Source organism: Melopsittacus undulatus, chromosome 9, assembly GCF_012275295.1.
Source record: "Melopsittacus undulatus isolate bMelUnd1 chromosome 9, bMelUnd1.mat.Z, whole genome shotgun sequence".
In the NCBI taxonomy this organism is placed as follows: Eukaryota; Metazoa; Chordata; class Aves; order Psittaciformes; family Psittaculidae; genus Melopsittacus; species Melopsittacus undulatus.
In genome coordinates, this window is record NC_047535.1 from 25,468,237 (window position 1) to 25,606,615 (window position 138,379).

Sequence of the window (138,379 nt, forward strand, 5' to 3'; positions counted from 1 at the left end):
TACATATACAAGCCCAGCAGAACCAGAATAGAGGAACATGCACTGCATTTAGGCAGAAGCCTGGCACAGTCAGGACACATCAGCCTTGCTCACACATTGGACAACAAAGGTAGGATCCTGCCTGCTTCGGCAATCCCAGTGTTATACCATAGACTTTGCAAGGGGCCCTAAGATTATGCCTATTTCTACCCCAACACATTATGAAGATCTTTACTAGAACTCTGCTGCACAGGCTCTTGGATCAGAGAGCTGATGATCCGGGCCCTAGTCCCATCACTCCTGCTCACCTGCTGTGTGTACAGCTGTGTGAATAGTAGCTTGCATCTCATTCTTCCTTGAGAAAATGAAAACATCCTTCTCTCATGCCAAGCTTTCCTTCTCACACTTCCTTAGGTCACATGCTCTTGTAGTTTATCTCTAAAGACTTCTGTGTGTCAGATTGTTTGAGATTAAGTACTCCAGGCAAGGTAGGGACTGTATCCAGACTACTGGAATAGCTTTTGGAAAAGAACTCTTCTATGGTCTGTACTTGGATCTGCTTTTGAATGGCAGCACCAAATTCATAACATATGGAATGCCAGGAGGAAACTAGCAAGCATTTAACACTGGCAATCAGATCTAGGGACAAGGGGTTGCCCTTATTCTTGAAGCTCAGCTCAGAGTGGTAATTTGTCTTAGGTAAAGAAGGAAGATTAGAAGGAAAGATTTCCTTCTGGATCCTTTTCTAGTGGCAAAATGTACCAGCAATGACTAGTTAGCTTTATAGTACAGAAGCTGTAGTTGCACTGAACTCTCAGAGTCAATACACAGGCTAAGTTCTTGTTTCTCTCCCTTTTTGTAATTATTCCCAATTCATGCTGGAAAAGGCTAATGATGAGAGAAAACTGTTAACCTTTTCATTTCATAATTAATGCTCTCTATCCTCATCAGTAGGTGTCTACTGTTTCCTATACTTTGCATTGCACTGAAGAGAAAGATACTAAATTGGATAAATGTCTGTTCTCCTCCAGTATGGATAACCCTATAGTGATGCAGATGTGTGAAGTTTGTGTGAATGCACAACCAGTAGCTGAATGACATCAGAAATTTGCAATACATTTTGAATGACCATCTGTGCAGAAGGTATTACTGTAAAGGGTACAGGGTAGTCTTTGGAGCAAGGCAGGTGCACAGAGAGCCAGGTCCAGTGATCCCTTTAATATGGGGGAGCCCAGGATTTGCTTTGGAGTTAGCAACCTAGATCATAGAATCACAGAATGGTTTGGGTTGGAAAGGACCTTAAGGTCATCCAGTTGCAACCCCCTGCAATTGGCAGGGATGTCTTGCACACTAGACTTGTCCGGTCTCTGTTTTTATAAAAAAACAATGTTCTTGTTAGGCTGGTGTCACTGGTGATGTCTTGCACACATTTTCTGTCTCTTTCTAAAACATGACTCGTTTTTGCTGTCAAATGGACAAGCACCAGCATTACCAAAATGAGAACAGAAGTGTACCATCATCTTACTTTAGAGCTGACAGACACAGGAGTAGGAAAGGGACATTCAAACAAGAGTTTAATTCAAATTTGAACTGTGTTTTACATCAACTTTAGACATTCCTCTCCTTTTATAATTTCCTCATGTGTGAGCTTTGACTTACTTGGTTGTCTAAATTTGCTTTGTGCGTGTGATTTAAACTGACTCTGAGACTATAAATCCAGCAAACAAACTAAGGCCTCAGTCAGACCCTGCCCAAGGATCCTGCTATGGAAAAAAACAGTATTTGACAAGGCAAACCCACTCTCGCATTTCAGTACTAGATAGGACTGCATTAATGACAACGGAATCTGAAAAAGTGTAAAACAATTTGAACCACACCAGACCATTTGTTGCCCAGTCCACATTTGCATGTATCAGAACTAGATATGGTAAGAAGCTTCCACCCCTAAAATTATTTATTTATGTAAAGAATAAGAAGGGAAGTTTATTCAGTGGAACAAAGATCCTCATTCTCCTACTAACACTACTGTGTGGAATGAAAGTGGGGGTAAATGAACATCAAAAGACCTGTTTCAGAGATGATAGCAATTCTAGGGATGCGATTTCCAAAGAGTTCATTTCAGGGTTGGCTTTTTTGCTGCCACAAAAGGATTCAAGAGTTTTCTCTTGACTAGAAGTTTTTAATACCTTTCCTCTATATCCATTCCTTATGTCAAAACATTCAGTACAGCTTTTAACTTTGTGAGGAAATAGATTACATTCTCTAAAAATAGCATCTTTGATAGGTGTCATGGGTTCAGCCGTGGCAGTCATGTTTCTCCTTCTTGTAGGTGGTGCAGTGCTGTGTTTTGACTTCTGGGCTGGGAGTGGTTGCTTGGTGGTGGGCATGTTTTGGGGGTGTTTTTGTTCAGGGCCTTTTCTGAGCATGTGCTGCAGCCAGGTGGAAGAGGGGAGGCCGGGAGGAAGGAGAGACAGGACACCTGACCCAGGCTAGCCAATGAGGTATTCCATACCATAGCACGTGATGCCCAGGATGCATACTGGGAAAGAAAGGGCTGGAGGGGTGGAGCTCTAGAGGAAAATGGAGGAGGGAGCACGCGGTGCTCGGCCGGGCAGGGTGGAGTGAGTTATGGGTCGGTGGCTGATGGGGTGTTGTATTCTTTTCTCTTGTTATTGGCTGTATCATTATTATTGTGTTATGCCTTAGCTATCAAACCGTTCTTGTCTCAATCTGTGAGGCTTACATTCTTTGGATTTTCCTTCCTAACTCTCAGGGAGTTGGGGGGCTTGGTTTAAACCACGACAATAGGCTGGCTCTTCTCTCCTTGGCTACTTATTTTCAGGAACCTGATAAGCATGTAACATCTTAAGCCCTTTTTTCCTGTGTTGTATCTCTGTGAACTTTACCAAGTACAAATGTTTCTGAGGGCATGATGAGAAAATGAGTATCAAAACCTTATAAGATGCCTTTCCTTAGGAACCCAAGATGAAGATAAATAAGTTCTGAAACATTTTTTAGGTAAACCCCTGATTGGAGAACTCAGGAGGATACAACTTTGCAGGCTTGCTTCTGGGCTCAGCAGGGAGCAGTTGATGCAGAGTTTCTCAGGCTCTTTCTCCTCTTCCCACATCTCATTGTTTCCATGCCAAAATAAAAGAACCACAAATCTATTTTTATAGTAGGTCGTTCTAGCTAAATGCATCCATCATCTTCTGGAGATATTATATGTGAGTTAACATTCTCTTTTCATTCTAAACCAGGCTATATTTTGCAAATATAATTTGCAGTTCAGGCACAGACCAGCAAACCTTCTTGGAAGACTCTGCATGATAGATATGTCCAAGTTATTTCTGTTGAAAGCACCTATAAATAGCTCATATAATGCCTCAAGTGTGTTATGGAATTATTGTGAGTTTTGCCTGATTAGAAGAAATAAGAAGTAAAAGCTCTGAGAAGGGAGCTCAGGACTTTACATAGTAATAAAGAACAGTAATCAAAGGGCTGTGGGTCTATTCATGTGCATAAGCTGAAGCACATAGTCAAGTATTTTGCTCAGCTGGAGGTATTTTGCCTGTAAAATAACTGTTCTTTGTTTTCCCAATACAATAACAACCACAAAAGGTTTCCTCTCAAACAATGTGTGTTTGATCAGAACTTTGTTACTATTAATTCATGTATTCACCAGTGTTCTCATACAAGTCTTATTTATTCAGTATGGGTTCCCTCTTTTTCCTTTGCATACCCAAGATCTGGAAGCAATTTCTCAAATAGAGATGTCTAGAGAAAAAAGAAAAGGGAATTGTGTGCTAGAAAATAGACTACAGCATCCTTGGAGCAAATGGTAGCTTACAGATTGCATATGTTTCCGTACCTAATTGAATGTGTATACCAGGTTTTTGAGGAGCACTGCAAGGACAGCTCCTCTTGTTAGCTATTAAACAAAAAATGCAGCTAAACACCAGTCAGTACAGGGTTTTGAAGGGCAAGGAGACAACAATAGGGAGTCTCACTCTTGTTATGGGTAAACATGATCTTTAGTAATTAATGCAAGTCAGAATGAATGACAGCTTTATCGGAAATTGTTTTCATGTTCACATCGTGAACTAGGGAATGCTCCGTGTTTTTTCTGGAGCATGGAAATGGAGCAGCCATCTTGCTCAAGTTAGCAATGTCCACCCTTCACAATGCTTTCTTGTGGATTCATTTTAAAAACCCACTGTTTTCCCATCTCTTCACCCAGGTAGCTAACAGCATGCTCTCTTTGGAGCAGCTTGATTGCATCCTTGCCTGACTGCAGCCAAAAGACAATACTCCTTTACACTGATTCCAATGGAATTTACATTAGGCCTAAAGAATCACAGAGCATTCACCTGTGGAATTTACTGGTGAGGTAAGAAGGATATGTTCATAGCATCTTATGCATACCTTATTCCTAAATGTGGATCCATTTACTACAGTAGTAGATAGATTAGCTCTTCTGCTAGTCTACCATGTCAAAGCTGTTTCTCTCACTTACATGACAAACTTGATGAGATGCTGGATGAAGTGTTTCACTAAACTGTCTCTAGGAATAGCTGTCTCTACACCACAAAGAGTATGTGTACTGTTCCATGTACATGGTATTTATAATGAGCATCTGTTTTCAAGGGATTTGCAATAGGACAGCAGATCTCAAAGCTCAGTGCTGGTTTTCTTCCAGAGCTGTAGGTGGCTGATTGTTCATTTGGTGGACATATGCTTAGGGGTGGACTCATTGCATGTCTTTGAAAATCTTAGACGTTTTTTACACAGCACAGAGTTAAAGCTTCTTTTATTCCTCCTTTTCAGCTGTGTCTGATTTACTCATCTGAGTGGTGTTGCAGGATGAAATTTTAATCTGAGATAAAAGGATTAGATGAATCTTGCTTCTGTTTGGTTTGGTTGGTTTTTTTTTTTCCACAAAACCCCACAGTGTTTAATTCTCTTCTGCTGCAAAGTCACTGCAACAGAAGCAGCTTTTATCACCATGGGTAGCAAGCTGCTGTTCTACTTGGGATCTAAATTATACTGGGTTAAGATGGCTACCTGCTGGGATAGCTTCAGAGGTTACAGTTTTGCATTCATATACCACAAACCCAACAAGTTCTCAGTGAAGTTTTCTGCTGAATCCCATAGATTTTCATTACCTATATAATTGGGACTCTCAGGAAGAGCTAACCTAATGCCCCCTAATATCACTGAATGATACCTATGGCCTTCAATGGATTTGAAGCCATTCAGTGAATTTGACAAGCAATTGCAGAGGTGCCCCACAAAGATGGAGAGATGCCAGCTCAATCACACTGACGAAGGAAACTCTTATCATATGCTATGGATGAAGGCATGAGAAATGAGAATTTTTTCATATGGCCAAAGATATTACAATTGATAGTTAATCCAAGCTAATCAAGAGCATCAAGCATCAATGACATCCAAAGAATACAACTTCTAGATGTATCCATCATAGGAGAGTTTTCTGAAATAACCATTGTTTATTACAGCCCAATACACATTTGTCTAAATAAATCTGAACAGCATTAACTACCCATCAACATGGCAACTAAGAGCTCTCATGCATTGCAGGAGTGAAGGCCAGAGCTCAAGAGTGCTAGGAACAACGGATTCACATTCCCAGCCTTCAGAAGTGTAGCACTGACAGCTCTGCCTACGGGGAGCAGAATGCGCAAGCACCAACCTCCTCTGCAGAAGAGCTGCGTCTCTCCCATGGAAGTAAACATCATGTTTTCCTGGTGCAGTTGTTTAGTTTCAACAAACTATGCACTATATGCAATAACTTAAACACACTGATGTCTGTATATATATAAAACCTTTCATTTTCAGAGCAGCAGGCTTTGGCTTTCCTCGCTATGAAAGCCTTGCAAAAGGCTGTCCAAGGACACCATACACAGTCAGCAGTTTCCTTCAGCCAGACAATGAAGCTGCTTCCAGTCACTAAAGAGCTGAACATCTGTTACTTGGCAACTGGGGAGGCAATTTGGGAGTATATACCACCCTTGCCACACTCTTCTTGCAAACCTGTCACAGCCCCAGCTACTTCGCACAAGTAATCCTTTCCATAAATATGGAAGGCTAATGTAACAAGATTACACATTCCCAGGAAGAAATACTTTAGTTCAACACTTCTCTAAACTATAGCTAAGGAATCTTTAGTACATCATTCACTACACCACCACTGGATAGTTAATGCAACAACTGATCAGCCAAAAACTTCCTAGGTAAGAGACACAGCTTGGGTAAAACATTTTAGTACACATGCATTCAGTAACATTGCTCAACAATAAGCTGCTTGCTTTTACAGTTCACATAGACCACATACCTGCATGAGGTTTTTGCTCAGTTTGAGAAACTGCCAATAACCTCAAAAGCCTGAAGTTATTCATATACACACATTACACAGAATCTCCATGTTAAATACTGATGAATTTAAGGATTGTTTCTGCTTTACCCCTCCTAGCTACAACAGGTTGTTATGATCTTATGCTAATTTCTATATTTACTTTTGGTGCTTTGTTGTCAGTTTCCTTCATCCTTAGTCTTATGTATTTTGAATGGCACCTTTCTTAGTCTTCAGCTCATTATTTCTAGTGATTAGTTAGCATTGCAGTTGAAGACCCTACAAACAAAAATCACAACTGGTTTGGCTCTCTTCCAAAAAAAAGGCATTCCATATTTACTTTGCACTGTGCGATTCTGATGCCTTTTCTTCATGTGAAGAGGAACTGGAGATGTCATTCAGGCGGACTGGTTTTGATCATCTTAACAGCTACAACTTGGTTTATACTTTTTTATTCTAGTTTTTATGACAGTTATTGTTCTGAAAGCAAAATGTATTTTGCCAACACTTTTAGATGGCATTTTTTAAGCTTTCCTACAACTTACCCAAATAGAACATTTATACACACTGAGAAGAGGTTTAAACCCCTTGAACATGTTCCCAGATGAAGCTTTTTAAAATAGCAGCCTTTTTAAAATACATTGCTTTGTCATCAGTGTCATCAGTCAAAAACATCAACATGCTTCCTTGGAGTTCCATGATTCCTCATACTAACAGCTGCTTCCTGTGTGACTAACAGCTTAGCACGTTCCGACATTCAGATGTTGACTTGATAGGCAAAACAACTCACAACCTTTCTTTTCCAAGTAGGGCAGCTAGGTTTACATACTCTCTTCATCATCTACTTGGATAGAAAGATATTTATGTTCATTTTTTATGGAAGAAAAAAGTATAACCAAATAAACAATGACAATAAGGGGCAAGACAAAACCCAAAGTATCTGCTCAACTATGTCAGGAATTCGAACAATATATTTAACAACACATTATAACTATGTAAGGCTAACACAAGCAGACAAGTCTACTTTGAAAATACGTATGTACAGCTTTGAGATGCCAGTGCACCAAATCAGGAGGGCAGCTGTTTACAAAGAACAATTCCTGCATAGGTTATCAGCTTGGGAAGAGAAGAACCAGGAAACCTGGAGCCAACCTTAGTGACTTAGATGGTTTTATTATTCTTCTGACTTTACTGCTATGAAACTATACTGACTACAGCTTGGGTCAGACGGGTAGGCTACTAAATCTAGTGCTATTTTGGCTTAAAATTAGTAAGAATGAAAAATTATTTCCCATTCAAGTAACACATGTAACAGACCTTATTTGCCACTGGCGCCTGCAGGCTGCTGCTACACACCTTCCCTCAGTTTTCTAGCATTCATGCTCACTGTGTTTGGAATTTACGTCTGCCTTCAACTGTATTCCCCAGCTGCAACTGAGAAGTATGGTCTTAGGTTGTATTTCCTCCAAGCAGACTTTGGGCCCAGGCACTTACAGCATTTCTGAGACTCCCTGTCACAGACAAAGCAGTACATTTGCAATCCTACTTTCACATGTGAATCTGAAATTTGTGTTTAGTGTGAGGGGGGAAAAAAGAGTTGTCTGTGGTCTGCACTAAGTTGGGTTTAGAAATTCACTTGTCCATTGCAGTGCAGTGCTGGTACATTCTACCTCTGCAGTCTAGGCTCAGTTACCTAACTCTACATTCAGGATAATGATTACATCTCCTTCCAACCCTCTCCAACCAAGACTGCTGCTGTTAAGGGAGAATGGTTTACTAAACAACATTCCCTTGTTAAAAATTCATAGAATATCCAACACAACCTCCCAAATGCTCCTGTGATACAGGCAGCTCCTCTTACTGTGGGAGCTCAGGATTTATCTTGCAGGTTGCAGTGGAGATGCTCTGTAGAAAGAAGTGTAAATATCAACAGGGGCAGTAAATATTCCCTAACAAATGTTAGCTTGTTTCCTTCAGTCTTCAGAAATTAATCTCTTCCATTTTGGAAGTGGAATCTTTCTAACTAAAAAAAACAGTGGTAACAACTGTGGTAAAATGAAAGCAAATCAGGATTACAAAAGTGTTTTCCCAGTTTTTCTGCTGTCACCTTGAATCTTATTGCATAATTCCTTAAAGCCTTGTCTAGCATGCAAATGAATCTGAGGGATGATAGTTCACCATCAGTAGTGCTCTGAGTCTTCTAAACACTTTATTAACAGCTAATGATTTCTAATTATGGTTTCTGTAGCAATTAAATTATTGACTTCTTTTCAAGTATTAAATTAGGATTTTTGCTTCTGTTCTCCGTGCTGACACACATTTGGCATATTGGTAGGTAGCCTGAGTACTGTAGTGGTGGCATTTATACATACAGAGTGACTCCTGTAACCCAGCTGGGATGTACTGATGAAATGAAAGTATTAATTTCTGGAAAATGATCAGTGTTGGCTTCATGTAAGACCTGCCACAAAGCAGGTCATTTAATGGGAAGTCAATTGCAATTTAAAATCTCAATGATTTTAAAAAGAATCAATACTTGAAATAGCAAAGAAATCTTATTTGAGCACTTGGAAGAGCTATAAATGCTCCTCCCTATAATTAGGATTGTGAGATGCAGCCACAACCACATTACTTTACACTTTAAGATTATAAAAGAATAATCAGCCGTTAGAATAGCTTAGCAACACACACATTATCACTGGGGCCTTTACATCAGCCTCATCATCTTCCTGAAGCATGCACTGCAAGTTATTAGACTTATTGCAGCATTTGCTGTGTGAAATACCAACAGGAATTACAAGATGTCTGAAAGCTGATGGCACTATGGTTGATGTGCTGGACAGAGACCAAGTGAACAAAGGTTCTTGGGGTCACTAGACAAGTGAGCTGTCATTGATCAAGTACCCTTCTACCTAAGCAGAGTTTGCATCTTGCATGTCATCTTACAAAGGAGACCGGCTAACGCTCTTTTGGTATCGCTTTGTTTTCAACAGCTCAGTGTGCCAAGACATGAAGAGTTGTCTTCATGTTGAGCTTAAAGGCCTGAGTCTCAGGCAGCATGATCAGCCTACAGGAACATTGGTTAAAGTCTCCAGTTAAAGTTACAGGTTGGTATGGGCTTCAGACAGCAAGCAGAAGTAAACCAAGAATCTAAATTGTACCAGGATGCACAGTCAAATCTCTTTGGTAGGTTTCCACTAAAGAAGTTTTAGAGAAGGAGAAAAGGTTGCTACAATCTGTTCCCTTATATCAAGAGAAGCAGCTCTAGTTTGAAGTGTTACGATACAATATGCTTTACCAAAAAAAAAAACAACAATATTTGTGCTCTGGAAGAGCACAGTGTGCTATCTCTGATTGACAGCCTCTTGCTGATAAGAGCTACATGAAATGTTTACCTAAACCCACAAATAGCTAGGAACTTGTAATAAAGTAAAATAATCAGGCTAAATTCTCTCTGAGCTGGTATCTGGCATTGAAGACCTAGACTTACACAGGTTTCAGATTAGACTTCACGCTCCATAAGTTCACAGTTACTGTGCTGTTTCCCATGTATTACATCAGTGATAAAACAATTAGATATGAGAAAGCCATTTCAACCAAACAAGAAACCAGCCAAAACCTTGCAGCTATGTTTAAGCTTCTGATATTCAGAAAGATTTTAAAAGGACAGTGTATTTGTCTATAGGTGTACAAGGCAAGGACCTAGAAATAGATTATTACTGTTTCTAATGCCTAACATTTTCTGCTTTTCACTGGAAATGAGATATCTAAACAGAGCAGTGCTATCATAAGTCAGATGTTAACCAACTCAGAAGAGGTCCATTGAGTTCTTGAAGTAGTCATCACTTGTGGGCTCACTGACCCTAGGATACTCCAGAGCACAATCAGAAATCACTCTGGATACAGAGCAGATCTCACCCAAATGGGAGTGAGAAGCCATCAGTATCAAAGCCTGAGGCAGCAAATATGAAGTTGAGGTTTTTTTTTTTTTGAAGAAAAATAAAAGAGACAAAGCAAGCAGGAGTATGAGATGTTTTATCCTGACACCATTTAACAGAAACCAAGTATGGATAGGAAATTACTACCTTCCCACCCAGCACATATGCTTACACATATAGCCATGTCTTCATATGTACTCACATACCTATACCTATCCATCCACATAAATATCATGAGGTACAGTAAAAGAAAGAACCTTTTCAATGCCCGAGGGAGCTGTTTGCTGAAGTGAGGCAAGGTATGACTGAGGCAAACACTATTTAGCGAAACAAACAGGATGCCTCAGTGGTGTTAAGGCAATCAAGAGTCCACTGCAAAAAGATATGGACCATGTTACTACTGCCTCACAAAAACTTGCATTCCCACCACCAAACCCCCAGCAATAAAGTGCTTGGAAGAGAGTATCATAGAACCCTGAGCAAAGCATCACTGGTACTTGACTACTCTGAGGAGTTTGCCAGTAGCCTTGCATTCTTCCCAGGTTAAGTGGTTGCCTCTGTCCCCACCTGGGCAGGAGGTGTTACCACATCAAAGTCACGAGTCACAAAGCACATTTCTGCTCCAACTCACAGGACTGTAACATGAGGATCGTGCTCTGTTCTCAGCATCCCTTTCTTACCACATTCACTTGCAAGCCTGAATTTTAGACTGAGTCCAACACATCCAGGCCTCCTAAATGTGTGTAAGTGGTGGGGGTTTGTAGACACTACCACATCAGTCCAGTTAGCGTCTTTAAGGGGCATCTCATGCCCTTCAGCTGACAGCATCTTAGTAGTGAGAAATCATATTAAATCTCAGTGGGAATACTTTCAGAATTGGATTGCAGCCATCATGCATGCAATGGGGAGAGAAGGGGTTAGGGGATTTGCCTGAGAGACAGGTCTGTATCTTTCACCTTGTATTGATGAGGGTTTGGGAACCTGGAAATGTCTGAGTACTCCATAATTCATTTAAATGGGCAGAAAAATAAAGAGGCACATGGGGAAAATTAAGGCCCCTTCCTGACACATATTAAAAGGGCTGAGCTCTTTATGTACCATCAGGGAAACATTTATTGATTTCACAGAGATGAGCTGGGTAATAGAATTCTGAGCTTTTCAGTTGCAGCCACTAAGTCAACTGCAGGTCATTAATGTCAAAAAGAATCTTCCTGTTGCACTTGGACAGGGTATGTGAAGCTTCCTTCACTACTGCAGGTCTCATTTTGTATCACCTCTTCAAAAAGAGACCAAACTAAGATTTGTACTGGTATCACAACTCATGAGGACCCCACCTAAAGGTATACCAGGAAATAGTTTGCTACAGGCCAGAGCCATCTATAGCAGGGCTGAAGTTAAAGGAAAAAGAGTTGTGTGACTCAGCTAATGGTGTAAGTAATGTTGTACAGTGCCCTGACATCCTGTTCTGCTATAGCAAGTACATATTTTAGTGGTACTTGCTGGATTTTCTACCTATCTGTATTTGGTATTAGACATACTTTAGGAAAGATTAATAAGTCTACCTAAACTTTAAGAATTGGCTGGAGCCTCTGTCCAAGCATTTCAGGACTTGTTTTATATCAAGAGTAGAAGGACAGGGACAGGTAACTGCTTTGCCCCTACAGTGGAAGAGGTAGGAAGAATTAGTGTAATCTGACTGCAAGTGAGCATGGTCAGTGATTTATGCAGGTGAGCCAGAATGTAAAGGGTGGCAAAATCTTCAGAAGTGTGTTCAGCAGAGATCAGAATGTGTCTGTGCCTTGAGGAGGGACAGGCTGTACCTGCATCATCTAAGAAATTAGTTACCTCCCTGGCATCTTGAGAGAATGTTCATGTTCAGAGCACCTACCCTCACTTTATAGCTTCTCCTGACTTGTGACTTACTTAAGTTTTCCATGCAGCAGCTTAACCCCATTACTTTCTGTTTTGTCTTCAGATCAGTCCTTTATCTACAGAAACACTTTATGCATGAAGCTCATAATGGCAGTAATCTCTGTCCCTGAGATGAATTATCCTTTAGCAGATTACAGACCTATCATTTGTTGTCATTCTCTGTGAATGGAAAGCTGAGGAGAGGGTTAAGTTGTATTGACTTTTAAGTGGACTTGTATACACAGATTCTCCACCGGAATTCTCAAACATAAGTGGACATGGTACAAAACAAATCAGCCTTGCCATTTGCCTTGCTTCTAAGCCTGAAACAACCCATACTACGAGGTAAGGTTCTAGAGAAGAAATCCTGGAAAATTCAAGCTGATTTGATTCAGTGTTGATTTGTCATCCCTAATGGTTTATTGAACAAAAATAACCACGGCTGTCCTTTGTGCCCAATGTAACATTTGAGATGTCAATGGCTTCCTGATGGGACAGCAAATAGGGCAACTTCTTTATTATTTCACCCTCTTTTTGCAGAGGAATCCAGCTTAACAGGCTGTACACTGTTTTATAATGAACATGTAAATATTTGCACTGCCAAAGCGCTTTCAGCTTTGTTAGAGTGACATCCAGTGGCATATAAAGTGCTGTTGCTTGTTTTAGCACCCAGGTAAATCTCTATCAATGTACTACAGCTTTAGAAACATCTCTGTTCATGATCACCCAAGTAACAGGCAGCAGAAAGAAAAGCAGCAGCTGAAGTCTCCAGCCTGGGGTGCCTGCAGCAGGCTGTGTAAATGAATTTCTAACAGAACTGTATAAGTGACCTGCTGGTATTGAGAAAAACAGAACACTCCCCTTGGTTATGGAATGTGTGGATGCCCAAAACATCTGGACTTGGTTCCCACCTCTGAGAATCCCAGTGGGCTGGGTTCAAAGGCCCCTTTAAGACAGTATCCCACAAAGTTCCCAGCTGTCTGCATGTATGAAACAAGTGCTGGGAACTGCAGAGTTAACACCTGAGAAAACATTGTCTCTTCTGGCTCAGCACTTTTAATCCAGCTGCTCTGACATAAAAGACATCAGAATCTCAAAGATAGATCCCTGGACACATCTTTTCCCAAGTCCTGCCCAAAGGGACCCAACAGGGAAGGCAAAGGTAGCCTTGAAGGATGGTTCCACATCACAGGAAAACCTGATAGGGATTGCAGGCCAAGCCAGCATTTACTGTGGAAGGACAAATCCAAGGTAGGAGGCACATGTCAGAAAGGAGGCATCACACCAACATGGACATGTTTTGCCAGTCTAGCAAGAATTACAGCCTGTACCACTGCTCACTTCTGCATGCTCATGTTTAAGATTTATTCATTGCTTTGTTTAGCATATCTGAACAGACATGCCCCATCTCTGCCAATTTCAACACCTGATCATGTTCAAACATCCTCTGTACAGCAGGATGGCAGAATCGTGCTCTGTCCAGCAAATATTCCATATTTGAAACACACGCTGCATTGATATGGAGGATATACTCCCACCCAAGTCCAGACCCCTGGTGCAAACTGGTGTCCCAAAGAACAACAAAAAGAGGACAGCAAAGGAGTATCTGGCTCAGTACTTGAGACTGGCAGAGATGAGCTCATGTTCATCTATTGCCAGCTCTTCTGATCTTGGTAACTAACTTCTCCCATTGAGAAGGCATCAAATCACAGAGGAAACTGCATCCTTCCTAGGCTCAGGGGGACATTTTCCTCCTAGCTTGGTCTCCAAACACTCTGAAAGCATTTTTGCCAGGCAGCCAGAGAAACCAAGATGAGTCCTGTACCTCAGGGGCCAGGGCCAAGGTCGTGCTAGAAAATGAGATGAAACAAATCCAATTGCACCTTGGCAGCAGCTGGAGACTCAGTCTACCATAGCAGAGGGCTGATACATGGCTGAACTGTGTGGTGCTACCCAGGAGCTGATTCCTGATGTAATTAATTCTGTTGGGAGGAGAGGAGAAGTGTGCAGGAGGTGAGCCCTGGGCCAAGCGAGTGCGTGTCAGGCAGGAGGGAACTGGTGCATTTTGAGTATCAGCTTTTCCAAGAAAGAAATGTCTGGAGCAGAAATAGTTTCTGTCATAAATGGCAAGACAAAACCCTGGAAAACAATCAATTAACAGGCCAATGTATTTCTCTCCTTCCTCCTTCCCCACACTGTTATGGGCACAATGGGATCACGGGGGTGTAGGAAAGCTATAGGGGGCTGATAGAACTATCATAGAGTTATTTAGGCTGGAAAAGACCTTAAGGATCATCAAGTCCTGTCCCTTGTTATTTGGGTGCAGAGCCCAGCCCCTCCTGTCAGGCAGTTGTAGGGAGCGATCAGGTCCCCCCTGAGCCTTCTCCAGACTGAACCCCCCAGGTCCCTCAGCCGTTCCCCATCACTCTTGTGCTCCAGGCCCTGCACCAGTTCCATTGCCCTTCTCTAGCCCTGCTCCAGCACTTCAAGGTCTCTTGTAGCAAGGGGCCCAAAGCTGAACACAGGATTCGAGGTGCTTGGAAGCGTCCCAGAACCTTTGGGGTAAACCCGAGGGTCCCAGCTCAGTTTTTAATTGGGTGTTTCGAAGAGCTCATAAGTTAGTGTTGAAGGCCCTTGATAGAGCACCAGTTGCACAGCTGCTTACATGAGAAACCTCCCACAAGATTCTATGGTCTTAGCTTGAATTGGTCCTTGCTTGACTTTAAGCGATGCTCTGCCCAGCCTCAGCTGCCTTTTTGCCCCTCTCAGAGAGCTCCTTTCCAGGTCTGTTCTAAAAGAGTAGGTTACGATACCAAAGGCTTTGCTTTATATGCCTACACATGCACACACAATTAAATGCACATCTGCACCTTGCTGCCTGTCACTTATCAAGTACATCTCATCACCTCCCATCTGTACTCAAAACTGTGCTTGCAGCTACTAATTACACCTTCTTCTAATTTAATAGGAGGTTTGCTTCAATCTCCTATTCCTGGAATTCTCCAATTCCCAGGCACTCAGTGAAGCATCCAGGAATCAGCCGTGGCTGAGCATTAGCTGACAGTGGGCACATTTCAGTTGTGTAGGCTGTATGTCCTGAGATCTGAATATTTGGCAGGATTCAGACAGAGAGCAAATAATGCGAGGGCTAAAGCAGTCAAATTTGGAACGAAGCTGTTTTTTTCTGCGTGAGCTGGCTGTCGGGGCTGAGGCCAGTGTGTCGTTATTGCTTATGCCATGCAGCATTTCCCATCATTTTAAACATCTAGACCATTGAAACCTCACTGACAGCTTTAACACCACAACGGCAGCTTCAGCAGGAACCTCTGGGGATATTTCAGAACAACTCATAGCTTCTCTGTAGGGACTATAAATACATTCTTCACAGGAGAAATAGGGTCCAAGAAAACCTCTCGACTCTATGTTTCCTGGCTGAGATGCTGAGATGCTGAGGCACGGGGACAAACTGATTTTACTGGCATGTGCTGCCACCTAATGATACAGGAACCAGGTCTCTTGACAAAGAGAATCGGAACTGCACCAAAAAAGGTGCAACTGCAGAAAGGACTCACAAATCCAATCACCTCCAGAAGTGCGTGTCAAATACATGTGAAGAGCTTGGAAAAGCTGGGGAAAGACTTGGCCGCTGCTCGCCTGCTGCAGACTGCAGCTGCGCAGGGGCTTTTCTATGCAAACCCACAGGTTCACCGGTTCCTCAGCTTTAGGCCGATTCTGCCAAAAGATGTCCCCACTGCCCCACAGAAATGCCGTTAGAAGGCGTGTTCCAAGAGCACCAGCAGCCAAGGAGGATGCGGTTACCTACACAGAGGCCCACACACCCCGAGAAAGGAAACCTTCCCCAGAGAACACCTCCACACCACTGCGCAGCCCTGCAGAGCCTGCAGAGAGCACAAGCTGTTTGCTCTGATTCCAGAAAGGGAAGGTTCAGCTGGGGGAAACTCAATTTTTAAGTCAGATTTCATTATTTTATCCCTTAATTCCAGTTTAACAGGGAGAAATGGCATTTCTGTTTCAGGTAACTGCATGTCAATGAAGAAAAGCAGCTGCTGCAAGAAGTCAGCATCCCAGTGAGCAAAGAGCTCTATATTCACTGGGTTCCAGTATTCCTCAGATGCTTCCATTAGTCCATGGAGTTACCACAGTAGCTACTACTCAGTAACTCATCCAGAGATGCCGTATGAAACTTACTGCCCCTAATGCTGCCTCCTCACTCCATTCTGTGTGCCTTTTGTTTCCCAATACACAGCTAGCAGCACAGCTTCCAGCACACAACTGACTTTTACAGCATTTGATATTTTCATACAAAACCCCAAAACTCTGTAAAAATCCAGGTAAATTAAATTTCTTCATCTGAATAGATAAAGCATGCATTGCTTACAACAGGACCACAGCAGAACCCATGCCACAGTTCCCAATGAGAGTATTTTCTGAAAAAATGCTTTAATTCCAAATAATTTTAAATTATCTGACTTGAATGATCTAAAAAATGAGTATTTTTAACTAACAACAGCACCACAATGCATGGAGCAGCCTCACAACCTAAGCCGGCCATGGGTTAGCCTAAATCCTGCAACAACTCTTCCAACTGAGATCATAACACACAAAAGCCTCCAGCACACTCCAGCAATACATGAAACCCACAAATTCCAGAAGTTACAGTGCTCGAAATCTAGTTCAGACAGAACTCCATCATTCACCCCACTCTTCACAGTCCCTACCTGCTGTGTGCTCTAGGCAGGTAGCAAAGATCATTACATTCAGGAGATAACACCATGAGAAAGCTAACACCCATCCATGACAACATTCCCACAAGGCTTCCTTCCAGCTTCTTCACAAAATCAGCTTCTCCCTACCTTCCCTTGTACCATATCACAGCACAGCACTTTCCTTCCCCACCCATGGTCACCCCTGTGCTGTCCCTTACTTTTAATGAAGCCAACCAACCAATAGCCTCTATCACCAGCGTTCTCTCAGTTGGCAGAAGCAGAGCCTGGGTAGTGAATTGTGCTGAGGAGGAGGTGCAGGTGTGCAGCAGGGGAGGGAGAAGTGGTACCTACACAAGCAGTAGGCCCGAAAACTTGGGGAGAAGTCTGTGCTACAAGAACCAAACAAGATTGCTGTGAAGGATGAGCCAAAACTTGACAAACAAGCAGAGACTTTTAAACATAACCTGGGCTAGTTTTCTGGAAAGAATACCTAAAAATAATCTATGTAACTGTCACTTGCAATATATTGTGTTTTCATCCCTGCAGGCAACACAGATTAGTTGTCCTTTGCTTCCCTTAGTAGCCTGTTCTTACTTTCTGCTATGACTAGCTTCTCTGGGCACCCTGTGCCAGCACCTCAGCACCCTCACAGGGAAGAGCTTCTGCCTAAGAGCTCATCTCAATCTCTCCTCTGGCAGGTTAAAGCCATTCCCCCTTGTCCTGTCCATACCTGTTCTTGTCCAAAGCCCTTCTCCAGGTTTCCTGCAGCCCCTTTAGGCACTGAAGCTGCTCTCAGGTCTCCCCTTAAGGAACCTCCTCCTGTCCAGGCTGCCCCAGCCCAGCTCTCTCAGCCTGGCTCCAGAGCAGAGCTGCTCCAGCCCTCACAGCATCTCCATGGCCCCCTCTTTGTGACCTCATGGGCGATTCCACCTCTCACATGTTGCATGTGGGTGCTGGGGCTGCTGATCAGCACTGATCAGAGCGCAGCTGAACACAGCATTGCCTGCACCCAGCTTGGCCCTGGAGGTGTCTGCCTGAATAGCTGCAGTTTGCCCTTTTGAACATGGCATGCCTTAACTGCAGACAGTCTTTAGCCCTCTGGAAAGAGGAGAGGAATGATTCATCTGCGTATACTATGATAAATAAGCGGGTGTTTTAATTCAAGTAAAAAGAGATCAGCCAGAATTCTTGGTGTTCCTCATGAGATGTTTTACTATAACATTAAACAGAAGCTGCTCTGCCTCTTCTATAGTGCTGTAGTAAGTGCCAGGAGTGGGTAGTGGAGCTGGCTGATGGACTGTATGAACAGCAAGCTGATAGAAATAGAAAGCATACCCTGATATTTTGTCACTAGCCATTTACAGCAAGGAACTCTTGCCTATCCTTAGCTTCCCTTGTTTAACTGGGATACCTCAGTGAAGAATAAGGACTCTTGTTTTAAAAGCCATGGACCTCATCACGATAAAGACCCTCTCCATCAGCTGACAGTAGCATCTTGTGAGAAACAGGGGCCCGGTTGAAGCTTCCAGCATGTATTTAGTGGCATCAGAAACAATTGCTGGGAAGATGTTTCTCAGAGAGCAGAGATTAACAGATGAAGGAATGGATCCTTTAAAAATTAATGTAAGGAAAGGGGTCAGCACACCACAGGCAGGTGTGGGGCAGGCAGGGGAAGGAGGGGGGTGTCAGGGCTGACTCTTCCAAGCAAATGTGGATTTATATTAACTAACAGTGACATGAAATTGTGAGATCAGGAGACTTTCATTTGTTTCAGCCCCAGATTTGCTGGACAAGCTCAAAGAAGTTGACGAATCTTCTCTTGTTTCTAAGTTCCCCATTCAAAGCCACATGTCTGCCCTAACAGGGTGCTTGTGAGCATCTAATCTGTTAGATGAGGGTCATGTAAAATACATAAACTAAAATACACAGACTGGGGTTTGCCCATTTCCTTTAATCTTTTAAAATAAGTAAGTAGATGAAATCTTGTGCCCTTCAAAACAGACTCTTTCTTGATGTAAAACGTTACATGAACCTTAGTGATTGTTCATTTTTATTGTACTATTTGTGATAATACTGCAGAGGGTTCAGAAAAGGGCAATGCTGCTTCTAACTGCATAAAAAATAAAACATGATATAGTTGGGGTTTGCATTTTCCCCTTCACATTGTTCCCCCCCCAGGAGCTGCCGATGCTATCAGGAAATGTCCCCTCCACCCCTCTCCACAAAAGAAAAATAAGGTTTTGAAAATCAGTGAAATGTTAAACAAGGCAGATAGATATTAAATGGACACATTTACAAGCACAGCACATTAGTAATACTGTGTGATACTTTAGACCACGCCAAATCATATGTATGTCTATAAAGCTGCAGGTGAGATGGTTCATAGCAGCAGAAGAGGAAGCATGTTCCATACAAAGCATGTAGTTCCTGGGGAGATCCTCGGATGAGCACAGCAGTTCACAGTACACCGATAAGCTGACATGCATGAGCCCCAGAAGTGTGTGTGGACTCAAAGGGCAATGTTGACCTGTCTGGGACTTTGATTTTGTGCCTGATGAATGGCCAGGAGCAGTGTGGGTTCCACCTCCAGGCACACTGTACTGCACACAGTCGTGACATGAGTCCCGACGACTGAGGGTAACTCCATTGAGATCAAGGCTCAGTGTAACCTGACAGTACATCTACATCCACACAGCCTTCACTGGTAAGAAACATGTTGACATTTCCTCTGGGAGGGAACATAACCCATCCCATAGGTGGCTTTGGGTCCTCAGTACCGCAACACAGATGGGTGGAGACAGAGACCAGAAAGGGACATGGGGTCAGAAATGCTTACAACTTCTTAGGGCTCCCAAACCTGTTAATTTCTAGGTTTTGGAGCTGGCATTGAGTCAATGTCAACATGTAGCTTTCAGTTGCTTTGTTGTATAAACCTCAGTCTGTGGTTTCAATTCAGGGAACATTTCTCTTCCAGCAGTCCCATTTTCCAGTGGGACTGTGGTAACCTCAGTTGTGGATCCCCAGCTGAAGGCTCCCTTTGAGGGAGGCCAGCAGTCCCAGGTGACAGTTCGTTACCTTCACAAAGGCAGGCTCCTTCTAAGTGTCCTTTCCGAAACACGCAAGGATGGAGCAAGCCAAGGTGAGCAGGACTTAAAACATTTCAAGTTGAATCCTGGTAGAGAAGTTCAGTCTGAGACTTCCACCTTAGCACACAACAAATACAGAGAAGATAAAATAAAATTAGATAGATCAGTGAGTTTTAATGATGTGATTTGAGACAAAGTGATTCTATCAAAATGCTTTTTTAAAGACATAAAATCTCAGGGAAGTGCTGACCACATGTACAGTTCTGGGCAATCCAGGGGCATCCTTAGTGACTTGTAGTGAAGCAGTTTCCTCTGCCAGGGGCCAGCGGCCACTTCTCTTCCTAATAATTCCAGATGATGGTATCTGAGCTTTGCTGATTTGGAGCTGCAGAGGACAGCAGGCTGCATGTCATTTCTTCTGCATCAGGCTGTTGTGTTTCTCTCCCCAGCAGGTACTGGGCAGGGTAGTACACTGTTCCTCCACAGGTTCTCACACAACCATTAAATAAAAACCACAAGGAAAAGAGGTTGTCCAGAACAAATAATAATGTTTGGAATATAGGCAGGGAAAAATAACCAATCCAAGAGAGAGATTTTGACACTGGGACCAGCATGTGCATACCTCATGGTAACCACCATCCATCAGCTACATTCACATGCAAAATTTGTTTTAAATCAGAGGGAGCCAGTTCATACAATTGATATAATAAAAAGACCTGATACCACAGACCCAATACTGCTCCCTCTGCGAAACAGAGGTCACAACATCCCTGTCTTCATTCCTTCATCTGCACCATAGATAAATTACCCCCTGGAATCCTTGTAGAGATTAAGGACGAGATTTCAGCAGCCTTCCACCAATTAAGCTCCTATCCTGACCCAGTGCAAGCCTCAATACCATGCGGGGTAGAATAATCAGTGCCTAATCTGAGAGGATCTAGACAGTACCTTGAAGATGAGAAAAGCTGTGTAGCGCTGCACACTGCCATTACAGTACTCTTGATTTCATGTGAGGGGAATGAGCAGATGTCCAGGCAGACAGACTGGCAAACTACAGATAAAGAGACACAAAGGCTCTAAACCTGCTCTTTCTTTTCCCTCAGCACACCTACACATACACCTCCTCTTGTACAAGCATAGACAGACACATTTCACTTCAGCGGATGGGAAGTCAGCCAAAATGAAGTCCTGGTAACCAGACACAAAGGCAAATGCCGTTTCAGAGGTCTCCTGGAGCAGTACACATCACCCCAGAGACCTTACAAGAGAAGCAACATTTGTATCTCTTCAGAAATATTCTATCCAATCTCCAGAAATAACAGTGACTCGGAGGTGGGCCCAGTTCAGCACAGTTTTAGACCTGCTGAAGCACATGGAGGGCAGAGGGAAAGCAGGAAGAGCAGCTGAGGTGTTGCTTCCTGTCAGCTTCCCAACGCTCACCCTGGGAGCAGAGCTGTGGTAGTTGCAAATGTGCTTTTCCAGCCCAGGGAACAGCAGCTGAACCCACACAGCCCTGGAGAGGCTCCCTCTGACTCCCATGGGTGCAGCCCGCCTCCAGACAGCAATATCAGCACCAGATACAAGTCATTCTGCACCCCATCATGGTTCATTCCAGTATAAACCCAAGGATGTCCTGTCCACTTTATATACATACATGAACAGCTGAAATGGTCTGGAATGCTTAAAGGTTAAAATGCACAGATTTATACAATATTACACCTGCCAGAAATCAACGTAAAAAAGTTGTACAGCACATGATACAGTCCCTCTAGCTGCCAAAAAACATTAACTGCAATCACCATATTACAAGAGGTCATCACTAACATACTGAGAACTATTTCTTTTTCTTTTACATCATCATTACTTATATAGTCATTTAAAAAAATCATTTTTAAACAAGTATACAGTTTTCACTTTATAATTAACTGGTTAATAAAATTCTGTGCAAAACAAGCCAGCCTCTAGAATTAAGCAAATTTATTTATCCATTTATTTATACAAAAAAAAACCCAAACAAAACAACTCAAAAAAAGAGAGTTCTTTCAGAAATGTGTCTCCTTTTCTGTAATGGTTGAAATGGCGCCGTCTCCTTTCAGTTTGGCATCGCAGTCATTTATTGCTGCAATGTAGGCTCCTCCTCCAAGCTTCCCTCTCATTTTCAGATCTGAGCTGGGTGTAATCAGCTTCCTGAATTTCTAGAAAGTTGGAGAAGATGAGAAGCATTATTTTTGCCTTGATGGCAGACAGACATTTCTTAAACAGACTGACTATAACCCCCTTTCTCTTGTATCTCCACTTCTCATTTCCCTGTTCCAGGTACATCCAGAAAGCTGCATGCCCCCCAGTTCTTTACAGATCACACCAGACCCAATGCTAGAGAATGAAGGTGAAGACGAAGTCAAGTGAATCTTCATGCTGATTTGGAGTGACATTCCCTGCCATAAAGAAGCTCAGCTCCATGCTCTGGGTAAGGCCTGATCTGTGGGTGCATTATGTTTCTCATGGTATAGTCAAAGGATATACACTGAAAAAATAAACAAGAGACCACAGAAGTGTATGAAGCTGCAGTAAAGAGCAAAAAGATGTGTGTTCATCTGAGAACTTCTTTTCTAGCAATGCTGCTGCTCTCAGCTCAGGGAGCAGAGGTCCTGCAGGAAGTTGGCTTACTGAGAAGTTTGCAACTGTGACTAAAACCCCCTCCCATGTTCAGGTATGGAAAAGAGAACAACCTGTCTGCAGTGCTTCAGACTAAATGGACTTCAAACAAAGTCTGTTTACTTGCAGAGATAGGGAAAGGTTGATGCATTAAGGAAACCATGTTGAGATTTGTGCAAAGCTTCCTTTTTGACATGCTAGAACAATTATGTTGCAGACAATTAATTTTGTGGTTATATACCCATAGAAAAGGTTTCCTAGGTACTCTCCAGGCCTCATTTAATTGGCTTAATGGTGTCATTTCAACATGGACTGCCATGTTGGATGCCTTTTCCATTCAGGAATGCAGTACCTATTGCAACGAGAGGTACTCGAATACATTTAGATGGCATACCCTTTGGCTCTGAATGGAAGATAATCTTGAGAGTGTGGGTACACACTGAGACAGATCTTTCCAAAGTGCTAGGTAAATTAAGGAGCCCCAGGTACTCCAAACACTGAACTTCCTACAGTCTTGTTCATCCTGTTGGCATGATCCTAGAGAATATCAGAAAGACTGAGAAAGCACAAAAGGAGCTGAATAAAGGCATAATAAACACATACATGTGTTGAGATAGGAGGAGGCAATACTGGGTTACCTCCTTTTACTGACTAGCATGTAAGGGGCTCCAGATGACAGAAATAGGCTTTTCTGCAATATGAGAAATCCCAAATGGGTGAATAAGGTTTATATTCTTGTTTCTTCCATTATAGATAGTCATCTTCGCTGTCCTTCTTTGAAGAAAGTCATATATTTAACACCTCAGCCTGGACCTGAGCTAACCTCATACCAAATGTTAGTAAATAGCACTGAATATTTCTTTCTGCCTGTATTTCTCACTTAGATAACTGTAATCAGCAAAACATTACACAAGACGTATGTGAGCTTTGCAACCCAGCTCCTGGAGGAAAACCCTGCCAGCACAAACATTAGTTACCAAAGCCATGAAAGAAGACAGCTGACCAGAATGAATGGCTCGTATAACCTTCTTGAGGGATTTAGATTATGTTACAGACATTTTAACCTAAAACCTGAGCAGGAACTGAGCTCCTTAAAGCCATAGTGTTGTTTAGTTTGCCACAGACTGTACACTCAGAAGAAAACAGGGAAAATTCAAATCCCTCTTTCTACCAGTGACTGAGAGGCCTACCCCGAGTTGCCACCAGAAACCGCATGTGGCATTTCTTCTTTGATTCAACTGTGCTTAGTCTCTTGAGGTAGGGGCTCACACTCCATTCCCATTTCTTCTTTTGGTATTATCAGCCTGAAAATGTATCTTACCTCTATGAAAGTGCCTTCTGTCTTCCACAGCTTAATGCAGATCCACAGGGGGATACAGATCATGGAAGAGAGTGCCATCATCCACCCTATGCCATAACCCCAGTCAGGGTATATATAGACATTGTTGTATTTCAGAGGCTTGTATTTCACCAGAAAAAAGATGAAGATTCCCTGGAATAAGCAGAGAAATGTATTAGTGGCATTTGACAAAACACTGCCTGTGGAACAAGTAAATGATTGTGTAGGCAAGGCCGGTCTCCCTAAAGATGGAAAGAAGAGGTAAGCTTTCCAGTCAGAGAAACAAAACAACCAGCAGTGTCTGCTTTTATGTACAGGTTAAATAACTTGTCTCAGTAGCTTCCACAGAAACAAACAACCTTTAAAGTTTAAATCCTATTTACCTCTCAATGACAATAAAACCTGTGCTTTGATAGCAAACAGTACCTGGGCAGGAAAGCTTAAGTTTTGCTCCCATGAACCAGCTGTGATTAAGTAACAGAAGCTGTGTTCTCTCCAACCTGTCACTATGATAAAGGAAAGCCAACATTTGCAGAGTTGCCTTAATCCGCTGTCTGTGTTTGCAGTTCTGCAGGCGAGAATCCTCACAGAAGCTCAAATACAGCTGTCTAAATCCGGCAGGTTTCTTATCAAGCAGTTTGGACCATTTAAGTTTATGAAATACAGAAAAGCTACTGTGGACTTTCTCCAAAGTGGTGAAAAGGGTGTACAAGAGCAAGAGATACTGAGTTCATTTATGGGTTGGTGAAAATGAGTCAGAAAGGTACCCAAGTTTGTGAATGAACTGGCATAGCTCAAGGGAATCCCACAGGTGCCCCAGCATCTGTGGGTTTGCAGCCACTATCATTTATGTGTTGGACAACTGGAAGGTTTTAGCATTTAATCCTCAAGCACTTGTGGATCAAATGTATGTGCAAACTGGTCATGCTCCTTACTTTTGACCCTGTTGTGTAGCCACAGCAGGCCACCAGTTAGCACCAGCACTGCAACCTTGTGGTAAGGCAAATTCCTTCTCCTTCTTCACACGTATCAGATATGCTTTTGGCCACTACTTTTGCTAGAAGAAAGAAACTGACCTGTCTGAAAAAAGTGTCTACTTACGCAAAGAGGGAGAAGGAAGTAGGCTGGAGCAGCCAGGAAACCATCATGAGTCTGCAGGAGCTTGAGTTATATGGGGTAGACAAAAGGTGTAGTAGAGATACAGTGAAAAAAAAAGCCTCCATTGTACTGGCAAATGTTCATGTAGGGCCCTGTTTCTTCCTATTATTGTGTATATTAAGAGTTCTCACAACTCACATATTTAGCAGATCCTATGGGGTGTTTTTTAACTAGGACATAAGTTATGAATCAGGAGATGTTTTTTTCTGAACTAGCAGCAGCAGCAAAATTCTGGAAGTAAGCACAGAAAATCCTCTGTGTTTAACCAAGTTCCTTGGATGCTCTGTACTTACTGCGCAAATCCCGGGAGTTAGAACCATCCAGCACCATTTGATCAGTGACAGTGGTCTGTACCCAATCATGTCTTCAATGTTTTCATAGAAGCGATTGCTGCCTACCCCAGGAAACAAATGAAAAGCAGAGGTAGAATGGACGTGGAAGAGGCTGCATTGGTCAGTAGTCAAAACATAAAGAGAACAATGGAGTTTCTGACAGAGCAACAAGGGCTGCTCTATCTTTCCCTGAGGCTGTGTCTTTCCCTGACACATCTCTGTCATGTGTTCCATACTTGCCACAGAGATTGTTGCCCACATCTGGATCTGACCATTGTGAGCAATGAAGTGGTCAAGCTGTTAAACAGAAATGGCTTCTGGGCACTAACAGCCTGAGCAAAGGCAGTTAAAGTGTATCTATATGCTACAAGCCTGTGTGTGAATCCCTCAATAGCTGGGACTGAAGGTCACACTGATAGTCTTGTGGGTGCAAAAACTGCTGGATCACGTAACCATGAGCATCTGTGATGGTCTGCTTTTGCTTTGCTGACAGACAAGCAGCAGAGGTAAGGACACTGCTATTTCCCTCCCTGTGGTAATGAGGCAGGAACACTGGCTCCCCTGGATATACTTGTGACTGTCAGCAGTGGAAAGGAACATGCCCCGAGGAAGGAAGGTGCAGGTCAGTCCTGACAAGCATTAAGGGGAAAATAAATAAATCTATTTCACTATCTCTGTTATTTAGAGTGGGGGAAAAGGCATTACTGACTTATGGTAGGGCATGGGAATGTGAAGAGCCCCATTCCATAAGCGAGCAAGGCTCACACATTGCTTTTATGCAAATAGAAAACTTCCATAAAACCTGAAACCACAGCAGTTTTCAGCAACTCACCGTAAACCCAGCCTATGCAGACACATTCAAATATGGCAACAAAGAGAAGGCACATGCCACTAGCTGCATAAGAGTCAAATAACTGAAAGACGTACATCCCACCCTGGAAGACAAAACCAGATAAAGGAATAAAGCTATTGTGTTGGCACCAGTAGCATTATTTCATAGCAAATGTGGCTTTAATTACACAGTCCATCTGCTGGTTCCCTGTCAATCTTCCTACTTAAGGTGGTTCCTTCCTGAACAAAGTATATTAATTTCTTGCTGATTTCTTACTGTGAAAGATTTTTGCTTCCATAACACTTAAGATTATTCCCATGACTGGCAGTAGAAATTTGCTTTAAGGCAGTAAATGCTGGAATGAACATTTGACTCGATTGCAAGATGCTCTCCCACTTCCCTGCCTTTTTTCAACTTCATTTGTTAACACATCAAGCTGTACATATCTACAGGTGCTTTTGAACTCCAGATCACTGCACATGAAGAAGCAGGGTCTTGTTTTTGTGTCTGTGCTATTCATATGTAAAGGAATTAGTTAAAATATGGGGCAAGAAGGCAAAATCTGTAGCTACTAAAATCACTTTCCAGTGGCATAGGGACTGTAAAAAGAGTAAATCAACCTATGAAGTTTGGGTGTAGCTCACAGCCTTTAAGCCACATTACTGAGTCATTATTTGACACCCCCCCCCCAAAAAAAAAACAAACCTGACTCCAACAAATCTTTAAAACATGCTTTCCTAACAAGTTAGAAGTTGTTCTCCAAATGGCTTTACAATAGCAACCTCTGCACTTTGAGAAAGGAGAGCAAGCCCAAGCTTTGTCCTGCACCAGCACAACATCCCTGCAGCCTGCACACTGCGCTGTCAACGTCCTGCCATCCTCTGCAATCAGTAGTGCCACAATACCAACCAGCAGACACAGGGTAGCCCTTGGCCATTAAAGTGGCCAGGACAAATGTTCTGTTTAGGAAACTGTTTTCTCTGCCTCACCCCTGATACAGGGAGGCTCTAATGGTCCAGCGAGCAATATGGGCAGAGGGTGGGGATACTGCCCCTCTCTCTTGAGGCCTTGAGAGGAAAACTGCTGATACAAGTCATTCTGTAAAGCAAACACTAAACTCCTACCAAGTACCAAAGGGTCCCAGAGTCCTCCCCCAACCTGAGTACCACAAAGAGAAGCAGCAGAGGTTTTGTATCATGAACTGTTGGATGGGCTGACACCATCAGAATTTCTAGTTTAGAACATCTCAAAGCAAAGCCCCTGCTTTGGAAAAAAAAGATTTATTTCCTTTATTTTGTTTTCCTGTCACTCTCCCTGAAGCAGTTGCTGCTCAGAGACTGGCTGCATTGACTGACCTGGCCTCGTGACATGCAAATCAAAGATGTCTTAGTTTCCTATTTTCACTCTACTCCATCTCCTTGACTGATCTATTAATCCAAATAGCTCTGCCCATAGTAAGCAAGCAGAAACCATAGTCAATAGAGCTGGTTGGTGGCAAAGCAGGTGGAATTTCCTTGGCTGTGTAAATTGGATTAAAATATTTCCTAAGTCCAGCTGAAGAACTGTGGATGCATTCCACATTTCAGCTGTTCCACAGTAGTTGAGAGTACTTGAGAACAGTGTCTCAAGTATTTGTAGTCACATTCCTGACAGTGAAATGTATATATGGCAAACATTCCTGCATTTTACCTGTTACGATTACGAACAGAAGCCCATTTCCTTTTCTCTGCAGCAGTACAACAAAGCACATCTTACCTCAGTTAACATTATTAGGCCGATGAAGTAGGACACAATGGAAAGGCCGAGAATCAACAGTTCTCTTCGGTAGCCCCTTCGGAAGATTTTTGGGTACATATCTACAACAGCTGTCACCAGGCTTTCAACACACACAAACTACAACAAATGATAGGAAAGTACAACTGAAGTATGAGTCTCATCTGGGACTTGGATTTCCTACAAAAACACTTCAAATATCCTTCTATGTTCCTATCACAGAGACTGAATGGTCCCTGAGGATATTCTATAAGCAGAAGCTCAAACTGAGAGGAACACGATTTCAGAATTAAAAAGACCAAAGCTATAGATTTCCAGTCCACCACCACTAACATTATCCCAGAATGCATTTTCCCTGCAGCAGAGGGATTATATACATTAAATCTTTCAAATGTGTCTTGAATGGGACTTAACTACTGTACAAACCATCCACTGGATTGCAGCAGAACTGCACTCTAAGCACCCTGCACTTCTGTCACAGGAGCAAGCTGCAGTGCTGTGCACCTTCAAACAATGCTACAGGAGCTGCAGGTGTTTTAGAGAACTTCTCTCCATTTTGCACAAGACAGAAGCTCCACAAAGCTATTAAGTGCTCAAGCCAAGCACAGCGAGGGAGGGAGGGGAGGAATGTTCTTACTAACTTTGAAACTCAGCAGAAAGCAAGAGGCTTGAGTTCTGACTCAGGGCTCTGGAGAGGGTTTCTAAAATAGGCACCCAACTGAATGGCCAGAGGTAGCCAGCGTAAAGCCTGCTTCACTGCAGCAGTCATGAGCAGAATTCAGGAAATGCCCATTTTAAAAGACTTTTAAAAGAATTGTTTGATCAGGAAGAAGAGTAGCTACAAAAACATTCAGTTTAATGTCATGCAAAACAAGCAGTGAAGGGTATATACTTAAGAATATACTTATCCTACAGTATATGGTCATAAACTTTCGCCCCAAGTGATGCTGAGAGCTGAGCTGAATGCTAAAACTGCCACCTTGTACATCAAACAGCTTTCATAATTTTGATGGTCACAGAGGAACAACTTCTATGCTGTCACTTTGCTGTAGAATATGACTACACATTCCTTGCTATGGTACCCTGGAGTATAAATACACCCTAGAAACTTACACTACCACTGATACTCAGTTTCAAAATTCATTACAAAGTGCTTTAAAAAAGGGAAAAAAAGGCACACTGGTATTTACTGATCTGTGAATTTTAATCAGCCATACTTAAGTTCAAGCTGATGGCTGTGTTCATAAGGAAAGCTGATTCAGTGAAGCAGGCTGAATCAGTGTCACAGGAAATCATGAAATAATCTGCATCACGTAAGATTTGAAAGATTTAAAATAAGGAACTTGGATGGTTTTATGCACAGGATTAAGTTAGGGTTCGTTCTTTCATCAGACGAGATGCTGTTCCCATCATGGATGCTGCCATACACATGCTAGGGGATCTGACAAAATATTTAAACAGCATTTGTTTCATACCTGACTATCTAATCCAAGGAATATGAGCATCATAAAGAACAGAGCTGCCCAAAGAGGAGAAAGAGGCATCATGGTTACAGCTTTAGGGTAAGCAATGAATGCAAGTCCTGGTCCTGAAAAAGAAGAAAGGAAATAGTTTACACTAGTGTACTGGGTCTGGCTGAGACGGAGTTAACTTCCTGCACAGCAGCCTGTGGAGTGCTGTGGTGAGGATCTGTGGGTAGAACAGCACTGCCAACAGCAGCCTTAGGGCTGCCTCAGCACCCTTTATTAACCTCTCTTTATCTGGAGCCACCAGTGCTCTCACTTCTTTTCCTGTCCCCTGCCCCATCCCACTGGGGTGGGTGCATGACAACAGTGTGGACACTCAGCTACTGGCAAAGGTCAACCCACCACAACTTAACTGCTCTTTTATGGCAGATGAGAGAAGCTAAATACAATATTGAACAACTTGACAAACTCTACATCCCCAATAGTCTAAATATTTGGTGATAAGGCTAATCAGTAATGAAGACCTGCTTGGCACATCAGCTCTGCCCACATCCTGTCCAAATGTTTGAAGGTCCAGAGGAGTACCTTTGCACTCCTGCTGCAGTAACTTCAGTGAAGACCTGTCAGCACACTCCAGCTTGCATTGAACAGTATTTACAAGCTCCTATAATTTCCAGCGTTGCTGTAGTCTTTTAACCTGTCTCTACATAGTTTCTATAATAGTACAAAGTCAGTTGCCTTGAGGGCTTTAGGAAAAGAGAAATATTTTCCATGAGAGCATCAGTGAAGCTCTGCTTCACAGCGTTCCTGCTAACCTTGACTAACTTCCTGAGAGCCATTTCCCCTCTCAACAGTTCAGCATTATACTGCTTTCCTTTCTGGTGGTCCTCCTTTTTGTTCTGTTCAGTTTTAAGTGATGCTTAAAGATGTGACATCCACAAAGGTGTTAAAAAGCTATTAACTTCCATTGGATGCCTAACTCCAAGGGATGGTAATGAACATCAGTTGGTTCGTTAAAAGTCTTTGTGCCTTTCTGGACTCAAAACAAGAACTTTTGTACTTAACCAACGAGAGTGTCTCAGTGTATGTCCTTGGGAGAAAAACTTAGTGCCATTAGGAGATGGCATTAACCATCTGACTGTTAGAGATCTGTGTCTGGATAGGACACATTAAGGAGACTTTGTGGCACAGACCCAGTGTTCTGACAGCAACCTCTGGGCATTTCTTAACAACTCTGAAAACTGTTTTTGGAACTTACCTGATTCTGCAACTTCTGCAATGGGCACGCCTTGCTCGTAAGCCATAAATCCAAGAACTGAAAAGATAGCAAAACCAGCAACAAAGCTTGTGCCACTGTTCAAGCAGCAGAGCATGATGCAGTCTCTGAAAATACAAATAAGAAACATTTGTACAGTTGATCTCCAGAGCCTGGCTTGCTTCCATCTACTGAGCTGTAGGACTTAGAGCACCTCATGCTGCAGGACATTAAGTTGCTTATTAAGACTAAGCTCCCAAGTAATAGTATCAGTCAAGTATAACTATTTGCAGGAAGAAACCATCACTATACCCTTGTGTGTTTTAACTGGTTGAATTACAAAACTGTTGCTATTCACTACTGCTCTCTGACAGAAGCTTTAAAAATGTGTAAAAATACTGTAAGAATGGTATTAAAAATAATGTCTCAACAGTAGTTGCAATAATGCATTCCAGAGGATACAAGCTCATTTATAAACTCTATAAAGTTGGTATTAATTTGTTTCCTGGAAAAAAAAACCTTATAGTCAGATCTTAGCTAATTCTATTCCAGTTACAGTGTATTGGCAATATTTATTCATACAAAATACAACTCCAGTTTGGTTTACAGCCTTTTTGTAATAAGCTGTAACAAAAACCACCAAACATGGTCCGTAAAGTAAGTACATGCCTAAAAAAGTGCCTAACAAGTAGGCAAAGACAGTGCAGGGACACTGTGTATCCTACACATCAAACAACAGCAGTTACAAGGCCAAGGTGAAGAAATATTTCTTTCCCAGATTGGAAATGTCACAGTAGTAAATCACTGTGAAAAAAGGGAAAATGGTCTTGCAGCAAGGTGCAATCTTTCCCCAGAGCCCAGTGAAATATCCTTGCTCATCCTTCTTTCAGGCAGCACTTGAGGCATGACAGCAATGAGCTGGGAATGATTTATCCTGACAGTCAGCCTTTTAGGAGTGTTTGCTGTGAGAGCTGTATACTTGAGAAAGTAATAATCTAACCTACATGCCTGAAAGTACATTAGGATGCCAAACCTGAAACAACATCCAAGCTGAAACACAAGGCAAGCTTGTAGTTCTGTTGAGCCTATACTTAATCTGCTTTATTCCCATCCTAAATCTGAAGCAAACTTTTATGCAAGTTGTCTACGAGAAGAAAATACCCAGTAAAATCTACCAGCTTCTGAATCCACATCTTCAGTACCAAATCCCATCTTTGCCATAGATTGGTAGTGACAGTAAGAGGCAGTTCATATTCTGGAAGTCCTGGCACACATTCCAGCAAAACCCCTTGGCAGTGTGTGTAATTTTTAATCCTTTGAGGGAGGGTAGGGAGAGCTCCTACTTCAGAGGGATGGATCTGGCTGCTCACTGGTTGTACAATGCCTCCCATCTGGACAATGTGTTTTCTGCAGGTAAGATTTATTTTAGGTAATTCCCAGGCTTCAGATGCAGGCCAAAAAGGAAGATTTTTCTTTTTATCAGGTGAAGGTTGGGGCACTTCATATTCTTCCAAACTAATGTCTTGCCAATCACCTGAAGACATACATCCCTTATCTTGTCCCTGCCTGGCAGCCAGGATACTGCTGAAAATTTATTCTGCTTCCTAAGGATGTTCTTAGAAGAGCCCACAGATCCTTTTCATCCCTCCAGTTACTTCCTTACCCTCACAGATCCCCTCAAGACTAAATCCCATTCCTCTTCTCCTCTTGATAGAGGCCACATCTTTGTTTCTGAACAGTTTTGTCCATTTGTTGGCAGTCTGAGAAATGACTCCTTTGTCTTCTGCACCCCAGTGTCAACCTGTTGTACTTAGGCTGACATACAGGACTTGTCCCACCACAGTGCCAGACTCCAGGACACAGTAGTGCTAGAATGAGAACAACCAGTGCTTCCCCTGGGGGAGCTGTGCAGTGGATCCAGCTTTGCAGGCAGCTGGATCCACCCTGCAAAGCCAGAGCCACATGAAGCAGGAACAGGAAGATTGTCCTCTCCTATCTGCTGAGGCTATCTGACTCTACTCCACTTTAGGCAGTGGAACATTTGAAATTTGGGCTGTCAGAGCCAAGCAAAGTGCAATTTAAGTTGCTGCTAAGTTACTTTGCATGTTTACATGGCAAAGTACCTGTACCTGCCGCTGGGTAGCTTTGCAGATGTTCAGCTGGTGGATGCATTTGTGTCTCTGTGGTTTCCAGTATAACAGTTCCCTCTCTGGAGGGCCCTGCTGTTTGCTGTTTCTCTGACAGAAGAGCAAATTATTGTCAAGATACTGAAAGAAGGTGTTTCCTAAAACTGTCTCCTGAACTCTCCAAGTAAACATGTAATGTAGAAAGTACATACTTACACTGTGGGGGAGGAGGACTCTGTTTGGGGTTCTTTTGCTTTTGGATTGTAACTGTTCCTTTATGGAAAAATTAAATCTTAATTCTCTGTCTGGAGGTCAGAATGGACTCAGCATAATCACACTGTCATTTACTGCCTTCTCTTCGAAGCTGTGGAACAGTAATAAAACTGATTCCATAACTACTGGTGACAGAAGAAAAAAAGTAGTGCTCATGTTCTTGCTGAGGCTGGTGAAATTGAATGGGGATTCTGTGTGTCACCTCCTTGTGACATTGGTTCAGGAAACACTAAAATCTGTTGAAGTCATTAGCAATTTCCTTACTGATTTCTATACAGATAAGCAACTAAATGCTCTCCATTTCTTCTGTGCTCTAGTGAGGAGCCAGCCGACTGTGGTTGAAAGGGACACTCAGACCAAACTCGGGTGGCTTTTAATAACAATTTTTTGTAGGGTTTTTTTTAAAGCAGATTTTCATATACAACCAAATATTGTACATACATGCAATTATATATATATGAACTTCTGTATATTATACATGCAATTGTGTACGCCTGTGTGCATTGAGTGGCTTGTGGCTGTGGTCAGGTATGGTCAAAAGGGATGAAAACACGAGTTTTGGATGAGAGTTCCTCTGAAACAACTACATGAAACATTATAGATCTCTGTTCTACAAGAACTTGAGCATGTGCTTATCTGCAAATAGCTAAAGGAAAAGGAAAAGTACTTCTGAGTGAAGTACGTGGATGTTTCCATCACCAAAACTAAATGTAAAAGTGAAGTGTGGAAGGTATTACCTGTAGCAGTTGTTATTATAGTTGTTGTAGCTTCCCAGGGCTGTCAAGCACCCCAAGCAGATCGCATAAGAGAAAAATATCTGTGTTCCAGCATCCACCCACACCTGGAGACAGAAACAAACCAAGTGGCTAAAAAAGGTCAGGAAGGAATCACCTGTCCTGTCTGCAAACCTGCAGAGACAACTGAAGGGAAACAGTGTCTGGCAAACCTGTTATACATCACAGCCTCAAAACAAATATGCCATGGGTTACATCGCTCTCCCTTTCCCAGTGACACAAACAAGGAGTAACTCAGCTGGTCTTCACAGGTTCAACCTAACCTACGTAGAAAGAGACACAGGATTTCTGGAGAAAGAGCCTCACCCAGTGTAAGTTCTTTAATGGATTTATTAACACTACAGGGTGTCAGTAATAGCAATTGGAACACAATCTTCTGCATTTATCTCATTCTTACTTCATCATTATTTATTCAGATTTAAAAATGTAGTGTTAAAAAAACACCCTGAAGACAAAAGCTGCCATTCATAGATGATATTCAGATTAAGCTGGGGAAAGAGAAGGGACAATTTATCCAGGGAAAGGGTTTTTAGCAGTACTTAATGGCCCCAGTTAGGCACTAGGATCTGGTTGCTCTGCTCACTGTATAATTAATGAATAAAAGTTGTACAAAGCTTAACAAGTAAATGGCTTTACAATAGCATTATGGCAACACTTATATCCTGAAATGATGCAAATACTGAATTCTAAATCAGAAAAGAAAAAAAAAAAACCAGGAAGCATGAACTGACCCAGTGCGATAATCCTCCTCACAGTAAGCTCAGAACATTAATATAACATGCAATTTTGTTGACTTCATAAATACTCCAACAAACCAGTTCATTTCATTTGACAACAGGCTGGGTGTGTTATTACTGGAAGTGAATATACCCTTTTAACTCCTGATCTTGCCACGAGAGCAATGTGAAGAACCCACATCAACACAGCTGCACTATTATTTCCAATCCAATAAATTCTGACTCCTGATTTCCTGGGATAAGAACTCTGTAAGGTTGGATTTTTTAAAGCAGAGAGACCAAAGTGCTTTTCAGAGGAGTAACAAAACTCTGACTGATAACCTGGGGCAATAGCTGTGTAGCCATTAGCTACTGTAAGTTTGAGGCAGGAAAGAGGTAATGCAGGTAATGATTTCATGAATAATAGTAATCAAATACTCATAAATATATGAAGGGGATGTATTTGTTTTACATGTGATGAAGCGGGACCTTGGTCTCTGGATGTATTAAGAGTGTTTCTGTTAAGGAGTAACATTAGGATCACATTTGATTTGCATCAGTGGCTTAAATGGTTTCCTTGCTGTCATACCAAATAAGACACAGCTGGTTACATCTCAAAGTTTCACCACTTGGTAAGGAAAAAACTGCCCAGAGAAAGCCTTTTGACAGACAGGCTCTTTAACGAGAACAGAAGCTCCCAAAAAGCTGTAAGTAGCATAGGTCAACTGAGAATGCACAGTCCTCTTAAACAGAAACAAAAGCTAGGGAACTGGATCAGCATGGGGAGAATCTGCGCTTCCCTTCCATCTCAAGTTCTGCAGTAGCCATTGTGGCAGTGCATTGTCCAGCACTTAGATGAGCAAGAGCCTTTCCTGTTGGCATTTGCCAGCTCCACACAAGTCTGATTATTCCTTGGACAGCAAGTCCTGCTGGAAACGGGGGCAAAAAAAAAACTACTCTGAAGTGAGAACCTTCAGAGCTGTGTGAGAGAACAGGAACAGCAACAGCAAGCACACTCCTCTGGAGGTCCTGTGTACCTACATAGAGAATGACAGAATTCTGGCCATAAGGGATGCTATTTCTGTCAAAGTAAGAAAGTCTCTTCTGAAGACCATGACATCTGACTGTGATTCAACATAAAAAGTGGCAAATACCTTATGAGAAACATGTTCTGCAAGCAAATGTTCACATATTCTATAGAGGCTGAATGAGACTGAAAAGCCCTTTTGTCCTTGGTGCACTATATGACATCAATCTAGAAATCCCAGCAGAACTGAAGGGCCAATGTCCAAACATGAAGAAGTCATTTTGCTTACTGAATGGAATAACAGAACCAGTGTAGGTATTCTTGGGTTGCATACTCAGAGAACCAGTAATGCTGAATTTGTGATGAATGTTAATGTTCCAATTTCAGGTTTCTGAAATGGCAAAAACATCTACAGCTGATCAAGGAAATGGGAAATAGGGAAACACATTTAGAAACCACAGGTAGATTTTGGCTGGCAAAACATGAGCTGGACTAACTTGTATTTCTGTCTCAAGCCTAGACATATCAATGTTTTAAAACCATGCAGTTGATATTACAGATCAGTACTTCACCTCCTTGCCCCAACAGCTAGTGCCCATTTGATGTTCAGCATTGGACTGCAGCACCCATTTATGTCTGGAGAATTCTTTGAGATGGATGAATTGTTATTAGTCTAAGTTCATACCCAGCCTCAGTCATTCACAGACTGTACCCCAGGGGAAGTTGTTCTCATTAGAACTTCTGGTGGGTACGGATGGGCTGCTGTGGATGCCGCTCACAAATCCAGGTGTCACCATCTGGCTCCCAGCAACAAAAGCATTGTCAGTTATTTCTGAGTGCTCAATTAGCACTGCCTGGCTTATGCTGGAGGTTGAACCACTGTCCAAGTACATGGAATGAATGTAGCACAATTCTGCACAACAATGGAATTCTGAAGGACAGAAACAAAACCCTGCCAGGAAGCTGCAAACCAAGAGATCTGCAGCCAGCACTGATGAGAGCGCGGGACAAAAAGAATGTTTCTTTCTGAAATGAGATGGGGCTTGATAGGCTTCTGGCATGAGTAAATTCCAGGGGAAAGGACCTGTACCAGAGAACACCCTGTTCATGCCCTATAAACCTTTTACCTAGAAGACCCTTTGGTCAGTGGTAATTAAGGAAATTCACTAGTATGCATTCATAAATTTGGGCATTGACAACGTGTTATAGTCTTCTATTAGATTGTACTTTAAAAGATGAAGGTGTTTCTTATTACTTATTTTCATCTCATATTTAAAATGTTTCCATGCCAAAACATTACAATTACAGCAAAAATGCTCTGTTTATTATACCCTAATGTTTAAAAAATCCAAATGCCAAAGGACAGTCTCTTTATTTCTACTGTGCTTCCATGTTTTGCACCCATGGTACAGCCACTCCCCAGACGTGCTGGGCCCAGCAGTACTTTAGCAATAGCATGGGCAAAGCAGAGGAACACAAAAGCCAGCTCAGAACACAATAGCACAGCTACTGCTCTGACTCCTGCACAGAAATGATTCCTGCTGGCTGGGAAGAAGGAGCTGAGCCAATGCCATGAAGCTCTGTTCCCAAAGGGAGAAGGCAAGGTAAACAAGCCTCACCTCTGCAGCACTCCCTGCCTTCCCCAGGTAGAAATGAGGCATAACGGAGTGAGGCTGCCAGTCTCTCTGCTTCCCATTGCTCGAGTGGGAAGGGGAACAGCAAAGCTGTCTGTCTCCTGATACCCATATCTGAGCTTTCCCACACTTCACTTTGCAGCTTTCCTGATTCACACTGTTAGTCACCAGCAGCAGTCTCAGCTCTGTCCTGCTCATAACTAATGCTGGTACAAACACAACTGCACACAACAGAATAAACAAGAACATCTTTTACTACTAATGGAAAGCCCTGTTTTGTAAAGTCCAACTCCCAAAAGCCAGCAACACCCAGATATTAAGTCTGCCTGGGTAATCTTAATTTGGCCTTCTTGGGTCCAGGTCTAGGACACAGTCTTCATTTACATGGCTATTCTTTCTCTGCCCAGGGAGACGAATTGAGCTAGTCAAACAGAGGATCCTGTTGTATGGAGCACCCCTTGCCTCTTTCTTTGCCATGATTGTAGCAAATGTAATGAATGAAGGATAAAGAAGGAAGAAGGGGGATGTGCTGTAGTGAAGACAACAAAATACTGCACTAGAGAATTAGATTCTTTTCATGTCTCTGCTGTAAAGCTTCTATGTGATGTTACATCCATAAATCCCTTAAACCAGCCCTTTCTCAAAAGTTCATTAGCTGGGCAATCCTAATTTAATAGGTCTCCAAAGGGAAGTTAACAATAATAGCATGTGTCCAAAGAGAAGGACAAAATTACTGAGCATTCACTGTTGCAATTAAGATACATAAAAACCATGTTTGGAATAAGTGAAAAAACCCCAAAAGCACCAAAACCCTCCACAGTATAAAAGCACAGGTCTACAGCTTCAAACTGAAAATCCCCAGCAGACTGATGGCCTCTCATTTTAGTCTCACTATGTATCTCTCTACACAAGTAAGATGAGGTCATGCCATACACTGAAAACAGGGTAACTGATGTTTATGCAGTATATGCACAGTGCAGAAATGGCTGAGCCATTCTCTGTGATGCCCAAGGTCTGGACGATGTGCTGTATATCTACAGGGCCAAGCAATGAGGAAAAAGTATAAACCAAAATCCTGCATCCCTGTCCTGAAATGGGCTCAGCTGATGCTGTACTTGGATAAAGCAGAGACCTTGAGGAAACCTGTTATGTGTTGACATTGATTGTTTCCCTAATTCATGGAATGAAAATGAACATTGCTCACCTGAAGGGCTATTGTGAAGTTGCAGGTTTTTCTCTAATTTGTACCTTCCCTTTACTTTCCATACTCTTTGTACATCTTTTCTGTATACAGCCATTATGGAATCCTCACATGACTGCAGGAAGCATCTCCAAGGATAAACTGACTTTAACTGGGACTTCCACAGACTTTTAGAGCCATGCCAAACAGCGGAATGTAACTCAAAAAGTAGAAAATCGTTTCATGTCTGGGGAACGTGGGATAATTAAGCAGTTATTTTCAGTTTGGAAAGCTTCATTTTACACCTCATCTAGGAAGCTATGAATGAAATGTCTCATTGTGCATGTCTCTGTCTATAGGAAAGATGTGAGATGGCCAAAATGCATGTTGAGGACATTTGTGAGCAAAAGTGTGAGGGTCTGTTAAAAATGTGGTACTTGGAAATCCTCTTTGTGGCAGGTTCTACGTTCACATGCAGAGCCAGGCACCTCATGTCTCTGGGATGGACACTGGAGGCAGACAGGACCTGGCCAAGTATCCTGCTTCTGCCTCGGAACATCTTGGCTGTGGGATGGGTAGAGAAACTCTTGGGATAAACACCAGTTTGTGGCTTAATTTTTCAGCTTGTTGTTCAAATAATGCTGGAAATAGGAAAAAAAAATCATCTCAATCACTTCCTATACTTCAAATGCCTGTCTCTGCCTCAGCTGTGTGCATGCATCCCCACAAGTCCGCTGCACACAGGGACAGCAGACTTCTAACTGCTGATCCACACATCTGCTGTGGCTGGGGGTGATTTTTTAACTCTGCTCTAAGCCATCAATGAGAGTAACGACTGTGCAGCACTAGTGCTGTTGTTACAGTGGAACTAAGTAAGAAAGACCATGCACAGGCCTGAAAGACAGGATGAAATTTATACCAAGGAAGCCCAGAAAACCTCTAAAGAGCAAACAGAAGAGCAGGCAGTGTGTAGATGATCAAGTATATGCCTAATTACACACAAGGAGAAGTAGCAGGAATGAACAAAACTACTATAGAGTAAGCTCACAGCTGTATACGAAACAAGAAAACCATGTTGAGGATGTCATTACAACTGGCTCTGATCTGTGGCAGGAGAGATATCAGGATCTCCTCCCCTGGTACTGTTCTCTGAACTCCCAGAACCAACATGGATGCTGAGGTAGTAGCTGTGTGTTCTTGATACTAATCTGGACTTAAATGCAGGCTTTAGGTGGCCATGTATTACAGATTCAGGCTTTGTGAATGCAGAGAAACCCACAGGTTACCTGTTCTCTTTTTGTAATCTTCTAAATTGTATTTGCCAGATTTCTTAATGGTACCAAACCATTGGGGTGCTTTGGTTCAGATGACAGCTTTGAGTTCTCAATGTAGCTGCTGATCTTGAACATCTGCAGCATCCATATTTCTCCATCCATAACAAGAGCAACAGCTGAGCACTCTGAGGATTCTTCCATTAAGCAAAACGTGTATATTGTATATCTGTCTTTCCATGACCTTTCCTATAGTCTATAGATAACAGATCTGCTGGAAATGATAAACATGTGAGTGCTGCTGCAATTTGTACCCCACACTTAAGGTTGCTTCCTTGAGTATTTCTGTCAAAATCAGGGAATTAATTTCCCATTGGTGTCTGAGTACTGGCTAAAATATGCATCCCAGTGGGGTAGCTGCATAAATATGCACATTGATTTTCACTCTTAACAGGAAGACTGAACACCCACTTCAGCTGCAAAGCTCAAAGCACCCTTAATTAGAGTGGTTAATGACAATCATAATGAAGCACTCTGAGAACATGGGAGATCTTACAGGCCAGTTAAATGCTGCTCTCGCTCTTTAAAACATGATGTTCCAAATGTTGATAGTCATTTATTTCCTATTCTGTTATCAGAGAATAAGCAATCACTTTGGAATTTTCTTTCCATTTAAATTATTCACAACTTTTGATGAATCTCAGCAGTGTTTGTATTTGAAAAAGCAGTTTTCCCTTGGTTTCAAATAAGTATTTGAAAAATAAAGCCTTTGCTGTCAGGATTTAATAACTGAGATGTCAAGGTAAAGGCATAGAACACTTGCAGATTTTTGTGACAATGAGGATGCTTGAATAAAACAACCTGTTGCCAAATAAACTTCAATATGAGCATTACTGCAGTTTCAGTCCTACCTGTCCTAAAAGGTTTAATGTTCACATGCCAGTGTCTCTCTCAGTGTCTGTGGAGAGTGTGGAAAATGGCAAAGCTCATGTCAGTTATGGAATATCTTTACCTGTACTAGAGCACAAGGTTCAGCATTTTCAAGCTGGCTTCTAAAGCACAGGCTTGTAAATCTATAGTCACAAAGTACATTTTGCATCCAAGCCACCCAGCATGAAAAAAGAGAGAGAACACGGACAGCAAAGACTGAAAGCCAGGCACAGACTTCACCCATGGTTGCCAGGGTAAAGATCTTAGCTTCCACTTCTGTACATTCTTTCATTGTCATGTAGGTTTAGACATGACAGGACTGTAAGGAACTATGTTAGTTCTCAGTCTTGAAGTAGTACCCATACGTGAAGAGAACCCCAACAGATATGAGGGAATTAGCAACACGTTTAATTACGAGCACTAACAGAAGCTGTTGGAGAATCAAACCATTTCAGAGGAATCTGCCAGCAATCCCCCTAACCTTGGCTTCTGTCCTGCCAACTGCGTTACGTGAGAGAGTTTAAGGGACCTCTGCCAACTAGAGCTACAAGCATTGCTACAGCAGGTCAGAACTGCTCTCATAATTTGACATAAATCTGTAGGAAGACCTAAAATTTACAATGAGCAAAATATGATTAAAAAAATGCAGTCTCTAACAACTCTGGGAAATAGCCAGTCTCTATTTCACCTTGTCCTTTCATCTCAGGTAGTCTGTGTAAGTCTTTTCTATCATTTCACCATTAAGGACAGCTTTCAGTTACTAGCTAACATAATCACCTGAGTAGGAGCTGCAGTGAAAAACCAAGCTGCCCTTCCTGCTGTAACCCCACAGAAAACAATAGCCTGAAGTTTCCAAGGCAGAGAGCTTTACCAGTTTTCATTTACAAGACTCTTTTTTCCATTCTTAGATCCCAGGTCTCTTAAACAAATGACAATATTATCACCCAGATGAGCTTTTGGAGACACCAGGAAACTACTGAAGTGTGCCTACACAGTATAGGTTAATGTGCAACTGTGACAGTAATTCCCAGAATGTTTCTTACATTGCTATTACATTCCTCTGCTACAAGTTACATTTTTATGTATATATGAATGTATCTTCTAAGAAAAAACACAGAATAGGCAGTGGTGGACACTGAGCATTTTACCTTTGATCTTATTCCAATTCGAGTAATTTTTTTCTGGTTTTCTCATTATGAAAAACATTCAACTACATCTCAAACTATTACACTTGGCATGGTGTAGCATAGCTGAGAATAGCAGGAGAGAACACCAGGATAACTAGCCTGTTGTGTGATGGCTGGATATAGATACACTGGAGGGAAAGCAACAGGTATATGTGTGGCAGCTTCTTTTCTGACACTTCCTCTGTTCTTCCCTTGCTAAACAGGATGCAGAATGCTATACATTGACACAACACCCCACCTAAAAGACAGTGAAGCCATTAACTGCTGGAGCATCCACATGCTCCAGCATGCCTTAAAAGACACCTAAAAGACAGTTCCAGTTTCAATGCAGAATGCTTTATCAAATGGATGGAGAAGAGGCCAAAGCATCTTTATCAGCCCTGGAGGCCTTTGTGAGCAGGATCATGCAGTGCCTAGATCCTGGTGCAAAAAGTGCTTCATTACACTCTGGACCTGTCCTCAATTGAAATCTCTGTTCAAAGGCATGAAACCCAGAATTAAACAGATTTAATTTATTCTCTAGTCACTCTCTGGCAATCAACCGAGTTTCTTTCTTCAATAGCTGCTAACATCAATATTAGCTGAACATCCGTGCTATTCAACTGCACAAAACACAGAGTTCAGTTCAAAGTACCAGTCTATCTCAAAACCAACCCAAACACTCAAAGATGCAGACATTTGAAGTGTATAAATCCATTCCTTGCATTCATTTTGCTCTTTCTTCTGACTATACATATCTTATTCCTATGAATCCTGCAGACAAAATCATACAGGGAGGAATAGATTATTATTTTAATTTTCCCACATCATCAACACAGTTATTGTAATTGCTCAGTTTTTGTGTTTGGCTATAAAATGGTAAAAAAAAACTGATTGTGTGATCTTGGTATATGGTTAATTTATAAAAGTATCAGCACAGAGTTAATTAAAAAAAGACACATTTATTCAGAGATCAGACAAAAAGATGTTTCACAAAATTAAACTTGTTAATCCCAGGGGTCACAATGAAAAGATTTTGCTGACTAGGAAAATCTGGCTTCCCACTTGGAAGTGAAATCTTGGCACAACCAATGGGCAAAACAGACTGTCTGAATGCAATTTTAAAGCAGAGTATTACTTTAGCTAAAGACACAAGTTAAAGCTGAGAACTTATATGACAACCCTCATGATAAACCATTCTGAAGGACTCTGCCTCAACAAATATACTTTCAGTAGTAGTTCAGCATACTTTTGGTATACTTCCATTAAATATGCTCCTTTGAAAGAAGACTTCCCATGTCCAGAGTTATCCAATCTAAATTTATTGAACTTATGCTAGAAGTGTGATGTAGGAAAATCAGGATATAAATCCGACTGTCCACTGAAAATGGCCATGTACTCAGGCTACTTGAAAGTGGCAAAGGTTCAGACACTCATCAATGTAAATGAGAGCTTAGCATGATGTTTTATAAGGGACGCACAACTCCTCCAGGCTTATCCAGATGGAAAGAGTAGTGCTGCAATATCCCTCTGTTATCTCCGTGAGGCCTCAGTCAACTCCCAGGAATCATGGCTGAGGGCAAACCTGGGGTCCTTTGTTCAGGAAAGTGAAGTAAAAACCCTGCTGGATCCAAGCACGCTGGCACCAACTGTGTTACCTAAAGTAAATAAGCTCTTTATGCCCTGCCCCTGTCCCCAGATGCCTTCTTGGGAAAAAAAGAAGAAGAAAAAAAACAGAAAAAGGAGTAAGAAAGAACAGAAAATCAAATCACTGTGTTACCCGCTCAACATAATGGTAATGTCATTAAATGGAAACCAAACCAAAACAAAATATGAACTCTGTATTGTGGAGAAGCAGCAAAAAAAATGGTGAGTTGGATACAGGGCTTAGTTTGTGTCTGAAGTTTACTACGCAGGGGTTTTGAAACAACACAGCTTCTGAAAGCACAGCCTTCATTAGAGCAGGAAAACACAACTTAAACGGCCAGGCAGAAAATGGCTGAATTAAGCTTTTTCCCCCACTCTTTAATAGTAGTGATTCTCAAATGATTAAAAGTAGGTTAGGCGAATAATAAACCAGCTATGTTTCTAGTGTCTACCTGACAACAGCTTTTGTGGCAGTGAATAATTACATGAAAATCACTTCCCTTCCACCTCTCTTTGGGATCTCTGTGGGTTGCTAGGCAGTCTCTCTCCTACCTTCTGCTAATGTTACTTACAGACGGGATGAATACAGTATATTCATTATGAGAATAGTGAGCTGAGGGGGAGAAGGACCTAAATACTTGAAGGTTTGTTTATTCATTGCTGCCTTTGGAGACCAACACCATAGCTCAGTTACTTTACACATATTTAAATGCTAATTTTCCGAGGCATAATTGTTAGCCAAGTACCACCCTGCTCAAATGGAACGGGACCTTCCTCAATACAGAAGCCACACTAGTAGTATGTTTCTGTGTTGCCAGCCAATGTTGAAAGTCAGGTGCTGGAGCAAAGCATACTGAGGTTCCTTCTGGGATTTGGAGAAAGAATTCTTTCACTCGCTCTGACTGCTTTTCATGACTGAAATAATGTTTGCTAGGAGACTGGTTTACTTTCCTGACCTCCTTAACCCAAAACTTGGGAGATAGCTTGACTGCTCTGGCATGATTCCAAAACTAGTGGCCACAAAGTACTGTTGTACTTCCCTAACATTCCAACTGTGCCAAAGGAAGAATTCCATCTACAGTGGTATTCATGAGCCCAAGAACTTCTCTGAACTGCCTTTATGATAAAACTTTCAAGTCTGCATTTACAGCCAATAGTTACAACAGTTGCCTAGAACACATGTAAGGAGAGAGTTGTCTCACCACATAGAATTTTCCCTGGAAATATATACAAGTGTTCTATTACTTTAGCTCTGGAGCATAAGATAAGGAGAGGGCTGACAGGATAAGATACACAAAACATTCAAGAGATATTACTCATCTAAATATATTTATGTCCCTATTGATGAATATGATTTCGGGGGGTGGGGGATGGAGGAAAAGTCACTGAGTAGCTGGAACAGTTTTTTGGTGTATGAATGGTAAGACATGAAAATGGCCTTCACCGGTATCTTCACTGATAGCTTCAATCTGGGAATCTGGCAGGTGGGAAATCTTTTAAAAAGGTACTGATAAGAGGCAAAAATACCAAGTCCCAATATCTTGGGTGCAGCATTGACTTTTTTCACTGATGTATTCCCTGTCACTGCATACCAAGTGTACATGGAGTTTATGTCAGCAGGATGGGCTGCATCCTGCCTTTGTGACCAAGCCGGCTTGTTCTGACAGCTCTTGCTGAGTGAAAGCTGTTCAGCATCCTGGGAAGGTGAAGCCATTAACTGCTGGAGCATCCACATGCTCCAGTTGTGAGGTACAACTCTCTTACAGCATGCCTTAAAAGCATCAAGAGTTTTGCTTTCTTGTACACTCACACTACACAAAGCTTCAGGCTTTTGGAAACGTTAATTTGTTTTTTCATTTTATATGTGACAAGAAATGGACCAAAAAGTAGCCGCTGCCTTTTGTTCTTATTTCAATAGCATGTTTTCAGCCTCCTAGAGACACTAGGCTTTAACAGGTCCTTTTGGGGGCTGCTTGGGAGTTGGGGCATGCTTAGTGTAATTTCTATGAATAATAGAGAGATGCAAATGGAGGAAGTGCAGGTCACTAGTTCTAAACTGAGGGTATTGATTAGTGCCCCTCTTTACTAAGACACCATGACCAAATGCTCTCAGAATGAGATATTTGGCTGCTCCCACATACACTATATGGACAGCCAGAGGAGTTTCCAAGTGTTTACACTGCCTTGCATAGAGGAATAGATGAGAGAGGGCACCCTGACTGATTTCCAGAGTATTCTGAATCCAAACCAACATGTTTTTAAGGTCTTTTTTTTTCTTCAAATATTCTGTTTACACTAAATTTAAAAAAAAAAAGTAGAAAACAGGGCTCTGGGGTTGGTTTGGGAATTAGGTTTTCAGGGGGAGGGAGAGGCAAGAGTTTAAGCAAGTGTGGTAGGACCCCGTATCTTCTCATTTTGAGAACACCTAATTGCTATTACAGAGCTGCTCAACTGCAGTATCAGTGATCAAAGAAATCTTTCTCTGACAGCTTTTCTGTTGACTGCTGTTACTTCTTTAAGATTCTCATTCAGCATCCTTAAACCCTGAGGAACAATGCAGGTGTTAACAGTACTATGCAACCCTGATTGCATATATTTAAAAAAGGGTAAAAGTTTTTGTCCTGAATTATTATCCAAAGAATAGACTTCATTTAGAAATAAACTGTATTTATGGTAAATAACATGAGGTTAAATGCTATTTAATCTAACGTCATTAAAATTAGTAATTCTCAAGAATTATTTTTGAGCAATCTTCTTAGGAATACTTATCTTTGAAACAGAAGAGAATACATTTACCGAAGGATGACGATTATTTGAGCTTGAATTCTTCCTTTTACTGAAAACAGCTTAACCCTGACAGTAAAGGGGATCTCATTCATTTCTGCAACTTAGACACTGTCCGAGTGCCCAGTGATGAATGCTAAAATGATACGTAAGCCCGAACTGAAGCAAAGTTTGACTGAGAAGGAGGATACTGTGTGCTGTATATGTGACATTACTTAAAGAGCTGTTACTATAAAATGCTGATCCAAAGGTTTTGGATGTATTGAAGTAACTTAGTGCCATATATTATTCATAAGTAGCAATAACTAGAACACACATTAAAAATAGGTAAAAATAACTGACATAGTCATATTGAACTGCATATGAACCACTCTTAAAATAGAGGCTAGATTTCTTGAAAGAAGCATTTCCTCATTCTTGAATACTCTACTAACCAACAGTTAGTATAGTAACCTGTGTGTATGTAAACCTGTAACTCAGAGGCAGGCAGACTGTAAAATCAGGCAGAAGTGGACCTCCCGAGGTACTTGAGACCATGGCAGTAGCGTACTTGTAGCAACCTCTTTTTCAGTGGCTACAGTCAGCAGGTGATTGTGCTGAAAATGATGTGTCTCTATTGACTCTTCATGGAAAGCAGAGTAGCAGTCATAAAAGCACAGCTTCCTAACCCCCAGCACTGCCGTTCTCCAGCCACTGCCAGAAACATAAAAGCCCAAAGACAAATGAGGCAGAAGTCTGCCGTGTTGACTTGCCAGAGGTGAAGAATATATTTCCCCTTCTCAACTACTTTGGCGCAGAGCTGCAGGTGGGCACCTCAACATTGGATTCTGGCCCAGCTGCTGGAATTGTGCCACTGGCAGCTGCACTTACAAAATTAAGAAACCAATCAATTTTCTGTAGCATTACCAGCACAGAATTCATCTCTGCTTCCAGAGCCTGTTCCCTCTGCCACTTCTGTTCTTTCTACTCTTGGCATTCAAAACATTAAAGAAGCTGCTGGTGAAGCTTAGAAACTGCAGAATCAACTTCAATCAAGAGGTTATTGCTCTTTGTCATGGTTTATCCCCAGCCCAACTAAGTTGCAGGCAGCCTCTAGCTCACTCCCTTCACTGCCCCGGTGGGGTGGGAGAACTGAGGAAAAAAAGGTAAAATCCCATGGGCTAAGATAAGAACAACTTAATAATTGAAATAAAGAAAAATATAATAACAACAAAACCAATACTAATAAAAGAAATTAAGAGAGAGAGGAACAAGCCCCAAGACAGGCAAGTGATCTCCCACAACCGCTGACCAATGCTCAGGCCATCCCCGAGCAGTGACTGCTACCCCCTGCCATCCCACAGTATCTATACTGAGTGTGCGGTCTGGAATATCCCTCTGGCCAGTTCATATATATGTGTCTATACTGTCATCCCCCATTGTCTATACTGAGCCTGAGACACTTGGTTAGGTCAGCTCTGCTGAGCTACAACTCAAACATCAGTGTTTTATCAATTCTATTATCAGACTAAATCTAAGCCATAGCACTGTTCCAGCTAATAGGAAGAAAATTTACTCTATCCCAGCCAAAACCAGGACATTCCTACCTGTTTTGGAAGTGGTCAGCACCCATGTGGTTGAAGGTGATGTAAGTCTATTCTGATTTTCAAATGCATTTTGGAAAAATCTGCCACCAAAAGCTCTTTAGGAAACTAAGCATCTGTGGTTTGAGAAAGAAAGTCATTGCTGGAAAAAGAAATTATAAGATAGGAAACATCAGATCAGAGTAAAGGAATAATTTTTACGCAGAGGGAGGTCAGCAATGGAATACTACAACAAACAACGTGTGCCTTTGCTGGCACAGCAAATGTGACACAAAAGCTGGTCAGAGTAGCCAAGATGATCGTTAAAAAAGAAGTACATCCATACAGAGTAGGGGACAGCCTGCTGCAAGGTGCGAGGGGACAAGCTGACCATGTGCCCACAGTGTGCCCTTGGGGCAAAGAAAACCAACAGCATGCTGGACTAAGAATGAGGAAGCGCTTTACCAGCCTGTTCAGGGAGATGGGTGATCCTTTTTCTATGCCAAGCACTGTCGAGACAGGTTTATATTACTGTGTCCAGTGCTGGAGTCCCAGTTCACAAGAGACATAGACTTCCTGGAGTTAGTCCAGTGAAAGACTACAAATATGATTAAAGGGACTGTTGCATTTAACATGCGAGGAGTAATTGAGAGAGCTGGGATTGCTCAGACTAGAGAAGACTCCAAGGATTGTAATATGTTACAAGAGAGGGAACCAGTGTCTTCTCTTCATCCTTGGAGATGTTGGACATGGTCTTTGGTGGACTTGGCAGCATTGGTTTACAGTTAGACTAAATGATCTTAAATGTCTTTTCCAACCTATTCTAATTCTATTATCCTGAGCTTTGGGAAATGAGGTTGGACTAGAAGATCTCCTAAGGTGCCTGACAGCCTCAGCTTTACTGTGATTCTGTACGAGAACAGACTGAGTGGCCTCTTCAGCTGAGGAGACATGTCAGTGCAGTTTTACAAGTCATGAATGAGAAGTTAAATAAGAGTAAGAATACTTTGTTCACTGTTACTTCCAGTGCAGGAACTTTTGAATGATCAGATAAATTTTCTAGGGATCCAGCTCCAAAGGAATGAAAGGATGTAGTTCCTCCTGATACAATTCACAGACCTGTGAAACTTGTTGCCAAGAGGTGTTGGGGATACTGTAAGTCTTCATGGGTTCTAGAGATCAGAAAACTACATGGAAGGGAAATTCACTGAGGATTTCTGAACATAGAAAGCCACACAGACCTTGGGAGATCACCACAGCTGAAAATACCTGGCCACCCAAAGAGTTCAAGAGACAACTTATATTCCCCCAGGAATCCTCATGGGTCCATTGCAAGAGATAGCATAATGGGCTACATCAACTTTGTTCAAGGAAAGCTTTTATGTAAAGGATTATCTTATATACTTTCAAGCAAATAACATAGTTTGATGCTTACTATAATGCTTACTATTCTGCAGCAAAAAATACTCATGGTGACTTGACTGTCCATTCTACAAACTAACATTTAGTAGTTATTTTCTTACAACCATTTCTATCATTCTCTTAAACTCTCACCTGATAATACCAGCACCCAAACAAGGACTGTTATGTTTCCATGCCTATACAACTTCTGGCACAACTTCCTCTACCAATCCATGCCCAGGATAATGAAAATGATGGATAATTGCTATCAAAGGATTAAAGACATAAATTAAACTATGAATCTGCAGCAGTCAGACACAAACATGTTATTTTCCATTCAAATAAGCATATTCAAATAAGTTCTGACTAGCTGGCATATATTTAACCTTATTTTAAAGTAAGGACACAGGAGACAGTACCTGCAGGGTAAGCACCCCAGGACAGGGAACTTGCCAGTAGAAGCTGGATGGAAATCCTCCAGCAGAAACAAGGTGGAACCACAGGTTATATGTGAACTTGTGGTTAACAGTTCACAACTGACCTATCCATAATTAATGGAATTAATTTATACTTTTGGCCTCCCACATCCTCCAGCAGTGAGTTCCACCATTTAGTTATTCATTATGTGAAATAACACATTCTTTTGTATTTCTCTAAGCCCACTACATCTCCATTTTTATAGCCTTTTGCTAAACCCAAGGGTTCCAGTAGGACCTCCTGAGTTACTGGCTGAGAGCCACACAAACAGGGAATGGTGCCTTGGCTGCAGAGCTACAAGGGCTCTGCTCCAGTTTCAGGTCTGACAGTGTGTAAAAGGCTTTTGGTTTGGTTTTTTTTTTGCCTTTTCACAATAAAAAAACCAACCCACAAGTGACTGACTGCTGGCTGTACACTACCCTGTAGAGCTACCTCTGCTAGGTACAGGGAAGATCAGCATCCTAAGGAGCATTGCAAAAATGATATGGTTCTCTGAAATGCTACTCTAGCTACTTGTCTACAATACCACCAGAACTGCGGTCCAGCTTCCAGCTGGTACCCACAGAGTATCTCTACTACAGTTTATTTATTTGAAAAATATTTATTGCCTAAAGATCCAAAGGAAAATTTTTAAAACATTCTTCACTTTAACAAGAATGTCTCTAGAAGATCCCTCAACTGAAACCAGTATTCAATAAACCAAAAGAAAGTTCCAAGTGACAATGCATTACCTATCATTCTGTTATACAATTACACAGTTTAATGCAGACAGCATTGATTTCACACTGCCCACATAATAATCCAAATATTGCACTTCACAACCATAGTCAAACCTGAATTCTGAGGCAAAATAAAGAATAAAGACACAATTAAAAGTTAATCATCTTTTGCAAACAGTAATGTCAAAACAGAACTGAAATCTTGTGCCACATACACCTTCAGGTATCGATACTGACAATATAGGTCAAAAATCCAAAGTGACAGACAAGAAAGTATATTATATTACTATAATTTAACCTCATTTTAGTCACTCAACAAACCTACAGATATGGATAATTCCACCCTAACTCAGCAAAAATTGCCTCAGAAAACTAAGAAAAGGTATATAGTTAATCTAGAGCATTAAGCACTTTACAAAAACATCTTAAATCCTCTTTCCATTTGAGAACTGTCATTTTCTGTTTAATATAACTTAAGACAACAGAATAGAAAGGATTCAAATTACTAGCAAGACAGTCAAACACAAATATTATTTCATTTCAGCTACTTCTGTGCAGAGGAAACATACTGGGATAAAAATACAGAACAGAGGTATGGCTACATTCAACCAGTGCAAAGGTAGCCAGCCCTCTGTCCTTAATTGCTGCCCAAACTGGATGCTCAGGAAAAAACTACAGCAAACATTTCCCAAAACAATAAATTCCAATTTCATTCTAATTGATTAAACTGCATCAAAGCATTTTACAATTTTATACTTTCAAATGACTTGAGTACAAGGCAATGGAAATGCTCTTTAAGGGGACTTTCCTCTTTGCATTGTCCTCACAAGAAGCCTGCAAGACCCACCACCTCCCTTACTCCTGCCACAGACACGGCTAACCAACAGGCTTCACACTACATCACTCTGATCCAGAAGTTCTTTGAGAAGCAATCAAGGCCAGAGCATTTTGGGCCTTGTCTTTGGCACAGCCTTGGTGTTTGGTGCCTTAGTTTGTGCCATTTTGTGCAATCACATTACAACTACAAACAATTATTTTTAGTCAGTTGTTTTAATGCAGAAAACAAGTGGCACAAATGAGTGAAGGATACACAGAACTGTCTATGACAGCTCAAGGAAGCACAAAGAAATTAAAACCAATAAATGTCTTTAAGCACCGATTAAGTCTAAATGAATGTGCCCCCATTGAGTACAGCAAACCCAAATGAGTTAAAAGAAAAAGCTACATATTACTTCTCTTACTCAGTCAAAACAGAACAGCAACTCTAGGAGCAAAGATTACCTCACAGCTAAACCTTCAGAATATCAATTCTGTGGCAGCAATGCCCAGTAGTAAAGCATTTCAGTACAGATTCCTCCTCAAGGATGTATGGCAAAAACCCAGATATATGTATTCACTGCAGACTCATGGATCCATATTCACAAACAGAAACTCTACTTCCTTATCTGGTAAACTCTTCTTCCTTGTATTTCACCAAAGATTAAGTCCTGAGCAAGGAACAGTCATTAACTAAGGCATTTTATAGAATCCTAGAATAATTAACTTAAGCTTTAAATAAATTTTTCCCCATACTTTTGATTTGCATGCAAGTCAAAAGCCTCCAATTCTGAACGTGATGGCCAGCCAGGGGTGGGAAGTCTTGTAGCATCTGTAACAGCCAGCAAGCACTGCCATTATGGGTGGCAACCAAGACTCCCCGGAAGGAATTTGTTCTGGTACATAAGGGTAGGTAGACAAACCATTGACTTGTTCTGTGGACTTGGACCAACCTGATTCTGTGAATGAAGAAGCACGGCCATAGCTCTGCAACTGGCAGGGTACCATCACATTGCTACAATGATGATAACGTGGTAAATACTATCTGACTATGTGTCTCAGTTAATTACTGGTGAATGGTAGCTGGAATTTGCTTGGAGTCAGACCAAGAGCCTGACACCTACCCCAGGTTATGTGCCAAGAATCTCAGGTTCCTCTAGCAAGCTTAGAACAACAATTTATCCAATTATCTCACGAGGAATTTTAATGTTTTGGGGTTTTCTGGTCATTCTCAGTTCCAAGTCATTGAGACTCCACCTGCCTGTTTAAAGAAGCTCACATCACTAGGTAAGGACCTACTAATGACATCCAGCTTCATAAGCGGCTCAACAGATAGAAAAAATCAGAATGAGTTCCCTTAATAATCTTTATAAATAAAGGCAAAGTTATAAACCAGATTTGTTTTAAACCTTCAGGCATAAACTTGTCATCTCTTCCCTGTGACGGATTTGTCTTAGTGAAGTTAATTTTGGAAACAAACTGATAGGCTAGGTTTACTTACAATGCTCATCTGAAACATTCAAAGAGCTGATGTGCTGGTAGGTGTTTTTCCTAACACCTAGCCGAGAACATAGACTAATGTATAGGTCGTTCCACCCAAAAACATCTTTGATGCTGTGTCCTTCCCTCAGAATCACTTCTTGCATGTTCCCCCTTGATGTGAAGGACAATTTGCTTCAGTCTGGTACCTCCAATCTACAATACTCAGTGCAATAGGATGGAAAAAGGACAAAAAGGGATTGTGTTTTTGTTTATTTCTTCCTGTTTCCCACTTGCTGACAACTCATTTAGCCACATGTTCTTCAGCTCTTTTTGGTAATAAACATTCAGTTCTTACTTCTATTTGCACCTATGACTGCAACTACAGTAAAAATTTAAGCCAGTGGACAAAAAGACTGAACACACACCTCCCTTGGACCTAAAGAGAGTGCACTATTGATATTTTACTATTTGGAGTTTTGTTTGACAGATGGGGCTCCTTAACAACTGACATGTTCAGTGACTATATGTTTTTTGTGACCTAAGCTAGTTACATATCTGCAGTTAAATGGAGTTACAAAAATACAGTTATCAGTGCTGTACCAGTATTGAAAATCATTGCCTGGTTAGCCTCAAAATACCCAGGTGTCGTGGTTTAAACCAAGTCCCCCAACTCCCGGAGAGTTAGGAAGGAAAATCCAAGGAATGTAACTCTCACGGATTGAGACAAGAACGGTTTGATAGCTAAGGCATAACACAATAATAATGATACAGCCAATAACAAGAGAAAAGAATACAACACCTCACCAGCCACCGACCCATAACTCACTCTACCCTGCCCGGCCGAGCACCGTGTGCTCCCTCCTCCATTTTCCTCCAGAGCTCCACCCCTCCAGCTCTCTCTCTCCCAGTTGCATCCTGGGCATCACGTGCTATGGTATGGAATACCTCATTGGCTAGCCTGGGTCAGGTGTCCTGTCTCTCCTTCCTCCCGGCCTCCCCTCCTCCCCGGCAGAGCACGTGCTCAGAAAAGGCCCTGAACAAAAACACCCTCAAAACATGCTCGCCATCAAGTAACTGTTCCCAGCCCAGAAGTCAAAACATAGCACTGCACCAGCTAGAAGAAGGAGAGAAAATGACTGCTACTGCTCAACCCATGACACCAGGACAGTCAGTTAGCCCCTACGTTATTTACCTCTGCCTCATTCACTGGAGCTGAGGCAGCTGCATCTGCTCTGGCTGTAAGACTGTGTTCATTCCAAGTGCCCTACACAATTAGTTCAAAAAGGCACTTACAGGACTGATGCATATTGAGTGACTGAACTACACTTCCAAAACACCTTCTCCTCTCCACCAATGACAGAGGCAGCCATCTATGAAGTCAGAAACTTGCTTACACATGCCATAATTACACATTATATATGTAATGTTGAATATGACGACTCCGGACCACCTTATCTACTTTGTTGTGAAGTTCATGATACAGAATAGGCCATTTTAGTTTGTAAACTCAAATCATGCACCACATTTTCTGCCTTCCTGCATAAAATAGAAGCTCACTGAGGGCTAGTGCCCCAACTGTACTTTTTTCAGTTCTTTAACTACTGCAATCATTTACCACCTATATTCTGCTCACCATCATGGATAGATAAACAAGTTCATTTAGACCTCCAGGCTGGGAAAGTACCACCTTTCACTATACCTGTTTGTGAGCATCCCTCAGAGTCACCATGCTGCTTTATTATTTTACACAGAGGATTTAGAGGATCTGAAAAGCAGGGGTTGTTTTTGGAGTGGCAGGAACTGTATCCCCAGCTGGCAAATTCTAGTAAACAGGCCACTCAAGTTTTACTCAAATTCTCTGTGAGCCTAGTCCTTCTTAAAGAGAGCTGGGCAATGAAAAACCTTTCTTCTATGCCACAGAGCTGGCAGAAACTTCAAGTAAAACCAAGTTAAAGATGAAAAAAGCAATAGAATAAAAAAACCCCATAAATGCTATTTAGGAATTGCATTCAGAGCCTGCAGTTCTTTACACTAAGGGGGCTATTGAAAATATTGGCATAGAGCAAACATTTAATTTCACAGATTCAGTTTAATTTACATTACTTGTAAAATGGTGTCAAACAGTCAAGGTGTTTGGTCAAAATCAGGAAGGTTATTTTCGAAGTCAAATGTTGTTTTTCTCATTTTCTGCTTAAATGAAGCAATAGAATTTTGATTCCTAAACGAGAGTTTGTTTCAAAGTGTAACAATAATAGTAAAAAGAATTAAGCAAAATGCCTCTTTAAAATAAAACCACTTTAAAAAGTGCTGGTCTGCTTGAAATGCTTTGTATTTGTTCTGCTAAAATATCAATACGTGAACAGAGAACTGAAGTGCAAATTCACCAGGAACCAGGTTCTGTCTCCCATTCCTCCCATATCCAGCTGCACTTTCTTGATTCATCCATTCACATGCGCTTACAATAAGCAAACAGACGAAAGATTGGTGAACCCAGATCCCAAACAGCAACATCTGATCATTCCTGCCAAGTCTGTAACTCAATGCACTTTCTGTCCTCTTCTCTTTGTGATTCTTTCCTTATCCTTATTCACAGTCCTAAATTGGAGTAGTCGTCTTTGGTTTGCACTCATGTAACCAAACATATGATATTACCTCTGTGCTCTGATGGCATCTTCTTGCAGCCATGATTCTGGTGCAAACGGTCACACAATGCTCAGTTCATTTGAGCCTCAGTGTTTAAAGTAGCTGTCTATAAACATCCATATGGGAAAATATGTTAAAATAAGGAAATCTAAGACTGTGGACACAGTTAAGTAAGTTATCTTCAAAAATATTAATGACCTTTACAGGAATTCCTGTACTACAAAATTTTCTGGAATTTAACATTAACACAGGAATAAATTTATTTCTTAAAAGACTCTTACTCCAGAGAAAAAGAATATGAACTCTATCTCCAAGTCACATAATGTACCACAGCAGAATCTAATGTTATGGAATCATGCCGACTACCCCATCCTATTATCCATCTTCATGGGCAATTCTGATCATGTAACTTTAGTGCGTATATGTGTTTGTGTGTTTAAACATATTGTAAAGCATAAGGAAGAAACAATTATGCAGTATTAGGTAAAGCAGTCAGCAATCAATCCAGCTTCAACGGCTGAAACAAAAACTCTACTAATACAGTGGAGTTTCTCTATCCATAGGGAAGGAATAGTCAGCAATTGGGCACAGTCATTAAGAGCAGAGAGCATCAGAAAACCACAGCTGCCAATATACACATCTCATCTTCCTCATTTGCTCTCCTGGACGTGGATCCTCGCTGTGAGCTGCTTGGCAGCTGGTAACAGTTTGTGATAGGACAGGCAGTGTGGTCTCCTACATGCATTAGGGCAGTGTGCCAGCAACTGTCACCAGTCACCACCCACCTTCTCCCAGCTTCCCTCTCCTTACTTCCTATCACTTTATCCTCCCTTTCCCATACTGCCCTTGCAAATAAAGCACATGAGTATACACAGGCATCTTATGAACTATATGCCAGCAGATATAAAAGGCATGGTAGGGAGAGGGGAGGGCAGAGTAAGGCACAGATAGATACCTACATAACGCATAGCTCTCTTATACCACCCTAGAGGAAGGTACTTTTTCTGTTCCTTTGTGCCTCCTCATTTTGAATTTCCATTAGTTCAGGGAATACCTTCAGGGGAGAGCTTCAGTACCAGTCTGTAGGCTACTTCTGAGGGAAAAACAGGTGAGCACCCAACTCCCTTCACTAGAAGCCTGAGCAGAGAGTACTCCAGGCTGATGGTGAGGTCCTGTGCACAGCACCTCTCCAGTGGGAGAGCTTGGGTGTACACAAGGTGCTTCAGCCATTCCTACTTTTCTGCAGATGTTTGACCAGCCTTCTTTTTCTTGGATTCCTTTGAGAATTCAACTGTTATTCCAGTTCTAGGATGGAAATAAAGAGTCTCAGAAATGTTTGGTGACTTAGAAAGCTGGTCTTTTTTTTTCTTTATGCAGATCTTTAAAGAATAATCTTTAGAAGCACTGATTTATAAACAGCAAATAACAGATTTTCTGCACATCATTCCCCTAGTGCAGCAAATTTATCTTTTTCTTTTTTCTCTCATTCCTCTGGAATAACAGCATTAAGAAGAATCCTGTTGGCAATTCTTGAAATAACTATGTATTTCCAGTGCCTCTATTTATATTGCATCATATATCCACTTGCGACTGTCCCAGAAATAGCTTGGAATATTTATTTGTTTCACATACTACCCTCACTGTGCACAAGGTCCCTTATTATTATTTCCATACATCATTTAGTATTTCTTGTAACCATTTTTAATGTCATCTGAAAACACTGAATTTTCAACAGCAGCTTTTCTCCTGCTTGTAGACTTGACTTCTAGAGCAGCTGGCAGTCTGGAGTCATGGATAGCATTTGCAACTCCTTAGATGTTCCTGGGGATGTTAATAATTTTATGCACAAAAAGGCTTTTCAAGTTTATCTTCCAGCTGCCATCATAGTCAACAGTGAAAAATCTCTCCGTGTTATGCCAATACTCCGAGTTAATATGTGGATCCTGTCTCCCTCCAGTGGTATATCGCATTAGCCATAAAGGCTAATATTGAAGTACAATTAGAGCTTCCCTAGAGCTCAGATGATGTCTCTCCATTACCGAGGTTCAACAAGTCTATTCTAACTGCCAAAATCGGCTGTTGCCTGCTCAGCTTGCTGTTGCTTGTGCAGCAATAGCAGGAAACATAAGGAAAAACGATGGAGAGAAGCAAACTATTTGTTCAGAGCTTGAAATACATCTCCAAAGCAATAACTGCACTTCTAAAGTCACATTTGCTTATAAAAATTAATAGCCACAACATTATGTCATTGGAAGAACATAGAGTGGTATATTGAAGCATAAAAAGGTATGTCACACTCTCCCACCGACACCAGTAGTCTTTCCCACAGCATACTTAAATATAGCTCAGATCTTTGCACAATGGAGTGACCTGTGCAGTGAACAACTTCTAAGCTGTTCCATGCATCACAGAGGGCAGATTTTTGGCATATCAGAAGATCCTGAATGGTTTCAGCCTTTTGAGGTGCACCTGCCCAGTCAGTGGAGTACAGACTCACCGTGACAGAACAGTGAGTGTTCCTTCAAGCAGGGAAGTGAAGTTCTGATTTTGAGCAGGGAAAATGTAATGTGCTCCCAGACTTGCCTTCAGTCTTCACAGAAATGGGAATAGCATCCGTCCCTATGGAGCTTTTTTAAACACTCTGCCCTTCCAGCAAGAGCACAGCATTACAGCAATGTGCTGGTCCTCCTATTCGTTGAGGCCACATAAACAATTAGTAATGCAAAAGCTGTATTACACAGTAAAAAAAAAATAGGTCCTCATTGGGGAGGTTGTAAACTGCATTACAGGGCAAAATGTTTCTAAACATCACAGCAGTCTATATCCTGCACTTACCATTTAAAATCCCAGTAATTTGTAATGCTGGTGCAAACAGCAGACCTTAAAAATAAATTCTTTCTCAAGTTTAAACTTGAGACTTGTTAAACTTGTTAAACTCTCATGGCAACATGAGAGCCCCACAATCACTAGCAGGACGTTTTCCCTCTCATAGAAAGGACAGTTTGAAATTTAGTTTCTATATCAAATGAACAAAGACCGATTGTTCAAAGATACATGTGTCAAGTCAGAGCTGTAGCTCTATAGATAGTAAATTCAGGTCAGGATTTTCAGACCTGTGGTCCTTGTACGTGTTTCTGGCATCTCACTCTTAGTTAAATTTGCTGCAACTCATGTGTGTGCATCACAACTGCCTGGTTCAGAAAGCAAACACCTCGTGAAGCAAACAATACAGAGAATGGGAGGAAATTCATAGTAACTGTTAACAGAACTGCACATCTCATTACCACTATTTTTTCCCTGTTAATGTGTTTTTAAGAAATGGCTGTCCAAATTTCTCTGAAAATCACTTAAACCTGCAGAAAATTGCTGAAGGTCTTACTAGACATAGTGGTATAAAAAAACTGGGGAGACCTAGGACACATGCCCTAACTCTGAACCCTTTCTCCAAGCACTATGCTTAAAAACTGGGCTTATCACACAGTATTGGGCATGTCTTCAAAGAAGTACTTTTCTCTTTAGGTTGAAGCTCCTCACATTCCAAACAGATTAAAGCATCAAAAGATTCTCCAGTAATCAGATATCATTTCATTGCCACCACAGAAAAATTCCTTTACATTTGAAGGCTCAGTATGCTTAGACTGATACGTTACAGCTCTAAAGTTCACCACTTGGAAATCCATACAGTTCCCTTGATTTTCTGAGCACAAAATGAAAACACCAAAAATGAAAACACTGTCTGTTTCAAAGCTAGGAGAGCATTTCTCTTCTCTTCTGCCTTTGAACACAGAGGTTTCCTTCTGCCTCAAGGTGGCAATACAACTGTGATAGCTGCTCCCTTCCAGGACTGCATGTACCAAAACTGAATCAGCCTGGGTTGTTTCTCCTGCTGTTAAGCCATCAGCAAAACAACACTGCAGTATTATTGAACATTGGAAAGGAAAAGTTACGGGCAGATAAATTCTCAAGTACGTTTCCAGTTTGGATTTTCAGAAAAAGATTTAAGAAAACATTCTCTCTATACCTCTGCAATATTCTCAAATGGGTCTCACATACCTGAATATTATAACTAGCCTAAATGGTTAGAAATTGCTGATATCTTTTATTAAAAGTATAATCTAATGTACATGCTCCAACATATGAAGATGGTGTTAAGGAAGGAGTGAGTAACTAGCAAAATAAACTCATGGTAAACTGAAAATTAAGGAGTATGTAATGAAAATCCCCCTGTATATTTCAGGTAATTTGGCCTGCCATTCATTTATCATGCTTAATATTTACATGAGTGTATCAAAGATAAAGTACAACCAGTATTCATACAAATGTATTCTCACAGGATCATTTCAATTGGAAAAGGCCCTTAAGACCCAGCACTGCCGAGTCCACCACTAAACAATGTCCCCAAGTGCCACATCTACACATCTTTTAAATACCTCCAGGGATGGTGACTTCACCACTTCCCTAGGCAGGCTGCTCCATGGCTTGACATCCCTTTCGAGGAACAAACTTCTATGTACAATTCAGGGGCAAAACCCAGATTAATTGAATTTGTTCAAGATTTTGGTAAGCACCTACTGTTGAGAGCAGAGTGCAATTCTGGCTGTGTTGACAGGTTCACCCCCAGTAACTCAGCCAGTTATTAACAGGCAAACATACAATAAGCAAGAAGGAGAATCCACTGCTACAGCAGGGTTTTAATTTACACAGGTATGTTTTCCACATCATTGACCGTAATATTACTCCTTGAGCCATCAAACTGATACATCTACTTATCCCCAACTGATTTAACCTCTTTCATGCACAAATGTTTGGAAAATCCCATTATAAAGCAGCAAATATTTTCCCCAAAAAAGAGCAGTGAATAGCACACACAAATACAATTACATATCAAGGGACAAGTAGAACCACACTCCGGGTCAGGCTTGCACACAAAAACCATAATAATCCTATTTACTTTGCTAAATACTTCTTTTTGTGTGAGCTATAACTCAGGCAATACTTCATATTTAATCTCTAAACAGTACCTGTATCCTCCAGATTGGGGTAGAGGGACAGATTTCAAGCCAATTTAAGCATGAATGCTCTAGAGGCTTCACTGTTGATGAAGCAAAGTATTTCTGAAGCTTAAATATGGTACTCCACTATTATAATGAAAAGTGATTGGTATGAGCTCTACAGATACACAGGACAAAGGATGGCATTTTCAGACCGGGAGGATTCAGAGACAGAATATAAAAATGAAATAGAGAATACAGCACTTGAAAGCTAAGAGGAGCTGAAAAGACAGATGAATAGCTGCTTAGAAAGCGATAACGAACCATGGAATGCAAATTGCACAAAGACAAAAGCTTCAAGAACTTCAAACTAAAGCAAGCCTTGAAGAGAAACTTAATTTATTTAAGCCACAGGAAACACAGTTGCCGCTATGGTTCAAATACTGCTCCTCTAATACAGACGTATTAGCCTCCCTGGAGCATTATTTCAACAGGCCTCCAGCTTGTACACATGCACTGTGCTGTGATATTGTGAAGCAAATGCAAAGAAACAAGAGTAAAGATAAAAACTGAAAGCACCAATGGCAAGGTTAGTTCAGTTGTCCTATACATGCTTCTTGACAAAATCCTCTAGAACAAATTGAGGAGAGGCGTATGGAATGGGCTTTTTTTGATACAAAAATTCACAAGCTTAAACATTATTAAGGCCTACATTTTTATAAAAGGCAAAATGCCTATGTATTTATCTTGTTACCATTAACAGTTGTAATAAAGTTGAACCAATTTCTTTCCACCATTTTTAATTAAAAAAGTGCTGCCAAATTCAGTTTTAAACTTCCTCCAAACTTCCTTTATTCCTTGCAAACTGACCAGAAATCCTGTTAATAACTCAGAAATCTTTCTTCAAAAATTGATTAGCCTCAACAAAAATGGAATTTGTAATGAAACTGCATTCTTTCCAACACAAAATCCACTCTCTGCAACCATTTCATCACACATACTATGTTTAAATTACATACAGTAGTGTTTGAGATCTCTGTGCTAGTTCATTCTACTTCAGCTTTTTTCCTACAAAAAGCTGCTTAAAATCCTAAGGCAGGAGTACGGCAATATGTCAGTTAAAGTCTCAGTGAAACGCAGAATAAATTGGCTTGTTAAATCAATCCATTAAGTCTTCTGAAAAGACATCCCAGTATCAGCCAAGCTCTATATGTGGGACAATCAGATACATCCACACGTGCCTTTTAAGGGCTCTGTACTTAAGGGACTGCTTAGGCTAACACCATGTGCTTTGGGAATTGTCATGGCAACGGTGTATTTCCTTACAAATGGATCAGTATAGTAAACAGGCATATAAAACCCCCTTGTAGCTTGACAATAATGTTGCTTAAGTTTGCATGCCCTCCCTCAATGACACACAGAAGCAAGGGTGGTGGTGGTGGCATGTGAAAAATCCACACACAAGGCAAAATCCTGTTAACAGGCATCTCGCACAGCACTGGGTGAGTGGATGGAGCAACGGCTTGGCAGCAGGACTGCCTCCATACTGCGTCCACAGACTTCATGTGTGGAGGAATCACCACTGTGTAGTACAAGAGTACTCAGTGACCGCTTGCTGCTAATCGCAAGATGGTTTGAGTTGGAAGGGGCCTTATGGCTTATCCAGTTCCAATCCCCTGCCATGCACACGGACATCTTCAACTAGAGCAGGTTGCTTCAAGCCCTGTCCAACCTGGCCTTGAACACTGCCAGGCATGGGGCAGCCACAGCTTCTCTGGGCACCCTGTGCCAGCGCCTCAGCACCCTTGCAAGGAAGGGCTTCTGTCTAAGCTAGTTAAGGCAGTAAATAATGAGCTGTCAGAACCACACAGCAGGATGGAACACTAGTTAAAACTGGGCAAAATAAACAGATTGCCACCCATGTTCTCAGAGAAACAAATTCCTTGTCTCTGCTAAAATAAGTTAAGACAGACGGGTGTATGTGACCCATGTAAATGTTCACACATTTTCAGTAAACAGATTAAAAAACATGATTTGGACAAATATTCCCAAACTTCCTTTCTATCTCCCTCTCAGTATCCATTTAATATTGTAATAGTCTTGGGAGTAACACTGTATAATATCCTTTACATTGCCAAACCAGGTAAGTAAAAGGCTGTCTGCAACCTGTCAGGTTTTCTAGAGCTTGTGTCATTTTGCCTCTTTGCTATCAGACAAATGAGATATAGTAACTGTTTCATTGTACTCATCTGTCACTAAAAAAAAAATCAGTTTAGTCCTGTATTTTCATGTGCAACTCTACTTTGGAAACAATGAAAAAGTGTGTTCTTAGTTTCAGTACTTCATCCCTCCTTGATTGCATATACAGACTTCTGCTTCAAAGACAACAATCATTCAATGATTAATTTCTCTACTAATTTTCACTGAGATTTAGAGCTGGAATAAGCAAAGAACCACAAAATGGCCAAGTCATGGTTAAATTCATTCCTGTTGAACCTGTGGCAATGATTTTGCCCATCAGTAGCAGAAGCAGCAACTGCAGCTGAACACTGGAAAATTCTGAAAACCAAGGGACTTTTCTAGTAGAAGAATTGTATATTTCAGCATATGTAAGCAGCGATGGCTTTAAGGCCCTAGCCACAATTCCAAATCTCCGACAATGAACAGCTGTCCTGCAAGCACCTCCATTCAAACTTAAAAATCAACAAACTCTTGCAGTTTTACCCAAAGAGGAAAATAAATAGATGGACCATGATCCTACCTGTGGGTCAGACAGTCGGGAAAGGTCAGGGTACAAGTAGAATTTTATCCCCTCTGAAGCGCCTGGTAACGTCACTCCACGAATCAGGAGAATCATCAACATGATATAGGGGAAGGTGGCTGTAACATACACAACCTAGCAAGAAAAAGCAAATATTAGAAAAATATTTTCTTCCAACTGCAGAAAAATCCACCCAATTTCCACGTCCATTTTGCTGTTGGTTAAAAAAACCAATCCTTTCTAGAAGAAAAGTGCTTTGGATGCCTTTGCTCAGGCAGGTGAATTTCATCATTCAATCTTCCCTTATAAACTATGTCTTGTAGGACAGGTCAGCACATTTTTATAATGAGATTGGGAAGTTCTCCAAGTATATTATTTGCTCTCTCTTGGTAGCAGGTAACCAGACATTAGACTCTAGTGTACCTGAACACCCTTACCACCTACTATTCAAAATACAGATACAGGGGAGTCACCTTGTAATAGCAAGTAATTAATTGCATTCTATATATTTTATAGCAACATATGCAAGGAGTTCTCAGTCATCTAGTAACTATCAAACTGTCATCTCACAAGACGGCTTTACATGCCTGTATTTGACAAATAAACATTCTAGCAAACCTAAAGGTTAACACTCTGTACATCTATCTCCTTGTGATGTGCTGTAGCTCCCTTATCATGCAAAGCACCTTCAGGCAGACTTTCTGAAGTGCTCTAGCCCAGCAATTTCTGTTTCCTTGTATAAGGCCACACTTATTTTTTTTCATAAATTGTTTGCTCTGTGTATGGGAAGCAGCTGAGCTTTTCTGGAACCCTGCAAGAAATCACATCTTTCAGAGAAAAAGTTGAGCAGAATTTATCCCATTTTATGATCACAAACTGAGAACAGTATACAGCGATTAAAACTGGGAGATTGATTAAATTATAAATTCCATGTTACTATAAGTATTTCCTTTAAATAATAACATAAATTCCCTATAGCCATTTCCACCTGTGCATAGTAGGTATAAAATATCCTCGTGAGGGGATAGTCTATACATCTGCCTTGCACAAGCCAAAATCACTCAACAAGCTGCAAAAATGGGGAAAATCCTTCAGTAAAAAATACAACCTGTAGAGCTCTTAAAAAATATACATTAAAAATTCAACAGTGCGTTGTCTCTCTCATGCCTATGTAAATGAAAGAGAAACAGCAGAAAACACACCTATGAAAGGATTTCCAAACACATTTTCATTCCTAATGAAATCTGATTTCTTGAACTGAAACCTGACTTGCAGGTGGTGCTGAGTATTTAACCCCAAACACGAAATCACTTCATGTGTGCTCAGCCTGTACATTCAGAAGTGAAGAAACTTAAAATCACATGGCAGATCTTCAGTAAGTCCAGCTGCCCAAGACATACTTAGACACTGCCCTCTCACTGGCCTATATTTCTAACATAGGTAAGCACCTATATATCTTTCAGGTGTCTTAGCCTTTTTGAAAACACAAATCATGATTTTCCTAGGAAAATGAGACAACCATTATATTCCCATAGGTCTCAGAAGCCTGAACTGATGAATTCATAGGTCAATAGCAATAAGCTTTATCCTAGTGCCTACATTTATTGTAACTGACTCTTAGTAGAAATGTAAACTGATATGACTGGCTGTGTTTAAGTACACCTTGTCTCAAAGACATTGCTCTTCACATTTCGGTTTCAAATGAAAATAGTTCATCAGTTAATGAGAAGTAAAAACAAAACATACAGAACAGATATGGTCCTGCTCTAAGCCTTATATTGGGTGGAAAAGATGGAAGAGCCAGCCTCTGGCTTTCGTGCTTCTGTATTAAATTCTTTGCCAGCCATTTTTACTACTCCTTTTAAATCAATAATTGCTTTTAATAGAGGATAGTCAGCAGACATATACATTTGATGACATAGAAGGCATTGCACCTGAAAAGCAGTTACCACATTAAAGAACATTTCATTGCACCATGCTTTATTTAACTCTACTGGCTTGCAGCCTTCTATCCCGTACAACCCGCTGCTGCTTTCAAATATTTTTCATCAGTAAACAGACCACAATTTTGTACAGGCAGAGTTCTTCCCAGGTTCCTTTGGATGTATATCTTCACTCAGCTGCATCCAGGAAGAGCTGAAATCACTCCTTTATGCCAAAGAAAGATCAGATAGAGGTACCCCTGAAGAGGAGTCTGTAATCCTGCAGCAGCTATCTAGGCTTGCAGAGTTATACTTCAGGATTTTCTGTTTGCTTTTCACATGTCTTCCATGGCTCATCCATGCCTGTTACTAACACTGTCGCAGGTACTAGAACCACAACCTCTAGAGGACTATTTTTTGTCAGGAGAGCAGTTGTGCTTTAGAGGAATGAGGACTCACCTTCCTTTCTGGTTACCATGCAGAAAGAGGATATATATAGAGTGCAACTGGCTCAGTATCTCTGGCAGTAAAAACTAATTCAGAACAACAAAAGAGATACCAAGGAAGCATGTATGGGGAAGATACACCCCTCCCAAGCCAACTGGCTTTTTTGACAGTTTATTGGTTTTGGTGCTCACGCAGGTCAGGAGGTTGCTAGAACTGCAAGCTTCTCCGTTACCACAAGAAGTGTGTAGTGTGTTCAGAGAGGGGAGAGTGGCCACCCCTTGTAGGGTGAGCCTACAAGGTTCAGTTGTAACCTTACTACACTGGGCCACTTAATTCCATTGCTTTCAGTGCATCAGTTGCTCATTTTATTATGCTTCTCAAGAGCTCAGGAGGTGAGGGAGGATGGGGCATTGTAGAAATCAAATGCCATTATTAGTATCATCATCACATCTGTAGGCATTAAAAGTTTCCTGAATTGTTTTCTTTCAACACATCAAACCTCTCTGAATATAAATGTGAACACAACTGTTTCTAATTACACTGCATCCTGTTTTAATTGACTTTAATTGCTTGGTATGTTAATTTGCATTCCAATGCTCAAAATGCTTTTTTTAAACCCTTGTCAGGGCGATGCCAGTGTTTAAGCAGTTGGAAACAAAATACAAATTTCTGGCATGCTAGATTTTGCATCAAGTTCTCCTATTACAATATCATTGAAAGACAAAACTTACAGAGATATTTAGACATATAAGTATGTGAAGAGGCACCTACTGGGACATCTTACAGGTCTTAAGCATACTTAGGTGCTTAGCTGAAAGTAGATGAAGACCAAAGACTCTGAGAACAGATAGGCCATTTACTGCCATAAGCTTTAAGTACTGAAGTATTCAAAGTAAATTAAGACCAAGTACTGGAACCTTAAATAGCAAAATCTTAAGAGACTTACCAAGGTGAGTTATAAAGATATTTAGGAATCTATGCAATGGCTTCAGAGTAAGGCACCATAAAGGTGTTGAGAACTGAACTAGGTGCCAGTTTGCACCTTTTCATATTTCAGTATCTTTAAAGCAAAAATAAGGTGCATAGTTCAAAGTTGGCTACTGGGTGGGTCTGTTGAAATTCTTGTCCTATATGAAAGGGCTGTTTTCTGAGCATTCTGGCCAGATCATGATGCAGACGTTCAAGTGAAGGTGACCCAGTTTATGAGAAAATGTAGGAGAAATACATGATAAAGCTGTTGAGAATAAGGAAAAAGCCCTGTGTGCAATGAACTGAGCCATAAACTTGCAGATTTCTCCAACTACAGCTGCTACAGACCCCACCTGCCTGACGTTGGGACACTTCCTCACAGCAGCTTTGTAGCAGGGTGAGCCAGGAAGCAGTGAACTTTAATCCTTCGCTTGGCTCTTGCTGAGAACAAAACATAAATTGAACTCAATGAACAAAACTTCACTTTCTGAGCCTAGGAAGCTAAGGGAATTCTTTCCTGCAAGATGGGATGTTCAAGCTTTTTTGCACTATAATAAACCAATTGCACTTCATGAATTGAAGTGTTTAATTTCACTTGATCCTTCAGAAAATGACTGGCTTGCTAATCCACTCCCCGTAAAGTCTTCCATTGCCCCAGCTGAGTTTTAGAAGAGTTACATGGAAAATAAAGCCTGAACCCCTGCTCTGCCTATCATTACCTTGCATTTGGTGTTCCTAGGCTATTGGCTTGGCATTTAGCCTATTTATGCAGTTGACACCGTGAGCACGGAGAATTAGACTGACACCACCAACATCTTTCTTTCAGGGGAGACTGCTGAGCAGTCTTCAGATGTCTGTGACATAAAAGGTTTGTCTACACAAGACAAAGAGAAGCAAATTTTGCCCACGCTGCAGTGTGGAGAATCACCTTGGGAACCAAAATTTCACTACTTGAGTGATGTGACAGGGAAAAGAGTAATTTTTATCCTGCTTTACAGTGTTGCTGCAGGAGAGCATGTTAGTACAGCTATGGAAATCCAGTTATCTTACCACTTTGGCAGGTCTGGTGGTGATGTAGAGACCTCCAGGTATTGACAATTTGGGCACCATGTCCATCAAGATTTAAAGAAAATATAAGCAAAAGTTCTCCATGCCACAACAAACCCAAGGTGTCCTGACTCCACTCATCATTTCCCAGCTTCACAAATTCTAACTCCCTAGATGTTAACAGCAAATGATACCACAATAAAAGATATACTTTTTCAACTACCATGTTACATTGTTAATTTTCTATACAGCATCAGCTGAAAAAGTCTTTTGCTGATTTGACTCTGCAGCATCTACAAATGACAATGGAAAAGAGACATTTTGATCATTGATTTGATTTATGAGAAAAAAACCGTATGGAACAGTGTAAAGCAATGACAGATGAATCAGAAAAGTATGTCGGGGGGGGGGGCGGGAATGGAATTCTAGATCTGTCTACATTTGAAAGTTAAATTTCATATGCAGAAAAAGAAACCAAACCAAAACCCTGTCAGAATCCCAGATGAGTTGATTTGTATGATGTATGATTGGGATGGCAGGAGAGAGACAAAAATCATAGAATCAGCTAGGCTGGAAAAGACCTTTAAGATCATCGAGCCCAACTGTTACCCCAGGAATGTCAAGCCCACCACTAAACCATGGCCCTAAGAGCAAACCGATCTCCCCTCACGGCTGCCTCTGGTAATGTCCAGTCACAGCCACCCCCCCCCAGTGGCCCAAATTCCATAGCTGCCACTGCTACCCCTCATGGCCACCCCTCATCTCCCCTCATGATACCACCTCATGGCTGCCCCTCATAGGTCATGGCTGCCCCTCACGATCTTCCCTCACCCCTCATGGCTGTCCCCCCTTGTCCTCTCACAATCTTCTCTCACCCCTCATGGCTGCCCCTCTCTCCCTCCTGCCAACCGATGCCTCTGACATGCCCCGGTACTGTCCAGAACCATCAAAAAAGCTGATTTTTCTCTTTTCTCTGTGTGTTTTATACATTTTATCCATCACCATCTTCAGTTTATCCCATTTGTTTATCCACAGAAGAAAATTTCCACCAGAATCATCTTGTGAACCACTCTTACACAGATTGCTCACAAGCTACAACACTTCTTCTAAGCTACTAATGAATCACACGTGAGTGCAAAGAGCTTCACCTGAAGTAGAGAGAAGTTCAAAAACCAACAGGCAAGAAAACTCAATAAGATTTGAGAGGTAAGAAAAAAGAATCAAAGAGGAAAACTTCACTGGGCATGGAGAATGAGCTAGAAAACAGGGGGTGGAAGAGGATACTTAATGAAGGTATGCAAGAACCTTGTTAAATGCACAGTGATCACAGGAAGCAGGAGATTCTACATAACACAATAACAGAAAGGAATAAACTCTTCTAATACCACATCCCACTGAAGTCATTGGCTGGGACACAGGAAAATCTCTATCAAGCAGAGCTGTGCAAGTCCTTATTTTTATCCTCTTGGTGGTGAATGCAATGAATAAAAAAGTAAATGATAGTCTGAGTCAAGCTGAAACAGTTTTCTCTATAATGAAATGAAATCTTAACTCCAATATTCATGTTGAATCAATATGAACAAATTACATTTTATTCTGGTTTGGTTTGGCTTTCTTTTTACTGTATGGGTGGAAGGGAGATCTCTTTCAAATGAAAAATGCTTTAACAAGCCAAAGCCATTATTTAAAAGCTTCAATATTAAAAAATGGGTGGAAAATGTGTTTTTCCTTTTTTTTTCTTTTTAGCAAGACTTATTCTTTATATTGGGTGTGATTTTATCAATTCTGTAGCACTTCCCGAATTCCATTTCAATAGCATGTTCTGTGCTTGTAAAATCGCCTACTTGTTGTCAAAAGTTCCAAAAGGAGAATAGGAGAAATGTGGTGGAAGTTTTGTCTCAGTGCTGAGGACCCTAGTACCCTAATAGCCTCCACGAAGCCAATCCAGAATACAGCTAAAAATAGAAAGCAATGAAGTTCCACAGCAGACAACATGAATGCACTACAACAGCTCACATCCCTGGCTGAAGTGAGCCAACAATTCACTTGGATGATGAGCTATTTCTCCACATAAATATTCCTTAAGCAGCATCAAGTTTTCTAAAGATGTGTTATTTGAAGTGATTTCCCAGCTGATTACCACAGCTGGCTTTGTTTCCAGACTGCCCAGGCCCATTAAGTCCTAGAGCACTCATTTCTGCTATAATTGCTCTTCAAGTTTGTTGGTTGTTTTGATGGCACGTCCAAGCCTCATATTTAGTCAACAAAATGTACTGCCTAGACCAAATGCTTAGCTAGATTTCCATGTATTTGGGTAAAAAAGCCCTAATTTAACAGATACTACTGCTCCAAAATATTCATTTGTTAGACTACCAAGAGAAACCAAACAGAAATGTTCATAAATATGGCCTGAGTGGTTTCAAGACTTGTATCTTGGAACATAGTTGTATCTACACCGCAGAACTGGTGCACTTCACACTACACCAGCAGCAATGCACCAGTTCCCTGGCTATCCCTACTTCTCAACTCTGTGTTCAAATACAATGAGAGGCTGCAAAATTTCCCACATCTCCTTCACAAAGACACCTTGCTATATGAGTAGAAGGGAGTTGCAATGATGCTCCAGAGACTGCCCAATCCATCCAACTGGAAAACACAGACCAACAAGTTTATTCTTGAAACAGAAGTTTCCCTCTGGACAGACATAATCAGTAAAGTCCAATCATAGGGACCAGAACACATAAAAGTGTCTATATAACATGTAGAAACAGTTAATTTTACTACGTTATGGAAGTTCATTCTGTGAGCTGCATTTAAGCACTAAATAATCATAAATGCAGATAATCAGCTTCTTTCTTAAAATGACCATATCCATGCACAGCTTAATAATGACCTATTCCAAAGAATAAGTCAACAGCTTCTAAGAAAGTGGGACTGACCCTAGCAGATGGCTTTCCTGAAAGTATGTCTTTAAAGCACAGTTCCATGTATTTCACGAATCCATTTTAGTCTGAACAGACCTTGGTCGAAGTCATAAAATTTGGTTCAGAGTATAATGAGAAGAGAGTCAAGATTAAGGCTCATAGCAAAGGATTGCATGGTTCCCTTAAGTTTACACAGGCCTATAGTAGATTTTGGAGATTCTGCTCTGCAGCGTACAGGAAGATTCACTGGTGAATCTACACAGTGCTGCCCTTGCTGACCTGCAAAGCGACACAGCCTGAACTAGGGAACTGGGAGACAGTCATGCTGTTTCACCAATGCCACTACATCTTTTTACCGTGATTAAGAGACAAAGGAGGAGAGCAGGAAGACTTACTTCCTAGATGAATACCTACAGTAAATACAACTCGGAGAAATCTCAGGAACTCAGTGCAATGACTTGCATCCTCCCAGTGCTGCTGTTCCTCAGTCGCCAAAGTAACAATGTCCAAGCTCAGCATTCAGCCTACACTTAGCATCTGCCTGATTGTCCTCAGAAGAGTTATGTTGATAAAAATAGTGAAGGATGTAACAGCTCTAAACACTAACGTGCCTAGAGTACACTACCCATTTGTCACATTGCTAATGTATAGTTTATACACTGCCAACGCAAAAATCCTAATGGTTGTAAAAAAAAGAGCACTAGCATTTGGCAAGCAGAAACAGTTCTACCAGGGTAATCACAAAAGAAGCAGTCCAATGACAAAAGCAGGGTATTATTGCAACTAGTAACTATGGGGTGTGGTAGTGGTGGGTGTTTGGAGTGATTTTTTTTACCCTGAAGAGTCTATTGATTTGAATTCATTATTTTTTTCTTCACCATAAAGGGGCCAGCCTCAAATTAGAATGACAGATGGAATACTGGTATCCTATAACTATGAATATCTAAAAAAATAAGGTTAATGTATTGTTTTGGTTCACATTCAATACACACAGAAGAAGACCTGTCCTGTGATTGTGGTCAGGAAGAGGAGGGATGAAAGTGAGGAAGCAAACTTCAGCATCCTGGCTAAGCTCATTACTGAAAGCAAAGTGTTCATGTAGAGCTCCCATCAAATAGGGAATTTGCAGAGCCACAAATATCTCTAAATCAAAGACTGCTATTTAATCAAGTAAAAGTCAACTTTAGAAATCAATCAGGAAGAATTTTAAATATAAATTAGGACTAATTAATCAACTGAGGGTTTGGTTGGTTTTTTTGGGGTTGGTTTTTTTTTTTTCATTTGAAAAGGTCTTTAAAAAGTTCAAGCTTTTCTAAATCAAAGCTGTTATTTTTCAGAACCTTCCAGGGTTTTGAAACCTCTGCATGCCATCTAGTTTGTCTTTATACACAACAAGCCAGACAATCAGATTAGTTACATATATGCAGAGAAACCAGAATCTTACTTTAAAAACTTTTAATATGGGGTGACTGCACAGTCCCATTCCTATGAAAATAATTTAGAGCAGTTCAAATGATCCCATACTGAATTTTCAGTTTTGTTTGGTCAGACACAAATGGGGGACTGATAAGGCACTAAATGAATTTGATTTCTTAGCTGCTCTCGACACACCTTTCAGCCCTCACTGAAGGCACCAGTCATTAGTGTCTGCCATGTTCTAAAAATGCTTAACCTGTAAAGCACAGAAAGATGCCAGGGTCAGAACAGGACAGGAAATTATCTTTCCTGTCACACAAAAATTTGTGAGACCTTAATTCTGCACAGGAATGGATGCAAAATTTTTGGCCAACTCATTCCTCTGATCTAGTGAACAGTAAATGTCTGGTTTGTCCTTTGACTGATTAATGAAGAACATCTACCTGTGTTTTCCAGAGGAACATTGTCCTCATGTAATTACTAGGTGCTCTGAATCACAGACTGGTTTGGGTTGGAAAGGACCTTAAGACTCATCCAGTTCCAACCCCCTGCCATGGGCAGGAACACCTTCCACTAGACCATGTTGTTCAAAGCCCTGTCCAGCCTGGCCTTGAACATTGCCAGGGATGAAGAATTCACAACTTCCTTGGGCAAATAACGACTAGTTTCAGTGAATCGACATTTTCCAGTGAAATAGAGCTTTACCAGAACAATTCTTATCTCCAGCTTAGATTACTGCTTGTCCTGCTTGATTTTCTTCACCTGTCTTAAAAAAAAATCAAACCAACACCACACACACCACCACTCCCAAATGAACACCACCACTAAGTCAAAAAAAAGGTCAACATGCAGTCTGGAAAGTGGATAAAATGCTGTCTACCAAAAGAATTAGTAGGTGAAGTTTTCTAACTAGAACTCTTCCTCCTTCAAGGTAGCTACGAGAGGTAAAAGATTCCAGTCAGCAAAGGTGGATACAGCAACCAGAGTAACCTGTCTGCCTTGACTGTGAAGGGGGTAAGCAGCAAATCAGTCACTGCAGCCACCACATGAGAAGTCATCAAGTAAATGCATGACTACTTTAGAAATTTCAAACTGCAAACATCAAAACCAGGAAACATCAATACAAGAGGAACAGGAAACATCAATACAATAAGAATTAGGATTTTCCGTAGAACTTTGCACCAGAGCTAGTCACAAATGCATCTCTTTTTGCTATGTAGGCTACCAATCTTCCAAGTACGCAATCAGATGTGTTAGTGGCCATCCCTAAATGATTTATCAGACAACTCTTCACAGTTTTCTGAAAGCACTGCAGCATTATAGAATCTTGTGCAATAGATGGGGGGGGGGGAATTGATTTGTAAACAAGGAAAAGGACATCCCGCTAGCTCTTATACCTCTTCTTTCTTTTCGTAACTTTTGTTATCATGAAACTCTCCTGTGTATTATACTTGTAAATGACCTTTAAAGGTCACTTCCAACCAAAAACCCCACTCTATCATTCTATTGGGAGGTTCAGGACATTTCTAGGATAATAAAAAGCTTGTAATTTATTATTGAAAATTGTAAAATATTATTGAAAAAAAGGTGTGTGTTTGTCTACTGACAAATTTCTATCATCCACTGAGGAATTTAGACCCTTATCACCATGGTGACAGCTTAAATGTATTGGCGATGTATTCACCATAAAGCATTTTCATTACTACTTGTGTATTAAATATAATAATTACAACAGTAAAGTAATAAATAGACTTAACACCTAAACTAATAAGTATCTTATCGTTCAGACCCTAATTCTCTACATTTTTCATTCCCTATGACTACTGCACTTATTATAATGCAGTTAGTCAGACCTTTACTTTACTTAAAGGCTTACTGCACTGTAACTTCCCTACTAAGCAGCTTCTAAATCTAGCCCCTAAATCACCTCTAGGCTGACTTGTAGGACACTGATCTGACAGCCTGCTGCAATTTAATTGTGGGTTTGAGCCGAGTGTCAACCTGAGAAGAAGAGGTGACATGCATAGGAAAAATGAGAGGAATAACACGATAAAGGCATTGGGCTGGAAGACAGTGTGATTTCAGAGTATGCTACTGCTACAGACTTACTTTTGTGTCTTAGACAAATGCTTTGATCTCTCTGCTCTCCCTTCATCCCTTGAGTTCAATGTTGATCTCTGACTGTCTGCCACGTGGGTGTAAAGGCAAACTCTTTGGGGAATAGAGGCATCTCGCTGTGTTCATCCAAGCCTTGGTACACTGAGATTCTAACCTCAGAAAGGCATTCCAGGAACAAGTGACACACAAAATAAACCGCAGAAATACTTCCCGACCTGGACTATGGCTAGTTATTTCAGATAGCAGTAAACACAACTTACACCCACAGGAAATAACTGAGCTTTTATTACTGTTAAATCTCTGTGTCAGACTGTTATAGCAGTGCTTTACACTCTACGTGACACAATCAAACTTAAACAGGATATTCTGAGGTTTCTTCTTTTCTCTTCTAACCACACAGCTTTCTCAATTGTCCAACAGCTGAAGTGAATAGCAGGAGCAGCAGCCAACTCACTTCTCAAGGGTGTGTTTTAGTTACCAACACAGCACCAGCAGCTGCCTGAAGCCACTTTTGTTGCTCATACAGCAATTTATTTCATTAAGCTTTTCCATTCTGAAGTCTGAGAGTCTGAGTTTGGGTTCAATCTGTGTCACACTGCGGTGGGTTACTAAATTAAAGTTTGTAAATCTCACAAGAACACACTTGTAAACAAAACTTGCACTTCACAGACAACTTTGCATTCTAGATAAAGCCAAAAATCTGGCCTATACTGACTACAGAAACTAAGGAGACTGTCTTTCCACTGGCAGGGATTTGCTATAATACTAACCACCTTTGTGGATGGATACCTATAAACTGTTTTGTAAATTGCAAAGAATGAGCCAGTCTTGAAGCTATATGGATTAGCACTAGCTGAGGACAAACTATCTGTGTGAGAACAGGGGCTTCTACCTGTTCTACTTCAGCTGAAGAAATACCAAACCAAGGTGTCACCAAGAGAGTCATTGTTACAAACGGATACCAGCTCTCATGGTTCTGTACTTGAGTAGAGGGACCAAAGAGAAACTTTGTATGCTCTTGCTGAAGAAAAGGTGCAAGTAATATTCCAAATACATAAACTAAAATCTAACAAAAACAATATCCATAGTAATCTCTGTGTACACATAAAGAGATAAGAATATGGGAGGCCACACATGCATTTCTGTAACATGAAGTTATAAATCACGGGCACAAGCAGTTCATCATGTGCCTGGAGGAATAATGTTTTAGCCCTGACACATGTGCATCAACAATGATCACAGTAAAAAGAACTCGTACTTTGGCTCCTGGTTTATATTCTTCTGTATGGCATTTATGTTTTTGGGGTGGGAGGTAAGACAATTGGCAAGGAAGAGCAATTTCTGTGAAAGGAGAAATGAAACATGAAGAGGTCACCTAGGAAAGAGTGACTGAAACTATTGTATTGCTGAAGTATTTTTTCATTGGGTCAGTGTATTTATTTTTGATAATGAGCTAAAAGTGTCTGGTAAACTCAATGGAAAAAAAATAAACCTGTGTGTGGTACCTTTAGGTAATCAATGCATTTCTCCTATAGAGGTGTGTGTCTCAATGCTAAGCTGTGCATTTTGGCACACAGTGTGCCTTCAATTTTCTAGCAAATTTCACTGCATTACTGCTGCAAATATGACAGTAGGCTTCCACTGCTCTCCCCATACATTAGGTTGACAGATCAGGTGATTTCTCAGCCCAAAACCTCTTCCATCCGCTGTGCCCGAGTTGTGTTTCAGTGCACTGAAACACACTTTTGACTTGCTTGGACTGTGGACCAGGGCTTAGATCCAGTCTAAGTAAGTATTCATATGAAAGTGGACCACTCCTGTCAAGATGAGGCTGGGAAGGAATGAAATAGTGAAGGCAGGATTCTGATTTAGGTTTACTATTTGGTACTTCCCCCAGATGCCAAACAGAAGTTTAGCAAAACCACTGAGAGGCACAAAAAAACCTTTTTTTATAAAGAAATCTGAGGTGTTCTTACATGCTCAGTGCACAGGAGAGTGGAAAAAAATATTGCAGAAGCTGTTTTAAAACCTCACACAGAGGAGGCGGAGAGCAGGAACTCTGCATGCATCTCATGAATGTTCTACTTTCCCCCTTTGAATACAGAGATCAGTCTTGGACAGAGTGTTAAAGCCTTGCCATGAAGGGCTATTCTTTGCTGTTACTTCAGGCTAAAACAAAAGACACTTCAGGAGATACAATCATTGCTGCCTGTTTCCTTTTCCTGGGCTCCTACAATAGGCCCCAGTTCTTTTTTTTGTTTTGTTTCCTTCCACACATCTTTCTCTTATTTTTTTCTTCTGTCCTTTTACTCTTTCTTTCTGCCTCATTGAATCCATTAAGGCCTTTATATAGTCTGCTATTGAGGAATAAATTTTTTGGGGGACTGCTGGCAAGTGAGGCCTTAACTCCTGATGGGAGGGCAGAGAAAATAATGAGCAAAAAGTATGAAAAGTCCATCTCTGAATTTGGGGTCTCCAAGCACAGTGGATACCTTGTAGTGCCTTGCTGTAATCAGCTCACAGAAAAGAAACATCCTAATCCTAGCAATTTTTCCACCTCTTTCATGCATTAGTCTTGATACACTGTGTTATCTTTCTGCTCGTTTCCAAGCAGATCAATATACTCTTTTCAAATATCTTCCTTGGCTTAGGTCCACATGCCAGTCTTTTGTGCACAACTGTAAGTTAGAAGACACTCTGACACCAATAAGGATGTACTGCTATGAGAGATGTAAAATTGGGTCCTCTCTCAATTACTACAAAATTATCCACAGTCAGAAATATAAGCAGTGTTTAGGTCTGCAAACAGTGTGATAAACTATTTCAAAGACACTAAAGCTAGACTCAGATGAATGCACTGCAGTTTACCGCAGAACCAGAACAGACCTGCAAGAAAACTGAAAAGCCTTCTGCTCTGGGGGGGCAAACCAGGTTTTATAGAGGTATGCAATGCAAGAGAAGCAAGGGAGCTGCAGAGGGGCCAAGCAGAAACCCATCTGAGGACAGAGGAAGAAAATAAACCCATGGGCCTGTTGAGCCTAAGGAAAGAGGTCTGTGTACAAGCAGGCCAGCTTAAGGTGTACACAGGCTGGCAGAGAGGCTGCTGGCCCTCCCTGCTTTTCCTGTGGTGGGAAGCTCTGTGGAGTCAGGCTTTTGCCATGAGGATCCATTCTATCACTGATGGCCTTGACAGATGTATTGCAAAATCGAAGACTTGGAATGAAAGAAAAAAGCCTTCAAATCTTGAAGTTCTGAGTCGCTGCTACATAAAATTAAAACATCTCAACTACCTGAGAACATGATAAATCATTTACAGAATAAAGAATGAGCTGGGGGGAGAGTGGGGGTGTTTGAGAATAATTTACTATTAATGTGCCCTCTTGTTTCCAGTCTGAATAATGAAGTTATCTGGGAGATGAACAAGGAAACACCAATAAATCATCCATCATGCAGGTGGAGGAGGAAGCAAGCCTATGAAAAGAGACGGAAGGGGGGAACATGCAGAGTTCAACAGTGAGAGATGACACTGCCCTCAGGCAGGCAGAGCCTGAGAACTTGCATGTTCCATTTTAAACTGTTCATACAAATTCTGGGGTTTTCCTCAGCAGAAAAGTGAAAAATAAAATGTAACCAACAGTTAAACACATTTACAGCCTTATTATATTCTTTGTTTTCTAGTAATGCATAGCAAGGAATTTGATTTGTTGGAGTAAATTCTCAACAGCTCACATGTCTATTTTGCACTGAACTATGCAGGCTATTAGAATTGCAACTTGGGCCTGAAGTTCTTCAGCAGCAATATAAAGTGAGAAAAGCATAGCTCTACACCTTCAGTTCAACTCTGCTAACATAGGGATGCTAATTAAATATACTGTAGAACATTTCCTTGGCCATTTTATTTATTCATTATGAATGGCCTTATAGTTTTCAGTGATTGTTTCCTGCCCATCACATTCACAGATTAACAATAATGCCAAGACTACTTGCCAAGCCATTTTTCTAATACTGTTAATAGCCTTATGTCAAGATGCCCCAGTCAAACTGGCTGTTTTCTCTTATCTCTGGTCTTTTAACGCATAGAATTAATATAGACTTCCACATAATTTCTTGACACTTCAATGGCCTTTCATTGCTCTCAGCTCAGCAAATCAAACTGGTCAGTGGAACTAATTCAAAAGTAAGGAACAGTGCAGCATTGCAAAGGACAACAGCCATGCAGTTACAAAGTGAATTTCACAAAGTCCAGCTCACGACCCTTATATCTCTCACAGGTATAAAATGCACTTAGCAGCATTTACATGACTCTTGTTGAAGTCTTACATGTAAAGCTTAAATAAAACACTCAAACCAGAAAAAAACTGGGAGCCCATATGGAATCTAACCATGTCTACCAAGCATAACATGGAGAATTACACAGACTGCTATCAGAACCCTTAAGCAGAAAAGAACTATGGAGAACATTGCAGGTTACAATACTGTACACATACACAGGAAAAATAAAACATTGAGTAGCATAAGAGCAAAATAACAAGTTATGCCATTACTTACACTAATTCAACCCAATATCCTGCTTACTTGTGGTAGGCAAAACAGTACTGCTGCTCCTTTTCAGAAAATAAAGTTCTCCACTTCACTAAGGTGTTTATAACTTTTTCAATCATATAAGGTAGAAAGGAAAATATTTGAATAAATAATGAATATGACAAAATAAACCCCAAAAAAATAGAACTCTGAGTGCCTCATACTTTGATGTTTATACTTAATAACTACATCACCAAGAAAGCTTGCAAGGTCATTCTTCATGGTTTACAATGAGGAGCTGCAGATTATTTTCTTAACCCAACAGTATCATTTTTAGAGATGCGATAGAAGGTATAAGGCTATCCAATGTTAAATTAGGAGTAAAGTCATGAATGTTTCATGAGGAGCTACTGTGTAATCATTAATCTATTATTTTCTGACTTGCAGGACTATTTAATCAAGCATCTTTGACAACTCATGTTTATGTAGAGAGGGTAGCTATATCAGTACTTTTTCTTGTGTAGCACTTCAACAGATGTGAGCACAGCAATACTTCTCAGCAATGCTTTCTGTGCTATGGTTAACACTCTATCTAGATAGTGAAAAGGGGTAACAAGTGATAAACAGAACCATATTAATGTTTTCTAGCATGTTTTCAAGTCAAAATTTGACAAGACAGCATGCAAGATATTTTCAAAGTTGACTATGATCTGAAAAGCCAAGCAAATATGGTTTAGAGCAACATCCACAGGTTTTTACAGAGTACACAGCCTCTTAGCTCTGAGTCTACTCTAAATTGTTTTGTAGACACTTGATACATATGAGGAGTTGATGGTTTTTACATGTTCCTGTGCCAAGTCAGGACAACACTTCTGACCTTGCTTTTCATCACTGCTTGCTTTTATTGGCCTCTCCTTCTATCGTGTCTTAAAGGCATATCAAGTGAAGAGACAGCATAAAGTCAATACAGTAAGAGTAGGATGATGTTGGACTTCAAGGAACTCAACAGACAGTAGGAAGAGATCAAAAGATTCAGAAGTTAGAATCAGCCAGAAAAATATTCAGTGATTACTGAATACTTAATGCATACTGAAGCCCATCTCTGTGATACTTATATTAGTTCCAGAAAATTTTGAGCAAAGGACTCTTATATGAGTTTTGTCCCTCTTCTAGATGATCCTGAAACAAAGTCAGAAAGATTTCTGACCACATATTGACCAGCACTAATGAAGAAGTACAAAAACACTGAGGAAGAACTACTTGGGGTTTGGCTCTGGCAAAACAAGTTATAGAGAAAAAAGTCAGCCAGTTCAGGCAGCCCAGAACCTCTGCAGTAGGCACTACAGTGTTACCTAAAAATTCTTTATGATACTAATAAGAACTTTTTAAAAAAGACCCAAAAATATATGAGTCCTGGTCTTAGTGATTACGGAAGCAGTGCAGTATTCTGATACTAAATAATACAAAAATCCTGAAGGTACACAATATTCTTTTAACACTTGATAACCACAAAACACTGACTCTGTGTTGAGTCATAAAATGACAAAACTTGACCTACAACACCCTCCAACCAGCACAATTTTGTGATTATGTAAATCCACAAACCTGACAGGGTTCCAAACTAACAATATCAGCACCAGACAGAGATGTGTTAATGCATTCAAAAGTAAGCAAGATGCCTTTATGTAACTCTTGAAGTCTACCAGCCTCCTCACTTCAAAAGGAATAGTGCAGAAGTTGCTACAAGTGAGGAGTCACTATGAGCTTGCAGAAATGGTAAGTATCTGAAATGTATCCCATACTCATAAAAACAAGAAAAAGATCAGGATTACTGCCTTCACCAATTTAAGAAAAACAGATTAGGAACTTCTGGTGTCTCTTTCCCAAACTTTAAAGCAGAAGGGCATTTAGTCAAATTAATAAATGGACAATCAAGATCCAAAAAAGACCCTGCTTCCCTGGTACCTGAAGATTTCATGCATGTTACATAAAGTTCAAAAGACTCAGCAGCTATGTAGGTATATAAATTATAGAAACAATTATTGCAATTAACATTCAAAAATACTTTTGAAAAGTAAGATAAGCCCTAACATTGAGAGTCTAGATTGATGCTTTAAATGTGTAGAAAATTCTTCTTTTTTTTCTCCAGTCTTTTACATAATTCTTATCTCATCTGTGGAAGCATTTGACGCTAGCTACTGAAAATACTTCTGTGTAAGGTGGATATCAGAAGCTCAGCAAGTTGCAATACACAGATAACATTATGATAGCATTACTTAGTCATATTTTTCCTACTTTTGCTTTTGAATTTCTCAAAGATCCTGCATTTGGTATATATGCTACATTTTAAATGTGGAAACTAAGATACAAATAACTTCAGATCTAAGATTGAATAATTAATGGCAAGAAGCTGGCACAAATGTGTTTCTCCTGGAAGCCACCAAAACCACCTAAAAGTCTTGGAATGGAAAACTAAAATGTGTTCTGAGAAAGTGATTACTTTCAAGAAGAGTAACAGGAAAGTTTGAAGCATCTCGTTAACAATGCACTTCATCTGGAGTTAAGCTTTATGTTAGATTTAACGTATTTAATAACTTAAAATATTAAATATTCATAATATGAGCAGATGAGTTCTGCAGTAGTGCTACTTGGAGAATGATGATGATGGGTTTATTTGATGACAGCTTTTTTTTTCACCATGCATTAGGATGCAGAGTAAAAAGAGGAAAAGAGTAAACCAACCTCTTGAATATTTCACAGAACACAGCTGTGTGAAGATGGTCTCTCCCACCCCTTCTTCATTTTGTCTCTGTTTCCCCTCTCCTCTTTCCCTTTAGCTATTCAGACATCTTCCTTTGAAAATGTTTCCATTTTCAAGGTTCCCATCACCATTCCAAGGTGATAAATCTTTAAAAAGTTTCATACTTTGAATAAATGTGTTATTTCATTGAAATTATTCAATCCAGTTAAAGTGCATAGCAAATTTAACAGACTACCTAAGTCCACTTTTAATACTATGATAAAAATCTCAACATCAATTTTAGATGTTTCCTGGAAATGTGCATATAATAAATTCAATCTAGTGCAAAGGGCTACAATTGCATTGAGCTTAAATATGAACTTTCTAAGTGCCAGTAAATCAGAATTGGAAACTCCAACCCAGAAGACTGCTCTGTCATCTGTATTTCAGGCATTTTATTCCTTTGTAGCATCTAGTATGCCTGATTGGTACATCTTTGTTTAGCTGGTCTGGGAAGGCAGTGATATAGCACAGATTTCCAGTGCCTTTGGCTGTAAGAAGTGGCAAGTGTAAGAATATTAAAATTCTTAAATACCTCTAAACAGTGAACTTATATCCAGGAAAAAAAAATGTAGCACTGGAAACCAATTGCAATGTCACATATTCAGCTAGCAAAAAGCTTTCCTCACTAATTCCAGAAACAGAACTGGAAGAAGAAATGATCAGTACTGGCTATGAAAGATCCTTATAGCATGTTTCCTGAGAAGCAGTGGAGCCAGAACTCCTGCCTATGGTACACCGCTCTACAGTGTAAATATACAATAATCTACTTCTTATTGACCCTGATCTAATTTTTAAAAGCAACCTATTAAGCTGAATATTGGGTATTCATTCAATTTTCTGTGCACTTCTGTTGCACGACTACTAGTTATTTCTGCTTAGTTGAAAAGCTGATCATCCCGTTTCAAAGAGGCAAAGCAAGTATCTCTCTCTCAGGCTGATTCACCTAACTTCATCAGAAAGGTGGTTATCAAAATCACACTGAAATGAAATAAAATCAGATTTATTCCACTCAGCAGTGAGCTGAGGTTTTAGTTAAGCTACCAGGAAAAACAGACAAAAAGGAGTCAAATAGCTCAGTTTCACTTCCAAAATGCAAAATTCCAAAAATGCAAAAATTCATTCTGGGGAAATGGTATAAGCTGAAGGAATCTCAAGTGCCTGTATATGAAGAACAGTAAAAAGCTGTATGTAAACCACAGAAACGTAAAATACACCCTTCCCACAATCACCAGCCCCTCTTCCTATCAGCAAATGATTTCTACCAAGGCTGTTTTTCTGGAGTACAGGGTAGTTTTGCACAACCTTTGCACGCACGCAGGCATGTGCATTCACAGTACATGGTTTTTCTTCCACCCTTGGGTCAGATTATACTACGGTAGAATAAATCTCCATCTTCAGACATCCTTTCTGATGGAAAAAAGAAAATTAGTTTTGCTCAGTTTCATTTCTTCACTGCCAGCTGTAGCTCCTCAGAAAACTCTAGACCACTTTCATACCTCCCTGGAGTGCATGCTTCAAAGGCATGTGGACATTTATCTTGTCATTCCCTTATATCACCTTTGCTTTTCCCTATTTCTCTCTTTAGGGTTTGTTGGTTTTGGTTTTTTTTACCCTTCTTTCCTCTAAACTATTCATGCCTATATGTATCCCTAGACAGACTGTCTCAGCGGTTCTCCTGCAATGACTTGATGAAAGTAGGACCGCATAAATGCGTGTGTGCAAATACCTAAATGAAAAGCACAGTACCAGACTGACTGGCACAGTTGGCAAATACAGGCAGAATTCAGCAAATAGTTGCAGCCAAAGTTTTGATAGGAGGAAGGATGTGTGTCATTGAGGGAGCTGAAAAAAGCACTCTGACATTTTCTAAATTAAAATGAACTCTATTTCAAACAGTTGATTTCTAAATGGATGCAGCTAAACCAGAAACAAACAAAAAAAAACAACCCTGCTTCTAAACTAAATAATAAATAATTGACAATTAAATGCACAAGATGTTTCAGTCCACCAGTTTTTTTCCTTGTTTTCTTTGGTTCCAACATGAGAAACCAGTGCTTTTTTTTAGACACACCATCCCTCCAGAGCTACGGCTCTTTCCCACTCTCTGCTGAGCTGATTCATCAGATATTCCACCAGGACTAAATCTGCTACTACTCCAGGGGCAACCTCTCCATAATCCTGCAACAAACTTAGGCTATAAAGTTGTGCCTCTCTCCTGGGTATCCCATATGGAATGGCATTCATTGAAAGAGTTACATGAGTACTAAATATTTTTCTTTTTTTCCCCTAATATGTCCATCTTTCTATCTTTTATTTTTTGTCATTATTTCAGCTTTTGCTGTTCTATTTGCATTTGTTGTAGGTTGCTTATATGTCTAAATTCTCTCTTCCTATTTGTGTAATTTATTTGTGGCACTGAGAGTTTCAACTCCTGTCACTTTGGGAGAAGATTCAGATTTTTAATACCTCATGCAGAGTAATTAACAGAATGTAGTATTGATTTCAGGTTCAAGGACTGGCTAGTAGTGTATAGTCTGTAACATTAACAAAACCAACCCAAAACCAACTAGCCACATCCAACAGAATTAGGGGAAAAAACAAACCATGAAAACCAAAAGAATAAAACAATGCAAAGTATGACTGCTTCCGAATTACCTACTATTACAATGTATATACCCCAAGTATATTTGCTTACAGCAACATGATGCATGTGAAATTCTGATTTATGTAACTAGAAACGGCACAGGTATGGAGCACATACAGCTTATGCACAGAATTTTAACCTTACCTTTCCAGTAGACTTTGTTCCTTTCCAAATGCAGAAATAGCAGATAGTCCAAGCAGCAAGGAGGCACAGTGCAAGTTCCCAACGCAGATTCCCAATGTCTTCAATTCCATCAGATATAGCAAGTACCCTTCGTCTTCGGGGAGAAGTGGAAGAGAAAAAAAGATAACAAGATTGAGGCAAAACAGCACCACATATAAAACACTTGCCTAAAATCGAATCGGCTTCAACCAAGGAGTTTCCTAGTTACTGGCTGCTGAAAATGCACTACAGAATAGTTAGGGTTGGAAAGAACCAAAGGAAAAAATAGAATATTCTTGGTGGATTTTATACCTACTTAAAAATGAACAAATGGGTAAGTTTTCCAGGTCAGCGACAAAATATAAAGTGATTTTAGAATAGTTTTTGTATAAAGTGAAAGTCAAAGAAAAAACCTGAAGATGTCTTTGAATTAATAAGCCCCAAATAAAACACTTTATCTTAAACTTGTAACATTTATTTTAATGAATTGCCTTTTGTAATAGAGACTATAATTGTTAAAAATTTCTTTTCAAAACTGTCAAAGATCACAACTTTTTCCAGGTGGATTTTCTTTAGGAAATGTTAACATTCAAACATTAAGATTGTAAAAATAAAGAAACAATCTTTTCATGTGAAAAGTGTACACCAAAACCATGTATTTAATTTACTATTTCAAAATAGGGTATTTGAAATGCTAGCAACAGTATATTTGAGGAGCACCCCTCACAGCTCACAGTGTGGAGCCAAAATATTTACTGACTTAGTAAACAGGATAAAAAGAAGTGGAAAGGGAGAGTTTGGTTGGATGGTTTTGTTTGTTGGGTTTTCTAAGCAAGAATTTGGGAACAGAAAAATCCCATGACTTGCTAGTACCCCTATAGGAAACCTGCAGAACCAGCCTTCAATGTAGGCTTCCAGATTTCTGAGCTAGCATTTTATTCACAAGAATGATTTTTAAGAAAGCTTCTCTTATCTGGGAGCCACATGCTCCTTCTATGCCCTTTAATTTTTCCTTTAAATAAGCTCTCAGGTTAAACGAAATGTTAATTATTTACCAGCCCATAAATAAACCATGGATGCTTCTGGTTGTATGGATGAAGAGGTTAAGAGCAAGAACAAAAATTTATTCCTATAATACTTAATGATTTCATAATTCTCTTGAGCTTCTTCCATTGCTCTTCAGGCTGAAAGAAACCTTATAGATAATTAAAGACTTTTTTCAGGAATCTCTATTTTCCAGGACAATGAAGTATGATTTAACTGGTATGTGATAGCAAAAGCCGAGACGGATTTAAATTCCATGCATTCAGAGATTTAGGAACACCTCATCATTTTCAGGCAAGCCATTAGTAATTTACTAGTTATACACACAGAAAGATTTATTTCAGTCATTCGTGTCTTTTATCACCTTAACCAAATCTCCATAGGGACTGGTCATGCCTCAATCCCTTTGTTTCCATGAACCTATTTGCACATCATTATGCACACATACACACATTCACTTTAAAGTGTCCAACAATCAACTTTACATAAATCATCCTGAGCAAAGTTTTTTCTGAAGTGTATATTACATGTTCTCTTACAACCACAGGGTCCCTAAACTTACACTGCCCTCTCCCCCCAAGACAGTGAAAACACTGAATTTCACAATACTCTGACATAATTAAAAGCCCTATAAAAATAATCACTATTTATAGATATAATTAATGTGCACATAGTTATACAGGCAATTAATTACAACAAAATATATATAGGTTAAGAGCTGATTATTAAGTTTTAAAGTCCAACTTACAATTACCCATATGAAACAATTCTTCCTTTGGCGTTTGATTCAGTTATCAACTGAAGCAATCAGCTCAAAGAGTACAAATTCAAGGCCATGCCTAAAGTAAATCAGTGTTGGTTGGGGAGCAATCTAAGTGGTTCTTCCTGCTCTCACCAGCAGTAGCTGAGAATGAAGGGAAGTTCTTTCACCTGCCTCTAATAATGAAGTAGGAGGATGGAGACATCATCAGCTGGTGGTATGGTGGGAAAATGTAAAGACCTAACTATGGGTTAGTCTTTCAAATGGCCATAAAGATGTTGCAGATCCTACTCAGTCTCTCACACATCCCAAGAGCTGCATCTGCTGCTCCTGCTGCAGCCCTGGGGTGCAGCTATTTACAGCACATGCTAGAAGTTTACTGCTTAGGTAAGGTAGGACAAAATTTAACAGTTTAAAGAAACAAAACACATACACAAAGCCTTCCTTTGTCTTCTTATTTTTCAGTGAATACAGAGGTAGAAGATCTTTCAGCTAAAAAGAAAAAAAAAGTAAAGAGTGGGGAGGGAGGTTAAATGAATTTTTTGCAATAGAAAATAATGTGCTTCTATGTAAAACCACTGCAACCTCATCCACATTTCCTCCTCATCCTACAGCTAGCTGTATTCTGCAAAGCTTCTGCCATCATCTAGTCAGGGAAAGGAGTGATCTGCAAAGAACCTAAAGAATCATCATCAAAATGCATTCAGAAATGAGGAAAGGTACATTTAATGAAGGAGATATTTTAATCAAGGGGAAGCACACATATTCAGTCTAGAATTGAAAATAACATCACTGAGCCTTAATTATACAGAAAGGCTGATGAAATAGACACTTAAAATTTGAGTTCTTTAAGCAATTTGATGGATGATATCATGTGGAATTTGACGTCCAACCTCTATACAAATTCTCATTCAAAAAGCAAAATAAATCCTTCAGTTCTTGACTGACCTTGAATATTAGTGTTACTTGCAAGAGAACCAAGACAAAAAGGTTTATAACATGGTTAAAGAGAGTCTAGGCAATAAAAGGCCAATGACTGTGTATGGACAACAGGCTACAGATAATCATGTTGAAAGACATGCTAGGAGTGTGTCATTAGAAACCTAATGACAAAGCACAGAGCAGGTATTTGCAAAGAGACCTATTTTGATTGCTGGTACTAAAAGGTTTCTTTTTGACCAAAAACCATTTTATAAATTGACTAACAGGCCTCAAACTATAAATTACTGTCATGAAAAAGAACAAGCTAGTAAGCATCTTGATGTTCCTCATTTGGGCACAAGTTTCTATGCAGAAGCTGCCAGGCCAGCAACCTTAACCTAGCAGCTCAGATTTATGCTCTGTCAGAATCAAGGAGGAACAGCTTTGACAGATGAGGCTGCTAATATCAAGAAAATATTGTTGTAGAGTGAACACTGTGACCTTTAACAACCCTATGGAAAGAAAACAGCATGTAGCCAGCCTGCTGGCATGTAGCATGACATACAGTCAGCACATCAACACAGTCTGTACCAGCACAATGGAAATCACATCATTTTGTTGTGACTACACAGATCCAACCTTTCTGCATTGACACATACATGTACATTACTTATAATTTCCAATTTATAGCTGCAGTTGATGGGTTTCTTTAGCTGTATTAGTATACTGACTTAAAGATGGAGGCTGGCAAGAGATTGGTCCAAGCTAATTTTAAACTTTACAATCCACTTAACTGAGACTAGTAAGACAAGCAGGAGCAGCCTAAAGATTTTTAATTGTTGTTTTGCTTAGAAGGCTTCTAACTTTTACCTTCAAGTGGCATGCTACATTTTACAATTAATAGTTTTGTTTTTAAGATGAAAAAGGAAAGGAACCAAGAGAACATACAATCACAAAAAACCGAAATGGAATGTTTGTGTTTGGGCCACACTAGTTGTGAAATGGAAACTTTTTCATTTTGCTTTATTTTCACTGAGAAAATAATATTGAACAAGTTCCTTTTTATTTCAATCCACTATTTTTTTTTCCTGGCTGTTTAGATATTTATGTACATGTGCACTTAAACATCAGTAGCATTTCTTTTCCCAAATGCAGAGGTCTGAACACATGTAAGATGGCTGCAGTAACGCCGGTAAATGCTATGGACACATTTGTAAGCTTACTCAGTTATGGGATGCCACAAAACCATTCTAATACAGCACTCTGCCTGAGGGAAGTCATACAAGTAGTTACTTGCTTGTAACACATATACCATGGGTATAGGTGTACTGCTTTTGTACAGGAGCTAGCCAGTTCAGGCAGCCTGGAACCTCTGCAGTAGACATTGTAGTATCACCTAAGCAGGAACTTCATGACAAAACCTGCTACAGGACAGACCCCCAGGGACAGGAATGGCTCCTGCAGCATTGGTAAACTATTCTATGATTCTATGATTTAAGAGAAGCTTGCAACTTCCTCACTTGAAGATATGTGCACATCTATATGGGTGATGAACTGCATCACACCAGTCACTTATTCCTATGAATGGCACCTCCCCTGCAAATATGCATGGGCCTATAATCACTCCTAATCTTCCAGATCCATGAATGTGTCAAGTGAGATATCAACCTTCGTTCAGCTGTCTTGCAGTGTGCTTGCAGAACTGGGTGCTGTGGGAAATAGACATGGAAAGTTTTTAATAATTCCACAGTACTGCCACCACACTGCAAAATGGTGAACATGATGGAAATATATCATCTGATATGTTGGCATACTCAGGGCTTAAGGAGAGCTTGCAAAATTACTTTAGACTCACACTGTAATCCACATCCCACTGCCAAAGTAATCCATTTCAGCTGCCAGTCACTTGAATCATTATGCTATACTTCCCCAGCTACGTAACACCTTCTTAATAAATAAATGTTACTAGTGTCTCTGTGCCCTGGCTTTGGCTGGGATAGAGTTCATGTTCTTTCTAGTAGCGGGGGCAGAGCTGTGTTTTGGCTTTAGTCTGAGAATAATGTTGAACTTAATAATGTTAAAATCAGGTGGCTGCGTGGTATTTAGTTGCTGGCTCGGGTTAAAGCATGGCACTCTCTCATGGTCTGAAATCTTCAAATACGAAAGACAACCTTGTCTTAATAACGCAATTCTCTGAAGATTTGAGGTGAGGAGTTTTAAATCAACCATTTTCTGGAAGCTGTCTGCAAAAAGTCATTGTTCAGTCTGTCCTGAAGGCTCTGTGAGAAGTCTCAAATAGCAGACACCTACATTACTCATACAAAATTTTTGGCCTGATTCTTTTGTAAAGAGTGTTACAGAAAGTAAACAGCAAATTAATGGCCTCGACACAATTATCTCTGTTGCTCCCATTTAAAAAAGACAGCTAATGCCAATCAACTTGAACTGTTGGTACCGTGCCATAATGAGTATTTAAATATGCTGAAGTGCTGTAAATCAGTTTGTATTTTCTTTGTTCAAGCAGAACAATGGCTTGGGGTTTCCCTTAGAAAGTAAGCAGCAACAAGTCCAGAACATATAATTAAACTCTAACATACAAAGTGTACAAGGAATAGATCCAAGGAAGAAAGTCTTGTTTAGAGACTAGCACTGATTTCCTCAGTAGGCACACTGCAGCTCTCCCTAATACTAGGGCCTTAACTCTCATGCTGAAACCATCTGGACCAGCAGCAGCAGATGCAGGTTTCGCAAGGAGGTGGCATTCAGCACATGAAATTCCTCTCAGAAAACTTCAGTTCAATCTCACTGTAGATACTTTTCTATCTGCTCTTTTTCTTTTATTATTCAACGTAAATAAACGGAAGAGCATTTTAAAAATACACGATTCTCTGCACCCAGAAAGTAAGACTGATGTATTTAGGGGTCAGAAGATGACAGAGTTGATCATACCCTGGTGCTCAGCAGTTCAGCATCTATCTAAAAGCTGCCATAATCTTGCATAAATCACACAGACAACAACAAGAGATAGTGTAGCTTTCACTGTGCCTTCATTTTCTCTCACCACTGCAAGTCCCCTACATGACCCTGGTCCCCTCACTTCTCAATGCAGAGAAAGACAGAGAAGGAACAAGAGCAGTAAAATCAGCAGTGAAAAAGATACTCTGTTTTGAAATAACAAACATTTGAAAACAGAAAGTTCTATAGCGAGTTCTGTAGTTTAGCTGGTTTGGTTCATACTTACTCTAAAAAAATCAAATCTTTTTTCCTTACCAATATCAAGACTTTTTAAAGCTGAGAATCTTTACAGTAAGTCTCCCAAAATTAAATGAGGAGAAATATCTTAACAGACATTTCACATTAAAACGTCTTGAAGCCTTATCAGCAGAATTCACTATGCCACTGCCCTAAGGCCTGAATATACTTCCCTTCAAAGAAATATTGCAAACTCATCTACCTTGCAGGGCATTTAGGGGAAAGGGTGCTGGGTTCAGGCAGGCTATTGAATGTTCTCCTGATAAATGAAAGTTTCCAGAAATCATTACACCTTTTTAAAAGTTTAAACAAGTAAAAAACAGAAAAAAAAATAATCAACAACAACCCTACTAGAAAAAAGCCCAAGAACTCAGAGGAGCACTAAAGCTGCCAGTAAAACAACAAACTGGAGTTAGCTGTATATAACCATTTGAATTACTACAGAATGTAAGATCTCTGGTCAGTACAGGTCATTTTAATCAGAGTAAATTTAAGTATAGTGAGTTTGCTGCCAACAACTTCAGACTATGTGAAACTTTGCTGTATAAAAGATCTATCTTGCACCCAGACCTGAAGATACAAATCATGAACTATTTTTGGATCTCACTGAAAACAAGAATTGTTGAGAGACTGAAGATTTATTGCAGCTATTGAGTTTTGTGGTTGTGGTTATTCGGGCATTTTTTTGTTGTTGTTAAGAATATGCAGCAGTTCAGTTTGTTGAACTGACCAACAGCCTGGGAAGGAAGCCAAGGGGCCTGGTGGCATTTGGGCATGTTGAACAGAATATAGAGGGGAATAAACTCCCTCACTATTGGGGTTAATTTAAAACACAAAGGCTAACTCAATCCAGAGTAAGGTTTTTAATTCAGTAGTAGCAAACTATTAATTCCACATAGGATATTTTGCTTGTAAACAGAAAAGTGAATTTAAATCAGAGTGAATTTGTAACATGTCTCATGTCCAAACACAGATGATGTTTGAAGGTTTTACTACCTCTAGTCACACATATATAGCTTGACTAAAAGTTATTGAAGGAAGATTTTTACTTTGCTTCCTATACATAGCACAGAAGAAAAATTACAAAAATTGCAAGAATCTAACGAATGAAAGATAAATGTATGTGGAATAATAGGACATATTCCTCAAGGGTGGCATTCTTTATTCATCAGAAATGCTGATGTTTGGTCACAAGAGTATTTACAACTAGAATGAATAAATTCATGACATTATTGCTACAGTGCAGATTTATTCTTGTTACAGCATACAGTAACAAACATTGTGAGCCTATTTAAAGCTTACAGTTTAACTTGAGTCAAAATCTAGGTGTGGATAAAAAACAAATAAACATGGATAGAGTCAGGAAGAGAGAACAGAGCCAAACTTAGCAAGAAACTAGACAGCAGACAGTGACCTTTTGCTACACACATTCAAGTGACATACTGTTGCTAATGGTTACCTCTACTCTTTCAAGTAACATAATTGCATGCATACGCCCTGCAAAACATAAAAAAATAAAATCCTACATGGATTTAATATTCAAAAAGTATTATATAATTACTGAAAATGTTTTTAATGTGTTTAAGAATGTACTAAAACACGTTTCAACTTGGTAGCTCACTACATTGGACAGAAAGAAAGGCCCCTCTGTTTTTGGAATGGCTATAAAGGGGCACATGATGTCATAACTGCTACTTCTGGCTACTCACAGCAGAAAAGTAAACTCTCCAGCCAAACATGAAAGCTCAAGACACTACATTATCATCTGGGAGAACACTGCATTTTCCTGGGAAAGAGCATCTTAAAGCATTCCAATGTGCAGAGCTGTACCAGGCTCTTTCTATTCAAGAGGATTAACTGCTGCCAACACATTGTTGAAAGGAATGTACAGGGGTACTTATTGCATTATTTCATGATTTGAATAGATTCAATCTACTTGAGGCAGGTCCCTTCATGTTCCCTCTCTGATGCTGTGCAGTTTCCAAGACATCTTTCTTTAAAAAATGAAAATGCAACAAAAACCACCCAAACAGAGGAGGCAGCCTCTTGAGGTCACTTCTCCATCTGCATCTGTTCAGCCAGAAACAGAGGTGGCAGTGCTGCTTTTTATTCAGGACCAGACTCTATCCTCAGAGTATTCTGTGGGGAATGAACGGAGAACAAAGTGAAGCCATTAAGCAGTAGTAGTGCTACCATGCAGTGGTCTTTCTTATTACAAATTTTGATATGCTCCTTTCATCCCTGCAGAGTTTTCAGAGCCAGTCCATATTTACCTTGTGAACCTTGTTCCCGAGCTTCTCATACAGAAAACATAACACACCTGAGTGCCAATGCTGCAGAGGTTTCCCTGTGCAGCAGTTGAGTAGAAAAGTACCTGTATCTTTTCAAACATCCTCTGTTCTTGTGTTTAAGTGAGTTTAAATTTCTATCCAAAGATGTGTCTCATCTTCCGTTCTCACACTGCACTTTATGGAGTTTTAGATACTTTATTATTTGTGAAAATTTACTGGTTTGAGTGTTTCCTACCCAGATGTATGAAATATGGTGTGCAAGTGTGCAGTTCTGACATACTTGAAACTCAGGCAGATACTAACTTAATCCTGAAAATTAGGGAATTCAGATTCCATGTGTGAGAATCCACCATGAATGCTTGAACTTCTAGGCCAGAGAGCTACCAGCCTCCAAGGTTCTGGTAAACATTTGCATGAAGACAATCACACTGTGGATTGTTCCAGTGTCAGATGCTTATTTAATTGGTTAGCAGTCATAAAGTCAGCCTCATTTGTGAGACCATAATGACTTCAGCACTTCCAGACCCACTGAGGGCTGAGATGTTGGCCAGGGACATACAAAAAAAAGTAAAAAAGTGACATTCTTTTTGTCACAGAGATCAGAGACAGCTGCTCATCTCATGTCTGTGACATTATTTACAGATGCAAGTGAGGCCAACCATACAACTACAGGAATTTTGAGTTATTTTACCACCAGAAGCATTTGTTCTCTCTTGTCTGAATCACTGCAGCTTTCTCACTATCTGACAAGAGAATCTTAGAAACCAAATGCTGAGGTTCATTTGGCCCTGCACCCTTCTGAGGCAGCAGTGCTATGAGTCCTTCTCAAATCAGTGCTTCCTCAACTATTAAAATTGCAAGCAGCTTTAAAGGATCTCTCTAGTAGTGAAATTGCTCCTTTAATTCTATTAAAACACTGAGCTCTGCCGAGCAGCACAGAGGCTTACTTGTACTGAAATATCTTTCAGGAAGCTGTAACATTTCTCTGTGGCTGGCTAACGTGTGCTAATTGTTGTCTAATTTGGAAGAGATGCTGATCCAGACTGCATAACTCAAAGGTGGAAAAGAAACCACTTAGGAGGAGAAAAATCTTCTGATAGAATGCTTAGATTAGTAATAACACATAAACATACAAGCAGTGATATTTCAGAGAAGGCTCCATTGCTTGGGTCAGTAATCTCCAGACACACTAAAGCTCTCACAAATGAGTAACAGTTAAGAGAAAGTAAGATCACCAAAATTACATGCTTCCTACTTTTCTTTGAATACAGAGTGTTTTTCTTCCAGAGAGTAAGAAAGCTGTACTACACAGAGTATACAAGAGGCTACAGATTTGAGATAGTATTCTCCACTGCCTTATACACTGATATAATAACTTTTGATAATAATACTCTTATGATAAACTTACAAAATCTATGCTGAACGCTAAAGGATACAAAACTGAAACCAAAAGGACAGCAGTTTACTTTGTAAACCCCTCAGGACTTCTTACTAAATACATATATTATTATAGGACAAAAGCTATCCTTCAATAAAATGAACCTCAACAGACTCTTCTCATTACTTGCCTGGTCAATTGATTACTGTATTTACTACTCATACTATTTTCCAAGGTTTTTCTTCTCTGGCATGATTCATTATTTCTCAACACAAGAAAACATGAAGAATGGTACAGTGTTGTTTTAGGCAGCAGGGATAGCAATGTTCTATGTACTAGTGAAACCAAAGCTGTGAAATGTTTTTCAGTTTAAATTATAAATCAAACTTGATGTTCTACACTTTACAGGACTGCATATTAAAAGGTAGCTGCCAAATAAAATAAAAGAGACTTTCTTCCTGGGGAGGCTTTATGGCAGCCTTCCAATATCTAAAGAGGGTCTACAAGAAATTCATACAGGGGATATGTCTTCAAGAAAGAGAATGCCTTAAAAATAAAGATTCTTTTCAGGCTAGCTTTTTTCACCTCTAGATTCTAACATTTAGGAAAATAAAAATGGGCTGGCTGTCAGTTGGGTTTTTTCCAGTACAGCAGTGTAGCAATCACCAAAACACATCCTGAGCAAGCACAGATACAACTATAAAGTTGAGCACAGTGCATTTGTAGCAGATATAGTCACTAAAAGTGTATGTTCTCCGAAATGAACAGTGAGCATGGGTGAGAACTGGACATCAACATGAACTGACACTTGCACTTTTCTATAAGTTATAGATCCAGAAATGACCAGGGATACAGAATCTGTGTACTGCACAAACCTATCCTACAAGGTTTTATATAATCTCTGAAACAGGAAATATAGCATATCCACAGGTTTCCAAATAACCCTTGCAAGAAAGTGCTGGATACTCACTTGCAGTCTCCAACCACCACTGCTCAGTTATTAGAAAGATGTGTTTCAGCTTTCAGAAGATATTCTACAGATTACAGATTAAAGAAACTGTAATAAAATTCTCTCAAAGTGTAAGAATTCTCTTCTGGAAATTCACTTAATTCCATAGTTGACATTTTTTAAAAGCAGTAGACAGACATTTCCCAGTGGTCACATTAGCAAGAATCCCTCAGCTACAACTTTATGCACAGCTCTAAAATCCTAACCTTTTAGTGTATTCTCTGTGACCTACACCCATCAAAATGAGTTATTCCTAGTTGAGCCACATTTGCTGTTGTTAAGCTTAGTTCTTTCTTCTTCAAGTCCAGATAGACTTGAATGTTGCTCCATTCATAATCCATTTTTAAATTAATTGAAATAAAGGTAAGATTAAACTCTCCTCAGCAGACTTTTCTGTAAAATTTCTAGTACTGCTTGCAAATAATGATTCCTACTTCTTGTGTCAACTCCTGCCTCATGAAAGTCAGTACTTAAGTTACCTGAATGTCATATGACATTGCTTAGCAGCTACTGATTATGGACGTATATTGCTTTTTTCATTTTTCTATGTATGTGTCTGTATTTGAGACAGTGATGGACAAACACAGAATACCTGACTTCTCCTCTAGGCTTTCCTGACCTACTTTCCTTCAACCTCTTTCACTGAAGTCATGGCAACTTCTCAACCAAGTCTGAGAGTTTAATCCTGTCAAATAATGTTTTTGTACTGTTCCACTCACCTCTGCTCTACAGTTTCTTGCTACTGGCTGAATATATCCAACAACTCCTTTAGTCTTTTTGCAGTTTCACCCCTGCTTGGCTCTGAAGAAGTCATGGAGTGACAAAATTCTCCTTTTTATTCACCTTCTGAGGGACAGAGATTAGTTTAGCACATGGCAGCAGCTGTAAACTGAAAGCACCTAAAAGAAATGTCAGTCAACCTGACTTTCCCTTCAGCATTTTTGTCTGTGGACTTGAACTTGGTTGTTCACCCTTAATTAAATGTTCATAAAATGAGAACTACAGACCACAAAATATTATGAACTCTTCTGTGATTTGGTTAAACAGCCCATAGTGAGCTCTTGGCTACAAACTCATGTAGCAAATGAGTGATGCTAAGCTCCTAACTCTTCCACACAGGACAGGGCAATATGAACAACTACCTGACTGCATCCCTGAAAATAAATAATTACCTTTAAATATTTACCATTTGTCATACTCACTGGCCCTGTACCAAATCATAGATTAAAAAAAAAAAACAAACCTAAGAAGTGAAACTACAAAGGAGCAGGGACACATGGCAGTACAGAACAAAAAGGCTCCTGTACACTTGCAGCTATTTCAGGAGGTCACAAGTCCTTTGTCCACATTTACATCTGCTGGGACTTCCTTGTCTCTAAACTGGACAGACATCAACTTGATGGATTGACACCTGGTGGAGAAAGAACTGGCTGGATGGCTGCACACAAAAAGTTGTGGTCAATGGCTCAATGTCCATCTGGAGACCGGTAACAAGTGGAGGCTGAGAAAGCTGAGATTGTTCAGCCTGGACAAGTGAAGCTGTGTGGAGACCACAGAGCAGCTTACAATACCTGAAGGGAGCCTACAAAGATGCCAGAGAGGGACTCTTCCTCAAGGACTGTAGCAATAGGACAAGGGGTGATGGTTCAAATGGAAACAGGGGAAGTTCAGGTTAGATATAAGGAAGAAGTTATTTACTGTGAGAGTGGTGAGGTGATGGCACAGACTGCCCAGAGAAGTGGTGAATACTCCATTCCTGGCAATGTTCAAGGCCAGGTTGGACGGAGTCTTGGGTGACATGGTCTAGTGTGAGGCATTCCTGTCCATGGCAGGGGGTTGGAACTGGATGATTTTAAGGTACTTTCCAACCCTAACTATTCTATGATTCAGTGATTCCTAAAATACCAATCTCCTGTAGTACTATTCTATGATTCTACTTGTAGCTACCAGTGTGACTCTTAAGTTCAAGTAAATTAAAAAGAGAAAATAAAAAGCTTTTCATGTGTAAGCCAAAACCAGTAGTCAGCAGAGTTGAAATTTTAAAAAAATAGCTGTTGAAGGGACTTTGGGTCATCTTCCTTTCCACAGAGGACAACTTCCTGCAGCACTGTTTCAAGACCTGCGCCTATTGATATTTGGTAATGTTTATAGAAATTCCATAGCGACAGTTAATGAGCCTCCTCAGGAAGTCCTCCTGACACTGCAAATCAATTTCCTTGCTGCCATATATGCATATAGCAGAATAAAGTGATAAATTTACCAAAAAGCTGTTCAGATTTGCACCCATCTTCCCCCCCCCAGTCTGTGTTCACTATATTTTTTGGCACAGCAAGAACATCTCTCCTTTGCACATTTAACTTGATTAAACAAACCCAGGTAGGCACCCTTTCTGCTAATGCTCTGGATTTACATGGGCACAGTTGGGAAATACTCTTAAGAAAAGTGTCTAAACATTTAATTTCCGCACACACACACACCCCACCCCCTTGTGATGATAGTTTTTCAAGAGCCAAAAATAGATACAGGCTTGCTCAATTGCATGGAACTATTTGCTCTGCTCAGTAATCATGCTGAGATAACCAAGAAGCAGATCGATGAAACTGCTGTTTGATGTTTTCAGTTACTTGGGTATCTCTAAAACCCCTTGCAATGAGGTCCATATGATTCTTCATTTCAAGACAGTGACTAAATCCAATGGACACATTTTTGGGCAGTTGCAAAGGACAGTCTGTTATTTACAAAGCCACATGCATACTTAAAGGATTCCAGAGGCACTGAAAAATGTGTCTTGGAAGAGTTACATTCTATTTACTGCATATCTAGTCTTGCAGATCCAATTCCCATGGTAAACTGGTGGAGAAAATCCTTACTGGAGTGGGTAGCCTTGTAAAACATGAATGGAACACTGCTCTGCTTAAGGGGAGCAATGGAAGGGAACTAATTGGTTTCAGGCAGCAGTAGTCACCAATCGTATCTCAGTTTTAGTTTTCTAGGAGATTAAAAGTTTGCTTAGATACAGGTGTAGGAGGTTATATGTGCCAAGTCTTAGGGGATGAGCTCACCTTTTATATGCACAAAACCAGGCATAACAGCAACAACAAAATCAATAACAAACCAATAGAACCCCTGGCAAAGCCAGAAAAAATATGGTGTGTTCTGCAATTGCCTGATTTGGCCAAGCTTGTCACAGCACAACTGAGGTTTTGTTATTTTAGGTCTTCTGTCCCCTTCTTTTCCCTTTTTTAATTTCCCTGCCAACTGTGCTTCCCTCCAATATTTCTTCTTCTACAGTATTAGAAAGTGCACATGTAGATACGCAAGTATAGATACACGTGTCTTTAAACATAGGTACCTACATTAACAGCAGTAATGAAAATGCCCTGAAAGTCACTGATTCTTACAGAAAAATCAGCATTCCTCAGCAAAACTGGATACCTGAAAAACAGCTTCTAAACATCTCTGCTTTTTAAGCACATTATTCAAATCCTGTGCTACCAACTATTTGTAGGTAATATTATTATTGCTAGAACATTGACAGTTGTGTAAATGAAAGGATATTTAAATAGCTTATGTATGACTTTTGCTATAAAACAGGAATTCTGTTTTTGCCAAGACTGCAGGGCAAAACTTTTCTGTATTTTATCATAGGAACAAACCAAATGCTACAAATTTCCAAAGATATTATAAGTACTAAATAGTGAAATCAATGATTTATGAACTATATCTGAAATAATGGCATCATTCTAAATCAGTAGAAAACTAAAATATAAGATTTGTTCATGGTACCATCACAATCAAATAAAAGTTTATTATTCCTTTAAGTACCTACAACTACTAAAAAGGAGTTCATAACATTTTAAATTTACTTTTCGAAACCATAAAGGTGCATCTCATAATGCTAACTTTTTATTATTTAATCCTTTTCATTATAAAATCCTGGCTTTGGATACAAAATATGTTTATTCAGATTCCTACTGTTGAATCAAAGGTTTTTAACAATAATCAGCTTTAAAGTGTTAATCACAATTTGTGGCTGCACCTAAAACACAGACATAAGAAAAATACTTATTGCAATAAACTGACAGCCTTAGCATTAAATTGAAAAAGAAAAGCACATACTGCCAACAGGTTTCATCAGAATAGAATCATAGAATAGTTAAGTGTTGGAAAGGACCTTAAGATCCAACCCTGTGCCATTGGCAGGGATGCCTCACACTACATCAGGTTGCGCAAGGTTCTGTCCAACCTGGCCTTGAACACTATCAGGGATGGGACATTTACCACTTCTTCTGGCAACCTGTTCCAGTGCCTCACCACCCTCACTTCTTTCTTATATCTAACCTGAACTTCCCGTTTCAGTTGGAACCCATCACCCCTTGCTTTATCGTTACAGTCCCTGCTGGAGTCCCTCTCAGTATCCTTAGGCTCCAAGAGATCAGTATTCCAAGATTTCTCCTTCAAAATGTTCTAATGCTGCATAATAACTTTGCACAAGTTGCAGAACATCACAAGTAAACAAGCCACCTAGAGGCCTGGGAATTAGGGAGACTTGATGTTAAACTGGACTGAGACTTCCCAAGGAGGCCAGTCTTTCTCGGACTAATATGTAGGCATGGGGATAGGAATGAAGCAATAAGCAGAAGGAAGGGCACTCTGCATTTAGCTGGCCAAAAGATTTCAGGAGCAGATGAAAAATGTTTAGGAAGTTAAGACTGAAGACCATGGAGCAGCCATCTGAGCCTTGATGCACATTTGGGGAGTGAACGACACTGGATGAAATGACTGGGACTAGCAGGCTGGAGGTGCGAAGCAGTAATATGAGACAAGTCAGAGATCAAATTGAACTTCCTAGGAAAAGAGACAAAGAGGTTGAAGAGACAGCAGTGGGAAGTGCATCTGGGAATGGCAGGGTTCGAGGCAATCTGGTTGTGGTGGGGATGCCAAGCAGGCACCAGCATATATCCTGGAGTAACAAATCAACTGAGGAATTAAGGTAAAAACTGAGGTAGCTCCCCAGTGTCCCAGAAGCATGCTAAGATTTTGATAGCCTCTGAAGAGACCTTTCAGAATGTCCAGAACTGAGATTAGAAACATGGGGGATGAAGAGCAGATTTGCATAAACATTGAGGCTAGGATAGGGAATGGACAATCAAAACCTACCTCATCATGCTGGAAACCCATATTCATAGCCCTCTTTTACCTGATAAAGCTTATAAGGCTTTCTACCAAAAAAACTCCCTGGCTGCCAAGCTTCCTGCTATTCTGCAGTAGATGAAGTCAGAAGAAGCTTTCCCTCTCTCCTGTTAGTACTATGTATAAACAATTAAATATTTATTGGCACAAAGGCTCGAACTGGATGCTCTCACTGTTAACCTGTAAAGTAGCAGAACAGTCTCCCCTCAATCTTCCTTGTCCTGAAGTATCCACTTTGACCTAAAGCAACTAAATAAGTACCAAGACAGTAGAAAAACGATCCTGTAAGCTTCTGGCCAAGGCAACCACCTGAGAAGCATGCCAGTCTGTACTCCATCATTATTTGACTTTTGTACAAAGCAAAGCACGTTTAAGAGAAGATGTTAAAATTCCCACCCCATCCAGAACACATTCAAGGGAGTGGAACATACATATGCCACTTCTTGCAAACAAAATGGAATGAAAAGAGACTTCTAAATACTGAGTCATTAGAGCAAAGATGACAAAAAGTAATAATTCTCCTTAAAGTTTCATGCAAGTGTACAACTTACAGTGTCAAATAACAATGACCCATTGCAAACAGAAGTTATGGTGTCTTGAGTTAACTAACTTTTTGGATCTGTATCTCTGGACAAAGTTGACTTGCATACATTTTCTTGTTTCTTTATTGAAATTAATAATAAAAAGTTGCACAACCCTAATTCTAAGTAGTATGAAAAATTGTTTTGGGCTTCTCATACTTGGCACTTTTACTCTCTCTCCAGTCCAGATCCCCTTCTGTAAAATCTGAATAATCTGACCTTATCAAGATTTTGTAGAGATAAATGAACATGTACATAATCAAGAAAGCTATGATTGTGAAGCCACTGGCACCATGAGCACCCCAGGAAGCCTTGATTAAATTAATAACTTTGTCAGCAGAGCAGGAACCTAATAGTGATGAGAATACAAAACATACAAAAATGAACAAAGTCAAGAACAACAAAATACTGAAAGCTGAATAGAGTTTGCTCCCTATCCATCCTCCAGCAAGATCTACTGAAAAATATTAAGCAGTTCTTCAGATGGTTGTATTCATGAAAGATATGGATTTGAATTGCACCTTATTTCTAGTCTTCCCTAATACCCAAATACTTGACTTGGCAATCTTCAAGGTCGTGTTTTGTCCATAGTAAAAATGTTATGTACAATATTATGTACACTTAAGACAAAAATCAAAAGACATGGAAGTTCATCTGCCTGGTTTAGGGTAACATTAATCCCTCAATTTTAAAAAATAAGCTTAGCATTTTGACACCTATCCCATTTACTTCGTTCAACCAAATCCAGGCAAAGTCGCTGGTATTGAGGCAAAACCAGATGAAGGGCTTGCATGACCCCAAAAAAAAGCAGTTTTCACATGGCCTCTTATGAACTGAACAGAAACAAGCAAGTCTGGCACAACTCAGTGTTCTACAAGAGATGCACAAAGGGCCTAGTTCTGAGAGGTGCTGAAGGTCTCTGGGTACTGAGCACCACAGGATCAGGCTCAACTTGCTAATGACTTTTCATGGAGTAGTGGGGATTAACCACAATGTGACTCCTGCAGTCATTTGCAGCCTGAATGAAACAGGAACAACTTTTTGACTTTGTGAGGGAAGGGTTTGTGCCTTTCCCTTTTTGCTGAGAATGGCCCCTTTTCTTTTCTCTAGACAAAATAATGTTTTTTCTCACTAGGCTTTACTTGGAAATGCTAAAGATGTGTCACCCTGTCTGGAGAATGACAGGCCAACAACTAGACTTTCTTTAACAGAGGACTAAGTTGTTGTTATACAGCCAATAAGAAACTATTGAGGTGGAATCAACTACAAAACCATGAGTCCTCTGTCTGTCCAGCTCACTTCCCAGGCACTAAAAACCTCGAATTCCTGACCCTGGTGACAAATTGGAGTAGCAGCCAAAAGAGTTGTCCCCTCTACCTGCCAGACAATTTCCGCCCCTAGAAAAGTATGCAGAACAACAGAATAGAGTATCTTATCCTCTCTGTGCTTTCACAGGCTTATCCCTGACCACAGCTCTCTTTCATGGAACTGCTTCAACATATCCAAAATTATCAAATATCCAAATATCCAAAATTACCTCACTTATTACTGTTGCTACCACTATTAACTGTTTAAAGGTTGGACACTAAAAATTCCATGTGCTATACCTTGACATTCTGATTATTATTTTTTCTTAGAAACCCCTTAAGCCGTATGATTAGGATAAGAGAAATGCCATGAATGGTGGTTCACTGGACAGTCTCTGAACACTGGGCACCAGTATGAAATGAAAAGTTAAGTCTTTCATTGGAACATAGCATTGGAGTGTTTGAAGAACAAAAAGTGGATTTTGATTGATTTTGCTGCTTACCTTAAAAAGCCCCATATACCAGATGGAATGTGAAACTTCTCACAGCTATAGCTTGCAAGGTCTTTTTAAGTAAGGTAAGAATTCCTTTAATCTGATTTTTCAGAGAGGTGTCAACAGTGATATCTGTAGTCAGCAGCAAGTCTGCTAATTTAAATGAAACCTTAAAACATCAACAGGAATAGACACTTCCAAGCAGGAAAACAAGTAAAGAGAGTCCAAACTCCCAAATTTTGCCTAGCGCTCCTCCAGCAGGATCACACCATTTTCACGTGTAGCTACAGATAAACAGCTATCAGCTACAGGCTCACTAAAATATTTTAAGTTTTGAGACCCTTGCATGTAGAATGAGATTCTTCTGAATGTACCTAAGAAAGCACCTAGGACCTACTGCAGTGCTTAATAGAAAGAAGTGAAGTCTTTTTCACTTCTTTTTAACAAACAAACATTCCATCCAAAACAATAAATAGGCCTTCCTAAATAATAAATAAATTCTTAAATAATAAATAGGCCTTCTATGTGACCCAGCTATTAAAACTGTTAAAGAATGCTGAATTACCAGATGGAAGTGAGTCTGTACCTACTAGTTGGTAAGCAAGGAAACAGTATCCTCTGTAAAGACCTGAGGAAGGGTAACTGCATAGTCTACTCACCAGAAAAGCTTCATAGTACTACAAGGGATGCTCCCCCTTAGTCATCATAGCACTTGGGTGAGTTGCCGTTTGACTTCAGCAATAGCTTTAGAAGTAGCCAAGGCCACAGAAGCAATAAAAGCTAGAAATGTTTCAACAGAGAGGCTGGAGTCTGTATTTGCAATCCTCAAACTAGCTGAGGATTTAGGTTTGCTTCCAGTCACAAAGGGTTGAGCTTTCAAGCCCGGATGATGGAAAAAAACCTAGTAGTAACCAGTTAAATGGGGGTAAAGACAGTTCTAATGTCAATGAGATCACATGCAGTAAACAAACAGGATCCCTATTCACAATAATTACCACCCTAATTCACAGATTATCTCAAGAGCAAACAGTAACAGAAAAGACAAAAAAAGAAAAAAAGAAAAAACCCAAGCTCCAAACTGTTCTTCCCCTCAGCTGACACTTCACACAATAAGTTGGCTTTATGTGGCCACAACTCAGAGGAATTTCAATTGCAGGCTTGACATGGCGGAGAGCAAAGTGTGAAAGTTGTGAATGGTGTGGTTTTTCACAAGAAACCTAGTGACTCTGCCTTCCCTTCCCAGACATCAGCTTAAGGCATTGTAAGGAACCTGGTTATGCAAATTAATTCAGTCCTGTGATTGGTTATTGCAGCAATGAGGATTCTCACACGCTATCCAAATGAGCTCTGAAAATAGCAACAAGCATCTGCTCTGTACAGTCTACCTCATCAACTTTCCTTTTACTATTTGTTTCAAAAAGAGTCTCTCAAATTTATGGTTCCTTACACCAGGACTTACAAAGGAGTAAAGCAAAATCATGTGAAAAAGACCTCTAGCTAAGCAAAATACCATTTCTGGTAACACTTATCTACATACTGTGAGATGACTTGCCAGATAAATTAACTAGTCTAGTAATGTATTTGCTTTGATCCTCTGTGATCTACACTATACATCTATACACAAAGACCTCTATTGGGCATTTATGTCTGATATATTATACTTTAATTATAAATTTCTGTTTATCCCAGTTATTTCAATACAAAATTAGCTCTTATCTTTCATAAAGCTCTTTCTTTCACTTGTACACTAGTTTGTCATGTCTATTTTAAATTTGGAAGCCATGCAACATCATTGACAATTTTAAGCAGAGAAAGCATGCATTTTCATGCCTTGTTCAGGTTTAATTTGGTTTGTTTTTTTTTTTTTTAATAAAATAGAATTGTTTACTGAAGCAACAACTACCACCCATGCAGATGAAGGTAACTACTCTAGCAAGACATAGTGGTTCAGAGATAAGGACTATAACTTATGCTAATGTTCAAGAAAACTACTTCAATGTAGAGTTCTCCCTTCAAGGATAGTTTTAATCTATGGCCCTTTCAAAATGTAGATGTTGCTGTCCTGAGCATAAAACAGAGCTCTGAATGTACAGCCTCAGAATAAGGCCTTGATAATCAAATTAATGAGATTAAGAATTGGCCATCAAGAAATTTTAGTAACTCAGAAATTTTTAACACACAATTGTGAGATGACTTAGTATTGAATAATTAAACATTTATGGTAAGAAGAAATACATGTCATTAACAAAAGCAGATCATGCTTTGTAAAGACATAATTCTCTTCTATTACTAGAAATCAGTATGAAGGAGACACAAGAGACAAGACACAAACTTCCCATTATTCTAGCTGAATAACTAAGACTAACTTTAAAAAATGAGATACAGAAGCCGAAAGATTAGTTAGCTTAAGCAAAGATGAAGATGCAGCTTTCAGACTCTTGAGAGAAGAAACATCCTGGGGAAACAAGCAAACCAACCAACCAAGAAATATTTAAAATCATCCTTTCTTTCACCTCTGCCTCCTCATTAGTATGAGTTTGAGGCTCTTTCCTCCAGCAGCAGGAGCCAAGCTCCCAAGCAAGTGGCACACTTTGTTCTGTGTTCTTTCAGGATATGGAATTCTTTTCCTTGTATTCTCTAAAAAAAGAAGTTAAACTCTCATCCTGACTCTCTTCGCCTGTATGAGAAAATTTCCAGCTGCACTCATACTACTGCTACAGGGTTAGAAGGTATTTAATTTTGTGTAGATGATTAAAATATCAGAAGATAATGAATATTCTGATCAAACATAAAGTTGATGTGCACTTACTCCCAGAATTCCATCACTGGAGAAGTGGCGTTTTGTAAAGAGAGTTGACTGCAGTTGCTCATGTTAAGTTTTTGAAATTCCACACAGTTTTCTATAAAAGAACAAAAAAACAAGGTTGCTATACTGACATGTAAGTACATTTCTTTTTGTGCATCTGCTAGTTTATGCATCCTTTAAAGGCACCATTTTATAACACATTTTCTGTATGTGGCTAAAGGATTTCTAGGGACACTAAAATGCCACAGCTGCTACTTCTGCCACAATGGATTTTGACCACCACACTAGAGGCCTATCTGAGAAAAACATCCATGAAGTATGATATATTCTCCACACTCCAGTGCTTTCCAAAGGCACAGTTCCAACAGCAAGGGGCAATAAAACAGTACAATACAATACAATAGTACTTTGAGAAGCTGATGCAATTGATCGGGAATTACAACATACTCCAGCTGCTGCTGGTTCAATGGCAAAAGGTAGCAATAGGCTTAGGAAAAACCACCAGCAACGGGTTTCCACTTTGCCTTAACATGGCAGGTGAATAGTCACTCTGGCTTATTATTATCTCTAGTACAGAGAAAGAAGATCAAAGCAGCTCAGCATTGTTGAGCTGACACTTAGTATTTGAACAGGGATCAACATTGGCTAAGCTCCTTTCTAAAGCTGCCAAAACTGACACTGAAGCCTTCCACATCTATTGGGCCCAAGACTAGTTTTCTAACATAAATAACCTAAACCAGAAGATTTCAGGTAGTTTTAGGTGTGCTCAAGGAACACGATAATGACCAACAAATAAAACTCATGACAGACAGTGCAATCGATACATGACTTGAAATGGAACAGTACTATAGGGAAGAGACGCAAAAACTTCAGGAACATGGAAATAAGGGTCATTGGTACGTATTCCTCACCTAGATGTTTGTGATCTTCATGTGCAATAAGTAGAGCACTACAGATGAAAATACCAATGACCAGACAGATGCAAAGCCCTATATAGAAAACCCTCACAAATACATCTCATCTTTCAAGTAAAAGGCCACTTTGCATGCAGCAAGGGTTATTTATGTGACTAAATTATTACTGTAGCTTGATGGATGTTATCCCTCAACATCTGGCATTATAATGAGCAAATCCAAATTTCCACATTTAATATTTTCCTTTCCATTCAAACTCCTCCTAATTTCATTAAAGTGAAAGATCAAGATTGTAACCCATCATCAGCTCTTCAGCAGAATTCACTTACTTTTGTCATAGTGTGGTGTAATGTGACTGGCCCATTTCCACAGACTTTTCTACAAGAATAGTTTTGTTCCTGACATTTTAATATATTAATCAATTACTTGGAAGGAATTGCATAACAATAATCTCTGCTGAGGTCATACCTGTATTCCAATCATGCCCACAGGTAGCCCAAGGAAGCTCTGTAGTAAAGCAGTTAAACAAATAGAAGATAGCCCATGCTAAAATGATGATGTAATATACATTTAGGTGTGCCTCTATAACTTGGGTAGCATATCCAATGCCTAGAGACAGAAAAGTGAGACACAAGAGAAAAATTTACTTTACAGGTAAATTAAAAACAAATACTTACTACTTTGAGTATATCTTAAATTTTGATACAACTTATTTTATTTTACTTCAAATTCAATGCATTCTTCTGCAGTAAAACACAAACTGTTTGTTACCTTCAAATAGAGGGCAAACTTTTCTCCAGCATGTAATACCTCCTTCACTAGTAAACTGTCCCAAGGCTGTCTCCAAGAAGAATACCGGTATTCCACAGCAAATAAAAAAAACCACATATGGGATGAGGAAAGCACCTACAAGCAAACATTGAGGGAGAGGGTTGTTATAATGAACACGGTTCCTTCGCAGCATAGTGAGAAATTAACTTTCTTAATAAAGGATCAACTGTTATCCACCTCTCAGACAGCATGCTGCAAGTGCACAAAGTGTTTACTCCTGGTCCCCAGTATCAGCAGTGAACCTGCAGGGTAATGTCATGGACTAAAAAAGATCAGACCACAGTTCCTCAGTACAGAACATGTGTGCCTCATGTCTCTCAAACACAGAAAAGACCAGAGTCTTGCTTAGCCACACAGCTGTGCTCTGACTGTCATCATGTCAGTTTACTCCACCTTCTCTTCCTTTCCTCAGGAAAGCAGGGAAGAAGAAAATTATGGAAATTAAATTCAGGAAGTCTTTGTATGTTATTTGGATATGCCTGATGATAAGAATCATGAAAAAAGAATGATGAAATAAATTTTAAAACTACTTATACTACTTTAATTACTTTAAAACTACTAAGAACAGGAAAGCAGGGCTTGGCCTTATGAGCTAGAAAGATTAATGGGAAATTGCAGGAAAATAAGAGAGCATCAACATTCTGTCAGCTGTTTTACAGTAAACTCCAGCATAGATAATGAAGAGTACAATTCAACACTGAAGTGTCATATTCACTAACAATAATAAAATATTCTCATATCAAGTAACACATAGCATAAGTATTATATTATTTCATGATTGATCCTGTTATTAGGTATGGCACTTAAAAGACACGGCTGTGAAGTATGCTGAAGCAAAAAAATGAGAGAAGATACACGTTAGGCATAATGTCACTTGCTAATGATGTAGATTTTAGGTATCCTATTTAGAACTGAGCCTAAATAATGACGAATAAAATACAGCTTTTTTTAATTTGTAGAGGATCTGTCAATATATAAGGCATAAAGGATATTTTTTCCTCATTCACAGACTTTTTGACGAGTTAAAGGATGAGGTAGAAAGCAAGTGAGTGACTATATTGGTTTAGACTGAAACAAGGCCAGAAGGGAACAAGTACTGAGGAGCAAGCACAAAGTAACTGATTCTGCCATTTTTACTTACACCAAGAAAGTTTTACTGGTTTAACCAGGCAGACTAGTGCAGCAAAGTACTGCACAGAATAATTTATCTGACATGGTAAGAAAATCACAAAGCATTAACTGCCTAATTAAGTTATGAAAATAAACCTTAGCACAACATATATAATGCCTTGTATCCAGGCCTCAACTTGCTCCCAAACAAACAACCCCACAACACTAACAGACTTCACTTAAAGCTTCCATTAAATGGTGTAAGCATCCTGTAATTCAGTTCATTTCAAATCAACACAAGATACGCTGAACACAAAAAAGCTGGGGTGGATGTGGTCTTTCCTAGGAAGAAGTGGTTTACAGTGCTGTCCATCACTGCATATGTTCCTCAGCTCTACAGAGCACTAGCAATAGTAGCATTTTCTCCTTTCAGTGAGAGGCCTGAAAATCAATTGATATTTAATGAACAGTACTTTAATAGCTACCTCTCTGATACTAAATGTCGGAATAGTAACAATAAACAAAATGTTTCTGACTATACTTCAGGAAAATTTCTACAACTACGAGGCAAATGGATGGGATAGGTACCCATACATTACCTTAAAAAAAAAAAAAATGACAAAAACCCCACAAACCCCAAATTCCACAACACCCCTGTAATCTGCAGCATTTGTTATACTTGAGTCATTTAGATTAGGCAACTAAATACAGATGCTTTGGTTTGCAGTTTCTTTTTTCAGACCCAGCACATCAAGAGAGATCTGTTCATGAGTAGCTGCCTGTAACTGTATCTCAGCTGCGTCTCAAGCAACACATGTGGCTTTTCCAAAGAATGGAATCTTTGCAACTGAAACATGGTTTCTCTATCTCATCTACTGTGCAAACAGTTTGAACAAAATCCTTATAGGCTGGCTAAACTGCTGGCCACTATCAAATCCAGCTTGACACACTCATATGCACGATCATGGTGCGTTTGACATGGCAATTTGTTGAAATTGAAAGTATTGGCTTTGACTCTCTTTTCTAACACTGCTCTGCAACAGGTATACATCAAGAAAAAACAGATTATGTCAGGTTTCCAGCTTGCAAACAGATCACATTCGAAGAAATATCTAATTCTAAACATGCAGAGAAATTAATTTTCCTTTAAAAACCCACTAAATATTCCTAAGAATTAAAATTATAGAAGCTTATTCCTACACTACCTGTTATGACTTAGATGTAGTACAACAGAGAAGTCAGACATCAGATATTCCATACTACTGCTTCTAGAGTCATTCTGTATCTAGCAAGTTACGAAACAACTAGCTCATTTATCTTACCAGAATGTACCTACTAACGCTAAGTAGTTTTCAGTATTTACATCTGATGCATCCAACAAGACCAACTCTGGTCTAATTTCAGCAGAGCATTCCAGAGGGTTACAAAAACACAGGTCATAGTCCAAGTCCTCATTGAATAAAACTGAAGTCAATGACAAATTTCCCATGGTGCCAGGACATGACAGATTAAACCACACACATTAATTTTACACTTTAAGAACAGAGTAGTGATTCAACTATGGTATTGAAGAAATTAGCTTTTCACCAAGTCACCCAAAACACAGAATTTTTTCTACCTAATGTTACAGCCTTAAAAATTATCTTCTCACATTTTGACAAGCTGGCATATATATACAAATGGGCACATAAAAGTTACAGATCTATAAAGAAAGGAGCTACAATCCATGGACACATCTTCCACAGCAGTATCAGACTTATAGAAATAGCAGACAAAATGGGCCCTGAGTTCAAACTGTGCCTGGGTTTGGAGGGACAAGGGAAAGAAATTTCGCATAGCATTATTAGCAAACAAACCCATTAAATAATGGATCCCTGCATGTCAGCACTGAACACATTTTCCTCCCAGTGCTAACACTGATTAAGGCTTTAAGTGGGGAGAACGTTGAATCCAGTCCACAAAATTCCAAACTCCATTTTTAATCTACTTTTTTCCCCCCAACTGCTTTGCAACTCATAGCTGACATGCTTTTTCTTAAATGTCACATATCTTACATAGCTTATACTTAACTACTACCAATAGATGCCACATGTTACACTTTCATAGAAGTTAAGTCTGTTTTCTCTCAAATAACATTCTGATTCTAAATTTTTTAGGGTTTGTTCTCTTCTTTGATTAACAGGCACCTTTTACATCTTCCCCTACCATCATGTAGTGATTTGCGAACTAATGAGAAACAGAGGTATGGTTGAGTTACAGAAATTTTCACATGACAAAGAAAAAAGTAATCTTTGTAGCATTATCAAAACCAGTATTTACCCTCTTCAAAGTGCATTGTTGTGAAAAATAAACTGCTACATTCATTTCTACAGCAAGTAAACTTAGCTATGCTTGGATCTGTATTCACATGCGTAAGAAACCACAGTGTACTACTATAACAGAACATTGGCTTCTTCTGCATTAAAAATCTTACAGGAAGAAAATATCCATTTACAAAAGCAACTTGTGCAAGTAAACCATGCAATAGCTGGGGAGGAGAAGGAAAGAGAAATACTGTGATCTTTTTCTTAGTTGTCAGATGTTTGATACTTCCCTCTCCGCACATACACCAAAATCTTGAATACTTCTCTCTTAGTGCAAAAAATCACTGTAAAACACTCTTATGGTAAGCTGTAAATCAACATATGAAGCCATCTTACCTCCTCCATTCTTGTAGCAAAGATATGGGAATCTCCATACATTTCCCAACCCAATAATCTCCCCTGCCACAGAAAGCACAAATTCAACCTTATTGTTCCAGTGACCTCTTTCATGAACTTTCTTATCATTGATGTGGACGAGGTTGGTACTTGAGGCTTCTGGGTCCAAAGCATCTTCTGGCTTGCCATTAATTATAGGAATAGTCTTTTCAGCTGTCATGACTGTTCAGCCTAGGGGAGAATGAGAGAGAAACAGATAGATGTATTGAATCACTTGTTAGTAATAACCTTCAATGACTAAAGAATTTCCTTAGCATATCATTGGCTTCTTATTAGCTGCATAAATTTGCAAGTGAAAGTTCAAGAGGCAACTCTGTAAGGCTGGAAAAGTTGTAAAGAAGGAAAAAAAGGAAAATGAAGAAGATAGCAAAACACCCAAAGCAGCTCATGTACAAGGGATTTCCAAATTGAGACAGACAACTTAATAGTACAATATTGTTTTAAGGTGCAGACAGTAAAGCCTTTCAAAAATCCCTCCCCAAGCAAGGATCCCAACTTAACTAACCTACCAGAGAACAGATCTCTCTCCACCTTCCAGGCACCAACGAAAGGAATGTGGAGAAGGGAGCCTGAACGTATCTGGCCTGTTTGGAGGAATAAGGGAGCTCCCGGACTACTCACCCAGGGCTCTGCCTGTGCCTGTGCCTGCGCTGCAGGGGGAGAGACAGGGTCCCTAGCTCGGAGCTCGGCTCCCGGCGGAACTCCGCGGACCGCCGCTCGGTTGCACGGGAGGCGCGGGGCGGAGATAGGGCTGGCGGCGTTAGGATAACCAGGAGCAGGGAAGCCTCGTCCTGCTCTGCGGCTGCCACCCGGCGGGAATAAGATAGGATATGATATGATGCTCCCCGCGCTCTGGAGCCGGAATTTGCAAATACTCAGCCTTCCCCGGAGGGATGGTATAACACCCGCCTCCCCCCTCCGCCCACCTCAGGCTGTCCCGCCAGCCCCCCCCGCTCCCTTCTCCCTCCTCCTCCCGGCATCACCACCCGAGCATCCCCAGCCCCTCACTTCCCCGCCCCGCGCAAAACCACCGGAGCCAAGCACCGCGCATCCCCACTGTGCGAGATGACGCTGCCGGCTTCAGGCCCGCGGCTGCGGCTCCCTGCGCACCTGAGGCGCTGCCCGCGGGCGGCTGGGCAGGGCAGGGCCGGGCCCGGCAGCTTAAAAAAGGGGACCCGCTGAAACCGGATGACAATGACATTAACTGCAAGATGGGAAGGCGGAGAGGGATTTAAAAACGGGGGGGGGGGGGGGGGGGGGCAACATTTGGGAAGCATGGAAAAAATGAAGGCATTTTCCAGTTCCAATGGGAAAATGCAGAAACAGCCCACACATGGGTATTTTTGACAGGTTTTGCTTAAAAATCAAACTCAATACAAAGAATACAAACTGGTTTGTTTTGGATTGAATCAAATATTTCAAATATATTTATGGGGTTTTTCATTGTATTCCCCCCTCACCCAATTTTTATTTTTGTTTTTGGTAGGTCAGTTATTTCTAGCCCCTGTTTCTCAACCCAGACTAAATCTCTCTTCCATTATTTATCCCTGCAGCTTCTCCTTGGCCGATGGCAAGACACAGCTTGAGTTCTAGCTTCAAATCTTCTCTCAGCTCCAAACTCTGGGTTGCTGCTGTAATCATCAGTGTTTTAATCTGTAGCTACAGGAGATGTGTTTTGAATGCTGCCTCTTGTATCCTGGATTACACTTAAAAGTGCTAGAGAACACTGTCCCAGAGACAGCATGCTCTTTTATGTCAATTCTCTCCCTTTTGCCCTCCAGCTCCCCAGCTTTTTCCCGCTGCCAGGAAAACTGTTATCCACTGCTCACTGAAGACAATATAAAGATGCCCATGGACAATTTTTACATTAACTGAATCTGGAATCTAGAGCCAGACCATACCTTATACATGGTGACTCAGGAGGTTTCCACACAGAAACTCCTACTGTGGCTCCAGTTGTTAAAATTTTGCTCTTAAATCCCACATGCCATAAGGGCAAGCATTGGGATCTCACCCTCCATCCTCTGACAACTGTGTCTCACAGAAACAGTTGCACCAAACCTCGCAGGATGAGGCCCTTTCTTTTCTTCCTGATATCAACATATAGAGCAGTAGCCAAAACTATATTGTGAAATGAAAAACTGCCACTGAGAAAACCATGGTAAAAGAATTCTGATTTTATTTTTTAACCATTATTTAAAAGGATCCTCCACACAAATACCATCACCAGAGCTGGGACTCGGTGGTTTTCATGTGGTTTGCTTTGGTTTTAATGCAACTGGTATTCATTAACTGAGGATGGAATGGATCCATTTTTCCCAACCTGGTTTTGTACAAATCAAACTCAACTTTGAAGGGGTTTTGTTGTTTTATTTTTCCCCCTTCTTCATCTAGTTTTCAGCAAGGATCACCACAAGTATTGTTTTTCTGTATTCCAGTCAGGTTGAGCAGGCTTCACAGGATACACTTAAACATCAAAGCTGAAACTGAATTCTCATTTCATTCCTGAGAGCAATTCTGAAACTGGAGAGAAGATAAGGAACAGTAAGCATTTGACTGATAATTCAATATCAGACTCTTACAAACAGACTAATGATACCAAATTAAAGGGCCCTGCTCCAAAGAACAACCTATGGGATGACTGGAAGATGCAAAACATATTTAATCATTGCTGATTTGTTCAGTCTTTGAAACAATTAATTCCTGGTGACAAGTATTTTATCCACTGCTGTATTCTTGCCCTTGATTGTCATTCAGGTTCCTACCAACTGAAAGGATTATGGAAGTAATTGCTAGCTGCTAATCTTTGTGAATACTTTACAGAAGTGCAGCACAATGTTTCCAACAGAAGACTTCACAACTTTTAAAATAGGTTGATAAGCCATTGATAATAGGCTGATAGAGCCTATTGCAATGAAAAGAATCTCTGGATTACAGGTTTCATCTCAGTTCAGGCACAAACTTGTGCATCTAATCCTCCTCATCATGAACTTGTGACTGCTTCTCTCAGTCTGCTGGGAGAGGTGCTGGGAGAGCAACACCTGAAAGGCAATCAAAGCTCAACTTGGCAACTAGGATGAGAGGAAAGGTTGCAACGTGGCTGCACTGTAAGGCAAGAGACTGACTGCTACCAGTATCAGAAGGCTGCTGTCAGTAAACCCAATATTTACTACTAAAACATTCATTAATTAACTAAAATATTAGTAAATATTATGTAGAAGGGCCAGCAGCATCACACATCAAGTAAACTACTTATGTCCAAGTATCTCTTCTGTACCCCATACCCCAGTGTAGCATCAGCTCTGAAGAAGCATTTAGAGCACTCAGTAGAAGTAAGTTTCCTGGCTATTCCTTTCAGGTCCCACATTAAAATGATGAGACCTAATGAAGCAATTCAAGTTCTGCCTTATTCAGGTTTATCTCTGCATTCCCAAGGAAACAGTTAAAACTCTGTGTAGAAAGTAGACACAGGTGGGAGTGGAAATGAGATGTTTTTGCTAGCCAAAGAAAGGTCCTGTGAAGTACCAAATGTTAGAGTCATGGAATGGTTTGGGTTGGAAGGAACCTTAAAGATCTTCTAGTTCCAAACCCCTGCAGTAGGCAGGGACACCTTCCATGAGATCAGGTTGCTCAAAGCCCCATCCCAAAGCCCCTGGCCTTGGAAACAACATTATTTATAATTAGAAACTAAAACTAATAAAGATGAGGAATTTATATTTAGGGTAACTTGAGAAAAGAACCTCCAAGAAAAAGCTACATTCCTATAGGATTCTGTCAGGACACTGAGATGTCTTTGGTTACTGCCAGAATATTCAGCCTATTTTTCCACTTACTCTATTCTGGGACTTCTACACGGTCCATGCTTTGAAGACAAATACAGAGTGTTAAGACATTATCAATACATCTGGAGGATTAACTCTTTGGCTTTTTTCTCCTTGGTGCCCAACCCATCCACCACTCAGAAGTCATGTAAAAAAACCTGCATTATACAGTTGCACATTTTGCTTCTCATGCTTTGGACAGATACATTTCTTGGAACTTAGAATGCTTTGCTTATCCTGCACTTTGGATCCTTGTTAGGATGCCTCATTTTCTGTAACACTACAAGCAGACAATAGTGAGGTCTCTGCTGCACTGTGTAATCTTTTGGCCCACATGTGCCTTCAGATTTTTGCATTTTTCTTGAATAAAACTGTCATGGCTTCAGCAGTAGCAATCATTTTTTCTCCTTCCTGGTAGCTGGTGCAGTGCTGTGTTTTGACTTTTGGGCTGAGAACGATTGCTGATAGCAAGTATGTTTTGAGTTACTGCTCAAATGTTTGGTTTTGTCCAAGGTCTTTTCTGAGCTCATGCTCTGCCAGGGAGGAGGGGAGGCCGGGAGGAAGGAGAGATAGGACATCTGACCTAGGCTAGCCAAAGAGGTATTCCATACCACAGCACGTCATGCTCAGGGAGGTAACTGGAAGTCGGCTGGAAGGGGGGGAGTTAGCTCTCTTCCGGGTTGGGCTCATTTCGGTGTGTGGTATCATATTCTCTCTCCTTGTTTATTTCCTCTATCATTGTTTTTATTAGTGGTAGCAGTAGTGATTTGTATTATACCTTAGTTACTGGATTGGGTTTTATCTCAATCCATGGGAGTGGGGAGGTGGGGGGGGAAAGGGGTGTGTGGTACTGCGGGAGACTGAGGTGGGGTTTTAAACCACGCAAGCTGTGCGGACTTGGTTTAAACCACGACAAAAACCAACAAAGGAGAGGCAATAAATAGCTGCCAAAAAAACAGTTTTCATTAGGATTAAAGCTACCACGAACAGAGCTAATTTTCTAATAGAATTATCAATGCAATGTTCATGCAAGTCTTCAATGTGAGGAAAAGTCATATTATACAGCTCGAAGTAGGAAATGAAAAGGCTTGTGCTTGATTCAATTTCTTCTGCTTTTAAACTGCAATAACTCTGTTGCTTTCTGTGATGTTTCAACAATATAGAACCCTGTGTCAGTGTAATTGAAGGGAGAAGGGGAAAACAATCTTCTGTAGATCTAAAAGCTTTAGTTTAATTTGCCATAAGCAAAATCTACACAAGCCTCATGTAAAGATTTCACGAAATTGGGTAAACAGTTACACAAAAGAGAAGAAATGCATTAAGGATTTTATTAGTGATAGTGATCTGACACAATAGTTTGTATCAAAAACCTAAGAGCATGAAGCATTCTGTGGACAAGCGAGACACGTTTAGCTGTGCTATTACAGACTGGACTTAAGTAAAAAAGCAATAGGTTGTCTGGTTTGTGCCTAATCAGTTGTCTGCAGTGGTGGGGGGTGGGGGGGAAAAAAATAAAGGATTTTTTTATGTCACAGATAACAACTTCAAGTTAAGCAACAACTGACTGCTAGGCTTCTATTTAGAAAGCCTTAACAGCTATCACTGTCAATCTCTCTCTCTCAAATTTATTGCCCATGCCTCACAATGGTTGAGATGCTGAATTTAGAGTTCAAGAGCTATTAAAACCACTTTTTAATCTATAAGTGTTACCCATTGGAGGCTTTCTCTTGTCCCTTGCTGTCGGCCTACGAGCCACATTTTCTTTGTTATACACATTTTATCTTCCAGACTATCTTATCTTCTAAACAGGAATGGGTGATATATTCCATAATATGGGGTTTCTGCTACAGACTTATGCTAACATGCCTTCATCTTTGAATCACCTCTGATGCATCTTGCTGTGAAAAGTTAATTTCAAAGATTCCTAAACATGATTTTTTTACAAACAGCACTTGGGAAGAGCCTCAATCATGAGGCTTATACAGAACTTCTAAGAATTAGCAGTCATCTATTCAAATTGAATAGACGCCTTTTCTATGTCCTGTCAAGTCCTATCTGTTTTCTTAGCTAACAAAAGCACATTTTTACTTTTTCTATCACTTAGAGCTGCAGGAAAACAAACTAGCAGCACAAAGTTATTTCTGTGAACAAATTATAGAATCATAGAATCAACCAGGTTGGAAAAGACCTTAAAGATCATCCTCATGCCTCTGAGTGTAAGCCTGGAGTCATCGTACTTCTGAATAAGATGAAGTACATTTCTACATCATACAAAATAATCACTCTACAGTAACTTAGTACATGTATGCGGCCAAAGGTGTCCAACAAGACAAAGAGTAAAATGCAGCGTTTTGTGAAGAGAGGAAAAAGTACTAGAAGATAAGACACCTATGAAAAGAGTTATAATGTGACTTACTAATGAGACCAAATAAAAGAAATACCAAACAAAGACCTCAGCATTAGATACATAATATAGATATAGCTGTCTTACTACTAGCAGTTACTAGTCTGTCATTCTTCCACATCAAAACCTGAACTTGCAGTCTTCAACGCAGCTATGCCAAACTCATACTGAGAAGTGTTACAATCTGGAAAAGGAATGAACTCTGAGGAAAGCTGGTGTTTAAATCCTCTGGTCATATTCCCAACTACATTAAAATTTCAGAATTTGTATTATTAAAAGGTACTCAGTGAACACTAAAAGGCAGAATTCAATTCAGATCATAGATGCTCTCTACAGGTACCTAAAGTCCTTTATCTTATCCCCAACATTCTTCCTTTCTGTAGAAAGCAGAAGGGTAAAGAGCTGCTTTGTCACTGTACACTCCAGGCTAACATGGGGAGACTGTTAGGATTGACAAAGTTAAAGAATCTAACAACTCTACACCGCAGGCGGGAAAGAGCAAACCCAATAGGAAGAAACATCTCCCCTAACCTGTAGGCAACGGTCCCATTGCCCTTCTTCTGCATGTACAGCCCATACAAACAGGCTCTGTTAATCCATTAATTTTATACAATGCAACTTGGCTTTCAGCTTTGGAATGAGACTATAGAACAGTAAAAAACATGAAATGTAAATATATTGCAATTATATCCCTTCATATATATTTTTAATTGTCAAGGAACAGAAATGTTTCTTGATGAAAAATACTGACTCCCATTCTGATTCAACAGCTTAGTATGCTCATCTATAGAAGTTCCCCAACTTTATTCATTTTATTCAAAGTAGCTGGTATGGAGCTATGTTTTAGATTTGCGATCAAAATACTGTTGAGAACACACTGATATTTTAGATATCACTGAGCAGTGATTACACAGCATCAAGGCCTTTTCTATTTGTCATGTTGCCCCATCAGTGAAGAGTCTAGGAGCAACATGACAATATTGGGGCATACAGGAATTTGGGAAGGGACACAGCTGGGGCCAGCAGACCCAAGGGATATTCCATACCATATGGAATAATGCTCAGCAATAAAAGGGGGTGGAAAGAGGGAAGAAGGAAGGACACTGATTTTAGTTATGGCATTTGTATTCCCAAGTAACAGTCACACACAATGAAGCCCTGCTCTCCTGGAAATGGCTAAACATCTGCCCACTAATGGGAAACTGAATTAATTCCTTATTTTGCTTTGCCTGCACATGCAGCTTTGCTTTATCTATTAAACTGCCTTTATCTCAACCCATGAGTTTTCTCACTTTTCTCCTCCAGATTCTCTACTTTATTCTCTTGGGGGAGATAGTGACCAGCTGTGTGGGACTTAGCCGCCCATTAGGATTAGACCACAGCACTTACCCAGAAGCAAAAGACCCATGTTTGATCCTGTATATAAAGTAAATGTCCCTCACAAACATGGTAGCCAATGCAATATTGATGTTCAGTGAAGTGTGGCAGCAACACTGCCCACAGTCCGCCAAATGTGGTTTGAAAACACGTAACAATGAACAACTGTGAGTTACAATGAGGCATGCAGTCACAAGATGTGAATGAGGGAGTGGTTTGATTCAGTTTCACACGTGAAATAGGAGAAAAGCTTCAAAAGACAGCTCAGCTCTTGAAGAGGAAGATTTATTTTTCCCCATGATACAAAATAATCAGAAATGTATATGACAAGTTACCCCCAAATTCTGTTCAACTCAAAGACATGTTTTATTGTTGGTATTTTATATCTTTGAAAATGACCAAAGTGCAACATCAATATATTGCTTCAAAATTGAAAATAAGAGGGCTCATTATCAGAACATTTCCTTTATTCAGTTCTTTTTGGCTGAAGCTACGTTATTAAAACAAAGTAATAACTTGAAAAATTTTGATCAGCTTTTATCAAGCACACCCTGTTGTGTTCAGTATTTGCTTGCAGTGTTAAACCATAAGCATTTAAGCACTGAAACATCTAGAGCTTTAATGAAAATAGTATGTGTTAACGTCTCTAAAGCAGAGCTAGGATATTCATACAGACACTATGCTACTGCAACTCCTCTATCACATAAATTACATATGACAACTTGCACTAACTCAGCAAACCACACTGTGAGCTGTCTGCTGGCACATTACTAATTTACAATCTTCAACAAGATTCCTGCAGAGCAGATGAGGTGATACTGCAGATGTTTCAGCCAACTTGCATTTCTTTGCACCACTGAAGAACAGGTAGAGATTTTTTACTGTTTTGCTTTGCGCCACGGCATTTTAAATCAGAAGTCTATCCCTTTTGTTAATTTTGGTGGGTTTAAGTTATTACAGTGCTTGTGTACTGAAGATTCTTACTCAAATACTTAACAGCTGATTTTTCACAGCTGTTAACTGACATCTAACAAACACCTGTAGATTCATGTTCTGTGACTGCCTCTAAAGGGAACTTAGCTGGTAGACCAGAAGAACATACTGTTGTTACAACCCATGATGACCAGCAACATCTTAGTGTTTTAAGACACAAAACATAGAACACTCGAATTTTATGATACTCGCTACTTACTTACTCACATTTGCACAAGCTCTGTGCCAGGCCTGGTGCATGGACTTGTACATTTTTCACAGCTTAAAGATGGAGCAGCAGTAATGCAGACTTTATTCTAACCTACTGGAAAGGCAAATTGAGAAGATACAAGATGAGCAGATAGTACAAAATTTCCTATCTGCTGAACAATTATTTTTCCCAGTGACTTGCTACAAGTGAACAAACCAAGGTCAGATGAACCTTACAGCAAAAAGGCATACATCACATTTGTGTGTGCAAAGCGCTGTGTCTAGAGAAACAAAGAACAGTAAGTAGGTCCCTGCTTTGCTGGCATGGATTTTGGAAACCTGATAATGGGAATGGTGGGAGGGTGACAGAAGACATGTGGGAACTGCTGCTGCACTCTTTCAGAAATGGGTGGTATCTATTTGGGTGTTATGATTCAAGCACATGAGACAAAATAGGCAGATATTTAAGAGTGGGAAAAAACTTTCCAGAAACTTTTAAGAAAGTAATGAAAGTGTTATTTTAGCATTATGTTTAAAGCACAGGTGTGAAGAACATTATTTAGATGATCCTAATAGTTCCTACTCTACCTCATCCTCTATTCCTATCATATCTACAGGGAAGTTGAAACTGATCCTACACCGTTTGAGTACATTGAAAAGAGAAGCTTAAAATACACTTGCCACAAATTTTTTTCCACATGTCTGGCACTGGGTAGAATCACGCTACCAGAAACAGTAAGCTTAATCCATAGAAAACCAAATGCATGAGAGAAGAATAAACTCTGCAGAAGTTCATTTTATGCATAACTTAGACCAAAGGCTTATGTTTGACTTCCCTAACATCCTAGTGTTTATAGGACAAGTTATAGGCAACACATCACACAGAGAGTATGCATTCTGAGAGATGTAGTTCTGGCTTCAGAACAGGAAGAAGAATGAGAAGTTTGGCTCTTTTCTCTTTACAGTCTATAGTAAAAAAAGTGTTAGCAGAACCACTCAGTGTAAGGAAATAATCCATTGGTATTCTGTGCTCCCACCATTAGTTTAGGAATAATGCCTGCTGAACATAATCCCCAAAGTAGTCTCCTATTTCTTAAACTCCTCTAAACTGATTGTCACTAAAAAAAACAGGGCCAAAAGGACCTTTACTCAAAATCTTTCGTAGCACTTCTTACACTCAGAAAGCTCAGAAAAACATCATTATTTTCAAGGTGGCCAAGCTACAAATATAGTCCTGATTTAACAAGAAAGGTTGAATCCTCACTGAAGCTATATGCATGCTTTACTCAACATTTGAGATGACATTATCTAGTAGGCAATACTGTGCTGAACACACTCAAGACCATCATTGCCAGGAAGTGTTTTGTGTTGTTGAAATGGAGAACAACCAGGTGTTGCTTTCTGGAGTGAGGGAACAATGTCAATGTTAGAATTACATATTCTAAGTATTATTCTGATTCATTAAATCCAGGAAATCTTTAAGAATAAGAAAGTCAGGGAACAAGTTGACCTTTTAAATGCTTCATACATAAAAGGTTAAAAGTTTGGAATTTCTTCTGGCATGAAAAGGACTGATGTCTTGCTAATTTGTAGTTCATTCTGGGCTATTATCTAATTCTAACCCATGAGTGTGGGTTACCATTACCGTACCTTGTTTCTGTTTTGTCTGAACTCAGGGACCTTGCATCTATTTCTTTTATCAGTCAGGATTCTTAGAAAGGGGTGCCCTCTATCCACAGGCATGTAGACCACACCAATAAAGCTATAGGTGGGCTCCACATGGGGCTGATTGCATTGCATTAGCGGTGGGTTGCTGTCAAGTGCCAGGCAACCACTGAGACCTTGTACTACTAAAATTGGAACCTGACATACCCACCTCTCCAAACCCTATATAGCAGAACCTTACTCAAACAGAAAGGACTTTCATACAATCATAGTAGAGAGAAAATATAACATGCATTGGTTTATTTAAGGATTTAGGGGGTGAGGTGTTCAAAAAGCAGCTCCTGATATAATTCCCTTTCCAAAACAGTAACAGTCTTTCTCACTGATGCATCCCTACAGTATGGAAAAAACTAATGCCTGCAAAATCCATTCCAGTTTGAGATATAGCACTGAAAACTAGTAATAGTAGGGCATCATGGCCATTTAAAAAACATCCAAAACCTGTAGTGCGCTTCAGTCCCTGTTGACATAAGCAAGCAGGTGATGCATTTCCCAAGTTCTTCTACAGCAAAAACCTTGCAACACTAAAACACACATGACAAATTAAGGTCCATCTTTCTTTCACTTTGAATATTTCATTCTTTTTTCACTATCTTTTTTTTCCAAGTAGTATCTTCTAAGATGTTTCAATTCATTATTTTGAACAAAATAGTGTGAATACTATAAAATTAGTCATGGATATATTAATATTAGAAAGCTAATGTTAATCAAAGACAAAGATCTCACAAGTATCAGAACATTTAGCTCTTCAGAAAACTTTCTAAAAGACTGAATTTGAAAAGCTGCATATAAGAACCTCTGGAAAAAATAGGTCCTTTCAAGAGGCAGCAGTGTGAGTAGACAAAACCACTGCTCATGCTTTGGCCTGATGATTTGGGCAGTCAGTTAGCAACCCAAATATGGCAGCCAGTACAGAGGCATTCATCCATTCTGCCTTAAACATACACATACAGATATTTTCACAAATAAAAAAAACAAAACACACACACAAACCCACAACTTTTGATGAATTTGACAGCAAATGTATTGGAGTGTGATCTGACTGAATCAACAGTTAAAAAATAATTTTTAAGTGGCTAAAATAGTATAATGTTACAGAGTATAATGCTAATGGGTAAGTCTTTTGTGTGTTGGGGGTTATAATATTTTAGTTTTGTTTTTTATTTTGTTTTTTATAACAGGCACAGTCAAAGCCGCCACCATATTTAGCAGCAATGATAAGTAATGATCACTGTGTCAGCTTTCTCGGGCTAGATTGCCCTGTCAGCCTTTTACTGTCATTTCAGTTTATGCTTGAAAATGCCTCTCAGAACACAAGTGTTAATCTTTGTTTGCAAGGTCTAATTACTTGAATGTAACCAGATACATGTGTGCCCACAGACCAGAATCCCCATGTGCTGGATGCACCCCCAGAGAATGAGCAGCAGGTCAGGGAGGGAATTCTGGCCCTCTGCTGAGCTCTGGGAAGACCCCCTTGCAGCCCTGATCTAGCTCTGGGGCAACAGCACAAAAGGGATGTGGAGCTGTTGGAGTGAGTCCAGAGGAAGCCATGGAGATGCTGTGAAAGGCTGGAGCAGCTCTGCTCTGGAGCCAGGCTGAGAGAGCTGTGTTGGGTGAGCCTGGAGAAGAGAAGGCTCCTGAAGGGGAGACCTTAGAGCAGCTCCAGTACCTAAAGGGGCTACAGGAAACCTTGAGAGGGGCTTTGGACAAGGGCTTGCAGGGACAGGCCAAGGGGAATGGCTTTAACCTGCCAGAGGGGAGATTGAGATGAACATTATCTTACACTATTACTTAGTATTTAACATTATTTAATATTTAATGTATCCTTTAACATTAAAATGATTTTACTTCTAAATATAACCATTAAGCTAGTTTTTCTGCAATTTTAACACCAGCATTATAACTACATCCATGAAATTGTTCAAGTTAATTTCAAGGTTAAGGACCAAAACCTCTTACTTTGCACATTACCTTGCATATTGGTATGAAGGGACTACCCTTCCTGTTAAGTGGTTTGTATATGAAGGGACTATCCTTCCTGTTAAGTGGTTTGTATATGCTTGACTACTAAGATTAGGAAATATCTGAAATCTGCTCAAAAGCTTGTACTTTTCCTTAGAAGAGCAGTAGTTCTCTCAGTCAGATAGATAATCACATTCCTACTGCAAATAGGCAAAAGCCAAATCCTGGAGAAATTAATTAAAAACTTGGATTTAAAATTTGCATTTAGTTCCTTCACTTGAGATTAGCTCAAAATACATTCACAAATACTAAAAAATCCCTGTGTTTTGTGGGCATTGGAAAGGAGTCTGTATAAAAGTTCTACATCTAGACATGATTAATTCTGTAGCTTGTGGCTTAGAATGGGCTTCCCATTTATACCGTCTTTTTTATTAGTAATGAATGATTTACTACAACATATTCTAGATCAGGCACCACTTTCTAGGTGTAACACGGAACTATTTGTATACGGAATATTTCTACATTTTTCTACACTATACCACACTATTTCTACAGGTGCTTTCTAAAGAAAACAAACATGCAAAGATAGGAAGTCCATTCCTCATCAACAAAATTTTGCTAAGTTTATTTATGTTGTTGGCTTGAGAGTGCTATGGTTAAGTACTGTAAGGAATGATTCATAGAGTTGAACAAAATCTTGGCAGTTACAAAAGAAACCAAGCCAAACTTGCTTGCTTTCATTACCAGCTATGAAGCCTCACCAGATGTGCTATGATGTAATAAATCTTTTAAGGGTATCTGTACATACAGGAAATTCTGTGTCAAAACCAGGCACACCTTGGTCACTGAAGCCTATTTTTTTCTATCAGATATCAAAATTAAACTAAGTTAAAAACCTCATATAGAAAACAATTATGGAAGTAGAATCCCTACTTCATGGAAGTCAAACATGCAATAATAGATTAGTGAGAGAAGTAACAGCAAGGATGCACTCAAGAGAGAGTATTTCCCCACCCACAAGCATTGGTTACCTGGGTGAACCACAAGTGCCTCCACATTACTTCCCTGGTACCTTCTCTGAAGACTCTGGTTAAATCTTCCACTGACTCTAGAAACATTAGAAAATTTATTCTATGACTGTTGTCTCAGAGGGTTGAGATTCTAAATTACAGCTAAGTCTTTGTTATGCAATTTATTTTTACAAAGAAAAGCCTCCTTTTGTCAAACTGGCATGCGTTGACAGAACGGAAAGGTATGCTTGGTTTTAAGTGTGTTTGCAGAAGGTACAGTTAACAGCTATAAAACCAGATTACAGCACTCCTGTTTCCCTGAAAACTTCTTGCTGCAGTATGAACAGATATCACAGAATGCTGGTAATGTAGCAGAATTTACTTGCTACATGCTGCTATTGAACACTGCTCCAGCAATAGACTTCTTCAAATGGGAGCCTTCCTCCATGCCTTTCTGCACTTGAGTGCTCACTATTGTCTAGAAAATGGGTTTCTCAGCAGGAGGTGTATGACAACAAAATGGGCCCTTGGCTCAGCAACCCAATGTTGTCAGAGCTGAATATCTGGCTGGAACAGGACTTGATATTCCTTAAAATAAGTTCATTAACTGCTTGACCTTTTCTACTTCCTAGGAAGATAGAAATACCAATGCCTACCAAACACAACACCAGACCACCTAGGCTGCCACTACATCCGTTTATAAACAGAAGTGTGTGTAAAAGTAGAAAGAAGCCTCATCTTGTACACTGACCAGAAAGTACATCGCATGCAATTAAACCAACTAAAAGTCATTAACATTCTCAAACACTTTTCTGGTAGGTACATTGCCACGGAAATACACTTTGTCTGCTGAATTACGGTACAGACAGTCCCTTTGCCCAAACACCCCCACCTCCTGCTGAATTGTCAGGCTGACAAGTTGCTGTTATGTTTATCACTTTTACAAGTAACAACATGGATGGGAAACAGTAATAATTCTGCTTGTGCTCCAGTACTGCACATTTTGTTGCTGTTGTTAATCTCGGTAATAGTCTGAACTGAGCAACTACATAGTCATGGAGTCCATTAACTGGAATAATGCCAGACTTCCCAGTGCTTTATGTTCATAAAAACATCCTTACAACACATTTTCAGATCCAATTATACAACTGATAAATGAAGAAAAAAAGTATAAGAAATTACTTCCACCCTGACTTCTTGCTTGAATTTTCCAATGACTTTTCATCAAGACCATAATGAATTTTTCAAGTACTCTAGAAACCAAGCAGTGGGACCAGCTTTAGTGTCTGCAGCAGAGCGAGGCCACCGGCTAACAGGTGGAAATTCATGTCCTATGTTACCAACCAACAGGAATTGTTTCCAAGATGATCAACAGCTGAGCATCCCCTGCTAGGGGCTGATGAAAACCAAGTCAGGCTTACAGAAACCTCAGGGACAGCCACACACAACAGACAAACACTGCAGCCAGTGCTTTGGAGGCTCATGAGTTCAAAAATGCAGCTTGAAAAACTGTATCCCTGCTCCCTGGCCATAGTGGGTTTTACACACAGCAAAGAGGCAAGACCAGCAGCAACTATCAGTTTGAGAAAACATCATTGTTGAAAATCAGGATGTGGCAGAGCCATTTAGTTTGATGCTTCTTCCTGCCAAAAGATGAAGGGAGAAAGAATTTTGTTTCTTGTAATCTTCTGGAACATGTACAATGCTAATTCTGGTAATGCTGAGTAGGACCTCAGGGATATTTTCTTTCTAAATCCACACATTTGCTGTGATTTTCTCAGCCTACTGTATAGTTGAGTAGCTTGATGAGGTTTACTAGTCATTATTCTCTGTCCCAAACTGTATCAAGCTCAGTTCTCCATAGAACAACTGGGGACGATGTTTGTACAATAACAGTAATTTTAACTATTTGTAGTTTCATTTCATGACTACATTAATCTATTTACACCACAGTTAAGATTTTTTGTGATTACACTGAGTTCTGTTGCAATTTGTTTACTTGGTAACAGTCTGAGTTATTAAAACTTACTTTTACACAGCACAATAACTTGATCCTTAAGAATCCACCCAGATATTTTTTAATATATTTATGTCACACATATACACACACACATATACATAAAGCTGAAAACACAGCAATATGTGCATAAAGTATGCTTAAAGGAGTGGAATTTGCCTTTTTTTTTTCTTTTCTAAACACGATTAAATTTAACTGTTCAGTGAGCATTCACTAGAAGTATTGTGGCTATTAGGACAAATTTTCCATCCATGTAACTTCTACCTTGTGGAGAAGTTACTTCAAAACTCACTGCTTAGAAAAATTTAGCTGGGGTATATTAAGCCAGTTGAATTGCATAGCTTGGATGATGAATACTTAAAGACAGTGACCCTTGGCTATCTATAATAGAGCACAAACTAGATATGTAGTACAGCTGTTAAGCTGCACAGGAGTTTTTTAATAATTTATCTGTAGTTTCATATCACTACAAAAATATTTTTAAATTCTGCTGCTGGCTACAAAACAAAATGCTACAACCAACATCATAATCTTTCCAAGTTTTTATTTTCCTTACAGCTAATAAATAGTGGCTGCAATAAGTAGAGGTCATTGGAAGACAGAGCAAAATCTTTGGGTGGCGATGCAATGAGCTGTGATAAGAAAAAATAGTGTGATAAACACATAAATGTATTGGCTTTCGCAAATCATAGGTGTGGTTATGTGTATATAACTATACAAGTTTATAGTAACAAAAACAAAGCTCGATAAAGACACAAGATGAGCAAAACGGAGTTGCATAGTAGAAGAATCTGTAAAGGTAAAAAGAAGAAAGGGGGGGGTTGCATGCTTGATAGAAGAAAAGCTAGTGCCTGTAAAATATAGAGTTAAAGTACTTTTTAGCTTAACTTAGGTTGTAGAAAGAGAACAATGTTTATGTTGTTAGCCTGTGGAATTTAGTGGCCCCACTAACAGTGAGTTGTTTCACACTAGTCCTCTAAAGTATCTTTAGTTCTAAAGAACAATGTTTGTGTTGTAAGTCTGTGGTGAGATTACAAGATTTAGTGACCCCACTAAACATGAATGAGTTATTTCACACCATCCTTGTACTTATCAATTAGTTCAGAGACGGAGCCTCCCAACCATCTGCTAGCTTGGGATACTCCTTGTCTGCCTGTCCTGCTATAAATTTTGCAGGAAGGTCACACTGTTTCAAATCTTTGTTATTAGCTATTAGAATAATTACAGATATGGCTGGTTTTAGCGAGTTGTGTGATTACTGGAGCATTCAACTGTGCCAAAGGTGAAAATCACACTGTGAGGAAGACTGCTTACTTCATCCTCAAGACCCCTGCCCACAGTTATTGAAGAGCAGTGTGCAGATGCCCAGAGGAGGAGACTTATGATAATAAATTATTGAACTTAATTATAATGTTCCCTGCCTATATGCAGGAATTATGAATATGTATGTGACTAATGGAATTGTGAAAGTATATAAACCTGTAACAAATACTAATCATTTGCGCCTCTCGCTACGGTCATGCGCCCAGCGCTGTTTGCTATTGCTTTATTGACTTTGGCCCTTAATAAAACCTTGTTATCTTGCTTAGAGAAGTGAATTCGTATTTCACAATAGCCACCACAAAAAAAAACAGAGGAACATCACAAGATATAATAAACCAAATCATGAATAAATATTTGCAGAATGGAGGCAACTGGCAGCCTCACTTCTTACTATCTTCTGAACATGTAATGTGTACTCTGTTCAAAAATATTCAGCACATTGTGATTTTACTTTCATCTTCTGCTGTGAATCCCAAATAACTCAGACCTCAACTTGGGTTTGAGTGAGCTGCTTTCTTGTTCCATATATTAATTGGCTCTACAAATGATTAGACATAGAAGCATCTATTCACTGCCCCAGAATAAAGCTTGCATTGCATTTTTCTTAACTTCCAGACTTGTTCCCAGGCTGGTCATTCTGTTTTATAGATATGAGATGCAGAAAGTAATTTTCATTACTTGCATTCATTTAATTAAAAATCAATTGAGCTACAGAGCTCATAAATACCTGTTACAAAGTTAAATACCTTGAAGGACACCGTCTGAAGATAAAGTCATTATTTGCCAAGTATTTGCAGCTGTATCTTTTTAAATTATTTTTCTTCCCCACACCTCTCTCTTCTAAAAAGAAGTGGAGTGGCTTTATAGGGAGCCAGTACATCATGTTACTATGTTTTACAGTTAGGTCTTAGAAAAAAAAAAAAAAAAGAAATCGCTGGCTACCTGATATGGTTATTTTTAGAAGCTGAAAGTATCATCAGAAAAGTCTGTTCTGCATTCCCAAGCCAAGACAATGTGTCACACCCAGACTGCATGAGTTTCTGAAGCCTGCAGGCAGGAATCCACTAGTGACGGTGCATATCAGCACTGAAAATGAACAAGAGGCCCGTAGTGCAAACTACAAAATTACTTCAGGCAGCCAGAAAACATACAGGAGAAAAGATGATGTTGAAATGGCTTTCTTTGAATTCATTCCTATACCTCTTACCAAGAAAGGCAGAATGGGAATACCTTACTGGTAGCTAGATAGTGGGGATAAAAGCAGAGAAGCTTAATGTGGTTTATTACAGGAATGGAAGCTTAACAACCAGTTTGTCCTGTTAGCAGGAAGAAAAGCCATAATCCAGAGGATAGGTAGATAGCATCATTGAAAGGTACTAAATTAAAAGAAAACTAATTATGCCTACTGGAGGACCTTACATTCACATACAAATCAGGCACTCAAAATGGTGCCCAGTGTGCAATTTCAATCTTGGTTCCACAACAAGTAGGACTGCTTCAGGTGGAACAATAATGCATGTGAGTTCTACAACCAAGACACCAATTATAGCTTCAGGCTAAATATTTGCATCTCAAAAACCCTTCCAAAACACTGACTTGCTAATTTAAACACACAGAACATTTAGAAAATTACCTTCTTCCCTCACCCTGAGATTTTTGCTCTGGATCTCACTCCTATTATGAACAAACTCTCCATTCTGGCTGAAATGGTTTGCTTTGCAGCCCCACCAAGACAGCTGTTTTTGAAGAAGAATCATCTCACTCTCCTAACTAAGAGTAGAAGATGAGGCTATATGAATAGGCATCTGGTGCAACTGTTTTTGAACAGCAAACTGGAAACAAACACACTAACATTGCATCATTTGCTGCAAGATGAAACCAAGAAGCATAAGTGTCTCAGTGTAAAATACTTATATTTAACAATAATTGATCTTGGCGCTAATGGATGTGAAGAGAAATTGTTCAACTGTCTGTTCTACCCACACTGCTAGCAGTCTTAGATAAAATGCTCTGGAATTGCTTATTCATTAAAATAATCCTTATATAACTGATAGTGCAAATATATGGAGAAATGATTCGCATCAAATGTTGTATTAATTGATGACACTAAACTGGGAGGAGTGGGTGACACACCAGAAGGCTGTGTTGCCATTCAGCAAGACCTGGACAGGCTGGAGAGCTGGGCGGGGAGAAACTTGATGAAATTCAACAAGGGCAAGTGTAGAGTCTTGCATCTGGGGAAGAACAACCCCATGTACCAGTACAGGTTGGGGGTTGACCTGCTGGAAAGGAGTGAAGGGGAAAGGGACCTGGGGGTCCTGGTGGATAGGAGGATGACCCTGAGCCAGCAATGTGCCCTTGTGGCCAAGAAGGCAAATGGCATCTTAGGGTGCATTAGAAAGGTGTGGTTAGTAGGGCAAGAGAGGTTCTCCTCCCCCTCTACTCTGCCTTGGTGAGGCCACATCTGGAGTATTGCATCCAGTTCTGGGCCCCTCAGCTCAAGAAGGACAGGGAATTGCTTGAAAGAGTCCAGCGCAGAGCCACAAAGATGATTAAGGGAGTGGAACAGCTCCCTTATGAGGAGAGGCTGAGGGAGCTGGGTCTCTTTAGCTTGGAGGAGACAGAGGGGTGACCTCATCAAGGTTTACAAATATGTAAAGGGTGGGTGTCAGAATGATGGAGCTAGGCTTTTTTCAGTGATATCCAGTGACAGGACAAGAGGCAATGGGTGTAAACTGGAGCATAGGAGGTTGCATGTGAACATCAGGAAGAACGTTTTTACTGTAAGAGTGACAGAGCACTGGAACAGGTTGATGTCATGGTTTGAGCATGTTTTGAGGGTGTTTTTGTTCAAGGTTTTTTCCAGCCAGGTGGAGGAGGGGAGGACGGGAGGAAGGAGAGACAGGACACCTGACCCAGGCTAGCCAATGAGGTATTCCATACCATAGCACGTGATGCCCAGGATGCATACTGGGAAAGAAAGGGCTGGAGGGGTGGAGCTCTAGAGGAAAATGGAGGAGGGAGCACGCGGTGCTCGGCCGGGCAGGGTGGAGTGAGTTATGGGTCGGTGGCTGGTGGGGTGTTGTATTCTTTTCTCTTGTTATTGGCTGTATCATTATTATTGTGTTATGCCTTAGCTATCAAACCGTTCTTGTCTCAATCCGTGAGAGTTACATTCTTTGGATTTTCCTTCCTAACTCTCAGGGAGTTGGGGGACTTGGTTTAAACCACGACAGTTTCCCAGGGGGGTTGTGGAGTCTCCTCCATGGGAGATATTCAAGGCCCACCTGGACAAGTTCCTGTGTGATGTACTCTAAGTTACCTTGCTCTTGCAGGGGGGTTGGACTAGATGATCTTTTGAGGTCCCTTCCAGCCCTTGGGATCTGTGATTCTGTAATTGTTATAGATATGTAAGAAGGATTAGGATGGAAGGAGAGGGACAGCGTCATTCCAGATCAAAGCCAACCATTCTTGCTTTCAAACATTGAGTATTGTTGGTTGAGTGAATGCAGCAGAAGATGGGAGGCTAGCTCTGTCTTCTCCACTCCATAAAACCACATTAAATCAACTTTTTGGCCACATGCAATGAGTAAGAATCAAAGTGGTTTTTTTTTTTAATCATGGAGAACATCAGTTTGGACAATACAAGCTGAATTGTTCAGTCAACTCTAATATGAACCAAAGCTAAAATGTACTCATAAATACAACAGTATGTCAATATATCACAGTATTAGGATAATTATGGAATGATAAAGAGGACCTGATCTCAAAAAAAGTAGTGATGTTATCAGAGGGTACAAATGACTAGGACTTGGTATGATTTGACAAAGAGAAAAATTCCAAACATCATCTACTTGATTCTTTTAAATAGGCAATTGTGTAAGCAAAGTAAGTAAAATCAAACCAGCACAGAATGAAAAGTTCATTAAAAAAATGGATGCAATGATAAGAATTGAGTGCATTTCATTGTATTTCTGGAACGTAAGCTGTGAAAAAAAGCTGCCACTGGGAGAAAACAACACTGAGTGAAATACAATACATTCTGTAACAACTGTAACTCAGGAGGCTCTAAAATCAGCATGTCTGGGAAACTTTACTCGGGAATTTTAAAAACTTTTAATGCCAAATTTCAATAACTGCAAAAGACAGGAAAGGTCTGTATGGTTAGGAAAAAAAAGTTGTGCTAATGTTTTTTGAAGAATAAATAGAGAGCAACTGTAGAAATAGTAGCCAACAGTCATTTCCAGTCAGAATAACCGAACAGCTCATACCAGAACACAATGTAAAAGAACTACAGAATACAAAAATAATAGAGTTGAATTTATGGAAAAGAGAGACTGCTAAACAAATACGTTATCTTTGATACTCTTATGGCTGTGGGCAACAGTGGCAATATCATCATTGCAGTATATGAGTAAGGCAAAACTCTGTGGACTTGATATCAGAGCATGTTTCTTTCTACACAACCACCACAACCCTCATCATATTTTTATGTCCTGTTAATTTCTTCATGTAAAATAATATCCACATCATTCCTGCAAAACCCAGCCCTGTCAGATGACTGTATGCCTGCATGTCTGCACCAACCATGCTTCTTCCTCCTAAAATCCTCACTCAAACTCTACATTAGTGTTTCTAGTCCCTAATTCAGTTTCTCAGCACTAGTATTTCAATATTCTAATTTAACATATACAGCCTGGATTTTCTTAGGTTGATCTCACCACTATAATTATCAATATCACTTTCTCCTACTGAGTCTACCATGCCACCAGTGATATGAATATCCTTGATGTTCTAATTTCAGTTTTTATCACATCTTTGTCCAGGTCAAGTATGCCTTTCCAAATGTTATATTTCAGTTTCTTTGCTGCTAGTTTCTAGCATGTGATTAATTAATGGACTCTTAATTCTTGCCTCTGATCAAGACACTTTTAAGTGCAGTTAATGTCTGTAATTTATATACTAGCAGGTTTGCTGTTTTGGTACCAGCATCAAGGATCTCCCATCCCCTCACCTCTGTGATTCACACCCACACAGAGGTGTGTAGCTGTGTATTACATTCTAGCCATTGTCTTCCAATTGTTTTCAAGATTTACAAAAGCACAGTAATATAGCTTTTAACCTCAAATTTTCTTGAATTTAGTAAAACTGTTAAAAATCATTGAGAAAATGACTGACAGGCAGGCTTGTACCTAACATGATCTAACTCCTGCTCTCCTTTGAAAATATGTCTGAAAAGCTACCAAGATCATAATGCCCCTCCAGCAGTAGCTGCCAAGTTGTTGCTCTTCTTTCGTTGCAACTACTTGTAGTATGCTGTTTGTTTGCTGTGGACTGCTCTTCAGATACACAGGTAGACACAGAAGCATCGAAAGAATTAATTCTGGAAGTCACTGCAGGCTCCCCAAAGGAAACAATGTAAAAGGAAACAAAGCATATACAGGGAGAAGCACTACCTCTGTGCTGGTGTTGCACAAGCACAGACAGTTGGAGGAGTAGAAAGGCTCATGTCTTCAGACTGCAAGATCGGAGATTGTGAGGATTATTGGACTGTACAGTGCTCCTCCATTCCTCTGATTTTATCATCTGAGCCCCCGATACAGATTAAATATCTCCAGTGTTGAAAGCAAAACAAAGTAACTAAAGAGGAGTTACTGACGTAGTAAAAGTAGGACTATAAATTGCAAACCCATTTATTGAAGCAAACCCATACATAAGGAGAGTATTGTCCTATTCAGATAGCATAGCAAAGACTAACAGACAAGATGAGTAAAGATCAGCAAAAAAAAATTTTCTGGCTGACCTCTAAATTCAGATCATTTAAAGGATCACTTTTCGCTGACAGGAACACTTCCTCTCGTCCCTTCTGTCTCTAGGTCAGTAGCTCATGCACAGCATAATTGCCCACATGTTAAAAAAACCACAAACTTTAAAATGAACAATTACACCACTACAGTTTCAACTATCAGTGGGTTTTGTTAAGTGCCTGTGATATATTAGATCTCAATTATTGACCTATTTATTATGTAGCCTTGATGGACAGGATCTATACATAAGAAATGAAGGCCAAACCACTTGTTAGAGGTACTGTGCACTACCGAATGATCAGACTATCTCAAATTCTACAAATGTTATGAAGAACAAAAGACTCTCTTGCTCACAAAAAGATAGGCAGTCCTTAGCAGTCTTTGCCATTATTTATGGCACCAGCAGCATTCCAGTGACCATGCTTAGAAAACTGCACACTGAATTTAGCATGGTGTTCAAGCACTATTTAAAGCTACTACAAAAGCTGAAAGATTTATTAGCCTCACTAGTACACACCATAAAAACTCTGTGGGTCTTCCTTGAAAATTTTACCTGAACTTCAGCAGCATGAAGTGGTCAGCATTGCCCCTGCATCCTTCCCTCATCATCTGCAGTGGGGCATCAACCTGGGAGATTCAGCATTTCTAGTGATTTCCAGAGTGATGACCCATTGCTTATCTGGTCAGATGAGGACCTTTGTTTGGTTTTGATGAATTACATAATGACTATTAATAAAAAGTTGGGGTTGTTTCACAGAGAAGAAAACACTGGCAAAAAGCTTTTGTGGAGCAGTAAGTGCTGGTAATTAAGTATCAGCAATTCTTCTCTTTATTTGGCAAAGCTGCACACAGAATATTAATTGAAATTCCCAAATTACCACCACAGGATCTAGTTCAACCAAGGTGGCCTAATTTGACTCTCCTCTTAGCACAGTTTCACCCACATAACCTCAACAGCACCATCACAACTATCCCACAAACGAGAGACAAAGAACCTATATGTTCACATGGGAACGTGCACCAAGCCCAAACATACACAAAAAGAAAGAAAAGTTCTTTCTTTTTTTCCAACTGGTTTAGAGAACAAGCTTACTTACACAGCTCAAAGTTGCACTTGCTGGTCAAGACAGCTGTGCCTGCGAGCTGCTTGCCAAACGCAGAACCGAGCAGAGCTGTGGAAGCCTTGCTTCTCCCATTTCCTCCCACTCAGAGCGGACCGTTCCACCACCGCACCTCAGGTGAACTGCGCTGAGGTAAAACAACCTCGTGGGCCTACCCCAGAGCACCTCATCCTGGTGGGACTGATCTCACCGCTGGCAGACGCCATGTTTACCGCATTAACGTGTGAGAGATGCCGCTCGCTCCGAGGCTGCAGAGCGCAGGCTGCGCTGGAGAGCCTGGAGCCTCTGTGAGGGGAGAGCGGACGCCATGGGCAAGCCCAGACGAGAAGAGAGAAAACGCAAGTTCTCAGGAGAACATGGTGCAGGTAATCCTGATGTAGAACATCAGAGGGGGAAAACCAGCTTGTACTGGAGCTACACCGGGACAAAACACTCATCTCGGGGCTCTGGGCACCCTCGTGCCACCTGCAGGTTAATTTCACCAGCGTTAAATCCAGAGCTAGTTTTCTGGGAAGAGGAACGCTTGCTTGTGCCTGAAAAAGGGTTATAAGTGTTTCTTTGTGGTAAAACTTCCTGTTAGCACCTTCCGTCCTCTTCTCTTGGTGGCTGCCTTGCTGCGAACCCAATCCCCTCAGGCATGGCTGGGGGAACTCTCCTGCAGTGCTCTGAGGCTGGGAAAAGGAACAGCAGGCAGCAGTTCCAGCTTTCACCTCCACAGTGCTTTGGCTTTCAAGGATATGAGGCATGCTTTAAGGATAGTGAGGAGTATGTGCTAATGTGATGATAAGGGCCATGTGCTTTCATTCCATGATCTCTGCTGGTGCTCTCATGAAGACTGATTGCAATTACACTGATTAGCCTAAGAAATGGAGGGAAAGGGTGAAGGGTCAGTGGGTTTGGATTTAGTTCTCCTGAAGCCATGATGTACAAACCGTGGTAATCTATAATATTTGAGATTTCCTTCTATATTCTTGAGATTTTATAAGTGGTATTGACCAACCTTGTTGTATGATAGACAAACAGTGGATCACGGATAAAATATGCCTTTAAAAAAGGCTTTTGAGTGCAACCTCTTTTGCTGTAGTTTTTATTAAATATAACCTGTACCCTGGGCATACTGAGGCATCCCTGCAGTGCATTCTTTTCCTTTATCCAAGTGATGCCTCGAGAAAGCATGTGAGGAGGAGAAGATTTCCCAAATCCTTTCTGGCAGTGGAGGAAAAGTGCAGCATGGCTGATCCCTGATGCTGATACTTGGTAGAATTCTAAATTTGGAATGGAAAAGGAATAGTTTGTTTTACAAACAAACCAATCTGGCTGTTGCTGCAGTTGTCAGCTTGTAGCATAGCTGTGCAGGTAGCGTGGAAAGCATATTTAACATAAATCAATCTGTCTGATACCCGAACAGGTAGGCAGTATTTATTTATCTGTTTTGGTGTCGAGAAGAGCACGTCTGTGCCAGCTCAGCAGTGCGGGCTCCCTCTGGTGGCTAATTTCTATAATTGACAGGGTTTTTTTCCTCAAAAAAAAGGGATTCAGTGTATTCCAGCTGCTTGGCATCAGCCTGATGAGGTAGAAGCTATGTTTGAGAGCACGTACGTTTAGGTAACTGTAAGCTTTCTGTAAAGCACTGACCAATAAATGCTTTTACTATGAGTAATGTTAAAGACTCCCAGGTTGTACAGTCTTTTTGTTGTTGCTGTGCAAACTGTGAAAGCATGTGGAAGTGTTCAGTTTTTAGATTTAAGTTGTTTAAAATAAGTATATTAATATGAAATAATGTAATTTAATCATATTAAAAACAGTGTAAATTTAAATTCCATCCCTGCTGTATTTGGAAAATTACCAGTCTTATATTTCAGAGTAGCTATTTTCTTATATAAGAATAAAATGAGGGCTAGAATATGAAAGACTTTAAAACAAGTGAAAAGCATAAATTCTTGCAAAAGCTGTTCTTGGAGATACATCCATGTTGAGCACATGTCTTGTAGCTCAACAAGATCTCTAGATTAAATAAAACAAAATCCCTATACACATCTTCCCCCCCAGAAAAAAAACAAACAAACAAAACAAACAAACAAAAAAAAACACCAGAAGAAAAAGGGCAAGAAACCAGAGCACAAGCCCAGGTGATTGTATAACCAACATGGTTGCACAGATTCCAGCAGCTGTGCTAGGCTATTCAGTCTTAATCCCATGTGGACATACCCAAGATCTACCAGGTTTTGACTTAAGTAGTTAAAATTTCATAAATGGCTAAATATAGCCCCCTAGTTAGGAAACCCTATTTGTATTAGAATCTTCTTGCAGGTTGGAAGAAAGCATTTAGTTGAAATAGGTAGCTTGAGTATATCTGATACATTTTACTTCAGACTGCTGTTAATAGTGGTAAAGTCTAACTTAGTCTGACAGTTCAAGGTGCCTACAACACTACAAGTGAGCTTGGTGAGGAAATCACATTTGTTAATATCACCTACATGTTGTGTTATTGATATAAATCTTACCATAACTGCAAAACCAATGAGGACTTTAGTAGTACTGAATTCCAGCTGCAAATATTTAGCTACAGGAGAGCAAAGTCTGGTTTTGGATATGTTTCAAGTTTGTTTTTTCTTCAAGTTTCCATTTTGCCAAACACTATATTAAAGGACTTGTCCCTGAGTTGGTAGGGAATGTTTCCTAATTCTGAGGTAACCCTTTGTGAAGCTTAAGCCCTTATCCAGTCTAATATTTCATAACATTACAAAATGTTTAAAGTTATTTCAGGATTGCTTCTCTGCTTCTTGTCCCCTCTCCCTTAAAATGCATTGAAATTATCAGAATATTATTAAAGTAAGTTATGCCTTTAAGAAATGTTCTTCTGTCACTTTGTTTTATATTTTAGGCCAATCTCTAGAATCCTTACCTAACCTTTACGGTACTGGAGAAAGGGGGAGGGAGGGGAAGGTTGCTAGGATACTTGCAAAAAAAGCAAATTAGCTGCACTAGAAATAAAACAAAAGGATTAAAAATCTCTAACCTTTTGAGTTAAACATCCAGTTTCAACAACTGCCAACGTTTTGTAGCTTTTTTCTTTGAGACAAAAAACCGCAGAATATTAATAGAACTCCAATTTCACAGTCATATGGGACATTAAAGCATTGCCCTAGTAAATCAAGTTTAAGATTTGTCAAACAGTATAAAAACTCTTGCTGTTTTCAGAAGATTCAATTATTATAGGGCTTTTGGTATTTTTGTTTCTTTTTATCCATGTTTGGATGTGGAACTTCAGAGTTCTAGGTCTTCCATAAAACACTGAGCTCCCAGATGAAGAAAACTGAGTCCCTAAACCCAAGCAGAATCTAAGGAGGCTTCAAGAAAATACCTACTTTATGGCAGTGCTGTTTAAGTCTCATTTTACATTTTAGTTCTATTGAGCTTTTCTCCATGTATAGCTTTGGCAGCAGAAAATCAACAAGAAAAACAAAGCTAAAGATCTAGATGCTTTTCCTTCACTAAAATATACATTGTTTTGATTCAAACTCTTACAAGAAATCAATCCTTGCATATTTTTCTGCATCTTTAGTATAGTAAAATTCATGCTTTTTTCAATAAAATATCTTTGTATATTCAAATCCATTGCAACAGAAAGCTCATTGTAATTGTCACTCTTGTGCAGTAACTCTGAGGTAGAGCATGTACTTATAGGAAGCTATTAGAATGATAAAGCTCATCATTATTCCACAAGCATTCCTTATCCCACTGAGGTGTGCAGGTTTGGATCAGATTAATGCAAAGAATGAA

At 40.0% G+C, this 138,379-nt stretch overlaps 1 protein-coding gene across 1 annotated transcript; it reads right to left on the bottom strand.

The window, feature by feature from the left end:
- Nucleotides 1-21,862: 21,862 nt before the first annotated feature.
- Nucleotides 21,863-111,007, bottom strand: SLC6A11 (solute carrier family 6 member 11). The gene is made up of 14 exons (XM_005149380.1): nucleotides 110,788-111,007; nucleotides 106,919-107,053; nucleotides 106,616-106,756; nucleotides 105,237-105,327; nucleotides 84,180-84,312; nucleotides 63,225-63,359; nucleotides 33,961-34,064; nucleotides 30,828-30,952; nucleotides 29,579-29,691; nucleotides 28,086-28,223; nucleotides 26,331-26,433; nucleotides 25,460-25,560; nucleotides 23,991-24,161; nucleotides 21,863-22,209 (listed from the first exon to the last, which is right to left on the bottom strand). Exons 1-14 carry the CDS (start codon nucleotides 111,005-111,007, stop codon nucleotides 22,057-22,059), a joined length of 1,863 nt encoding a protein of 620 aa, XP_005149437.1. The 3' UTR covers nucleotides 21,863-22,056.
- Nucleotides 111,008-138,379: the final 27,372 nt, after the last annotated feature.

Coding starts and splice junctions, on each gene's coding strand:
- SLC6A11 (XM_005149380.1), bottom strand. CDS start 111,007: ATGACAGCTGAAAAGACTATTCCTATAATTAATGGCAAGCCAGAAGAT. Junction 105,328..106,615: donor TGGGCATGATTGGAATACAG/GTATGACCTCAG, acceptor GTTCTTTTATAG/AAAACTGTGTGGAATTTCAA. Junction 25,561..26,330: donor CTGCATAGGCTGGGTTTACG/GTGAGTTGCTGA, acceptor TTCCTGGGGTAG/GCAGCAATCGCTTCTATGAA.